Raw genomic sequence first — 122,325 nt, forward strand, 5'->3', positions numbered from 1 at the left:
AGGAAACGGACGTGGAGCGGAGGAAGCAACGGCTCCACGGAGGGGTCTGGGCTCCTCCACACCTCGGAAGGCGCTGCTTGAAAGTCCACGTGAAGCCATCACCTCCAGTGCCTGAGGACAAAGTGCCCCCAGCAGTGGGCCTTTGCGGACCACCTACATTGGCTGGGCTAAGGCATTTAACCTTGTGTGAGTCCCATCCCCACCCCTCTTCACAAATCACTAATGGGAAAAAAAGAAAAAAAACCCACGACTGCACCCAATGTGAGCACACAGCAGTGAGCAAACACATTGAGTTTACGGGCTCATCGGGAGGAACAGCAACAGAGCCAGGGAAGCAGAAGAGCCCCGAAGAGGGATGTTTATTCCGGTGGCTCCCTTACCCCAGACTTCAAGCTACTCCCAGCCCACGCTGATTCCTTCAGCGATCTGTGGCAAATAAGAAAAAATGAGAACAATATGCTGCATTTTCTGATTTTTTTAAGGCTGCCTTTTGTTCTAAACATTTTTAAACTTCTCTGTAGACCCTAACCCCCTTGAGATATGACCCAGCAGTGAAGGCTTTAAATCCAAAGGGCCTCTCTGTTAGTCCCCAGCCTCCAGGAAGCAGACACAGTGAGGTGAGATTAGAGAGGCGAGATAGGGCTGGGGGGAGCCTGTAGAGCTGGAGGTGGGCCTGAGCCCCAGGGTTGCAGGGGCAGAGGCGAAGGACTGGGCAGACGGACTGGGACCCCAGCACATGTCTAAGGCAGTTCCTTCCAGCCGGGGCAGTGGGGAGTCATCAGCTCTAGCGACCTATCCGAGGAAAGCAGAGGATCCCATGTCTGCACGGAAGGGGCCTCACCCGGCACCCCTGGGCTCCATCAGTGGCTGGAAGCCTCAGCAGAGAGGCCGTGATGGATCCACAGGGGACAGCAGCTGGGGCCTTGTGGCAGCGGGATGCCTGGACGGTCCATGATCGTGACTGTCACGGTCCAGCCACATGCCTCATGGATCTACCTCATCTCTCCACGTGGGTCTAGGGAAGAACACCTCCAGGGGTCTGTGGGCCTCTTCCTGTGGAGGGAGGTAGGTAGTCCAACTCCAGCTCCTGCCACTGCAGCTGGCCTCAGGGCCACAACCCATGCTCACTTCCTCCCTTGTCCTCTGCCCATTCCAGTTTCCCCTCACCCTCTGCTGGTCCTTCGGGCATCCCGGATGTAACCCAAACCTTGTTCCCTGAGGGTTCTGAGTCTGGCCAACCACCACCTGCACGGCCCAGGGCCGCACTGTCTACTAAGAGCTGCGGGGAGGCAGATAGCCAGAGGCCAAACCGATCACCTGGGCTCCTCACATATGCCTCCCTGTCCCCATTTTTTAAGAAGCAGCCCGGCCTCCTCCCAATGACCCTGACCATGACCCTCATGCGCTGGTTGCCGGACACAAGGGTTGCAGGTGCCACCACAGTTATTTGTAGTTCAGTGGGCCTGGCCATGTACTCTGGCAAGAAGGCTCCCCATTTCTGGCCCTGCAGAGCCCAAAGTTGGGGAAAGAGAAGCACACCACCCCCGGTGTCATTAATGGTCTTGGGAAATGCAGCCACTTCTTCTTCACCCCTCATTTCCCAGCCCTGTGGGCATCTGATCCTGCTTGGGCTTGACTCTGGGTGGACCATCTCCAACCTTAAATGAACTGATGGTGGTTCATTCAACCCCATGGCTTGAGGGGTCTTGTGGAGCCCATAATGGACAGTTCTGCATGGCCACTTGTCTCCCCATCATCAAAGCCCAGTAACATGCGTGTGTGCTAAGTCTTTTCAGTCGTGTCCAACTCTTTGTGACCCTATGGGCTGTAGCCCATGAGGCTCCACTGTCCATGGGATTCTGCAGGCAAGGATACTGGAGTGGGTTGCTGTGCCCTGCTCCAGGGGATCTTCCCGACCTAGGGATGGAAATGGATATTAATGAGCCCTGCTCTGTGCCAGCCTTTTACCACCAACCCTGGGTAGCTGCAGAAAGCACACATGAATCTCCTGGTGGTGCTGAGTCCCTCTCCCCGACGCATTCCTGATGGCCCCTCCTGGAGTATCTCCCCCATGAGTCTTCAGCCTCACCTAGGATACCCTGTCCAGCATGGCCATTCCCCTCCATCTCCGTTCCTCCCTTCAGCATCTGTTAGGGCAGCCAGGCCTCTTCACCTCACTCAATGCTGGCTGCCACGCTTCCGCTTCAAACAGCCACCTCGGCAGGAGTTTTCCCCATCTCTGGAGGCCTTACCAGGGTGTTAAACCCCATGTCCAATAATGTACCCAAAATCGATGAATTCTTGCTTATCCAATCTTATATTCCATCCCCCTTTGATCAAAGCCCTCAAAATCCAGTTCCAGAGAGATGCCCCTGGCTCCTGTCTATAATGCCTTCTGATTCTCCCAGCTCCTTGGGAATATAATCATTTTTCTCCCTGATCAGATACAGTCTGTGTGCTGGAATCAAACTGGCAGACAGGAGAGGAGATGATGCGGGCTCAGAGGGGCCCTCCTGCGGCCCTGCAGCAACTTCCCACACAGGGCAGGGCCACCTCTTCCTGGTGAGCGGCCACTTCTGCCAGCTCCAAGGCTCAGGGGATCTGCGGAGCCGATATCCTCAGAGGCGTCCATCCAGATGTCCCCATCACATGCTCATGGGTCATGTGTTCCCAGCCAGGGTGATGCCCTTAGCAGCCTGACAGACCTGCCTTGGCTGAGGGGTTCTGGGTCTAGCAGGTCCTCAATCTATCTTCAGCTGTGTCAGTTTTTCCACTGTAGAAGATAAAGGCTTTTAGCAAGAGGCCTCCCACCCAGCCTTTAATTGCTCATTAAAGGCCTAATAACAACAATAGTAATAGTAATATTTATTATTCCTCTGCAGGGCCTCAAGGCAGCTTTGCTTAGTCACTCAGTCATGTCCAATTTTTGCAACCCCATGGACTGTAGCCCGTCAGGCTCCTTTGTCCATGGGATTTCCACGATATGTTGGAGTGGGTTGCCATTTCCTTCTCCAGGAACTGGACAATAGGCCTCAGCATATCTCTTTCTTAGCTTGCACCTAATAATTCAACTGGAGATAAAAGCTCTATGCCAAAGATATGTATATTGATAGCAAAAGACAAATAAATAATGTGCAATAAAGAAAATTATAGTCTCTCTAACAGATGATGTTTACAAAGCATGTAATAAGATGAGAAATTGCTCGTTATGTTACAGGAAAGAATACAATTTTTAGTTGTATCTGGAGGATGATCTCAACTATACATCTGCAAACCAACAATAGCAACAAAAACTACTGACAGCGTATCAGAAGGAAATACACCAAAGTGTTATGCAGTTGATTTGACTTTTTTCCTTGTCATTTTTCTGTATCTCCTTATTGTCTATGGTGAATATGTATCCCCTTAACAGTGGAGTACACATGCACAGCATTTTCCCAAGGACACTTAGCGTTAAGGCATTGCACTCAGGATATGGATATCTGCATTGTCCGTCTGGTAATGTGCAGTGAGGCACCATTCCCCTGCTTGTGAGAAGAAGCAGGAAGCAGAAAAGTGCGGGGTGGAGGCTGCTCTGGCCGTCATGTGACTTTTCACTGCATCACGATTTGGGTTCAGCTGGCTTTTTATATTTCCCCACAGAAAGCCCAGCTCCTTGGGAAAGATCCTGATGCTGGGAAAGATTGAGAGCAGCAGGAGAAGGGGGTGACAGAGGATGAGATGGTTGGATGGCATCACTGACTCAATGGACATGAATTTGAGCAAGCTCCAGGAGATAGAGAAAGACAAGGAAGTCTGGTGTTTGCAATCCGTGGGGTTGCAAACAGTCAGACACAACTGAAAAACTGAACAAGGATAGGGGAAGCAGTGGTCTCGGGTAGTCTTTATCACATTTCCCAAAGAGCCTATTCAAGGGAGGAGAACCCAAGAGATAAACCCCAAGAAGCATCACAAGCTGGCCAGCATCAGGCTCACAACTGGACTTTTTGCAGGACAGCAGCTGTGAGCCACGTGTGGCCACTTAAATTTATAATTAAATTAGCAAACAAAACAAAATTTAAAGCTCACTTCCTCGGCCGCACTAGCCACATTTCAAACACTCGGTAGCCACACATGGGTAGTAACTACTCTCTTAAACAAAGCAGAACATTTCCGTCACTACAGAAACTTCCACACTGCTCCACAGTTAACAGAGAAAATTAACCAGCTTCTCCCATATGCAGAAATGACTCAACATTAATATTATAAAAGAAAATCACATGGGAAGTTCCTGGCTGTCTAGTGGTTAGGACTTGGTGATTTTCTAACTTGGTGAACCAGGGGACACTGGTTCAATCCCTGGTCAGGGAATTAATTTCCTACCAGCCATGTGGTATGGCCAAATAAATAAAGAAAAGAAATGCACATCAACAGATTAAAGGGAAAAATTGAATCTTAGCAATGGATGTCAACAAAGCATTCAGGGAATTCAAGATTTATTTATACAAAAATAAATACACCAAGAATAGACTATTGGGGAGGGGGAGGAGAATAGACTATGGGAAAATGAAAAGAAAAAAGAATCCATTTATAATAACAATAAAGACTACAAGGTGTTCAGGAATAATTTCAATAGCGTATGCACCCATACCTTTGTAGAGAAAATTGCAAATTATTACGAAAGGAAATAAAAGACAACCTAAGTGAATTTAAATATATGCCATGTTCCTAGACGGAAAGATTCAGTTCTCCATGAACTATTCTACAAGTCTATCAATTCAAAGCAATTCTGATAAAATTTCCATTAAGGTTTTCTGTGGGACTTGACAAGCTGATCTCAACATTTATCCAGAACTATTAAGAACCAAAGATAGTGAAGACTCTCCTGAAGAAAAAGGAGAAAAGAGACTTGCCCTACCACCATTCATTCATCCAATAAATCCTTGTTGAACACCTACTATGTGCTAGAGTTTTAGATGCTGGGAATAAAGAAGTTAGCACAATGGTCATTGATCTGTGCCCTTGTAGAGCTTGGTAACATTCCAAATATTGGGACTTGCTCTCAAGCTGTAATAATGGAGATGCTATGTATAGGCACAGGACCAGACGAACAGATTAGAGAGGCCCAGAAACAGAAACTTGACATGGGATGTGATTTGAAAGAAGAAAAGGAGTCTATATGGAGAAAAAAAATTCCTCGCCACACACAAAAACCAAGTACAGGTGGATTAAAGACCTAAAGAGAAAAAAAAAGAAAATCTAAAGTGAAATGGTGAAATGTAAAGTTTCAAAACTTTTATAAGAAAATATAGAAAGATATTTTGGTGATCTCGGGGTAGGAAAATATTTCTTATAAGATGCAAAACACACACACCATTACCAAATTGTTGACAAATTTGACTACATAATCATGTACAACTTTTGGAACTTCCCTGGTGGTCCAGTGGTAAAGAATCTGACTTTTCCAACTCAGGGGACAAGAGTACAATCCCTGGTAGGGGAACTAAGATCCCACAGGTGGTGGGGCAGCTAAGCCCAAGCACTGCACCTAGAGAAGCCTGAATGCCGCAATGAAGACCCAGCACAGCCCCCAAAAAAAGAAAAAATTTACAACTTCTTTCAATAAAAATGCCTAGAGTTGAAATTAGCCGCAGATTTGGAAAAGATATTTCCAAAGCATGGAAATATTTCCATTAGGAAAAAAATAATTATTATACACACATACACACACATATATATAAGGGACAGCTACACATCAGTAGGAAAGGACATACGTTAGAAGATGAGCAAATATGAACAGGCAATTTATAGAAGAGGAAACTCAAAAAGTCAATAAGTACCAAAAGAGAGAAATTAGGAAAATGCAAATTAAAACAACAAAATGATTACACACATCAGATTGGCAAAGAAAAGAACAAAATTAAAGAATATATACAAAAGAAAAGTGTATACACCACTGGTAAGAGTGTAAATTGATTCAACCACACAAGGAAAATAAGGCGAAACTTGAGAACTGAAATACACATGCTCAGGGCCTTTGCAATGCCACCCTTCAGGGGAGAAACTCTCTTGCACATGAGCACAGAGAGACCCATGTAAAGATGATCACCGCACAGAAAATACAATAGCAGTTGCCTGGTTGTTCTGAGTCAGAACAGGCATGGAGCCTTATTGGAATGATAGCAAAATATTTGAAACCTGAATTATAGTAATAATGGCACAACCTGGTAAATTTACTAACAGTCACTAAATTTGCACACTTAAAGTTGGTAAACTATTTGGTATGCAAGTTATACCTAAATAAAGTTGTTTTTAAATTGTCATCGTAACATTTGCTGCAATGAGTAAAAAATTGAAATCAGCCAATAATTTTATAAATTGATTGTTGTAGAGATGCAATCAAATACAATAAAGTGATTCAAATAAATCGGAGCTACTTATATCAACATGAACAAGCCTCCGAAATGAAAAATAATGACTGAGGTTGTAAATGCAACTTGCAAAACAATACACATAGTGTGGATGGTAACATTTACATAAAAATTGAAAACACACAGAATGATGAGTACATATAAATACAGCGGTGTCATAGAAATACAAAGGAATGATAAACACCAAATTTAAGATAGTATTCTCTCTGGAGAACCAGAGAACTGTGTCTTCAGTGCTTCCTTTCTTTAGAACAAACACGGAAAAAAAAATGGCAAGATATTACAACTCAACTCAAATGTTTCTCATAATAGTCTCTGCAAGTTTCTGTGTATTCAAACTAGTTTACAGTGAATTTAAAACTACAACATAAAAATAAAAATTATTTTCCTTTTCAATAGTTCGTGATAACCACAGCTCTTACATCTTCCATTAACAAAGAAATGTAACTGCCAGAGTGCAAGATAATGAGTTTTACCTATATTCTATAAACTTTATGCACGGTTTACTGGTTTCTGGCCTCAGGCTGGGTACTGCTGGATAGTTGAAGCTGGAGCCCGGTCAAGCGCCTGGACTCCAGGTCAATACAAGTTGTGTGCCACAGTGACACCTAATGGTCAGACAAGGTACTTCCCTGTGCTCTTGGTGTGAAGGGATGGGTGGTGGTGGTTGTTTAGTCTCCAAATCGTGGACAGCATTTTTGCGACGTATCCATGGGACTGCAGCATGGGATTCTCCAGGCAAGAATACTGAAGTGGATTGCCATGTCCTTCAGGGGATCTTCCCAACCCAGGGGTCGAACCTGTGTCTTCTGCACTGGTAGGCGGATTCTTTACCACTGAGCCACCGGGGAAGCCTCTAAGGGCTGGGTAGTGACAGAAGAATACTACCAGCCATATTTGGGGGCGTGTTCTTCCAGTGGTTATTAAGTGAAACTGAACTAATGATTCTGGACTAGAGTGGATTGTAGTTGATCAGGCCCCTTAGCTGACTCAGATGAACACTCCCCCCCAGAAAAGCGGAACTAATTTGAAGAACCTTGATGCGACTTTTTTTCTCCTTCCAGGGGGTAAGGGAGCCAAGCTCTAAGTCCTGAAGAAGCTTTCTACAGGCATCCTCAGCACCACCAGGGCAGCATCTGGAGCCCTTTTAAAAGGATGCCTCCAGCCCACATGTGAAGTGAGATTTGAAGGGAAGAAATGCTTCTGTAGGTGGACAGGAAAGACTTCACGGGCACGTGTATTTTTACCCATTTCAAAGCAAGCTGCCTAGTGATGCTACATAAATGGGGAGGAAGTAGTTTCAAAACTCATAGAGTGCTGGGGCTGGACAAGACTTTGGAGCTCATACTTACCAGTTGCCCACAGACACGGGACATCTTGAGATGCCTGAGAACATACACTTGACTAAGAACGGAAATTACTCGATAACACTAAAGTTTCTAGCAGCACTCACAGGACCAGTGGCCTGAGTGCGTGTTCCGCAAACAGACAACATGCTGAGATGAGCCAGTTTTCTCCTTCCACAGTCATTTATAAAGCCTCTAAATCTGCACGGTAACAGGCCACCGACAAAACTGACTGCTTATCTGCTCTGACATCGAAATCATCACCAGCTTGAGTCTTTCAAAATTACTAAAAGTCAGCATCTTAATTTGAAGGTTGTTAAGTAATTAGTGCAGGGAGAGAGCTAAATTCATCAGTATAGCAAGGGTTCACCAGAGAATCAGGATTGATAGGAGAGAAAGGGAGAGAGAGAGAGATTTGGGCCCCACATAGAATTGGGCCTCACAAGAGCTGATGCTTCAGTTCCAGTCTGAGTCCAAAGGCCTGAGAACCAGCAGAGCCAGGAGTAGTTCCCATCCAAAGGCCAGCAAGCTTGAAACCCAGAAAGAGATGATGTTTCGGTCAGAAGCCTGTTAGGAGGAAGAACTCTCTAACTCAGGAGAGGGCCAGACTTTTGATTCTGTCTCTGCCTTCACCTTGGAGAAGGCAATGGCAAGCCACTCCAGTACTCTTGCCTAGAAAATCCCATGGACAGAGGAGCCTGGTGGGCTACAGTCCATGGGGTCACTACTAGTCGGACATGACTGAGTGACTTCACTTTCACTTTTCACTTTCAAGCCTTGGAGAAGGAAATGGCAACCGACTCCAGTGTTCTTGCCTGGAGAATCCCAGGGATGGCGGAGCCTGGTGGACTGCCATCTATGGGGTCGCACAGAGTCAGACATGACTGAAGCGACTTAGCAGCAGCAGCAGCATGCCTTCACCTGATCAGATAAAGCCCACCATACTGGGAGCACAATCTGCTTTACTCAGTCTCCAAATGTTAATCTCACCCAGAAGCATCCTCACAAACACACTCAGAATACTGTGACCAAACATCCAGGTACCCTGCGGCCTTAGTGGGCACATAAAATTAATCATCACGGTCAGAAACTGTTAACTCCCTCCAGGTTGAGGGTGGGAGTTGAGGTAGGCAAGCACCCAGTGGGCCCCACAGGCATGCTGGCCAAGGGCCTGGTTCCCTGTTGTTCAGCTTCTCGTTGTTTTCTGTTTCTGAAAGTGGGTTGCCAGGCTTATGTTGAAACCGTCTTCCTGGGAATTCCCTGGTGGTCCAGTGGCTAGGATTCCAAACTTTCACTGCCAAGGGCACAGGTTCAATCCCTAGTTGGGGAATTAAGATTCCACAAGCAGCATGGCCTGGCCAAAACCAAACAAAAAAATAAAAACTTCTCTTCTTTCCCTTCTTCAGGAGATGTTCTAGTCATTGCGGATATCAGAGCTGAAGGAGGGCAGTAGCCATTGCTTGTAGCATTTCAGGAGTCTTTTGACCTGTCCATTCACCTGCGTCCAGGTCTCTTCTGACCCCAGCTCCCCACACTCTCTCGGTGAAGACAGGGCAGTTTTCCACACCACAGCACATCCCCCTGATGAAAGTGGTTGCTGTCAAGCAAACTACAGTGGTCACCCTGCGGGCCCCTAAGAAACTCCCTCCAGCCCTGCCACAGCTTCCATCCACTCCTGATGGCCTCCACGTCCCCAGAAGTCCCACCAGACAGCCATGCTATCTGCTTCACAAAGAAAAGAACTATCGATAGCTGCCTGGAATGGTCCTGGGGCTGCAAGCTCCCCTGGGCCTTGAGCGTGCCTCCAGGGAAGGGAGCCCCTGGGAGCGTCCTTCTGGGTCCATCCTGATGGGGAAGCACTGAGTCTGGTCCACCAGCTGCAACGTCTCATGCACAGCCCTCACCTACAGGCCCCAAGAAGGAGGCCCAAGTTCCCAGGGTCCACAGGTCCCAGCTGTGCTCACAGATTCTGTAACGAGCTGACCCATCAGAATCAGTATGAAATTATTTGACTCAGCCCCCAGAAAGAAAAGAGCAGGCGTGGAAGATGCCAGGGATGAAGCTGGGCTGCAGGCAGCAGCTGTGCACTGAGACACTCCACAACGGGAATCTCTTTGGGGGTTTCTGGAAAGGGGTTAAAAGGCAGAGACCATGAGTGACGTGGTCCAGGGAGTCCAAAGGATCACAGCCTGTCTGAGATATGGAGCCAAGCTCCAACTTGGGTGTGAGCCCCAAGGGCAGGGGCCACGCACGCGGTCAGGCCGTGGGCCGGAAGAACCAGGGAACCCTTCTTGGCACTGCAACTCCTAAATCACTCTGGGTAAACAAGCAAAGGAAAGACTCCCTGGGGCCCCAGGCAACAAGTCAAAGGTCAGCAAAGCCATAAATCAACTGTATTTGCACCAAGTAGATCGTGAAGGGTTATTTTTGAAACGGCAAAAAAAAAAAAAAAAAATCCCTGGCGCTGAATCAACTCAACAAACACAAAGAGAGAATGGGAAATGTCTATCTTCCTCGTCTCCCAGGCGATAAGCCCAAAGACCTCCGCAGTGAGAGCTGTCCCCCTTCACCCTACAAGGGTGTGATCCAGATGTGAGTGTTCATGGACTCGGGTGCCAGAGGTGATGGGTCTTCATGGACCACCTACCACAGCTGACAGACTTAGAGCTGGGGTGGGGGGTGCCTCCCAAGAGCCTTCAGCCTTCCTGGTGTCCAGGGCCTGCTCTCTGGCAGTGGATCCAGCATGAGGCTCTGCTTACCTGGACTATGATGTCACTGACCTCAGCCCGGTGTGACCCAGGTCCTAACTCATGAGGATTCTCTTTCAGTTAAATATGCCTGCACGTATGGAAAGAGATCTGGAAAGATCTACACCTTGGTGTTATCAGATGTTAATTTAAGATGCCTGAATTTTCTGGATCTTTTCTAATGAATGTGTATTTTATTATTTTTTAAAGGCAGCATAGTTTATCAAGGAATTTTTTTCTTGTTACCAAAATTATTAGCTGTAGAATATTTAGAAGACTATACTGACCAAAAGGGAAAGAGGGTCACTTGTAATGATAATCACCCCACCCAGATATATTCTCTTGACCTTCTACTAAATTTCCCTTTGTTCTTTTCTATAAGTATAGTATGCATTTTTTTAAAAAAGAGACCATATGCTTTTTTTGTTGTTGTTTTTATCATTTGCTTTTCTACTTCATAATATAGGCTCGACATTTTCTGTGTCATCAACATCCTCCTTTGATACCATTTCAATGGTCTATAGTATTCTATTAAATGGATGCACCATGATTCATTTAATTCATTCCTTCTGTTGAGGTTTTCAATCACCAAACATTTCTCTCTAAGCCACCACAGGATCTCCAAATATACTTCTCATATATAGACAAACAGAAGAATTGCATTTTCCTGACCCCAGGGAGTTAGGTGTTGTCATGTCACTTGTTTTGGTCAATGAAACGTGAGCAGCCATAAACCTGGGCAGTAGCTTTAAAGGTCTGTACCCATCTGAGAGCAGTCTCTGCACACACAGCCCCAGCCAGCCTACAACAGACAAGGAGCACAGTGGGGAAATGAGCTCTGTGGTCTTAGCTGTTGGGATTCAGTTCAGTTCAGTTCAGTTGCTCAGTCATGTCTGACTCTTTGCAACCCCATGGACTACAGCACACTGTACAGTTTCTCTGTCCATTAACAACTCCTGGAGCTTGCTCAGAATCACGGCCCTCAAGTCGGTGATACCATCCAATCATCTTTCTCCTCTGCTGTCCCCTTCTCCTCCTGACTTCAATCTTTCCCAGCACCAGGGTCTTTTCCAAGAAGTCAGTTCTTCACATCAGGTGGCCAAAGTATTGGGATTTCAGCTTCAGCATCAGCCCTTCCAATGAATATTCAGGACTGATTTCATCTGGGATTGACTGGTTGGATCTCCTTTCAGTCCAAGGGACTGTCAAGAGTCTTCTCCAACACCACAGTTCCAAAGCATCCATTCTTTGGCACTCAGCTTTCTTTATGGTTCAACTCTCACATCCATACATGACTATTGGAAACACCATAGCTTTGACTAGACGGACCTTTGTTGGCAAAGTAATGTCTCTGCTTTTTAATATGCTGTCTAGGCTGGTCATAGCTTTTCTTCCAAGGAGCTAGCTGTAAGGCCAGACCCAGGTGGCCATCTTGGCTTCTCCTTCTCCTCTTCCCTTTCCCGCTGGCCTGGCGGGGAAAAAGCCCCGCCGGACCCTGACTATTGTGCTCTATTCTCTCATTCCCTCCCCCACTGCTGGAGTGTCCTTGATGTATCGGTTCCTGGTAGAAATCAACCCTCTCCTAACCTCCCCCTCCTAACCTCCTGTCCAGAAACAGCACTGCCCAGAAACAGCAAGAACTATTCCGCTGCGTCAGCACAACCTTGAGCAGACGGGGCAACCAATCCAGTCTTGCCCCCCCGGCTAACTGACCTATGAGGGACCACCACTCCAAACCTTGCCTAAAGCTATATAAGTTGCCTCTTGCCTTTGTTCGCGCAGACTTCCTCAACCTTGCTCTGTTAGGTCCGGGAATCCCGCCCGGGGGCGCCTAGTCATTAAAGCCTGTTACACCACCTATTTGATGTCTGAGTTCTTTATATCTAACATCATTGGGCCGTTTTGACCTTACACTAGCGTCTTTTAATTTCATGGCTGCAGTCACCATCTGCAGTGATTTTGGAGCCCCCAAAATAAAGTCTGTCACTGTTTCCATTGTTTCCCCATCTATTTGCCATGAAGTGATGGGACCGGATGCCATGCTGTTCGTTTTTTGAATATTGAGTTTTAAGCCCTTTTTCACTCTTCTCTTTCACTTTCATCAAGAGGCTCTTTAGTTCTTCTTCGCTTTCTGTCATAAGCGTGGTGTCATTTGCATATCTGAGGTTATATTTCTCCCAGCAATCTTGATTCCAGCTTGTGCTTCTTTCAGGCCAGCATTTCGCATGATGTACTCTGCATATAAGTTAAACAAGCAGAGCGACAATATACAGCCTGGATGTATTCCTTTCCCAGTTTGTTGTTCCATGTCTGATTCTAACTGTTGCTTCTTGACCCACATATAGATTTCTCAGGAGGCAGGGATTAGGGATCATTTTGTTTCTGTAACATAACCTTGCTGACCCTGACTGCCTAGACTCAGAGTTGATGGAGAGACAAGGTTAAAGGCAGAGTCCCAACCCTCCAAGTGTGCATGGTTGTGTTGGGGACATCCAGCCTGAATACCAGGGAAGAGTTCAATGATAAGCCACCAGTCACCATTCAGAGGCATGGTCCCACGGAGCAGACCAAAAACGTTCAGTCCCTGGAAAGACAGCATGACGTGATCTGAGCAGAAAGCCTGCTCACCAGTGCTGGGACAGCCTGAGGAGGCTTTATGGAGGAAGCATGGGGAAGGGGCTTTGAAGGTTTAGGAGGTTTGAGGACAGGGGTGGGGGCGAGAGATCAAGGAGGTGAGAGCTAAGGAGCCAGGACTGAGCAAAACTCGGAGCCCAGAGGGCTGCCGAGCAGGTGATTTCACATGAAACCGGTGTTTTGAGAAAACGGGAGATAAAAAGTCTGAGAGAGAGACAAATAGCCCATCTGGACGAGACATCCCGTCTCCTTCCTGTGCTTCCTAGTCTTCCTTTGAAGAAAAAACGGCCTCCATAAGCTGCGTCATCAGGAACAACATCAGTCCAACTGAACTTTGGAGGTTTAATACGGTTTGTTTTAGTCAAGCATCCACTTGACTTGAAAACAAGAGTAAGGTGACTGCAGATAAAGTCAGAACTATTGTGGTTTTTCAGATGCTATTTGCGTAATCTCTGCCCACAGCTACAGGTGCTGACCACACTTTCCACTTCTCATTCATCCAGGGTCAGTCAGTCAGACTCGGTCAGCCTGTGAGTGTCTCAACGTCAGTCAATCCGCCGACCATCGCCAGTAATTGTCCGCCAGCCAGTGATGGTCAGTCAGTCTCTTAATCAGTGTCTGACAGTCAGTGTCAACCAATCACTGTCAGTCAGGGACTCCCCTGGCAGTCCAGTGGTTAAGACCTTCCAATGCAGAGAGTGCAGATTCGCTCGATCCCCGGTCAGGGAGCTAAAATTCCATATGTCTCATGGCCCAAAGGCCAAAACATAAAAAAACAGAAGCGATATTGTAACAAATTCAATAAAAACTTTAAAAAATGGTCCACGTCCAAAAACAAAAAACTGAAAAGAACAATCTGTCTGTCAGTCAGTCAGCCAGTCAATAAGAACAGCACTCAGCTGGCTTCTGAGTACCGTGCCTGTTTGCCTCTACTTACCCTGCACCTTTCCTGTTTCTGATTATGAGGACAGGTGTGTCCTGGCTCCAGGAGGACAATTAGGGGACCTGTTTCCCCAGGAATCCAGGACAAAGCAATTGCCAAGCTGGGTCAGGCCCTCAACCCTCATTTTCAGCCCAGCCATAAGCTGCTGGGTTGGGCTGCCGTGATCCTGAGAGCTTCCTGAGGGCATCAGCTGAGAAGTGACTGAGAGGGAACCAGGTCACCTTTGAGGAGGAGCCGCTTCCTCCCCCGCAGGGCTTCTGGCAGTCTCTCAACGAACTACTCACCTGGCCGCAGTCCCAGGACTGGCAAGACAAACACAACGATACCTCAGGCGCTGTGGCAGCAGGCCCTCCCAACTTCCTCCCACAGAGAGCTCTGCTCTGTGCTGTCTGTGGATGTGACTAACGGGGACAGAGAATAAACAGCAGCTTCTTTCTCAGGTAGGGCCATCGTTGAGGGTACTAGACGGTGAGGCCGTTCTGAGCCCTGATGCACAGGGGCCTTCCTCAGTGCAGACCGGGTGTGTGTGCCATTTCTCTCTTGTAGAAAAAGCCCTAGTCTCTGAGGCTTCCCTGAGTCCGAAAGAACAGACTCAAAGCAGCTAATGATTGTTGTTCTTTAATAGCTCAGTCGTGCTCTTTTGTGACCCCATGGACGGTGGTTCCCCAGGCTCCTCTGTCCATGGAATTCTCTAGGCAAGACCATTGGAGTGGGCTGCCATTTCCTTCTCTAGGGGATCTTCCCAACCCAAGAGTCGAATCCACGTCTCCTGCATTGCAGGCGCATTCTTTACCACTGAGTCACTGGAAAAGCAGTCAACTAAAAAAAAAAAGTAATGATAACCTAAATAATAGATCAGCTGTAAAAGAATCACAAGACTTCTAGTTTTCCTTGAGGGATACAGACAATCTTCTGATCACATTTGTAAGTTGTTTTTACAGAAGCCAGGATTCCACCAGGTGAAAACTGCTGATCACAAACAGGTGGATCCTGACAAGCTGATCTGGTAGTCTGACAATTGAGATTTTTAAAACACCACACTGTTACCTCATCACCAACCAATCAAAAATTTGTCTAATGTTGCCTTTTAAAACTCTTGTTTGAAAACCATTGGGGAGTTTGGGTGTTTTGAGCATCAGCTGCCCATTCTCTTTGCCTGTCACCATCCAATAAAACTACTTTCTTTCCTCACGACCCAGTTTCAGTATGGGCTTCTCCAGAGACTCAGTGGTAAAGAATCTGCCTGTAATGTAGGAGCTACAGGACACTAGGGTTTGATCCCTAGGTTGGGAAGATCCCCTGGAGAAAGGAATGGCAACCCACTCTAGTATTCTTGCCTGGAGAATCCCACGGACAGAGGAGCCTGAGTTCCAGTCCATAGGGTCGCAAAGAGTCAGACACGACTGAAGCAACTTAGCACGCATAGTTTTTCAGTAGATTGGCTTTGTTGTGCATTGGGTATTTGTTTTGTCTGCCTGGACACTGTCCCCACTTCTTTGATGGAAGCTCTCACCGGCTCCATCAACTCCCCACAAACCTTGTGGTTTCAGGTATGAACTGACAATCAGTGTGCCCCCTCACTCTGCCCACAGGTGGACCTGAGGCCTAGCTGGACCAATGGCAGAACTGCTAGGCAACCAGTTGGGGTGGACACGTGATCCAAGCCCAACCAAGCAGAATTCTTCCCAAAAGTTTTCTGAGGCTGTCTCTTGAGTCCTTTAGCCGGAAGGATGTGTGCCTGCCTGCCAACAGAATGGATTCCGTTGTGTGCTATGTGCTAAGTCACTTCAGTCGTGTCCAACTCTTTGTGACCCTATGGACTGTAGCCCACCAGGCTTCTCTATCCATGGGATTCTCCAGGCAAGAACACTGGAGTGGGTTGCCATTTCCTTCTCCTTCATTGTGTAGGCAAGTCCTTAAATGGAGAGAATAATTCCACACATTTCCATAAGAAAACAGATGAGAGAGTCCTGACAGGGTTTAAGCCCCTAATTTCAGTCAGCCCCACAGATGTCCCCATCCTAGCTCCCACCATTAGGTTTGTGAGCAGTGTGTGTGAAAAACCACCTCGCCTGATACCAATCAGCATGCTTGCTGCCCTGTTAGAGCCACCCCTACCTACATCTCCTACGTACTTGCAAGTGGCCAATCCAGTGTGTGGTTTGCCCAAGCCTCCGACTTCTCTTCTTCAGCCCCTTGCATCAAAGGTGGGCACTTAAAAGGGCTTGTTTCAATGCTTAGTTGGCGATATCTTGTAATTCTTGTATAGTATTTACTTAGTTATTTATGGCTGCGCCAGGCCCTTGTTGGGGACTACTCTCTAGTTGCAGTGTGCAAGCTCCTCATTGTGGTGGCTTCTCTTGCTGCAGAGCACAAGTTCTAGAGCACGCTGGCTTCAGTAGTCGTGGCACACGGGCTTAGTCACCCTGCAGCATGTGGGACCTCAGTTCCCGGACCAGGGATCGAACCTGTGTCCCTGACATCGGCAGGCAGACCACCAGGGAAGTCCCAATGTCTTGAAATTCTTGATCACTTTTAAACATGGAGCCCTGCTTTTTTATTTTGTGTATACCTCACAGGTTAATTTTACACAGGGTCACATTCCCTCCTGGTAGGATCTGTGATTCCACTTCATTGCTCCAGTTCCCAGAGCTCACTCTTCCATCACCCACTCCTTAATGACCCTTCCATTCACCCCCTCCCTTATCCTCCTCTCCCCCACAGGAGACTTTTTTCCCAGAGACAGGGAGTCATACCCATGCCCACTGGCAGTTGGCGGCTTGCTCCCCATCCAAGCTCTGTATAAAATCCTGAGAGCAGGGATTCACTTGATCTAGAACAATGGTGACACGAGTGACTTATCTTGCTTCTACCCCTCAACCTCCAGAATTCTGTACTGTGTCTCAAACCACCTCCTAGAGGCCTCTTGGAAAGCTGCACCGTGTGGTTAAACACAGTCCAGCCCTGGGAGCCTCAGATTCAAGCGATGGAGAACTCTGCAGGTGTCCTCGGCAACAGCCTGCTGAGCATCCAGCAAAGGCCCATCTCACCTTGGGCCTTGCTGCTTCTCCTTGAAAAGATGAATTCCAGCCCTCTCCCACATCCCGCAAGGGATATACAACACTGAATAAAGCAGTGTTGAATAATAGCCCCAGCCTTCACACACAAAGTATCTAAGGTGAGAAACCAGCCCTGGGCGTGGGGGAGGTGGGAAGCTGCCACAAGAGAAACTGATAAGAAGTTTGACAATGGAGAGTCCAGGTGCGGGGAAAAAATGATTTATTCTTGGAACACAATAACAGCTATGCAACTGGGAACATTCTATTCACTCCCATCCCATTCATGTTTGTGTCACAAAGACATACCAAGACTTTGGAAAAAATTCCAAAGGGGATTACATTGAAATATGCTGTTTCTTCACGTGTTTTTATGCTTGTCTTAATCACAGTGAACCAGATAAAATAGCTTTACAGCTTACTAAAACTCAAACTTGTCCTCAACGGAAGCAGTTTAAACAACCCTCACTGTATATCAGCAACACAACAATTCCAAGTCAGAACACAGACCCAAGAGACAAAAGCAGCTCTACCAGAAAGCTTGTCTTGTTGAAAAGAAAATAGAAACCACCGTGAGGGAAATCCAATTTGTCTAGAAAGACTGGGTCTTCTTCAGGACCGTAGTCTCCGAATACTCAGGTACAATTTTGTGTGTTTCCTCTTTGGAATAAAAGAGGCAAGGAAGAGATCTGACTGAAACCACACTAAGAATCTGGTTTAAAAAGATGAAAGGGTTCGCAGGAAATATATCATCTCTGTATCTCTAAAGGCAGCACAGACCACACTGAAGGGCACAGAAGTAGATCCTCCAAGGGACACCCTGGGAGTGCTTGCCAGTCTGCAGTCCTGCCGGGGTCTGGGAGGTGGATTTCCACTGGGAGGTGCCTGACAGTCTTCTCAGGAAGAAAGCAGCCAAGATCTGTGAGTCGGACTGGTACCCCAGAGTGAATGAGTGGATGCCACCCAGAGCTGCCAGGGCCTGTGTCCTGGCAGCACTGCCTCATATCTGTCTATTGCAAATAGGTAAGCCCTCCCCTCCCCTCCCCAAACTCTAAGCAGTAGTTAGCTAGGAGAAACAGCAACGGCTGAGGTGGCGGGAAACCTCATAGACTGAGAGGCTCATCCAAAGTCCTAACTCACAGGGATTGGGCTCAGCTGTGAGGTGTGGCTCAGAAGGCTTGGCCAGTAGAGGACCTGGGCTGGAAACTACCATGATGGACGGCTGGCTGAAAAACGAGGACACTTAGCCCTGAGTCAAGTGGGGTGTGTGTGGGTGTGACGGCCCGGTACCAGGTGACCCGCCACAACTCCACAAACCAGCACAGCCACACAATCTCAGAGTGACAAGTAGGGCCCAAACATGGAAGCTAGAACTCTGGGTTCCCCTCAGAGATTAAAAACAGCTCATATGGAAACCTCCAGATGCCAACATCTCCACTGGCTAACTGACGACAGATTTCAAACTTGATCTGCTGCAATGAAATCCAAGGCCTTTTACCAGTTTCCCCCCTTTGGCCCATGACCCACATTAAGTTCACATGGCTGTGTGTGTGTGTGTGCGTGCGTGTGCTAAATCGCTTGTCATGTCCCACTCTATATGACCCTATGGGCCAGCCAGACTCCTCTGTCCATGAAAGCCAAGAATATATATAGCTACCAAGCACACTGGTAGCTAACAGAATTTCCTACTTAGCCTGTTTAAGTGGGGTAAGCCCTGCAATTTCCTATTTCACTCTATTTCAGGTGTCACTCACTAAATTGATCTTGTGACCAACTTAGGGCTCCCAGTTGTAGCTAGACAAAAACAGCCATGGAGTGCTCTGGACAAAACCTTGGGGCCCCAGTGGGCCTCCTAGTCTTCAGGCAGGAGAAATCACTCCTGCCACTTAAGGTCAACCTTATTCTGCAGGACACGGACTTTCAGCAGCAGCCCCTGTGTCATCAGTGAAGGTCATCAAGCGCCGCCATGGGCACCACAAAGGGTGATGAAGCTGGCCTCCTCCAGGGAACTGACCATCTTTAAAGCAAAAGGGGCTGGCTCCACAGAGTGGGCAGGCCCAGGTGCAGGCTGTTCTCTGCCACCAGCCCAGTCAGGGTACAAAGCAAGACTGTCATCCCACGCGGTGGCTTCCACTAGCTCCTCAGCGCTTCCCCACGGGCGCATTGGACCTTTGGAATCTCTGGATGAGAAGCATGAGCCTGGCCACGTCGGAGAGCTCGGGGAACAGGGCCATGATGCTGTCCACCTCGTGGGGCGGAAAGATACTGCAGAGAGCGGTGCGCGCCCGGGCGCGCGCGTCCACCTCGCCAGCTGCAGCCTGGGGCGCGGGCCTCAAGGGCCCCCCGAAGGCACCGTCGTCCCAGGCCGAGCGGCCCGGGGGGTGGCCAGCGCCTGGAGGAAGGACCCACGGGGCGCCGGGCTGCTGGCGCGGGGAGCGCCGGTCGCTCTGCGGGGCGCGGGCGCCATGCTCACCCCGCAGGCCGGGCGGGCTCAGGAGGCCGGGCGGGGCTGGCAGGGACGACAAGGACCCGGGCGGCCCGGGCGCGAGGCCGCAGCCGGGGCCCCGAGGGGGCGCCCGGAGGAGCCCCGGGTCGTCACTCAGGAAGAGCCGCGAGAAGCTGCTTTCGAGGGTCGCCACGCCCGCCGACCGCCGCGCGGTGGGCAGGCTGCGCGGGCCGGGCTCCCGGGGGCCGGGCCGGGCGGCGGGGGCGTCCCGGGAGCCGCCCTGCTCCGCCAGGCTGGCCGCGCGCGCGCTCCCCCGCCGCTCCTCCTCGCCGCCCGCGCCCCGCCAGGCCCGCGTCTGCGCGCGGAGCTCGTCGGCCACCGCCAGCTGCGCCTGCTGCGGCCTCTCCGGGTGGTAGAACTTGCACTTGATGCCGTAGGTGCATTTCTTGCCTGGAAGGGACAGAGGTGGGGGGAGGGGGCACTGGTGAGACCTCGGGTGAGGACGCCCGTGGGGTCCCGGCAGCGGCCGCCCCGCGCCGCCTTTCTTGTTGGCGATTCCTGGGGGGAAGGCCCCCAGGGCTGCTGCAGCCTTACAAGGTTTGGGGCGAGAGGAGGTGGCGGGCGAGAAGTGCCCTGGGGTGCCGACAGGATGGATGCGGGCGCAGCGCCCTGCTCCTCGTGGTACTGGGCGCAGCACACAGTACCCCAGCGATACCAGCTCAGGGCAAAGTCTTGTCTGCAGGCTCCATAACCAGGAACTGAGACCAAATCTCTGGGTCCAGTGGCCTTCAGCCTCTGCTTCCCCAGGGATCCTGTGGATCCTGCCAACCTCGGGGGTGAAGAGTAGGTGCATGTGGATGGGCCTCCACTGCTGACTCGGTTTCCTCCCTCCCCCCACCCTCTGTGTGCCCCCACCCCCCGTGGTCCACATCCCTTGTCCTCTTCCTTATAGACTGTTACAACAGAGGTGATCAAATAATTTGTCATCCAAACCAGGGCCCTTCTGAGAGTGGAAGGGAGAAGGACGGGCCACCAGAATGTGTGTGTGAGCACCTTAATTCTAACAAGAAATGACTTTCAGTATCACTTAAAATGTCCTAAACTTTTATAGGCACAAAGAAACCAGACCTGGGTACATTAGAGAACTTGCTAAAGCAAGCCAGTGAAAGAACTAGCTAGAAGGCTGGCGTCCCTGGAGGGCTCTGGGATAGAATCCTCGATTCTTAGTGGATAGCACCAACCAAAGTCTCCTACCAACCAAAGTAGGAGCATAGGGGAGACTGTGGGGGCAGGATGGGGGCACAAGGTGCCAGAAGAAGGGACCGAGAAAGGAGAGCTTGGAGGTGCACACAGACAGCAGTCTTGGTTCCTGGACGTGGCTTTGCTCTGTGGGTGACCCCTGCATCCAGCCCGCACAGGCCTTATGCAACAGGCGTCTGGGATGGCAGTTCATCATTACAATGACAATAATTACAGCTTTCTGACTGCCATCCAGAGAGGTTCAGTTACCTCCCCAGGGTCACACAGCTGACTAAGGGCAGAACCCAGGCTGAAGCCCACACTGCTGACCGTCAAACATCTCATCAGGATGAAACTCTGGTTCTCTATTAGGCATTTGCTTATTTTACAAATCTTAACAGGTCTATTTTTAGCAACACACTACACATCAGACACAATAACAACCTTCTCAAATGTTACACACATTTGCCAAGATGTGAATTACGGATGAATCAGGCAATGTATACACGTAGACAGAGACTCTGTATTCTTCATCTGCTTATTAATACACACAGGACGCGGCCTACATTACCTTACACCTTTCTAGAAACATGAAATATCGAAACCCAGGCTAGAACCCATGCCGTTGACCAGCCAGCCAGCACTTCTGACCTGAACAGAGCCCACAGATGTGGGGCGCTACCCACCGTAGGGGCAGTGCTGCCAGGACGGCTCTGGGGGCTTTGGCTTCCTGCTCAGGAAGTTACTCAAGGTGGGTCCCCGACGGCCCAGGGGGTCATCAGGAGGCATGAACCTGGAAAACAAGCATGGGGGTGGGTGACTGCAAGCCACACAGAAACTCACCGCTGGCACCTGGTGGAAGGGGAGGAGGGCAGCGCCAGGCCTGACGTTGGCCGGCCCCTCGGTTCGAGGCTCTTTCTTCCACCCAGGAGTTGCAGTGTGTTAGAGACACGCAGCCTTTGTCCACACTGACCAGCACAGAGCACAGCATGGACAGCTCCCAGGACAGTGGCCCTGGGCCTCGTCCAGGTGTTTCTCCTGCTGAGTCAGCAGCGTCAGACTCACTCAGCAGCTCCTTGAAAAAGGCAGGCTCCGGGCCTCCCAAGAGACCTGCTTCAACAGAACCTAGGGCTGTTCAGGAATCTGCATTTTATCAATTTCCCAGGTGGATTTTAGCCACTAAAGATGAAGCAGAAGTGCACCAGGTCTCCCCAGGACTTCGTCTGAAAGCGGTTCTATGCTGTCTTCCAGTGTCCTCAACGGATGGCTGGAGACCTCCGTGGGGCCACAAATGGCCTCTGGTCCCGTGAACTCCGTTTCTCCCGTGTCACGCCACAGCTCTGGGCCTCTCAGGTGCAGGATAAAAAATTTACAGAGTCTGAAAGGCCAGTCAGCAGGTCAGAAAGGCAAAGGATACAGGTGCGGCCTGCACACAGGTGTGGCCTGGGCTCCACCCCACCCCCCGAAAACCTGGGGTCTGCAGGGGGAATGTTACTATGTCATTCTTTGACACCACCCTGCCCCCTGCCAGCCCCTTCCCTCCCCGGGCATTAAGGAAGAAGGGAACACACCCACAGAGCCCAGAGCTCAAGGGGGAAAACATTTCTCAGAAGAAAAACTCCCTCATTTAGCACAATCTATTTTTTTTTTATATGAATACTTTCATTCCCAGGAGACACTCGAAGGTCATACAAAGGTTCCACTAGAGAGGGTGTGGATTCTAATCAGGGGCCTGTTTTTACAGATTGGCTTCCCCCTAAGAGTGGAGGGTCATGCTGGGGTCCCACCCTGTAGACCACATCCACCAGACTGGCCCTGAGCTGGGCGATCCCCGGCCGAGGACAGCCTCTGTGGCTGAGATCCCAGCTACACAGCCGGCTTCTCAGAGTTGGGCCCTGACCAAGAATCTGGGGAGCCACCCAGTGCAGTTATTAAAAGTTCCCTGAGGCTTCACCTCCTGATCCTTCCCGGGCCTCACAGCCGGGAGCTGGGCCAAGACGGCCCTGTGGACATGCCCTGGGCGCAGGGAGGGCGTCCTTGCCCTCGGGCAGGCAGCAGGCTCTGCACTCTGGCAGCTGGGGACCTCCGGGCAGGCCCTGAGCGGAGGCCAGTGCATCAGGAGGACTTGGCCTGGACCCCGGGCTGTCGCCAGGCCAGAGGCGGCCATGATCCAGCAGACCTCAGTGAGGATTTTCTGGATCCCATGATGACCAGCCATGCCAGACTTCCTCCAGGGCGGAGCTGCCAGCCTTGTGAATGTGGACATGACCATGGGGGTTACTGCAGGGTAGCTGCTGTGACCATCTGCCCTGGGGCTTAGGAGCCAACCTCTGCCTCCTTGACTGTGAGCCTGGGGATAGTGGGGGCACCAGCACCCCCCTGGAGGCACATGTCCCGACCTGACCGAAGAGTAACCACAGCCTCTACAAGGTACAGTCCTCTCTGATCCTCCAGATCACCTAAGAGGTAAGAGTGTCTAATCTGTGCATGCGTGCTGAGTCGCTTCAGTCACGTCCAGCTCTTTGCGACCACATGGACAGCCCGCCAGGCTCCTCTGTCCATGGGATTCTCCAGGCAAGAATACTGGAGTGGTTAGCCACTTCCTCCTCCAGGGGATCTTACTGACCTAGGGATAGAACCCACGTCTCTTATGCTTCCTACATTGGCAGGTGGGTTCTTTACCACTAGCACCACCTGGGAAGCCCCTTGACTAAACCAAAGTGTGGTAAGTTCAAGGTGAAGAACGCTCAGTCCAGTGAGGTTGAGAGTTCGCACGCAGCCAGTAAATGGCAGAGCCTCAGCTTGAAATCTCATCTGCTGCTTCCAGCTCTTTCCACCACACAAGCAGCACCCCAGGCTCCAGGATCAAGAGTTGGTGCAGGCATCCTGATACAGTGGCCATGTGGCCTCTCTGTCCCCATCTTCCTGTCCCTAGGGCTGTAGCCAGTGACAGTCACTCACTATCCTCAACTGTTCCTTGCCATTGGGTGCCCACGTGTGCCAGGCTGGCTGGGGGCCGTGGCAGATAACACACATACACGCCCTGCCCTCACAGAGCTGAGCAGCTTGTCCTCGACCACATTCTTAACAGCCAAGGAGAGAGCCAGGAATGAGGACCGAGCTGTCTTCCCTGGAACAGAAATTGAGACGGGAGCCAGGTCTCAGCGGCTGTGCCCGTCCCCACCTTGTGACCCCTGTGACCACGCCCACCCGGGCTCCTCCCCTTCCCCCTCATCAGGCCCGCCGAGGACCAGCCATCACTGCTCCCACCTGAGCTCTGCTAGGAGGCCCTTGTCCTGCACCTGCTCTCTGGTCTGTACCTTGTGACCCTGACCACACCCTCCCCGTCCGACCCACCGCCCTGTCGCTGGTTGGTCCGCGGTGGACCTGACCCAGGGCGTGCAGATGAAATCAATCAGATTCTCTGGAAAATGTCCACCAAGCCGTATTAAGACAGGGTCAGTTCCAAGATTTTCAACAGCCCCAAATTAAAAAGGATGTTGCCCGTGCCTGGACACCTGTCAGGCAACTGGGTGCTGGGTCAGCCGGATGTGGGCATGGGAACAGAAAGGTCACAGGCAGTGGGGACAAACAGGCCCAAGGGGAAAGCTGGTCGCGAAAGAGAGGAGAACCGAGAGGGCGACAGAGGTGGTGGAGGGGGGTGTCTTAGAGCCCGTGACTGAGCCCCGCGGGCCCGAGCTCGTTGGAGTGGTTTCTGCCGCTCACCGCCCCCGTCCCACGCACCCCGGGACCCCATGGGCACCACGCACCGATCGTTGACGAAGGAGAACATGAGCAGCCTCTGCTCGATGAACCACTTCCACTCGGGGTTCTCGCTCTGCAGGTCGCGGTAGTTGTCGTTGGAGACGATGACGCCGTCCTGCTCGTAGGCCACCTTCACGATGTAGCGGTCGTCGTAGCACACCACGCGCTTGCCGCTCAGCTTGCGGGACGGCGTGAACACCAGCACCGCCTGCCTCTCCAGCTCCTCCAGCACGTGCTGCTCTGCAGACCGCAGGGGGCCCGCATGGAGCATCTTCTCCGGCTGGGGGGACTCCCCAGCCGCAGAAGCAGCCTCAGACCCGGGCAGATCTCTGATGGCCCCCTCCTCCCCGCTTCTTCCTCCTCCCCCCGCCTCCATCTACGTCAAGCAGGAGACTCAAGTTCGATCCCTGAGGCGGGAAGATGCCCCGGAGAAGGAAGTGGCAACCCACTCCAGTATTCTTGCCTGCGAAATCCCAGGGGCAGAGGAGCCTGGCGGGCTACAGTCCATGATTGCAAAGGGTCAGACACGACTGGGTGACTAACACTTGACACTGGGGTGCTTTGCCCCTCTCTGAACATCAAGTTTTACATTTATAAAATAAGGGAAATGACTCCTGCACCTGCCTCACAGCGTCTGTGGGGAGACTGAACCAGTCCATGTGGGGCTGGCGAGCCCCCACGAAACCTGGGAGGACAGAGTGTGTCTCAGGCGGTGCAGGCGTTACAGGGTCTCCTAACAGGAGCTAAAATTTGCATACCTGGAAGGTCTACTCTGTGATCTTAGCTTCGAATTTGGAGACAAAAGAAATTCCTTCCACATGAAACAGTTACTCCCAATGTGGAAAAATATGAGCATGTTCTTCACAAATCGTTTCTCCCCTCAAATCTAAGTCCTTTGCTATATGACATGGTTCCCAGACTTTTAAGAAGTGCATAATGCATATAATAGCACAAAAATTTTTTAAAAATTACATGTGTGCATGGTGATCATTTTATAATGCATAAAAATATCAAATCACTATGCCGTCTACCTGAAACTAATGTAACTGTGCTCAGTCATGTCTGACTCTGCGGCCCTATGGACTGTAGCCCGCCTGGCTCCTCTGTCCATGGGATTCTCTAGGCAAAAATACTGGAGTGGGTTGCCATGCCCTCCTCCAGGGGATCTTCCTGACTCGGGACTGAACCCATGTCTTCTGCAGTATAGGTGGATTCTTTACCATTAGCACCACCTGGGAAGCCCACTAATGTAATACTGTAAGTCAATTATACTTCAATTTAGATTTATAATTAATTTGTTAAATGCCATGTGTGCAGCACTCCCTTTGAGAAACAGAGCACAGTTCGTGCTTTGAAGTCCCCACTGTGGCTCGAAGTTTACGTCTCCCTCCACTCCCTTTAAGATAACCCAATTTTTAGAACTTTGTATTTATAATTCCCTTGCTTTTACTTTTTAGGATGCATACATATGTACCCTTCAACAGGATTATTTCCAACGTGATTATGAACCTCCAGACTTTACACGAATGGAGTCCTCGTGCATATATCCTATGCAAGTTGTTTCTTCGTTGAACATTGTGTGGGGGAGGTCTGGCCATGTCAAGGTTGTCAGTTTTGCACAGAAGTCTCCCTGTACAGGAGATAGGATTTCTCCAGGGTCTGTTTTAAGAAGTGATATTGCTGAGTTGTAGGGAAAACTGCCTTACGAGACAATGCTGAATCATTTTCCAAAGTAGTTATATCAAGTTACTACTCAACACAACATCTAAGACGCACTTGCCTGCACTTGACATTTGCAGGTTTTTAAATTTTTCCCAGTCTATTTACAGATTGGGTATAGATAGATGGGTAGATAGATAGGGCATAAGGTAGCCTCTTGTGGTTTTAGTTTTCATTTCTCTGGTTACTAATACAACTGAACACCTCTTCATATGTTTATTGGCCATTTGTGTTTTCCATCAAAGGCTTATTCATGCCTCAGCACATATTTCTATCTGTCCTTTCAGTCTTACTCGCTTGGAGAAGTTCTCTGTAGATTCTGGACTGTAATCCTTCATCAGGGCTATGTGATGTGTGGCCTCTCCCCGTCTGAGGCTTGTCTTTTCATTCTCTTGTTTTTGTGGTATCCACTAATGAACAGAAGTTTTTATTTTAATGTAGGCAAATGTATGAGTCTTTCCCATCTCCTGACACTTCCTGTGGCTTGTTTAAAAATTCTTCCCTACCCCAAAGTGAATTCCCCACTCTTTACCCATGCTGTGTTGCATAATATATATCGCACAATGTTGCACAACTGTTGAAAGCCACCATCCTCCACATTCAGACCATAAAGAGTAATCTGGGACGAGTGGTCCATGATGAACACAAGTGTTCATTCCCCGGCTTCTCATAATCTCATTGAAAAAGCAGTGAAAAAGTACAGAAGGGGGAAGAGATCCATCATCACATAAAAAAACAGCAGCAAAACCAAATTTTGATAAATTTTAGGAAGACAGAAAGCAGGTAGGATTATACTGATCCCACAATACAGAGGGAGCCATAACCCCCAAATGTGTACAGAGGCTGAAGCAGAGGTGCAGCCCGATCTCTGCAAAGCCCTGCTTTCTAGCAGGAGTGGAGAGTGGGGAGGAGTCAGATGATTAACTGAAGGGTTACTATGGGGCAGCCCCATCCACCCTTTCCTGTCCCCGTCTCTATAAGGGAAGTGAAGATGCAACTGCAAAGGAGGAGGCCTTTGACCTCCTACAGTAAAACATCACCCTGTGGCAATGCCACTTCCAGTTCCAACAGCTGCCTCTTGCCTGTTGCATGCAGGGTGCGATGAAGCAAACTCTGCTGGTAACACAGTCAAAGGTCAGCCTTGACTTTTGGGGAAAGATCTAAATAGCAGGAGAGAAAGTCCATGGAAATTGCACAGGTGTATATTTAACCAGTCTGGTTCTTTATTCACAAGTAAACACTAACAAGCAACGGATTACCAGACTTTTGGCAAGAAGATTTAACAGCACAGAGAGAAAAAGAGAAGGGAACAAAGAGAATCAGAGAAAAGAAATATGATTCATGGACCTTCAGAGAACTTTTTCAAAGCCTGTATTAGTCTAGAAATATTCAAGAAGATACTATAAAACAAGAATAGCATTTTATTTAAAATAGAATCAGGAAGAGAAAAAGCAGCAATTGGTAAACACTGATACAACTAAAAACAAAACCAAAAACCTTCAGTTAAAAGACTGGAAGAAAAACTCAATGAAACCTCCCAGGATCTCTAGAGGTCAGTCATACCATCGCTAATGTGGCTGAAACAACACCAGTAATATCTCAGGATGGGACCTCTTCTTATAAGAAAGCCAGACAAACAAACAAAAAAACCTGTTTATTTAAATGACTTATTCTGTTCTTTGTAGCTTAAAATATTCCTAGCTGATATAAGAATTAAAAATGAAGAATTCCTTGGATCTCAATTTCTTTTTTTTTTAATGAAGAGATTGGACTAGATAATCAGTGGACAGAATGGATGTGTCTTTCATTTCCTATACTCTATTAGGGGTGGGAAGCAGACCAACTTTTTCTACAGAGTGTTAAAATTTATAAAATAGTTATTTTCAAAACTTAATCTTTCACACTAAAAGAGTAAATACGCCCAATCTCCTGTTCAACAACTATTGACATGCCGGATATTACACTAGGTGCTAGGACTCTGGTCATGCTTTCATGGAGCTTAGAGTTCAGTGAGGAAGACAGACATCATCAAACAAACAATAAGCAGAAAACTATTGCAACTGTGGGGAGCGCTGCGGAGGAAAGGTGTGTAGTGCGTCTTGAGAGTGCACCCACTCGAGCATACCTTTAATCGGGGCGTCAGACCTTGGTGGCTCTTTCCTCCAGGAGGGGACAAAAACTTTGATGTAGGTGTGTCCTCTGTCCCTGAACCAGTCCACGGCCAGCTGGATTCCCCGGCAAGAGAAGATTTCTTTATTCCCATGGCTACAATGAGAAAACAAAGGGATCTGTAGAGAAACAGGCGGGGTTTCTCAAGAGTGATTTTTCCTGGGAATAGTCTGGATCCTAGTCTCATCATCAAAGGGAATCAGGCAAATCTGCGTTTTGAAAATAGGTCATCCTTTACACAAAATATATCCCTAATCCGAACCAATTAGCTTGTGATAACATGTAGGGGGTCTCAGGCTCCTTGGGGAGTACATTCATTCCAAGGATGAAAAGACAAGCTTCTCTTATTAACCAAAGCTTATAAGAATCAAGAGAGGGTTGTCAATGTGATGGTGGGCTTCCCAAGTCCAAGTAACAAGGTCAACATGCCCCACAAATTCCACTGAAATCATCCATGCAGGCCGGAAGGACAGAGTGGTGTGAAAGGATGCTCAAAACCAGTCAGGGACTTGTTACTGAAGGTCTGTCTTGCTCCTAAGAGGAATAAGAAGCTGTAGAAGGATTTTAAGACCCGGGGTACACGTTGTGGGGTGGCTCAGAGGTAAAGAACCTGTCTGCCAATGCAGGAGACAAGGGTTCGATCCCTGGGCTGGGAAGATCACTGGGAGAAGGAAATGACAACCCACTCCAGACTTCTTCCTGGAGAATCCCATGGACAGAGAGCCTGGTGGGCTATAGTTCATGGGGTCAAAAAGAACTGGACATGATTTAGCGACTGAGCAACTGAGCAGGCATGCTTATGTGATGTGAGCTGATCTGATGTATGTTTCAGAGCTCCATCTGGCAGCCCCAAGTTGGAAGGAGCAAGAATGGAGGGTGGACAGCAGTTAAGAAGCTGTTGTAGTGACTATCAAAGCAGAACCTGATGGTGATCTGGTGGTGATGGTGGTGATGGTGATGAAGTGGTGATGATGGTCACCAGCTGGTGGTGATGAAGAGGAGTGAACTTGAGAGACAGATACTCAGGAGGTAATATCTCCAGATGCAGTGATCAGTTGGATACAGGGATGCTAGCGAAAAAGACACTGAGGAGCTTCTAGATCTCCAGCTTGTATAAGGGCGATGGAGGACCCTGAGACAGACCCTGGTCTGGAGGAAGACAGGATTTAGAGAAAAAGATCCTGAGTTTGGTTTTGGACATGTGCTGAGATAGGAAGAGCCTTGGTGACCTCTAAATGGAAATATTACATAAACAGCCAGGGTTCAGAAGAAACGTCTGGGTGATAAAACGTGTGAGTCATCTGTTTAAGTACTGGTTGGAGCCACCACGTGGAGAGAACTGCCCAATTGCCTGGACAGGGAGTGAGTGGCCGGGGAACTGGGCGCGGAGGAGCTCCGGAGCTCAGCAGCTGGTCAAAGGTAGAGGAGGACAATCACACAACAGACCAAAGGCATCGATCAGAAAAGAAGTGGGTAGGGGACTTCCCTCGTGTTCAGCGGCTAAGACTCCACGCTTCCAATGCAGGGGACCCAAGTTCAGTCCCTGGTCTGGAACTAAGACCAAAAGATAAATTAAAAATTAAAAGTAAAGAAAAGAAAGGAAGGGGGTAAAACAAAAGAGACTGCACTGTGGGAGCCTTGAGCAAGAAGCAGTCAAATGCTGCTCCGAGAAGCCAGAGCATCCCTTAAAACGTCCCTCAGACTCAGTCAGTAGAGGTCAGCAGTGTTTTGCTAGAGAGGGAGACAAGGGCATGGATTTGAGATACTGAGAATGCACACTCAGTGAACTCAGCCACAGATGGGCCACAGACCAGCTTAAGGCTAGATTAGCCACCCTCTGCTCACGACTTCCACCCCATTGCAATCCCTCAGCCCTTTGTCCTGGCCTTGCACCTCCCTCCACGCCCACCGCAAGGCCTTTGTACCAACTATTTCCCCCCCTCGTAACCCAGTCCATTCCTCCCTCTCCTTTAGATCTCAGCTTCATCGCCACTTCCTTAGGAAACGCAGCCCCATCAGATTCCCCGGTTACAAGTCCTCACAGCAAGGACACATCCTAGTCCCTCCTGCACTTACCACAGCTGAACGTGCACATCCACCCACGGGATGAATCGCTCCCCCGTTTCTAGATCATGGGCTTCCCAAGTGGTACTAGTGGCAAAGAACCCACTTGCCAAGGCAAGAGACATAAGAAACTCTGGTTTCATCCCTGGGTTGGGAAGGTCCCCCTGGAGGAGGGCATGGCAACCCACTCCAGTATCTTTGCCTGGAGAATCCCATGGACAGAGGAATCATATGGAACCCTACAGTCCAGTAGGGTCACAGAGTCGAACTCAACTGAAATGATTTAGCATGCATGCATTTCTAAATCATAGGTTCCTGTTGCTGCCCATCAAAATCCCAGCACCTAGCACAGTGGTGTCTGATCATTGATAAGGGTTCAATAAGAACATGCCGAAGGAGTGAATGACTGAGAAGAAGCAGGTCTTGTGAGCAGCTGGAGGAGAAGCAGTCCAGGGGCAGGAAAGGGTTGGCTGGAAGGACCCCGATGTAGGTTTGCGTCCAGGGACCAAAAAGAGGACAGTGTGGCTGGAGCGTGTGGAGTGAGTGAAGCGGAGCTGGGGAGGTGGGAGGGGCGTGGCTGGGTGCCCAGAGAGCCAGGGTCCCCATGACTCTCGCACCCTCTCCACATCCAAGCAAGGCCAACACATCAAATCCTCACATCTGTGCTTTCTCTGATGCGTGGCTCCTTCTGCTGTTTTCTCAGAGCAGGTTAGGAGGGGTGCAGGTTTGTCAAGAGAAAAAGGGAGTCTGGAAACACTCATCAATAGTGTTGGAAGCTGGGTTTTGTGGAGACTCAAGAGGACTCTACACCCCAGGGACATATCAGAAACCAGGCCTCAGCCCCTAGGTCCATAGGGTCTTCCAGCTTAGGGCAATAGCCCTTTGGCCGCTGAGGCTAGACTGTGAGGCTTCTGCAAAGAACAAGCAGAAAAATATCAATGGGGCCGTCCGTGGAAAAAAAGGAAGAGGAAGTGGAAAGCTAGTCCTTTCCACCCCAGCAGAAATTGAAAAAAGAAAGGAGATGGAGGAAGACTGTGGAAGCCATTCACAGGGTCCTTACCCTGCACCCCCCAGGCATGCCCCACTCACTGAGCCATGAGGGGCTGCTGCTGCTGCTGCTGCTAAGTCACTTCAGTCGTGTCCGACTCTGTGTGACCCCATAGACGGAAGCCCACCAGGCTCCCCGGTCCCTGGGATTCTCCAGGCAAGAACACCGGAGCGGGCTGCCATTTCCTTCTCCAATGTGTGAAAGTGAAAGTGAAGTCGCTCAGTTGTGTCCGACCCTTAGCAACCTCACGGACTGCAGCCTACCAGGCTCCTCCATCCATGGGATTTTCTAGGCAAGAGTACTGGAGTGGCTTGCCATTGCCTTCTCCGATGAGGGGCTGAAGAGGCTGGAAACACCGGGGCGGGTATGAGCAAATGGGGCGGGTATGAGCAAGGGGCTGAAGGCTTATCTCTCAGCAAAGCCTGGGCAAGTCTCAAGCCTCTCAGAGAAATCCTGGTTTCAGCAGATGCAGCCTCCCCTAGGACTACAGGGCTGTCGTGAAGAAAAGTGGCATCTAGGTGAGCCCGAGGCAACACCCCTGGATTCCCTGCTTCCCCTGGAGGATGGTGTGTGGCCTGGGAGTGGACAAACAGGGGGCATCCCAGGAGGCACTAGCAGTAAAAAAAAATCCACCTGCCAATGCAGGAGACATGAGTCGCCGGTTTGATCCCTGGGTCGGGAACATCCTCTGGAGGTAATGGCTGTCCGCTCCAGTATTCTTTCTTGGAGATTCCCATGGACAGAGGAGCCTGGTGGGCTACGGTCCATGGGGTCACAAAGAGTAGGACACGACTGAAGTGACTTAGCACAGCACATGCACAGGGGGACAGTACTAAAGCCAGTATGGCCCCCCCAAAGGCCAAATAGGACCAATTTCCCTCTATTGACCATTCCGGAAGCCCAGCCAGCCCAGTCGCTCTGCAGCAGAGTCCAGTGAGGGTCCCAGACCCCTCTCCCAGCCAGCACCAGGTCTCAGAAGCTTCCAGAAGCCATTTGGGAGAGGAGCGGAAGAAGGGAGAGGAAACACGAAGCTGGAGTCGTTCAGGAGACAGAAGAGGCTGAGCCACCGCACATGAGCAAGTGTGAAGCTTGCTCCTTCCTGGTTCCTAAAAGGTGGTGAAGAGATTGCATGTATCACAGAAAATAAAGTCTATGTTCTATGAAGTTGCAGCTGTGATGTGAACATTTTATGACACCCACACTCCTACCTTGCCCCCCAGCACAGGTATCTCTTGGCTCTAGCAAAGTCTGTGCATGCGTGCTCGGTCGCTTTAGTCACATCTGACTCTTTGCAACCCCACGGACTGTAGCCCGTCAGGTTCCTCTGTCTATGAGATTCTCCAGGCAAGAATACTGGAGTTAGTTGCCATGCCCTCCTCCAGGGGAGCTTCCTAACCCAGGGATCGAACCCATGTCTCTTGTGTCTTCCCTGCAGGCAGGTTCTTTACCGCTGAGCCACTGGGAAGCCCTGCAGTAATATCTACCCTCAATCAGTTCTCAGAAAAACAAATCATTGCTACAATTGTTTAAAATTTGTTTCTATGGCATGCGTGTGGGATGTGGGATCTTAGTTCCCCAACCAAGGATAGAACCTGTGCATTTGGGGGCGTGGAGCCTTAACCACCCGACTGCCAGAGAATTCCCTACAGTTTTTTCCTTGGTTGCTCTCTTTTCTGGGACTACATCTATATATCTGTTCAGCTGTTCAAACGCCAGTTTTCCATCCCTGATGCCTTTGATGGGTGTGTGATTTGGGGCAGGGATGGGGGTAAATGGAACCCAGTGCCTGTAAGGGGACAAAGATGAGAGGTGTGACCAGTTCCAGTGACTCTGGACAGGACCTCAGCCTGCAGTGGCCCTGGCTGGAGGCAGGTGGAGGGGAGGGGGTTGGAAGTTCAGGAGTTCAGGAAGAGAAGAGCTAAGGAATGATGCCACAACAGCTTCATGCGAAGAAAACTGACCCCACAGCTTCTCGGACACAAGACTCCAACCAAGAATCTCCAAAGAACAGGTTAAGTACTACCTAGGCCAGCTCGGCCAAGGCAAGAATGGAGGACATGCATGTCTGTCCATTAGTGCAGCCAGGACCTTCCCTGTCTCCCTAAGAAGTGCCCTCTCTTCCAGCTGGAATTCCAGGCTCAGGGAGGTCAGGGACTGGCCCTCTCTGGAATGGAGGATTTTCATTCAGGATACATTTATTCATTCATTCCCATTCTTGCACGGACCCTACCCCAGCTTCAAGAGCCTTTTGGTCTCTTGAAATGTGAAGATTATCTATTGTTCAGTCCTTACCATGTTTGTTTGTTTTTTTCCCTAAACCAACCTCAAAACCCCACCATTGGTGCCCTAGTTCTGGCCACAGAACAACCTGGGCAATGGCAGGATTGATGCCACAAGCAGGGGAGACCTGCTCGCCGTGTGGGAGCTGGCAGAGCTCTGCTAATAAAGCTCATCAGTCACCCTGGGAGCCCAGGACCTCCATTCAGAGGGAGGGATGGAAACCAGAGGCACCCCTCCCCTGTGTGTCTCCTCCACTTGCTCACCATCCAGGTGTGAGCAAGCATCTCCATCAATGGGGCGCTGTGCTTGGGGGCCTGGGGAGCAGCGAACAAATGAACCTGCCCCCAGCCTCTCAGAGCTCATTTCTAACAGAGTCTGCATGCCTGGCCACTTTGCACACGTGCCTGATTCAACCACTACAAGGAGCCCTTGAGGACGGGACGGTGGCCCCATTTCATCCTTGAGGAAACTAAAGCAAAGCCGTGTGCCCAGCTCACTGATCTTGCAGCTGACCTCACAGCCTGATCTGTTGGGCTGCAAACTCTTCCCCCGACGCCGTATCCATTTTTTTCCCCTTTATTCCTGCCCCTCTCTAGTCTCCACCCCTGGGATCCAGACAGCAGCTCCTTCAGCACAAAAATTACCAGCTGGTAAAATGCTCAAGCTGAGGGAGGGACCCTAGCGCTTATTAACAGTCAGGGAGAACCAGTTCATCAGGCAGCAAGCTGAGCAGCGGGCCCTGGGAAAAGGTCGGAGGAGAGGCAGGTTTTGAATAAAGGGAGGTGGTGAGGGAAGTGGGTTGGTGCCCAAGGCAAATTCTGCCTACGTGACAAATGTGCCAGGGGCATCCACCCATTAGCGTGTAGCCATCTACAGTAACTGACAATCCAATTAAACACTTCTGTATCATTAACTATTGCCCAAATCTCTGCAGAAATTAGCAGCTCACAAGATAGCCCTGTGAAGAGCGAGATGGTGGTTTTGAGGTGGGACGAAAGGAAAAGTTAAGCAGTGATTCCTTTGCAGTATGAGATATAAAGGCCCAACACTGATTGGATCGTGTTTCTTATTTGGGGTTAAATTGCAAGCACTCTGAAGCTGGAGATTATACCCATTTCACCAAGAAATCTCTCCCCAGCTCCGGTCCAGGGGGTGACTTCTGAGAGAAGATACTCCCTTATCTCAATAGGAGAAATGGGTGCAGACTTAGGAACCCAAGGTCAGCACGGTCAGAGTCCACTCAGAGGCTGAAAACCAGGTTGAACCCCCTGCCCAGAAGTGTGCCCCCATCAGTAGCCCTTGATAAAAACCTCCATTGCTGATCTGAGCTATATCATCACTGAAGATTCGTTTCTCTACCATGTGCCAGAGCCTGTTAAGGTTTTTAAGAGTTTAAAAAGGTAAACAACAAGTTGAACGAAAAATCCTGTACAACCCAAGGCAAGGGCACATTCAGATGAAACCCTTGTCAAGGCCAGTAAGAGGATGGGAAATTACCAGGTTGTTTTTCCCCAAACTGACAGCCCTCAGATGGCTCCTTTCTAAATTTGCCTACAGAGTGTTCACCACTTGTACTTGTGAGTGCATGTGTGGGTATTTGTGAGTTTGCCAGGCAAGAAAAATGCTGACAAGAGTTGGCAGCAAGAATTAATGTTCTTCCTGAACACCATTGTGCGGCTGATCACAGGCTTTCAATGGTCTCATTTTTTTAAAGGCATCTTTTTAAAACCTGCTGGCCTTTTCCCAAAGGCCAAGCGAACAGCGACTCCAGGACTCAGCTCACATCTCCCTGTCTCCTGCACGTACACACGTGTGCACACATCCACGTACACATCCCTGCAAGTGTAGAGACTGTGCCTGGAAACCCGTCTCTGTGCTTCTGGTCAGGCAGAGCCACCATGAGATGCACCCATGACCTTCTGTGGGCTCCCAACAGGCTAGGAGCCCTAGGAGGGATGTGCTGGCCCCTGGGGAAGGAGTGAGATGTAGCATTTCCTGCCTGGATTAGGCCTGTCTGGGCCTCATCACGCCTGGGGAGAGCTCGGTGGAGCACGGGCAGGCTCTGGTCCCAAGGTAGCCCGCGCTAAGAACATAGATAGTACAGAATTTGCAGCCCAAATATACCCAGTGCTGGAGGAAATGGAAAGAGCACTGAATCCAGAGCCTGACACTTACTTCTCTGTGACCTTGAGCAAGTTACTTACTCTCTCTGAACCTCTGCAGAAGAAGAGAACCTCCTTTATAAGAAAAAGCCTTTATTTCTTTCATGCATGCATAAAATAATCACCTGAATCCTAGAATGTCAGAAATGAAAAGCTACTTGAGACTATTATTACTCAGCACAGCCACTTAATTGTAATAAACAGGGCTCAGAAATGTCAGATGACTCACAAGGAGGTCACACAGTGGGTAAGATGAGAAACTGGAGCTATACCAGCCGTTATGTACCATACCACTCACCACATGTGGCTATTTACCCTTCAAGTGAATTCAAAAGAAATAAAATTGGAAGTTCAGCTCTTCTGCCACGCCAGCCACATTTCCAGCGTTAGGTCACCCCGTGTAGCAAGCAGCCACCACAATGCACAGTACAGGTACAGAACATTCCATCTTCACAGGAACCTCTATTGGGCAGTCCTAGACTAGACGTCTTTCAGGGTGGTGCTAGAGGTAAAGAATCTGCCTGCTAATACGGGAGATGCAAAAGACACGGGTTTGATCTGTGGGTCATGAAAATCCCCTGGAGTAGGAAATGGCAATGCATTTCCATATTCTTGCCTGGAAAATTCCATGGACAGAGGAACTAGGGGGGCTACAGTCTGTGGGGTTGCAAAGAGTTGGACACGACTCAGCACACACAAACACACACAGGCTAGAGGCCAGAACTCAGGTCTTTGGACTCTAAGCCCCATGTTCTGTTGCCTGCTTCTGACCTCCCTGGTTTCCTACATGAAATACAAGGAATTTGGCAAAACTGTGCTTAGTTGCTCAGCTGTGTCCAACTTTTTGGAACTCCATTGACTGTAGCCTGTCAGGTACCTCTCTCCATGAGATTCTCCTGGTAAGAATCCTGGAGTGGGTTGCCATACCCTCCTCCAGGGGATCTTCCCAACCCAGAGATCGAGCCCAGATCTCCCACTTTTCAGGCAGATTCATTACTCTCTGAGCCATCAGGGAACCCAAACTAGGCAAAACTAGGGGCAAGCATAAGGTCTGGCCTCCCAGACATTATGCCTGTACCGCTGCAACTTATTGATAGAATTCTCACTGAAGTTGACCCGCCACTTAGGAAATGATAAATGAAATGAATGTTCCTGCTTATAAGAGCCAAATAGACTCCTTTTGTTGTTACAGTGGGGTGATGGAAGACTCTTGAAATTGGGTGGTATGCTGCTAAGTCACTTCAGTCGTGTCCGAATCCGTGCGACCCCATAGACGGAAGCCCACCAGGCTCCCCCGTCCCTGGGATTCTCCAGGCAAGAACACTGGAGTGGGTTGCCATTTCCTTCTCCAATGTGTGAAAGTGAAAAGTGAAAGTGAAGTCGCTCAGTCGTGTCCAAACCTTAGCGACCCCACGGACTACAGCCTACCAGGCTTTTCCATCCATGGGATTTTCTAGGCAATAGTACTGGAGTGGCTTGCCACTGCTTTCTCCGATTGGGTGGTATTGTCCTATTGAAATGACTTGAACAGAACTGTGTGCTCAGAACAAATACATTCCCACTTCTTTTAAAAAGCATTTGGTCAGTGACCCTCGCTGCCACTCTTCAGAGAGCAGCCACCCCAGGCTGGGTTCAGCCACAACAGATAGCCTTGGGCTACACATTCTGAAGACCTGGGGAGACGGGGCCCACGGAAACTTCTACAGTGGTGGCAAGGTCAGAACACAGGATGGAGCCAGGGTCTGATGGAGTCAGTGCTGACCTTGGCCAAGCCCATCCGGGTCATTTCTGTGCTTCTTCTCTCAATCTAGATGTCCAGAGGCAAGGACAGACGACCCCCCTCTCACATTCTCTGAGCTAATGGAGAGGCTTAGCACCTTCTGTAGAGCACGACACTACCTATCATTGCTCACTCTATATCAGTGGTTTTTATGTTTTGGGGATCACAGACCTTCTAAGTGCCTATTGGAAGCTTCAGATCTTCTCCCCAGGAAACCACAGATACGGATACTGATTCCACATTGTGTACATCATTTCAGGCCATTGCTGCTTTGGAAGATGGAAGGGGCTGCATGCCAAGGAATGCAGGTGGCCTCCAAAAACCCAAACAGGCAAGAAAACACATCATCCCCTGGAGCTCCCAGAAGGAAACACAGCTCTGCCATCACCTTGATTTCCACCCAGGAAGGCTCGGGCCAGACTTCTGACCTCCAGAACTACAGGACAATACACCAGTGTTGTTTTAAGTCACTACATTTGTGTGGTAATTTATTATAGCAGCAATAGAAACTAATACAGATTTTGATCTTTAAGGAAACACAACTTTCAAAAGAAAATGAGAGGGGAGAAAAAAAAAAAACTGTGACTGAAAAGTGAGGCTGGGGCTTCCCTGATGGCTCAGTGGTAAAGAATCTGCTTGCCAATGCAGAAATCACACATTTGATTCTGGTCCAGGAAGATGCCACGGAGCAGCTAAGCCTGTGTGCCCACGACTATTGAGCCTATACTCCAGAGCCTGGAAATCGCAACTACTGAGCCCACATCTTGCAACTACTGAAGGCCACGAGCCCTAGAGCCCTTGCTCCCCAACATGACAAGCCACCACAGCGAGAGTCCTTACACTGCAAATAAAAGTAGAACCCTCTGGCTGCAACTAGAGAAAAGCCTGCGCTGCAACGAAGACCTAATAGAGTCAAAATTAAATAAATCAGAAATTTTTTGAAAAGTGAAGTAAAACTTTAAAAATAAAGTAGCCCTGAGATAATTTTTAAAGAAAAGAAAAAATGAGGCTATTTGTGAGCAAAGACAGACTTCAGAGGACAGACCCCAGACAGAAAGCCGGCAACAGGCACCCTAGAGGATGCTACTGCCAACAGAAGACACGTCTCCCGCCTGCTCAGGACAGAAAGGAGCACGCATCCCAACCCGTCTCTTAAGCTCCTCCCCCTCCTTCCAGGACCAGACAGCACAGGAAGCAGAAGCATCTTCGAAAGCAGAGAATGGCAACATCTGCGATACTACAAAACCTCAGCGAAGGAGAATTTTCAGGCTCACAAGTTTTGAGGTCAAGAGATAGCAACTAGACTCCATGCTGGGTTTCAACCATCTAGCCCCACTAAAGGTGCACCCCAGACTGGGATCTATCCTTCACAACTGAGAACCAGCCAAAGTCTGAGGTCAAGGGGTCCTGTTGAACTCTGGTTGGAGGACCAGGAGCTATCATTGCAGGAGAAGGAACAGGACTGGAGCTGAATGTCAGACCCACTCTCTCCCAGATGTGCCTTTGGACCAATGAAGTCCCATGCATAGGTGGGAGCTGTGAAAATTGTTTCCCTAACTAATGGGATGCAGGGGTCAGGGGAAAGGATGTTTGTGTACATGTGCATACGTTCACAGACACACAATGAGAACACACAGATACATGTGTTCTGGGCATTTGAGGTGGTTTTAAGACAGCGTGAGTGTGAAAGAGTTAATGTTCTGACACATTCTTCAGAACAAGCCTGAGGCATGGTATCTATCTGTTACCCACACAGACTGAGCATGAATAGACTAGAGCAATTACAATCATAGGAGGCAGGGATGAGGTGAGACTAAACCCCCATGCTCCCAGAATTGACCTGGAACACGTCGAGGTCCCATGCAAATAGAGGACACGGTTTAAATTTTAATTCCAAGCAGCAACAGAGACTTTCATCAATAGAAAACGCTCCACCACCACCCTTTTGTAACCACTCCTAAAAAATGTCTGGCCCCCAAAGAGAGAATGCTTTCCTGCAGCACCTGAAGTAGTTTTTTCACCCTATAGCCACTCTGCTTTCTGAGCTGGAATCAGAGAGTTCATATAATCTTAGGGCTGAAAAGGTCTTTGATTTAAACAGTGTCATCTCACTTTATCAAGGGGTTCTTGAGGCAAGGATACTGGAGTGGTTTGCCATTCCCTTCTCCAGCAGACCACATTTTGTCAGGACTCTTCACCGTGACCTGTCTTGGATGGCCCTGCATGGCATGGCTCATAGCTTCACCGAGTTACACAAGGCTGTGATCCATGTGATCGTTTTGCTTGACTTTCTGTGAATGTGGTTTTCATTCTGGAGGCTATGGGATTGTAGTTCTTGCTTTAAAATGAAGTGGTTGGATGGCATCACCAACTCAATGGACATGACTTTTAGCAGACCCCAGGATATAATGAAAGACAGCCTGGTATGCTGCCGTGCATGGGTCACAAAGAGTCAGACACAACTGAGAGATTGAACAACAGCCATCTTACTTCAAATGTAAGCAGATATCTTTCTACTGATGTCCAGAGGAAGAGATGCCTCATCCAGACCAGACAGAGGCCAGGCCACCTCTTAGAACCCGGCAGACTTTCTTCCTAGGACCCTCAGAAACTACTGAATTCTTAAAAATCCCTTTAATTCCCTCAGGAATCTCAAATTAGCAGAATTTCAGAGGCTCGCCTACCTGGTGCCTACACAGAGCATGTGTGAGAATGGTTTACAGACCCGAGGACCAGCTTCTAGGCCACAGGGAGAAGGCAGGGCTCTGTTGCCTGTTGATATAATCAAGCCCAGGGAGACCTCGGTAGCTAAAACTTGAATGAATGCTTGAACAATCTTGCCCTACACACCAAGTGGGGAACCGCCCCCAAGATTGGGCCATCTTGAGTTAACCCTCCCGAACTTCTGTCCTGCAGCACCCAATCCAGAGTGAGCCCAAATTCCCAGGGAAAACCACTTAGCTCCTCAGCCGAAGAATGCCCTGTTGACATCCTCAGCACCGGTGACACCGGTTTTCTCCATGCCCAACGTGGCTCAGCTTTTGGAAAGGGACATACATCTATGTGCGACTCTGAATGACCGACTCCCTGTGGCTCTGCCCTCGGTTGGGCTATAGCTTAGCTAAACAGTAAAGTAATGCACTTGTTTGGGCAAAGCCTTCTCCATGCCCAGTGGTGGGTGTTGGTAAGGCTGTGGAACCCCTTTCTCAGTGGAACTTAACCTCTCCAGGAAAGATGAAGCCCGGCATGGAGCTCTCGTTACCGCAACACATAAAGATGCCAACGCACCAGTATAACTACTACTGCCTCTGCAGCTCGCGGACCACAAACACCCGCCCCCACCCTAGCTAGGGAGCTCCACCACCTCCACCACTGCTCCCAACAGCTGTTCCACCCCAGCAGAGGGCTTCCAAGGTGGTTCAAGTCCATTTTCCATCTGATTCTCATAACCTTAAGGGAAGCAAAAGAGCTGTCTCTTGACCTGTGTCACAGAAGGGGACACTTGAGATAGCCAGCTTTCCCAGAGTCATGCAGCTGCTTAGGGACAGACTCCAAGCCGGAAGCCACCTTCTCCCAGCCCTAGGTACCTCGCCATTTATCCTGCTGGGATAAGAGGGGGAAGAGAGCCCCCTCTGCCTTAACGTGAGACTAGCTGCCCTCTGTTGAACACTTACACTGTGTCAGCACCACCGTAGGCATGTCTGGCAGCTCCAGTTCTTAGGACTAAACTTCTAGGGAGGTTGTAGACCCACCTTACAGATGGAGAAAGTGAGACTCAGAGCGGTTAACTGACTAAGGAGCTACTGAGGGGTGAACCAGGGGTTCCCAGCCCCACCCTCTGATTCCAAAGATCCTTGGACCAAACCACCGACGAGAAAGGGTGAAGGACGCTACCTCATGGCCACGTTGCTGCCGTCGATCACTATGGGTCTCAAGGAGCTGGCGGGGCCTCCACTGTCCTCTCCAGGGTCAGCTCCCAGCCTGCACTGGGCAGAGTCCGGGGTTCCACAGGAGCCCCTGGGCACGAGCAGGGGTGCGGCATTGCCCTCTTGCGCGCTGGGCCGGCTGCCCGTCTGGATCAGCTCCTGCAGCACGTCATTGACCAGGGCGTCCTCGCCCAGCTTGCCCAGCACCCTGACCACGTCCTCCCGGCTGTAGCCCAGCTTCTGGAAGAACTCCATCTTGCTCGAGCGCTCCATGCTGCGCCAGCCGGGCCCCCCACAAGGGTCCTGCCGCCGGCTTCCTCCTGGCAGTGCCCTGCTGGCATGAGCTAGAGAGAAGAGGCATCCATCAGGTGTTTGCTGGGCCGCTGGAGGCCGATTATGTGTGCTCCCCACCCGCCCTGTCTGTCAGGAAGTCACATCGGGGCCCTGTGCCCAGGGGAGTTTCAGTTGCTGGTGTGGCTGGTGAGCCGCAGATGCAATCTCGTTGCCTTTCCTAGCGGGCTTTCCCAGGCCCCTTCGCCCCACTCCCGGCCCTCATGAGGGTCACCCGCCTGAGCAGGCCACCCAGAGCTCAGGACATTCATGCACAGGCCACAGAAATGCTTCTGAGGCTCTGCTATGGCTGGACTATGTCCTTGCCAAGTGCCTATGTTGAAGCCCTATCCCCACCCCACCCCTCAGCATGTGACTATTCGGAGATAACGTCTTAAAGAGGTGATTATGTCAAAAGGAGGTCAGTGGAGTGGGCCCTAATCGAATGTCACTGGTTTCCTCATACGAAGAGGACAGTTGGACATAGATGAGTACAGAGGAAAGCCGGGAGGAAACACAGTGGAGGGAAAAGGCCAATAGCCAGCTGAGGAGGAAGTCTCAGAGGAAACCAGCCCGCCAACACCATGATCTTGGACTTCCAGCCACCAGAACTTCGGGGAGGTAATGATGACGATGGCGATAATGTTAAATTTTAAAAACGGTGGATCAGGCGGTCAAGAATCTGCCTGCAATGCAGGAGACGCAGGTTCAATCCCTGGGTCGGGAAGATGCCCTGGAGAAGGAAATGTCTACCCATCCAGTATTCTTGCCTGGAGAATTCCATGGACAGAGGAGCCTGGTGGGCTACAGTCCATGGGATCACGAAGAGTTGGAAACAACCGAACAACTAACAGAAAATCATCCCTCAGCTAGGGGAAAGGTTTCAGGACCACTGAAGATATCAGACTCTGTGAATGGATGCTCAAGTTCCTTATATAAAATGGCATACTACTTATATATAACCTAAGCATATCCACCAGGACTCTAAAGCCGCTCTACATTACTTACAATACCTAATACAGTGTAATGCCATGTAAACAGGTGCTGGAACATGGGAAAGTCAAGTTTTGCTTGTGTGACCCAGGTCTCAGGCTTTAGGAACTCTTTGAGTATGACTAGGGGTTCAGGGGAGAGGGGGGTCAGTGATGACAGAAGCAGCAGCAGCAGGTAGGGATTCCCCCTCCCTGGTGGGTCAGTCTTGCCCCTCAGTCAGGCCCCACCAGCCAGGGAAGGGGGACAGGAGGCAGGGTGGCTTCTCCAGGGCCCAGGGCAGGTGAGGGGCTAGGCCTCCCAGGGACTAAGAAACTTCTGGGATTCTTTTTTTTTTCTAATGTTTTTAATCCACAACTGGTTCAATTACAGGATATGGAGGGCCGATTGTTTACATATTATATATAGGTCGTAAAGTGCTAGTCACTCAGTCGTGTCCAACTCTTTGCAACACCCTGGACTGTAGCCCACCAGTCTCCTTTGTCCATGGAATTCTCCAGGCAAGAATACAGGAGTGGGTTGCCATGCCCTTCTCCAGGGGATCTTCCTGACCCAGCGACTGAACCCAGGTCTCACATTGCGGGCAGATTCTTTACCATCTAAATCACTAGGGAAGCCCATATATATTGAAAATAAAAATCAACTCTGTGGTATTTTGTTATGATATCCATAGCAAACTAATACAACTCCTCGAATTAAACAGGGGAAAACACCCTCTGGTGAATTCTATTCCCAGAAACACATGCTTTGACCAAAATTCAGCTCTGTGCACCAACACAGTTTTCCATAGTAGTTAATTCAGATAGTACTGAACCTCTAAAATAAGAGGTCCTAACTCAAAGTTGATTCTTTCCACCTAACCATCACTTCCTGGCCTGCACCTTTAGGGTAGTTGGGGGCAGGAGGCTGCAGCCTGACACATGTTTACAAGAAAATATGATTGAGTCGAAAGGAACACTCTGGAGAGACTGGGTCTCTCTTTTCACAAAGACCTATATCTTTCAGAAAACTTTTAAAATACAGAAATAATCCTGAAAATCTATAGACTATGAAAAATTAAAACAATGTAGAAGTATAACATATGAAAAGATATAATGTCTCTTTCTACAAACCCCAAACCCTATTTGCCTCTCCTGTCTCCTTCTAGTACTTTTTCTACGCATTTTCTTGCATGTCTAGCAGATCCATGCACATACTGTTTAAGGGAGGTTGCGTTTACACAAATAGTATCATACTGGACTTATTGTTCAGCAAGTCGCTTTTCTTATTAAAGATTCATTTTGGAATTCTTTCCCTGCCAGTTTAGCTGTTTGGCTGCCCACTGTATCCACAGTATTTAGAACAGTGCCTGGCACAGCTGAATCTCAGTGCGTATTTGTCAAATGAACGAACAGATGAAAGAATGTATGGTGTTTATCCATATGCCAAATGGTGGACATTCAGGTGGTCTTTGGCGTTTGCCCTACAAACGGTGCTCAGCACACGTTCACCCACATCTGTCATTCCACCCCGACCCCTCCTCAGTATTACAGGTTCTTCATCTTCAGTGCCTAGCCTCCTATTGGAATCCCCTGAAACACACTCTCTTCTGGGTTCCCAGCATGGCCTCCTCTTGTCTCGCAGAGCCTCTCCCTTAATACAAGAACTTCAGTAGAAATCATGATGCCTGGGGCTGGCGGGTCACAGACATTTGTCAACCAGCCTCCTGGATAGAAAATTCTTGTGGAAAATTCTTCAAGAGATGGGAATACCAGACCAACTTACCTGCCCCCCTGCCCCGAGAAATCTATATGCAGGTCAAGAAGCAACAGTTAGAACTGGATATGGAACAACAGACTGGTTCCAAATCGGGAAAGGAGTACGTCAAGGTTGTATATTGTCACCCCGCTTATTTAATTGATGTGCAGAGTACATCATGAGAAATGCTGGCCTGGATGAAGCACAGGCTGGAATCAAGATTGCCAGGAGAAATATCAATGACCTCAGATATGCAAATGACACCACCCTTATGGCAGAAAGTGAAGAAGAACTAAAGAGCCTCTTGATGAAAGTGGAAGACATTGAAAAAGTTGGCTTAAAACTCAACATTCAGAAAACTAAGATCATGGTACCTGGTCCCATCACTTCATGGCAAGTAGATGGGGAAACAATGGAAATAGTGACAGACTTTATTTTCTTGGGCTCCAAAATCACTGCTGATGGTGACTGCAGGCATGAAATTAAAAGAGGCTTGCTCCTTGGAAGAAAAGCTATGACGAAATTAGACGGCATATTAAAAAGCAGAGACATTACTTTGCCAACAAAGGTCCGTCTAGTCAAGGCTATGGTTTTTCCCGTGGTCATGTATGGATGTGAGAGTTGGACTGTGAAGAAAGCTGATCGCTGAAGAATTGATGCTTTTGAACTGTGGTGCTGGAGAAGACTCTTGAGAGTCCCTTGGACTGCCAGGAGATCCAACCAGTCCATCCTAAAGGAGATCAGTCCTGGGTATTCATTGGAAGGACTGATGTTGAAGCTGAAACTCCAATACTTTGGCCACCTGATGCAAAGAACTGACTCATTTGAAGAGACCTTGATGCTGGGAAAGATTGAGGGCAGGAGGAGAAGGGGACAACAGAGGATGAGATGGTTGGATGGCATCACTGACTCGATGGACATGAGTTTGAGCAAGCTCTGGGAGTTGGTGATGGACAGGGGAGCCCAGTGTGCTGCAGTCCATGGGGTCACAAAGATTCAGACATGACTGAGTGTCTGAACTGACTCCTGAATAGAGAGGCCTCTGCTGCAGCTACCACTTGCCTGGCCTTCTGATCACTGCCATACCAAAATTGCCCTCAAGGTCACCAGTGACCTCCTAACTGCCAAAGCCAGCAGCATCTTTCCCCTCCTTGCCTTGGGCAGCCTCTCTGCTTCTTTTGGCTCTGTGGCCCACATCCTTACTTGGGATTTTAAATCCAAAAATTTTGGACCACCTCCTTCTTGAAACTCTCTTCTTCTTTAGGTTGCACAACTTTGCCCGCGTCTCCTACTTCTTTCCAGCTCTTTGCTTAGCCTCTGGTCCCTTGTTCAATGTCAGGGTCCCGCCCAGGCCATCTTCCCTCCCCCTCATGCCCTCTACCAGCCCCCTAGATCCATGAACCGAACCCACAACTGCACTTCCAGCTCAGACATCTTGCTAAGCACCAGGCACACACAGCTGTAAACCTGTGAGATAAATGCCCTGTGCGCTGTTTGGCAAAGCACTGTGGGAACTCAGAACATTTGCTGAGCCGGCTTCAGTGATTCTCAAAGTGTGGTCCAGAGGGAGCCCGAGACCCTCCCAGGGGATGTGTAAGGTAAAATTGTTTCCCTAATAGATGCTAAGCTGTAATTTGCTTTTTCTTCCACGCATCCTCTCACGAGGGTACCAGGAAGCATCCTGGAAGTTACATGTCGTTGTGATATTGCCACAGCTTGAGTGTGGAAGCAGGTATGAGAAGCCAGCTATCTTGGATTAAGCTGGATCTTAAAGAGATCTGCAAAAATATAAATCAGTGCCAGTCTTCTTACGAATTTTGGAGGTTTGGAAAATAGAGTTCTTTCTCATAAAATATATCATTTATATTAATATGATTGGTTTACCCTGATTTTTAAAATAAATGATTAATTTTAAATCTCATAGTTTTAGTTTCTAATAAAGTGCATATCGGCAGATAGATATAAACCACATAAACAAATTGGGGTGGTGGTGGTCCTTAATAGTTTGTGAGAGTGGAAAAGAATTCTGAAACCAAAAACCCTCTTCTTAAATCCAGAGCTTCTCTACAGCTTTTTCCATGTAGACGGTTCCGCATAGGTGGCCTACAGACTTGTCATCCAGGGCTCCCGACAGAAGCCCTATGTCTTTCCTTCCTTCAGCGTGGCCCCTCTCCCACCCGCCCCCTGCCCACAAGCCCAGCCCAAGCCTCCAAGCCTACCTTCTGCATCCCACCCCCAGTGCGGCCACAGCTTCCTAGGGGCCCCTCCTCCATTCCAGCTGGCCCAGCTCCCATCTGTAGCCAGCACTGGGTTTCTAGAACAAGTCTGACCATGTCACCCCCTGCTCAGAAACACCCTCTCACCCCGCGTTGACCTCAAGAAAGACACCAAGTTCCTGAGCAGATGGCTGAGCTGTCAGGATGCATTGCAGGTCCCCGTCCACCTCTCGCCCACAACTGCCCTCTGGCTCTTTCTCTCCAGCCACACTGAAGCTCTTTCTGCTCCCCACTCCAGAATATTCCTATCATTGCCCTTCTGCATATGATGTCCTGTCTACCCAGAGTGATCTTTTGGGTTTAGCGAAAATCAAGATTCGACTTAAAAAAGAAAGGTTTGGCTCAAACGCTCTCACAGTGGTCATCCCTGATTCCCTGACAGAATGAGTGGCTTGGGCCTCTCAGTTCCCAGGCGTGCACGCACCTCTGTAACGGCATACTGAGCTGTCAGGTATCTGCTTCTCAGACTGCAAACTGCATTCCGACCTGTCTGTCTCAGAGTCACTAGCACTGGGCATGTGTGTTCTAGTCGCTCAGTCGTGTCTGGCACTTTGCGACCCCATGGCCTGCAGCCCTCCAGGCTCCTCTGTCCCTGGGGATTCTCCAGCCAAGAATACTGGAGTGGGTTGTCATGCCCTCCTCCAGGGGATCTTTCCAACCTGGGGATCGAACCCAGGTATCCCGCATTGCAGGCAAATTCTTTACCAGCTGAGCCACCAGAGAAGCCAGCAGCTGGCCTAAGTGCCGCATATATGTGAAGAGTTTAGTAGCTTTTTCTATAATAAATGCCCAAAGCTGAAATTATGTTTCCTCCTGGTATATTTTTTCTTGAGTTCCCATCTCACTGAATGGCATCCCCCGGATCCATAGAAGCAACCATGAGGTCAGCTTTGACTCACCCCTCTCCCACACATCAACATCCAATGAGTCATTAACTCCGCTTCCCTGACATTTTCCATAATCATGCTCTCCTGGACACTCACACCACCGCCATCCAAGCTCACTCACTCATCCACCCATTCATTCTTTCATCCATGTGACTAACGCTTACTGATCACTTCCTCAGCACCAGGCACTGTGCTGGGACAAAGTTCTATAAAAACAAAATAATCCACAGTCTGATTTCGCTACAATCTACTCGGGAAAACAGACAAAAAATGTAAACAAGTCATACATCATGATGATAGGCACAATACTTTCTATTAGAAAAATGTGCTTTCAAAACTCAAGAGAAGAATGGCTTTATCTTCATCGGAGGAGAAAGGCAAGGCCAGAGGGGCCCTCACAGATCTGGACAATCTGGCCTCTCACAGCCAGAGACAGGCCACATGGTCATCTCCCCTGGGCTCCTGGGAGGGCCACCTCACCACACTCCCACCCACAACTGCTCTAGTCAAGTTAGTTGCTGATCAAGACTTCTGTGTCCCTCCAAAATGTCCATGTCCGTCCAACCTGTACAGAGTAGATGTCAAAGCCCCTCACCATGAGAAGCAAGACTGATCACACCCAGGACCGAGTTCTTCTCCGGTTTCCATGGCCACATAGCTCTAGCCCAGCCTCACCTTTTCCCTGACCCGTGCCGTTCTTTTCTTTCAGGGTGATTGTTTTCTTGGACCAGCATCCAGCTTTGACCCAATCTCCATAGAGGAAGGCGACACTCACCCACCTGAGAGGCCAGCTCACACCAGGGATTGTGTGCTGTCCCTAAAAGACCCTGATGTCTCAGACCTGGAGACCGAACCCCGCGTCTTCCCTCTGTGGAACCCCTGCCCCGCCTCCACCAGACCTAATCTCACTGTCACCTCCTCTGAGAAGTCCTCCCAGACCTGATGGCTTCAGTTACTCCCACCCCACCCCTCCCCTGCTCTTTGTGCATGCACTGCAGCTCTTATTTGGATTTGGAAGATAGAGAGAGACAGGAAGCTTGAGAGAAGAGGGTGGGAGAAAGAAAAGAAGGCGGGAACTAAGATGAAAGAAAGACAGTACAGACAACATGAACATAAAAGTTTATATTCACGTTGATCTTCATTGTTTCCACTCACTTTCTTGCAAAGACTCTTACTTGAAACTTCCCATTATCCCTGGTGGGTCAGCAGGATGGATAAAAAAAGTATTCCCTGCTCACAGATGAAGACACTAAGGTCCAGAGTGGTACAGAATGAGGGCTATACAGCTAGCAAATGGCAGAAGCTGACCATAAGTAGATGCTCCAAAGAATGGGTTGCTTTGAGCTATGGTTCAAGAGAGCAGCAATACCTTATCATCCCAGAAATGGAAAAGTCAAAGCATGACTGGATCAGGCGACTTCTCTTGAGTCATCTAGTAAGTTATGAGCAGAGTCTGAGTTTATTTTGTCACTTTGCGTTCTGGTAGAGCAGAAGCACGAACATTCTTGAAGTGAAAAACCTTTCTCCTGGGGAGTGTGAGGGGGGTCCCTGCCTTGGCAGCTTCCCACAGACCCCTCAAGCTTCAACAGAGCTCCTTTTCTGGGCAGAGTTTTGTAGGGTATGCGTGGGACGAAGGGCTGTTTTCACACGAAATTAACTGAAAGAATTCACCTACTTCAGAGGCTTCTTTTCCCCCCTTGAGACTCTAAAATAACTTCATTTCCTTTTTAAATTTCTAAATAAGGGAGAACACTAGGGTCGGGGGCTGCTCTCTGGAGCCCCGAGTCACAGCCCGCCCCCACCCCCAGCTGTGACGGTCTTTGAGCTGCAGGGCTGCCGGCAGCTACTTTTTCCATTCTATTTTTAAGACCTGAAAGTATGAACAATTTCATCTTGGTTTTCTTCCTCAATCTTGACTGAGAGTCACAAGCAGCACAGATGGCTAGTAACACTTTGAAAACCTTCCCAAGTCTCCTGCACTCTGACAAGGGTCAGCGGGGCACGCTGTCCGATGCTCAGTGTCGAGGCTGGGAGGGTGGGCTCCAGACCGGACGACCCAGCAGGAGAGAAAGGGAGAAGGGGGAGGGGGCACAGGGGACCCTTGCAGGTGGAACAAGGTGGGTCAGATCTGGTTTTTAGCATCAGTCAATCAGGAAAGAGAGGCTCTGGGCCAAAAAGTCTGGCTGGAAGAGCCCCTCGGGGAAGAAAAAAACACACTGCAAACTGAAGAATGAGCAAATAAGAGCAATAAGAACTGCAGAGAATCAGCAGCTCACAGGGACACCGTGTTTTCTGGTTACAAGGTGCCTCCTTGTGTGTCATCTTTGGGAAATCCCAAAGTCCCTGCGACATGGAAAGAGTTACTTGGGTTTCTGGTGACAAGACTGAGGTTTGGCTGACTTACCCAGGATCTCACAGCTGGATGGGAGACTCCCAAGGGTGGCAGTTCCTGCCAGAGGGTGCTGCCCAGGGCCACTTGGGGGCCACAGAGCAGGCCCAGCCCTCATTCACACTGGACCCTGACCTCCAAGTCCGTTCCCAGGTTGCCTTGGCCAGTTGCAGAGAAATCTCCCGCACACGCCCACCGGAAGTCACCCACCGTGGTGAGGGGACGGTTCTAAACAGAGTCCCTGCAGAAGTTTTCTGGTTCGGGTTAGATCTAGAAGCCCTCAGGGGAGTCGTCAGAGTTTGAGGAAGTCACAGAGAGGCAAAGACTTCAGCCCATGAGATTTGTGGTTTTGGCCTGACCTTTTTTTTTTCTTAACGGAATTATAATTTTTAAAAATTGTGGCAAAAGAGTCTTAGCATAAAATTTACCATTTTAATGATTTTTATGAGTGCATTTCAGCAGCATTAAGCAACCATCATCACTCTCCACAGTCAGAGCGTTTTCATCTTCCCAAATGGAAACTCTCTCCCCATTAAACAGTACCTCCCCATCACCCCGCCTCAACTCCTGGTAACCACAGTTCTCCTTTATCTCTTTAAGAATTTGACGATCCTAGCTACTTCATGCAAGTGAAATCGTACAGTATTCGTCCTTCTGGATCTGGCTGGTCTCATTTGTCATAATGTCTTCAGGGTTGATCTATGTCATATAAACCGCACTGTTTATCCTTCCATGCATCCATGGACACTTGGATTGCTGCTACTTGGGGGCTGTTGTGAATAATGTTGCTCCGAGCCTGGAGGGACTGGCCTGGCCTTTTGTTTTCTCCTGTCCTTGTGTGCGGCTTCAGGTGTGCATACAAGGATTTACATCCCTGATCAATACCCCAGGGCAACTCTGAAGCAAAGTTTAAAACAAAACCTTCTTCTCAATGCCCCTCCCAGCCTATTCGCCTGCCAGGTGTTGGCACTCCTGTCTTGGCAACATGTGGCCCTGGAGAAGAGGTCACCTCTTGGAGTTTGTAGCCAAGCATTCTAAAATGGCCCCAGGGCATAAGCCAAGATTATATTCACTGCCATCAAGTGAAGACTTATTTCAACATCCTGGTAGGCCTTCTTGAAGCCCACAGGGCCATCCTTTAGAGGACATGGTGTTTGGGGCCACTGCCAAACATTCCCGATCTGCCAGGAAACTAGACACCCACCAGTCACCATCTCGTCTACAAGATGCTCTCAAAAGCATGGAGACAGGGATCAGATGTGCTCCAGAGTTCTGTGCGAGCGCGCTGTCGCCCCAGTCATGTCCGACTCTTTGAGACCCTAGGCCTTCTGATTTCATAAAATTAAAACATCTTTAAAGCAGGAGCTTTTCCTTAAACCTAAGAGTTTCTTCTGATTAATCTTTCTCCGATAAAAGCCGTCTTGATATTAAACACAATTTTGCTAGATAGAGCAAGATTTCACCCAAAGGAAATTAAAAATGCTTACCTATTCGCCCCCACCCCCCGACCGAGCCCTCAGAGTAACTGAGGGAGATGAGATTGTTGCTAGGATGCTTTCCATCCAAGAACACATGCCCTGCATCCTGGCCCCGCTTCCGCGAGTGCTCTCTCTGTCCTACACCCCCCCCCACCCCCCAACCACAAGTCTGACAGCACTCTGTCACACTGACCCATGCCAGGGGACATGCACTCACCAGCAGGGCGTGTCAAGGGCCCTCGCGGTGGACAGCCCGCTCCCCTCAGCTGTCCTCCCAGCTGTCCAGGTGTCCCTGAAGCCTGGAGAGTCACTTCAGGCCGAAGTTCTACTTCCTTTCACTATTCACATTCAAAGCTACAAAGGTAGTTTTGCTTTGCTTTTTTTTTTTTCTTTTAAAGGAGAGGAAGAAAGCAATCAGATGAGGGAGGGAGATGAAGCCTGCACCTCAGCGTGAGTCACTGAATCAAAGTTCAACAACCACATGCAAAACACACTCAGTGAGGGCAGGGCTGGGGCAGACGAAAGTGTGAGCTCTCCGCCTGCCCCCACCCCCGCCCTCGATGGTGGACACGGTGGACGTGGCTGCTCCAAGTTCCCACTCGTGCCACCAGCTGAGAAGAGCGTCTGATCCTAGATGCTTCTTAGGAGGGTGGGTGCTCACAACTTTATACGCAAAACTGCAAGTTACACAGAGCCCAGGCGGGGGCGGGGCAGGGACAGAACCTGGGTGCACGGGCGCGCGGGCATTTCCCTGCCATCACAGGGGTCCCAGGCAGGTCACAAAGTCCTTCTTGCTGGAGGAGCAGGGCACTGGCCTCTGTCAGGAGATTATACGGCCCTGGGCTTCCCTCTCTGTGGCCTCGCATGGGGTGGGCGGTCTCCTCTCTCCCAGTGGCAGGAGGAGCCTGACCCCAGCACCCTGCGACCCCAGCATCCTGAAGCCCAGCTTGCTGCAGCTTCAAAAGGTACGGGCAACAGACCCCAAGGTCTGTGATTATTTCCAGCGTTGGCGGATGCTGATCAGAGGAAAGAACACAATCAAACCCCACAGCAACCCACCTGCACAGCAAACGCCAATGTCCCTAATATGACCAGTCCAGAAATACACAGTCATCCAGTTAGTCAAGCTGAGTTTAGAGCCTGGGAGTCGGTGCTGAGGCAATAAGAAAGCCACAAGTTACCAGACTTTCGATGCTCTGCTTTCTTTATTTCCCATCTGTGCCACACAGAAGATGGGAGGCAGTCCGCACTATTAAGGCACGTATAGAAAGGATTACCTAAATAAAGATTAAAAGTACAGTGGGGAGGGGGTGAGGGATAAATTAGGAGTTTGGGATTAACATAAACACACTACTATGCTTAAAATAGGCAGCTGGTGGGAGTTTGCTGTATGACACAGGGAGCTCAAACCCAGGCTCTGTGGCAACCTAGAGGGGTTGGATGGGGTGGGAGGTGGGAGGGAGGGGACATAAGTGTACCTATGGCTGATTTGTGTTGTTGTATGGCAAAAACCATACAATATTGTAGAGCAATTGTCCTTCAATTAAAAATAAATAAATTGAGATGTTTAAAAAATTAAATAGATAACTAAAAAAGATCTATTGTATAGCACAGTATACAAAATACTCAATATTTTGTTATAACTTATAAGGGAATAGAATCTGAAAAACAAATATACGTGTGTGTGTAACTAAATTACTTTGCTAAACTAAACTGAAACTAATACAACATTGTGAATCAGCTATACTCCAATTCTTTTTAAATGATGAAAAGACATACAATTTAAAATTTTTAAAAAACAATTAAAAATTAAAAACAAAAACTACAATTAGAAACCATTCAAAGGAAAAAAGAACATTTTACTAGAACCTGGGTTAAAATAGTCATTTCACTGACTTGAGCACTGATCCTACCTTTGAAATTTGGGACACAATGGATTTTCTAATAACAACTACTGTTTGTTCACCCCTCCGGTATATTTGCTAAGTTTCCATCAAAGTTTCCTAATCTGCGTAACAGCTCTACAGCACAGGAAATATTCTTCCCAGTTTTGAGATGAAGTCATCGGTATTGAAGGGCTTCCCAGGTGGTGCTAGTGGTAAAGAAGCCACCTTTCAATACAGGGGACACAAGTGACATGGGTTCAATGCCTGGATCGGGAAGTTCTCCTAGAGGAGAAAATGGCAACCCACTCCAGTATTCTTGTCTGGAGAATTCCATGGACAGAGGAGCCTGGGTCGGCTGTAGTCCATGGGGTTGCAGATAGTCAGACACGACTGAGCACACACACACACACACACACACACACACACAGAGCAGTGTTGAGAAAGGGTAACTAAACTGCCCAAGTTCACTCAGTAAGTGGTTTGAGTCAAGATTCAAACCCAGGGCCATCAGGCTCCAAAATACACCCTTTATCTGGCTGTAGGTAGCCTCTCAGTTCTCAAACACCTAGTAAAGCGTGCTCGGTTTTCAAGAGAAATAAAGATTTTCCTGGTATGAAATTTTAGGAGAAATCTAACTCCTTATGTTGAGTGACGTATCAGATATTTTCAGCTCAACTCCTATAGAAGATGCGTGCGTGTATGCTAAGTCCCTTCAGTCGTATCAGATTCTTTGCTGCCCCCATGGACTGTCACCCACCAGGCTCCTCCGTCCACAAGATTCTTTAGGCAAGAGTACTGGAGTGGGTGGCAGGAATACACAGAAGAACTGTACAAAAAAATCTTCACGACCAAGATAGTCACGATAACGTGATCACTGACCTAGAGCCAGACATCTTGGAATGTGAAGTCAAGTGGGCCTTAGAAAGCATCACTACGAACAAAGCTAGTGGAAGTGATGGAATTCCAGTTGAGCTATTTCAAGTCTTGAAAGATGATGCTGTGAAAGTGCTGCACTCAATATGCCAGCAGATTTGGAAAACTCAGCAGTGGCCACAGGACTGGAAGAGGTCAGTCTTCATTCCAATCCCAAAGAAAGGCAATGCCAAAGAATGCTCAAACTACCGCACAATTGCACTCATCTCACACGCTAGTAAAGTCATGCTCAAAATTCTCCAAGCCAGGCTTCAGCAGTATATAAACCGTGAACTCCCAGATGTTCAAGCAGGTTTTAGAAAAGGCAGAGGCACCAGAGATCAAATTGCCAACATCCGCTGGATCATGGAGAAAGCAAGAGATTTCCAGAAAAACATCTATTTCTGCTTCATTGACTATGCCAAAGCCTTTGACTGTGTGGATCACAATAAACTGTGGAACATTCTGAAAGAGATGGGAATCCCAGACCACCTGACCTGCCTCTTGAGAAACCTGTATGCAGGTCAGGAAGCAACTGTTAGAACTGGACATGGAACAACAGACTGGTTCCAAATAGGGAAAGGTGTACGTCAAGGTTGTATATTGTCACCTTGCTTATTTAACTTATATGCAGAGTACATCATGAGGAACGCTGGGCTGGAAGAAGCACAAGCTGGAATCAAGATTGCCGGGAGAAATATCAATAACCTCAGATATGCAGATGACACTACCCTTATGGCAGAAAGTGAAGAGGAACTCAAAAGCCTCTTGATGAAAGTGAAAGAGGAGAGTGAAAAGGTTGGCTTGAAGCTCAACATTCAGAAAACTAAGATCATGGCATCTGGTCCCATCACTTCATGGGAAATAGATGGAAAAACAGTGGAAACAGTGTCAGACTTTGTTTTTTTGGGCTCCAAAATCACTGCAGATGCTGATTGCAGCCATGAAATTAAAAGACGCTTGCTCCTTGGAAGGAAAGTTATGACCAACCTTGATAGTACATTAAAAAGCAGAGACATTACTTTGCCAACCAAGGTCCGTCTAGTCAAGGCAATGGTTTTTCCCGTGGTCATGTATGGATGTGAGAGTTGGACTGTGAAGAAGGCTGACCGCCGAAGAATCGATGCTTTTGAACTGTGGTGTTGGAGAAGACTCTTGAGAGTCCCTTATACTGCAAGGAGATCCAACCAGTCCATTCTAGAGGAGATCAATCCTGGATGTTCATTGGAGGGACTGATGCTAAAGCTGAAACTGCAATACTTTGGCCACCTCATGCGAAGAGTTGACTCACTGGAAAAGACTCTGATGCTGGGAAAGGTTGGGGGGCGGGAGGAGAAGGGGATGACGGAGAATGAGATGGCTGGATGGCATCACCGACTCTGTGGACATGAGTTTGAGTGAACTCCGGGAGTTGGTGATGGACAGGGAGGCCTGGCGTGCTGTGATTCATGGGGTCGCGGAGAGTCGGACACGACTGAGTGACTGAACTGAACTGAACTGGAGTGGGTTGCCATGCTCTCCTCCAGGGGATCTCCCGGACCCAGGGATCAAACCCACGTCTCTAACGTCTCCTGCATTGGCAGGTGGGTTCTTTACCACTAGCCCCACCTGGGACGCCGTAGTAGATGCAGGGGCATCAAATGCCCATTCTTCACTGGAAGCCTCTGTCCAAGCGGTGGTGCTGCATCTTAATGCAGGGAAGGGTTTCTGTGTGGAAATGACCTGACATTCTCCAGGAGCCTTGTTCTCTGACTGTCTGGCCGAACAAAGCCACAGAACTCAGAGCCAATCACTGCCAAGGGATTCCTTGGACTCTCTTGCCCAAATACCAGATTCTGAGGTACAATATTTCTACGTACAGGATAGCAACCAGTCAAGGAAGGAATTCTCTGCAGAGGCTGCCAGGTGCCACCATGCTGTGCACTTAACAAAAGATGAACCTGAGTAGTGAAATTTCTGAACCCTGATCTGTGTCATTCCAGGGTGGTGGACGCCTCTGCACAGGTCAGGGAACACAGTGGCCAGCAGCAAACGCAAAAAAGACATTAGAACCTACTCAACGATCAGACAAGTCAGCATTTGTTTGGCAGAGACCCCAGAATTCTGTGTCTGAAACCTCAGAGACATTATGTAAACCTGAAAAACAGCTACTCTGTGGTCTTCATAAGAAAAGAACCACCATCTGGTGTCTTTATGGTATCTGATTTAGAGAATACTCATCTTGGTTTCTCCACAACTGAAATGACTTAGCTGCTATGACTGTCAGAAGTTGAAAGATTTGAAGCACCGTTTAGCCAGCCTGTGTGCATGCGTGCTCACTCGCTCAGTCGTGTCCAGCTCTTTGTGGCACCATGGACTGTGGCCCGCCAGGCTCCTCTGTCTGTGGTAGCTCCCAGGCCAGAATACTGGAGTGGGTTGCCATTTCCTCCTCCAGGGGATCTTCCAGGCCCAGGGATTGAACCCATTGTTTAGCCTATTTCTCCCTAATTGTAACCTGCCAGTGATTACAGAGGTTACTCAATATGCCAGCAAATTTGGAAAACTCAGCAGTGGCCACAGGACTGGAAAAGGTCAATTTTCATTCCAATCCTAAAGAAAGGCAATGCCAAAGAATGTTCAAACTACCGCACAATTGCACTCATCTCACATGCTAGTAAAGTCAGGCTCAAAATTCTCCAAGCCAGGCTTCAACAACAAGTGAACTGTGAACTTCCAGATGTTCAAGCTGGATTTAGAAAAGGCAGAGGAACCAGAGATCAAATTGCCAACATGCGTAGGATCATAGAAAAAGCAAGAGAGTTCCAGAAAAACATCTATTTCTGCTTCATTGACTACCCCAAAGCCTTTGACTGTGTGGATCACTATAAACTGTGGAAAATTCTGAAAGAGATGGGAATACGAGACCACCTGACCTGCCTCCTGAGAAATCTGTATGCAGGTCAGGAAGTAACAGTTAGAACTGGACACTGAACAACAGACTGGTTCCAAATGGGGAAAGGAGTATGTCAAGGCTGTATATTGTCACCCTGTTTATTTAACTTATACACAGTACATATGAGAAACGCTGGGCTGGAGGAAACACAAGCTGGAATCAAGATTGCCGGGAGAACTATCAATAACTTCAGATACGCAGATGACACCACCCTTAGGGCAGAAAGTGAAGAAGAACGAAAGAGCCTTGATGAAAGTGAAAGAGGAGAGTGAGGAGAGTGAAGGAGTTGGCTTAAAGCTCAACATTCAGAAAATTAAGATCATGGCATCTGGTCCCATCACTTCATGGCAAATAGATGGGGAAACAATAGAAACAGAGAGACTTTATTTTGGGGGCTCCAAAATCACTGCTGATGGTGACTATAGCCATGAAATTAAAAGACACTTACTCCTAGGAAGAAAAGTTATGACCAGCCTCGACGGCATGCTAAACAGCAGAGACATTACTTTGCCAGCAAAGGTCCGTCTAGTCAAAGCTATGGTTTTTCCAGTGTTCGTGTATAGACGTGAGAGTTGGACTACAAAGAAAGCTGAGCACTGAAGAATTGATGCTTTTGAACTGTGGTGTTGGAGAAGACTCTTGAGAGTTCCTTGGACTGCAAGGAGATTCAACCAGTCCATCCTAAAGGAGATCAGTCCTGAGTATTCATTGGAAGGACTGATGCTGAAGCTGAAACTCCAATACTTTGGCCATCTGATGCAAAGAACTGACTCATTTGAAAAGACCCGGATGCTGGGAAAGTCTGAAGGCGGGAGGAGAAGGGGACGACAGAGAATGCGATGGTTGGATGGCATCACCAACTCAATGGGCATGAGTTTGGGTAAACTCTGGGAGTTAGTGATGGACAGGGAGGCCTGGTGTGTTGGAGTTCATGGGGTCGCAGAGTCGGACACAACTGAGCAACTAAACTGAGAGGTTACAGTTTTAGTTACTGCATCATTGACCCCAAACTAGACTCTTCCCAGGAGACACTGGAAAGGGAGCAGCAACTTCCCACTTGCAGCAGTAGCTTGGGCCCATGTTTACATGTCTCCAGAAGCTATTAGTGGGCTTCCCTAGCAGTCCAGTGGTTAAAACTCCGTGCTTCCAGTGGAGGGGCCAGAGGTTCTACCCTTGGTTGGGGAACTGAGATCCCACATGCTGGGTGGCTAAAAAAAAAAAAAAAGTCATTAGACTTAGAGAAGAGTGGGACCACAAGCGTGGCACACTTCCCTCTTCTGCTGTGCTGAAGATGGGCAGGGAGTCTGCCCCGAGGCTATTTTCCTCCACTCTGGCCCTTTGTGGTAAGAGACAGAGGTCTGTGCTTTCAGGAAGCAGCCTGGAGGTGCTGAGACAGTGGCTCCTAACTGTGGGGTGTGGACCCTGTGCAGGGAGGAACACAGGAACAAGTGGGCAGGTGGCGTGGGCTGTTTCAGTGGTTCACGGACCCAGGGCAGAATCCGTGGCTTGGCTGCTCCCCTGTATGAACAGCATCGGTGAGCACCAAGAACAGTCTGGATGGTATAATCTGTTTTCTCGGTGAACTAAAACAGCGTGTAGGTATTTGTAGCTCTGGTGATTGTCACCAGCTTCCCCCCATCGACTCCTCCACTAGCAGTGTGTGGGAGTTCTTTTTTCTCTGTCACCCCGTGAAACTTTGAGCCTGTGATTCTTTTTGCTTTTTACCAGCCCGATGTGTGAGACACGGTAAGTCATTTCTCATGGTTGTTTTAACTTTTATTACCCTGATTACAGCAGTAAATAACCCACCCGCAATGCAGGAGACACAGGAGACATGGGTTCTGTCCCTGGGTCAGGAAGATCCCCTGGAAGAGGAAATGTCAACCCACTCCAGTATTCCTGCCTGGGAAATCCCATTGACAGAGGAGCCTGGTGGACTATAGTCTAAAGGGTCACAAAGAGTCGGACGTGACTGAGCACCTTCAGGAGCAATAAACTGGAGGACCTTGTCACATGCTTTGGAGCGTCCAGTTTTCTTCTTTTTTCCCTCTACTGACCAGTCACCTACTGTACAGTCTTTTTCTTATTAGTTGGTATTAATCTTCAGGTAGTCTTCATACTAATCCTTTCTCTTTTGTATATGTGTAACCTTGGTAACTTTCAGCTCCCAGTCAAATGCTTGTCTTTTTAGCTTTGTTTATGATGTTTTGGGGCCTGCCTGTGGATGTCTTTCCTTTAGTGGAGTCAAAACTTGGTCTTTTCCTTTTTCACTTGTGATTTTTGAATCTTGTTTAAGAAGTCCTCCCCTATCCTGAGACTGTAAAGATATTTTCCTGTATTATCTCTAAAGTTTGTAAGTTTCCCCTTTTTGTGATTAGATATTTTATGATGATGTGGAATTTTTTTATGAATGGTATGAGAAAAGATCTAAGCTTATCAGGATAGCCAGTGTGGTGTCACGAACTTGAAGTCAGACTGCCCTGCCAATTATTAGCTGTGTAACCTTGAGCATGGAACAACAGACTGGTTCCAAATAGGAAAAGGTGTACGACAAGGTTGTATATTGTCACCCTGCTTATTTAACTTATATGCAGAGTACATCATGAGGAACGCTGGGCTGGAAGAAGCACAAGCTGGAATCAAGATTGCCGGGAGAAATATCAATAACCTCAGATATGCAGATGACACCACCCTTATGGCAGAAAGTGAAGAGGAACTCAAAAGCCTCTTGACGAAAGTGAAAGAAGAGAGTAAAAAGGTTGGCTTGAAGCTCAACATTCAGAAAACAAAGATCATGGCATCTGGTCCCATCACTTCATGGGAAATAGATGGAAAAACAGTGGAAACAGTGTCAGACTTTATTTTTTGGGGCTCCAAAATCACTGCAGATGCTGACTGCAGCCATGAAATTAAAAGACGCTTGCTCCTTGGAAGGAAAGTTATGATCAACCTTGATAGTATATTAAAAAGCAGAGACATTACTTTGCCAACCAAGGTCCGTCTAGTCAAGGCAATGGTTTTTCCCGTGGTCATGTATGGATGTGAGAGTTGGACTGTGAAGAAAGCTGATCGCCAAAGAATCGATGCTTTTGAACTGTGGTGTTGGAGAAGACTCTTGAGAGTCCCTTATACTGCAAGGAGATACAACCAGTCCATTCTAGAGGAGATCAATCCTGGATGTTCATTGGAGGGACTGATGCTAAAGCTGAAGTTGCAATACTTTGGCCATCTCATGCGACGAGTTGACTCACTGGAAAAGACTCTGATGCTGGGAAAGGTTGGGGGCGGGAGGAGAAGGGGACAACGGAGAATGAGATGGCTGGATGGCATCACCGACTCTGTGGACATGAGTTTGAGTGAACTCTGGGAGTTGGTGATGGACAGGGAGGCCTGGCGTGCTGTGATTCATGGGGTCGCGGAGAGTCGGACACGACTGAGCAACTGAACTGAACTGAACTGAACCTTGAGCAAATTATTTAACCTCCCTGTGCCTCCATTTCCTCATATGTAAAATAGGGAAAAGAACCATACCCACCCGGGACTTCCCTGGTGGTCTGGTGGTTAAGACTCTACACTGCCAATGCAGGGGATATAGGTTTGTTGGTAAGGGATCTAGGACCCCATGTACCATGCAGTGTGGCCAAAAGATAAAGAAAAATAAAAACCAATAATAATCATAAAGAAAACGGTTAGGGCATTCCCTGGTGATCCAGTTGTGCTGTCACTGCAATGGCCTGGGTTCAATCCCACGTCGGGGAACTGAGAGCCCATAAGTCACGTGGCCTGGCCAAAAAAATAAATAAAAATAAAATGGTCAGTAATAAATAATGCCTTAAAAATAATTAATTACAACTAGCTCATCAGGATATCCTGAGAATTTAATTAATGCACATAGGGTGGTTGGAACACTGCTCGGCATCGAGTAAGTGGTTAATAGTTAGCTGTTATTATTACGAGCACTAACTTTTATGAAGGTGGGATAACTAGAACTTACAATGGAAAGTTTAGGACCCAGGGGACACCACAAAACTGCCAGGGCTACAGAGACAAGCAGAACAACATTAGGTGCCTTCGGCAGCCACGTGCACACCCACACCCCACACAGAAGCAAGTGGGGAAGCCGCTCTCATTGTGTTCTTGCTTAGGCAATAATCTAACCAGCTATTACTGGCTTTGCACAACAATCTACCTTAAAACAGTTGTGCGTTTAAAATGATTTTTGTTTATTAAAATCTACTTTCTCTGAGTTCCACCTGAGATGTTACCACAAATGACTGCAGGGATCAAGGCAATAAGAACATTGCTAAATTCGTTTCAATTTCATTTCACACCGCCCACCAGGCTGAGAACATAAACACCAACTAATTAAAGTTTCTGCCCTTAGTGACATGACTGTCAACAAAAAGTGACAGTCACTGTAAACATCATTGTGAAGCAACCTGAGTGCCTGCTAAATTGTTTCAGTCATGTCTGACTCTGCCACTCCATGGACTATAGCCCGCCAGGCTCCTCTATCCATGGAGATTCTCCAGAGAAGAATACTGGAGTGGGTTGCCAGGCCCTCCTCCAGGGGAACTTCCTGACCCAGGGATCGAACCCATGTATTCTATGGCTCCTGCACTGCAGGCGGATTCTTTACCACAGAGCCACCAGGGAAGTCCAAAGCAGACCTGGATGAAAGCAACCTCACTACCACTGATGTTTCAGGCTGGAGGGTTCTTTGCCGTGAAGGCTGCCCTGTGCAGTGTAGGATGGCAGCCAGCCTCTACCCGCTCCATACCAGTAGCACAGCCCTCCATGTGCTGACAACTGAAAGTGTGCCCAGACATTGCAAAATGTCCCCTGGGGTTAAAATCTCCCCTGATCCAGAAGTGCAGGATCAGAGGTCCCATCAAAGGGGAAGTGCTGACTGCATGAGGGGCAGGGGAGGCCTTGCGGAGGGAAGGGTGGCTTGGTGGACTTTGAAGGAGAGTCTGAAGTGTCCTGGGAGAAGGCTGGGTTCTTGGGAACATTTCAGATGGAGGGAAACCCAGGCAGAAGCTCAGAGGAGCAAGAAGCATGACTGACTCACTGTGGCTGAGGTTCACAGAACAACTCAACTCAGGAGGAACTGAGCAAGCTTTGTCTGTTTGTTTAGAAAGCATTTTCATTTTTAAAAATAACAATCAATTGAATCATTAATATGTTTTTCACACGTGGGTAGTTTTGTTGTGATTTCTACTTCTGGGTCATCATGAAGTCACCAGGTTGGGAAAACTGAGTCTCAGAGTACTCAAGGTTATCAAGAGAGGGGCCTGGCCTTTGAAAGGTCGTCTAGCCTTTGAAACGTCTCAGACTTTCTTACCAACCAATGGTAAGAAAAGTAACAATTTTTCAGGGTGTTGTCTGACTGACTGTTCTTTTTCCAACCTCGGTTACCGGATTCACTGTCCTATTGTTTAGTATCTGAGTCGCTGACTGAGGGTTGGAGACTGTCTCTTCTTAGATTGTGAGATTGTGTCTATGTAATTAAAATAAGTTGGCATTTTGAAAAGTTCCCTAAATCTGCTGCAACCACAGTGTCAGTTGAAGTTGACCTTGGAGAACCCGCTTTTTCTGGAGTCCGCAGTTCTCTCACAAAAAGCATTGAGGAAATTATGAGATGGTCTCACACACTAGTCATTGTAAGGAAGAGAGACCGTAAACCAACAGGTGTGAAGTTAATGGGAAACAGATTAAGGACACAGAAAGAGTGATGATAGCTGTGTGAAGATCAGGTATTTCTCCAGGGCTAATGACAGCAGATTATAAGTGGTCACATTTGAACACTTGCAACACATTCTATATCTAGAAACTTGCTCTCTAGGGTTCAGCTCCATATCCTCACAACAGCATCTCTGCTGGCCTCTGGCCAAAGTGCTGCAGAGGCTTTTCTTGCATGTGGTAAAAACCTCACCCCTCGCAGTGTGTTGAAACAACATATTCCAAAAAGATAACGTCCAAATGTCCTAACCTCCAATATCTGTGAACGTGATTTTATTTGGACATAGGGTCTCTGCAGATGTAATCAAGCTGATTTGCTATCAGACTGGATGAGGGTGGTCATGGCATCCCGTGACTAGTGTCTTTGTAAGAGAAAAGGTTTGGATCAAGAGACCCAGAAGAGCCACAAGGAAGAAGGCCAGGTGAAAAGAAGCAGAGATAGGCACGATGCAGCTGTGAGTCAGGTCCACACCTGAAGCTAGAAATAGACAAGCTAAGATTCTTCCCTACAGCCTTCAGCGGGAACATGGCCCTGCTGATCCTTTGCCTCTGGACTTCAGGCCTCCAGATCTGTAAGAATCAACACCTGTTGTTTTGGTGGGTTTTTTTTTTTAATCTTTTGGTAATTATTTATTTTAACTGAAGGAAGAATGACTTAAGCCACCCAGCTGGTGATGCCATGTGATGGCAGCCCTAGGAAATGAGTAACTCCCGCAATGTACCTTCTTCCCTCAGGGCCTTCAGCCGAGGTCACCAAGGACTCTGCTCAGCTCACTGCTCCTATGCAGCGGGAAGAGGAGAAGGGGCCAGAGTGAGTCCCTGGGCCCAGGGGCTGGCAGCCGGCCGAGGAGTGGCTGTCTGCATGTTCGTCTGCCTGGCCTGCTCCTACACATGCCCCAGGCGTGCCGCGAGAAGACAGCCGAGAGAAGCCTGAAGATCAAGCAGGGAAGCCCTTGACATCCTTTCCCATAAGTATACGCTCAGGAGGAACGGCCACGAGTGTGTGTCTTTGGCTTATTTTCAGAGAATGGGTAGTAGATAATTATCAACATAGTAATGAAACACCATTTAGGATAAAGTTACAAATACAAACTGCCATCAGCTGAGATGGCAGAATCTGTGCCGTCGGGCTCCTTCTGAGGTGAAGCACTCTCCTGGGTGTCAGATGTGCAAAGATGAATCTGGACCATTCCAGGCTAGCCCTCCGCACACATCCCACCAGCACAGTACAAAGTGAGCACGCCAAAACCGGGGTGGCGGTGGGCGGCAGTCTCCATTCCAATCGGGCACCAGATCAGAGTTTCATTCAAAGCATGTCAAGCTCCCACCATTCCAAAGATATCTGAAGTGTGTTCTGTAATATCCAATGAGTGATTATGTCGCTAAGATAGTATGACTTTCACAGTTGTTACTGTGTGGCCCATTCCACATTCTAGCTCTGCACCCACCTGGATATCAAACACAGAAGGTGTCACGTTATACCTCGTCTCCTCTGGGAAGCCCGCTTTGATGTAAATCTGGATTGGGGGCTGTGTGTCGATAGACTGCAAATGAGTCGCATGCAAGGCAATCCGAGGAACTCGGTGCCAACCCTTGGGTAACTATACACAACTGCCAGAGTGACTTTTCCGAAAGTCCAGTTGACCTTTTCAGCTGCGTCTGTTAGACATACATTCTGCTTTTCCTTTGTCTGGAAAGTCAAGTCTCAGTTTCGCATTCCGCTCACTCCTCTCGCCTTTCCATGCTCCCTACTTTGCGGTCCTCTGCTTCAGCCAGACCACCATATTACTCTCCCTCTTGCCTTTCTGCTTTGTTTATTTTTTTGGCTGCGGCAGTTCTTAGCTGTGGCATGTGCAACCTTTAGCTGTGGCATGGCATGTGGGATCTAGTTCCCTGACCCGGGCCCCCTGCTTTGCCAGTGCAGAGTCTTAGCTACCGGACCACCGGGGAAGTCCCCTCTCCTGCTTTTTGAGTCATTTTCTGACTTGGAACCCCAAAGTTCTCTTCTCCAGATCACACTGCCAGGAGGAAACAAAATTAAACAAAAAAATTTCTCTCTTTCAGGAACCAGAGGTCATTGTGGTCTTGTTCTAGATTCACAACAACAAAACAGCACTTTTCTAACTTCTCATTTTATCCAAGCTCTCTTGCTCAAAAGTTACCATATTTTCAATCCTTTAGGTATCTTGAGAATCCCGGTGTCCTAGGTAAAAATAAATAATAGCAATACAACCTTGTAATTGCACATGAAACATCTCTCCAAAACTCTGTCCAGCTGCCCCTTCAATGTGCAAGGAGAGGAAGCAAAGATAAAATTAAACCTAATTAGCAGTTCTGGATAAGTAAGACAGGGTAAGAAGAAAGAGTGTCTGTTCCATTAGAAAGAATAATTGAGGTTACTTGCTTTTAAAAAAGGGCAATTTTGAAAATTAAGGGGATCTCCATATTCTATCATTTAACAACAGGAAGCACAAACTTCTCTAAAATTTCCCATCAAAACATGGTTTCACAGCAACAGCCACAGAAAGGTAAGTCTTCTGTGATTTCGATTTTACTATCTGTAATTTATTCTTTGTGACTCAGTCTTGATGCAAGTAAGAAATGTCAAACTTGAGGCTGAAAACTTTTTATGATGAGTGGAAAACATAGGTATGAAATGTATCTTTCAGTAACTAAAAAGCAAGCAATACATTAAGAGACATTTGTGAAAGTATGGACCTACTTAAAGTTTCTCTTCTTTTAGCCTTTAAAATAGTTCTATTCAAAATCTTTGAAAATTCAACTGGTAAGGGAGATCAAATCTGAAACTTTACAGCAAAGTTATAAGGAATGAGCAATTGTAGTCTCACAATGGCTATCTTTTCCCTCTGAAAGATAAAACTATATACCTATAGCTACTTTTTTACAGCAAAGTGAGATATTACTGGAGCCTGGCTTTAAGAGTTCACCTAAAACCTAGAGAAGCAAAACAGAAGCAGGAAACAGTCACTTTACTCTAGATGTTAGTAGTAGTAACATAGCACCATGATTGCCTTGTATCTAGTCAAGGAGACTTGATGGACATTATAGAGGTCACCACCATTAAAAACAGTTTCTGATTAATAGGACTAAGTGTTTCCAAACACATGTCTTCGCTAAAACTAGTCTTTCATACCTAAAATATCATCTATGGTAATTAAGGATAGCTTTTCCTTGAAACAATAGGTTCAGAAATATTTACTACTTTTATTTTTCCCACTGAACTTACCGAATTCAAAGTTCAGTTGTCCTAAGTTATTTCTTCTCAAGACTTCTATCACAGTCAACCATCATTTCTTTCTTGCTCATTAATTCTTTCAGAACAAATTTAGAATCTTCTGTATTTATTTTCTGTAATTTAGACTCTTATCTTTCTATATTCAGGATGATAGTTTTTTATGCACTGTCTATAGAGCTTTCTTCTATTGATGCCTAAGATTGACATATGCGTCCAGAGAGACACCTGCTCTTAGCAGTATAGTTGTCTGGATATTCTGAACTGTAACACCTCCATTCCCCTCTCACTGCTCTCTGTAAAACATCCATATGCCAGATAAATCAAGATAAGTTACAGCAATCGCACTTTAAGTGCACTGATGAGACTGTAAGACAGTTGGGGAATTTCCTCAAGACCGAAAATATGTAAACAAAATGATAAGTAAACCACCAGCCATGAATGTAGAGCTTTGGGGACTAAGGGCCTCAGGCCACAGTGTTGAAAGACGTTGATGAAGACTAGTCTTTAGGCTTGAAAGAAAGTTGGAAAACGGAATCTAAGATTTTCACATGAAGCTAGAAGAATAGAAGGGCTCTCCATCAGAGGACTAGGCCAGGGGGGAAAAAAAAATCTGCAAGCATCTTCCTAGCTCTGCAAGGATGGAAATGGGGATAGATCATAATAACAGATTTATTTCCCTTGATATTTTGTATAATCTATGTTTTATGGTTCAAAATTACACTATGTATGCACATGGAAACTGTAAGCCAAGAAATTAAAGTGGCCCTAGGTGACAGCATCACCTGAAGCCTAAAAAACAAATGTAAATCTTCTTTAGAGAAAAGCATCCTCAGTTTAGATACCTTCAGTTCAGTCGCTCAGTCGTGTCCGACTCTCCGCAACCCCATGAATCACAGCACGCCAGGGCTCCCTGTCCATCACTAACTCCTGGAGTTCACTCAAACTCATGTCCATAGAGTCGGTGATGCCATCCAGCCATCTCATTCTCTGTCATCCCCGTCTCCTCCCGCCCCCAACCTTTCCCAGCATCAGAGTCTTTTCCAGTGAGTCAACTCGTCACATGAGGTGGCCAAAGTATTGCAGTTTCAGCTTTAGCATCAGTCCCTCCAATGAACACCCAGGATTGATCTCCTCTAGAATGGACTCGTTGGATCTCCTTGCAGTCCAAGGGACTCTCAAGAGTCTTCTCTAGCACCACAGTTTAAAAGCATCAACAGTCCCAAATTACATTTTTTTTAAAAAATCAGAAACACATAAAAAAGAAGCCACTATACATAAGTTAGCAGAAAAAAAAACTAAAGATTCAAATTCTCAAAAATGTAAATGGGAAGCTGTGTATCAACAGTTAATTTGTTTTTATGGCCAGTTTCCCAGGTGGCACTGGTAGTGAAGAACCTGCCTGCCAATGCAGGAGATTTAAGAGAGGCAAGTTTGATCTCTGGGTCAGGAAGTTCCCCTGGAGAAGGAAATGGCAACCCACTCCAGTATTCTCGCCTGGGAAATCCCATGGACAAAGGAACCTGGTGGGCTACAGTCCATGGGGCCGCAAAGAATCAAACATGACTGAGGCGACTTAGTACGCACACGCAAGGAAATATCACAGGTTGTGCTTCAGAAAAACGGAAAATGATACTGTGTGGAAGACCTGAGATTCAAGAAGAATGGAGGGTAAAAGAAATGATTAACACATGGGTAAATCCAATAGTTACCTGAATAAAAACGGTAATAACAAAACAGACTAAATCACACGCTAGGACTAAAACACTGGAGGATTATAGCACAGAATTAGAAAAGCGGTGAGTTTAACTTTAAAGATGTCTAATGTCTTCAATTAGAAAGGAAGGTGAAAATATCACCTTACATTTTAAGCATGGATGGGAAATTCAAAGGCAATTCCCCAGGACAAAGAAGACGAGGGGGAAGAGGGCAGAATATTTTTTAACGTTTTAAATTAATCCAAAAGAAAATGAAGGGCAAACGAAAACCCAAAAAAAGCACAAAATAAGGTGGTAGGAATAAATCCAAATATATTAGTAAATAATCAGGACTAAACTCATCAGCTACGATCAGATTAAACATAACCCATTTTGCTATGTGCTGTTTCTGAGACACTGAAACATCAGACCAAATAAGACAAAATTAAAAGGGCAGTAAAAACAAAACCAACTAGGTGTACTGCAAGTATCCTCACATAAATTGAAAACATCAATGAAAACAAAACATTTATAGAAAGACAAAGTAACAAAAATGAATAAACTCTTTGAGAGTAACAGAAAAGCTAAGAATCACTGAAATCTAATCATTACATTTTCTCATGAAAGAAATGCTGAGGTCAGACAATTTTGTAGGCACCCTCTATCCAACATTCAAGGAAGAGCTATTTCAATCTTTCTATTTTAATAGAAAAAAAGGGAACAGTCACAAACTTACTCTTTAATGTGGACATCAAATCCGGTCAAGAATAAAACAGAAAAGGAAGATTATAGGAAAGTTTTATCACAGTACTAGAAATTTTAGCCAGCAAGCACATAAGAATACCACTGTCACTTATTGTCCACATAAAAGACCCAATAAAACCATACAAATTTTAAATATAAGGCTTTTAGCAAAATGGCTGGATATTTCAGGGATATTTAATCAAAAATATAACTTCTTTGGTCAAGAAACAAAAAAATCATTTGGAAGATATCATTTATAATAGAACATAAATGATAAACTAGCAGTAAATCTAACAAAAGATGTTCAAAAGCTTTCAAAAGAAAATGCTAAGAATTAAATGAAGGGGTTTGCTATCTTTCAGCCTTTCAGGTGGTGCAGTGGTAAAGAATCTGCCTGCCAATGCAGGAGATGCCAGAGACTCAGGTTTGATCCCTGGATGGGGAAGATCCCCTGGAAAAGGAAATGGCAACTCATTCCAGTATTCTTGCCTGGGAAATCCCATGGACAGAGGAGCCTGGTGGGCTAACAGTCCATGGGATCACAAAGAGTTGGACACAACTGAGCAAGGAGATCCAACCAGTCCATTCTAAAGGAGATCAATCCTAGGTGTTCATTGGAAGGACTGATGCTAAAGCTGAAACTCCAATACTTTGGCCACCTCATGCGACGAGTTGACTCACTGGAAAAGACTGATGCTGGGAGGGACTAGGGGCGGGAGGAGACGGGGACGACAGAGAATGAGATGGCTGGATGGCATCACCGACTCGATGGACATGAGTTTGAGTGAACTCTGGGAGTTGGAGATGGACAGGGAGGCCTGGCGTGCTGTGATTCATGGGGTGGCAAAGAGTTGGTCAGGACTGAGCGACTGATCTGAACTGAACTGAGAACATGCATGGATACACACACACACACATGCAGCCTGCATGATTAGGAAGATATATGAAGATATTGTTGCCACAAATTGATCTACTCTTTGAATATAGATACAGTTGAAGTCACAACAGAATCCTTTCGGATACCTAACAAGTTGTTTCCAAATATACAGAAAAAATTGCCACAGCATTGCTAATGGAACAGATGGCGGGGGGCGGCGGGGGCCTGGGGGGTGTTGCTTAAATATCAAGATTTCTTTAAAGCCATAGAAATGTAGATATTTGGTATTTGTGTTGGAATAAACAATAAACCAATGGAAGAGAGCCCATGAAACAAAACCCACACACAAATCTATAGAAACTTATGACAGTTCAATGGGAAATAGATGAACTATTCCTAACAAGTTTTTAAAAAGCATTATTTCCCTCGTGGCTCACTCAGCTAGTAAAGAATCTGCCTGCAATGTGGGAGACCCTGGTTCAATTCCTAGGTTGGGAAGATCTCCTGGAGAAGGGAACAGCTACTCACTCCAGTATTCTGGCCTGAAGAATTCCATGGACAACAGTCCATGGGGTCGCAAGAGTCAGACACAACTGAGCCACTTTCACTTTAATAGATTTTGGACAACTGATTAGAGCCATATGTTGGGGGAAAAGTGAATTTAAACCCCTATTATCACACCATGTATGAACAGTTCAGTTCAGTTGCTCAGTCGTGTCCGACTCTGCGACCCCATGAATCACAGCACGCCAGGCCTCCCTGTCCATCACCAACTCCCGGAGTTCACCCAAACTCATGTCCATAGTCGGTGATGCCATCCAGCCATCTCATTCTCTGTTGTCCCCTTCTCTTCCCGCCCCCAATCCTTCCCAGCATCAGAGTCTTTTCCAGTGAGTCGACTTGTCGCATGAGGTGGCCAAAGTATTGCAGTTTCAGCTTTAGCATCAGTCCTTCCAATGAACACCCAGGATTGATCTCCTTTAGAATGGACTGGTTGAATCTCCTTGCAGTCCAAGGGACTCTCAAGAGTCTTCTCCAGCACCACAGTTCAAAAGCATCAATTCTTCGGCGATCAGCTTTCTTCACAGTCCAACTCTCACATCCATACATGACCACTGGAAAAACCATTGCCTTGACTAGACGGACCTTGGTTGGCAAAGTAAGTCTCTGCTTTTTAATATACTATCTAGGTTGGTCATATCTTTTCTTCCAAGGAGTAAGCGTCTTTTAATTTCATGGCTGCAATCAGCATCCGCAGTGATTTTGGAGCCCAAAAAAATAAAGTCTGACACTGTTTCCACTGTTTTTCCATCTATTTCCCATGAAGTGATGGGACCAGATGCCATGATCTTTGTTTTCTGAATGTTGAGCTTCAAGCCAAACTTTTCACTCTCCTCTTTCACTTTCATCAAGAGGCTTTTAGTTCCTCTTCACTTTCTGCCATAAGGGTGGTGTCATCTGCATATCTGAGGTTATTGATATTTCTCCCGGCAATCTTGATTCCAGCTCGTGCTTCTTCCAGCCCAGCGTTCCTCATGATGTACTCTGCATATAAGTTAAATAAGCAGGGTGACAATATACAGCCTTGACATACTCCTTTTCCTATTTGGAACCAGTCTGTTGTTCCATGTACAGTTCTGACTGTTGCTTCCTGACCTGCATACAGGTTTCTCAAGAGGCAGGTCAGGTGGTCTGGGATTCCCATCTCTTTCAGAATTTTCCACAGTTTATTGTGATCCACAGAGTCAAAGGCTTTGGCATAGTCAATGAAGCAGAAATAGATGTTTTTCTGGAACTCTCTTGCTTTCTCCATGATCCAGCAGATGTTGGCAATTTGATCTCTGGTGCCTCTGCCTTTTCTAAAACCTGCTTGAACATCTGGGAGTTCACAGTTCACATATTGCTGAAGCCTGGCTTGGAGAATTTTGAGCATGACTTTCCTAGCGTGTGAGATGAGTGCAATTGTGCAGTAGCTTGAGCATTCTTTGGCATTGCCTTTCTTTGGGATTGGAATGAAGACTGACCTTTTCCAGTCCTGTGGCCACTGCCGTTTTCCAAATTTGCTGGCATATTGAGTGCAGCACTTTCACAGCATCATCTTTCAGGATCTGAAATAGCTCAACTGGAATTCCATCACCTCCACTAGCTTTGTTCATAGTGATTATCTCTAAGGCCCATTTGACTTCACATTCCAAGATGTCTGGCTCCAGATGAGTGATCACACCATCGTGATTATCTTCGTCGTGAAGATCTTTTTTGTACAGATCTTGTGTATTCTTGCCACCTCTTTTTAATATCTTCTGCTTCTGTTAGGTCCATACCATTTCTGTTCTTTACTGAGCCCATCTTTGCATGAAATGTTCCCTTGGAATCTCTAATTTTCTTGAAGAGATCTCGTTTTTCCTATTCTGTTGTTTTCCTCTATTTCTTTGCATTATCGCTGAGGAAGGCTTATCTCTCCTTGCTATTCTTTGGAACTCTGCATTCAGATGCTTATATCTTTCCTTTTCTCCTTTGCTTTTTGCTTCTCTTCTTTTCACAGCTATTTGTAAGGCCTCCTCAGACAGCCATTTTGCTTTTTTGCATTTCTTTTCCATGGGGATGGTCTTGGTTCCTGTCTCCTGTACAATGTCATGAACCTCCATCCAGAGTTCATCAGGCACTCTATCTATCAGATCTAGTCCCTTAAATCTATTTCTCACTTCCACTGTGTAATCAAGGGATTTGATTTAGGTCATATCTGAATGGTCTAGTGGTTTTCCCTACTTTCTTCAATTTAAGTACACATGAACAATTCAATATGGACTGAATGTAAAAAACAAAACTTTATACTTTTAGAATAGAGCAGAGTATCTTTATTAAGGATTTCTTAAACAGAATACAAAAAGCACAAAACATACAGGGAAAGGTTAATAAATTTGACATTAAACTTAAAAATTTGTCTAAAATGCATAACCTAATTTTAATCAAATATCTAGACTTAACTCACAGCTTATAAAAAGTAGAAAGGATGGAGGATATCATGAAGATATCATCAAATAATTTCAGAATGTGGAATATTCTACAAAGCAACTGGCCTCAACTCTTCAATGTCATGTAAAAATTAAAAAGTAAAAAAAGTGGTTGGGGTGGAAGGATGGCAGGAAACCCTTTTAGATCAAGAGAGTAAAATGACAACAAGCACTGCATGAAGCATGGTTGAGCCTGGGTTTAAAAACAAATCAACACCAAAAAGTGACATCCCTGGGGCGCTGGGAGAAATCTGAGCGTGTGTTACACAATGTGAGACCGCTGCTCGTTTTCAGGGTGACAATACTATCGTGGTTACAGAGGACACCTTTTAGAAAGTGCATGGTGAAACACTGAAAGGTGAAATATCATGTTTTCACATTATTCAACCACAAAATGTTACTGTTTAACCTGGATGGAATATATATGGAGGTTTGTTATGTTTCTGTGTTTCTACACATGCATGAAACCTTTCATATTAAAAAGTTCGGGGGAGAAAAGGTAGGGGGAGGTGGCATTTACAACTTGTGCTCTTCCAAAGGCATCAACAGGTGAAAATGTAACCACGAAGAACGGGCAAGAAATGTTTACATTTAGTAGTAAAAAAAAGACTAGTATCCACAATGTTTAACTCCTTAAGGAAACAAAATAAAAAGGCAATAACATAATATAAAATGCGCAAAAGACATGAAATAAGCTTTTCACTGAGAGCATTCAGGAAATGAATATACATGAAAAGAAGCTCGCTCAACCTTGTTCAGTTCAGTTCAGTTCAGTCGCTCAGTCATGTCCGACTCTCCGCGACCCCATGAATCACAGCACGCCAGGCCTCCCTGTCCATCACCAACTCCCGGAGTACACTCAAACTCATGTGTTTTTAGCTTGATATTTCCAACTTTTAACAGGTGAAATGCACATTCAAACAATGAGACTTCTGCTCTGGCCAAAATGGAGTAACAGGGGCAGGATTTCCCTTCTCCATATTAACCAATGCAACACCTGTACAAAATACATACAACAGACTTTTTCAGACACTGGACAACTGTGCAGGACAGTGACTCTTGAGAGGAGAACAAACAGGGAAAGTCTTACCATTGCCCAAACTAACTGCAGGGAGAGCCCGGGCGTTCCTCTAGTGGAGCATTTAGCCAAGGTGGAGATTTTACCATGGTAAAATCTGTAGGGCAGAGTACTGGAAATGGCAACCCACTCCAGTATTCCTGCCTGGGAGATCCCATGGACAGGGAAGCCTGGCAGGCCCCAGTTCATGGGGTCACAGAGTTGGACATGACTGAGCGACTAGTACATCCATACATAGTACCGGAGAGAGGAGGGAGCTGCTGCTGCTGCTGCTAAGTCACTTCAGTTGTGTCCGACTCTGTGTGACCCCGTAGACAGAAGCCCACCAGGCTCCCCCGTCCCTGGGATTCTCTAGGCAAGCTACAAAGGGAGAATTCCAGATCTCCAGAGTTCCCCTGAGGCTTTAGCTAAACAGTGTATCCACTTAAGAACTACCCAAAGGTGGGGAAGAACCACCAGAGAGGAATAAGTGGTAAAATTCAAGTTCATACAGGGCTCAGAATAGTTCTCATTCTCCATAGCCAAAGTGGAGAAAACTCATTATAAACCAGGCAGAAGGAGGATTATTCAGAAGGGCTATTACCTCAGTAGTGAGCTAAACTAGCTCTAGATTAAAGGTTGTTCTGGTCCTAAATCATTAAGTGTAAAAGCAAGCTATGAAAGGATCAAACTGTTTCTAAGTAACTATCTCCCAGAACAAAGCTCAACATATTGAAAGGAATAAGCTCCAGCACCCAACAATGTAAAAATCCAAAAATTATCAGGCATGCAAAGAAGAAAATTACAACCTAATAATGAGAGGGAAAAAAAATCAATAGAAACAAACAAGAAATGGTAGATGATAGAATGGTCAAAATAGTAATTATAAATACATGTCAGATGTCCAAAACAAAAAACAAATAAAAAAAAAATAGAGGAAAGCAGGAGTCTGGAAGGAGAGACACGGAAGATACAAGAAAGACCCAAATGGAACTTCTGAAGATTAAAAATATAATGTATGAGGTGAAAAATACACTGGATGGGATTAACAAGAAATTAGATACTTCAGGAGAAAAGGCTAATGAACTTGAGGATACAGCAACTGAAACCAATCTGGAAGACAGAGAAAAAAAAAAGAAGAAAAACAAAACAAAAACCAGAGCACAAGAGTGCTTGCGGCGAGACAGTTCCCAGTGGCCTAACACACAAGTAAGAGTCCCAGAGGGAAAGAATGAAGGACACAGAAACCAAAAAAAAAAAGCCCCCCAAATCCCAAATTTGGTGAAAGCCATAAACCTACAAATGAACAGTCCCAGCAGAAGAAACATGAAGGGGAAAACAAACAAAAACTATACCAAGCACATCATAATCAAAGTGCTTAACAGCAGTGATCAAAAGAAACCTTTAAAGCAACCAGAGAAAAAGAATTAAAAACTTTTATATAGAAGAACAAACGTAAGAATAATAATAGTGTTCTTGCTGGAAACTACAATAATATACCACTTAACAGCCACTGGATTGGCAAAATTAAAAAGCCTGAAATTAGCAAGTACTATATGTGAAATATGATATGAAATATTATCATGTGAAACAAAGATAATTCAAATAGTGCCTAGGGGTATGAACTGGTACAGCCACTGCAGAATATAATTTGGCATTATCTTAAAAACATGAAAATATCCGTATCACATGACCAAGCAAATTATTTCTAGATAAAGAATGTGTATAGCAGCATCGTATACAACAGCAAAAAAAAAAAAACCAAAACCCCAAACATCCATCAACAGAAGAATGGATAAATTACAGACTTGTCATATAATACAGAATAGCAATAAAAATTAATGACTTTTAGAAGACACCAAGCTGAAAAAAGCGAGTGACAGAAGTAAACAGACATTATACCATTTATATAAAATTCAAAAAAATACAAAACTTAGTACTTCATTTTGGGATACTTACATATGTTGTAAAACTGTAATAAGCAAAACAATGACAAACACAACGTTCAAAATAACAATTACTTGAGGAGAGGGCACGTTTAAAACGCCAGCAATATTCATTTCCTAAGTTGGCTGATTGGTACATGGACATTTATTATTCTTTATACCTTATATATACATGATTGTGTATTTTTGCTGGTATGAAATACTTCATTAAAAATAAAGACTGAAAATATGAAAGACTTTAAAAATGAAAACTACTGATTTATGTATAACAATAAAATTAGTGTAAAAAAGTATACAAAGAAAATGTTCTTTATTGTCTTTCAGCCCCCTCACAATCAGTTTTAATCTAAAAGGGCCATAATCCAACTATGAAAAAAAATAACAAGCAGTCTTTAACTGCTCTGACACAAAATCTGAACATCTGGTACTCGAATTTATACAAGAGTAAATACGTTAGCACTCATGTCTGATTCTTCGACTTTCATCTGTACTTGGATTTTTCTTTATCTTTGGATTTCCTGGGACTCCTGCTTCGGTCTCTCTTTTTACTCCTTTCTCTTTCATAGGGATCTGCCTGGTATTTGGATTTGTGACTGTTACTATAGTGGCCATCCCTTTCTCGAGATCGGCTACGACTTCGGTTCTGAGGTCGGTCCCTCTTTTCACTCTTTTGCTTCTCCCAACAACTTTCTTCTTCTTCATAGTGACCAAAGCCCATTTCCCTGTAGATATCCTATCAAAGAAATAGAGAGGTATAAGTGAATCAGTAAAATAATCATTTTGTAGGTACTATCAATTCACAAAACTTAAGACACCTCCCCCATTAGCAAGCAGTTTTAACAGGTCAAATTTGAACACTACCACTAACACCAAGAATCCTATAAATTAAAAAGCAAAAATAATTCAGAAAAAAACCATTTTCTCATTGATCTCACTGTTTTGAATCTACTATTTCAGCTGAACTGAAAGATCACATCTAAAAACAAAGAACTGAAATAGCCCAGTTGAAATAAGTCTTTGGGCAAAATCGCAATACCAAGAATTCTGGTTATGCACAGCCATTGTTCCACTCCCCACTTCCTCACTCCCCCAAAATGTGGTTCCATTACCGATCTACAGTGAAACTACTAAAATCCCCATTAAGAATGCTATAAAGAAGACATCATTTAAATAACATATCCAAAAGAGATTTCAGATAGGTCAATCAGTCTAAAGAGGAAAGAAAATAGATTCTGAATACTTGGGTCTGAGCAATTGTTTTTAAAGTATTTTTTTTTTATAACAGCTCCTCTCTAAATTTTTGAATAAAGTTTCTTGCTTAGACTAAATGTTTTTTATTAAAATCATTATCAACATAGCCGATAAATGTTTTATTAAAATCATTATTGACACAGTTCTTTAAAAAAGAATTCATTGCCCCAAAGACGACAAAGTGGGTAGATTTACTTCTATTCTCAATAACTAAATAGCAGTAGTCCATGGAATCCTCCAGGAAAGAATACTGGAGTGGGTGGACATCCCCTTCTCTAGCGGATCTTCCTGACCCAGGGTCTGAACCCAGGTCTCCAGGATTGCAGGAGGATTGTTTACCGTCTTTACCATCTGAGCCACCAGAGAAGCCCCTCAAGTAGCAGAAGTAACTTTTCCATACAGAAAAGGGCTAGTTAGAGCACAACAACTCTACCTCTGCTCATGTCTTATCCTTGATCAAAACGAGTATCTCAGCAAGTGGCTAAAATCTAAAGATATCAGAGTCAATGCTCTTTCAAGAATAACTGATAAAATTCAACTCTCTTAAAAGATTTCTCAAAAGAAAGGGGATATTCTGAGGACTGAACTCCCAAGGGCCCAACTCTATTACCTTAGACATTATTACAGTAGATGTAAATGTCAAGGTTTAAAATCCAAGTGATGAATACCCATGGTTATGGACTGGGTTTTAAGGAAATGATTCAAAATTATTCCATATAATGTCTAGATACTTTACATTATGCTTATTACAGGGACTGCAGTATGGGAAAACAGACCTAACAAGACTGTTACATGCCACAGCATTTGTGGAAGAGCCCCTATAAACTGATTCATGATTTCCCACAACACCAATAGTTCCTATCATTCTGTAAGAATCCCAGAGGTAGAAAATGAGTAGGTGTTTCAGCTTAAACTTTTACCAATTATTTTTGAGCAAAATGTGACATCCCTAGGAAAAAGACTTTTTTTGTTCTTCCTGTAACATACACAAAATGTAAATATGTATGTACTATTCTGACTGGACAGCAAGTGCTGGTTGAGGCAATAAACTTCTTAAATGGAGAGACAGTTTTAACTGATGGATAATCCTATAAAGTTTTCAGCACATTATTATACCAACAGGCACGTAAAAGGTTTGAGTCTTCAAAATAAGAAAGAGAGATTACATAGTACTTAATTCTTTGAAAAAAATTGAGGAAGCTGAAAATCTGAAATGGATTGAAATCTTAAAGTCTCTCCTACTTGGCTTAGTTTTCAAAGCTACACAAGCTTTGAAGTCAGGCATTCTAGGTTCAAATGGTCTTTGCCATTTAGGAAAGATGTCAAACAAATCTTCTTGAGGTTAGATTTATCAGTGAAGGTTCATAGAGAAGCTAAAAAGGACTTGAGAGGAGCCTCAAAGGATGAGTGAGTTAGGGCTTGGATTGGCTGCAAGAAGGATAATGCAAGAAGTGTGTGCGAAAACTGAAAGCAAGGAAGACTGAGCACTGTGTGCTTGAAGGAGAAAAGTTTCAGTTCAGTTCAGTCGCTCAGTCGTGTCTGACTCTTTGCAACCCCATGAACCGCAGCAAGCCAGGCCTCCCTGTCCATCACCAACTCCCAGAGTCCACCCAAACCCACGTCCATCAAGTTGATGATGCCATCCAACCATCTCATCCTCTGTTGTCCCATTCTCCTGGCCTCAATCTTTCCCAGCATCAGGGTCTTTTCAAATGAGTCAGCTCTTCGCATCAGGTGCCCAAAGTACTGGAGTTTCAGCTTCAACATCAGTCCTTCCAATGAACACCCAGGACTGATCTCCCTTAGGATGGACTGGTTGGATCTCCTTGCAGTCCAAGGGACTCTCAAAGAGTCTTCTCCCATTTATGCGAAGCCATATTAGAACAAATCTAAGTATGTGCTTGCACAGTGCTCAGTGCTTGTGGAGTACAATGTTATTCTCATTCTAGATATAAGGAAACTGAGACTCTTGGAGATGCACATATGTTGGAGAAAATTATTTAACTCATCAGTAACTTTACATATAAAACTGAAAAGGGGGTAGTAATGAAAAAAAATACCATATCTGACTGAATTTTTAAAAACCGTTACAGTTTCAGTCCTCCTACTAAACTATAAGGTCCATAGGCTTGTGGGGTCAGGATCTTCATATCTAAGGTAAGGGAAACAACTTAGATGAGCTCTAAGTCGTCTCCAGTATGGACTTTTAGAAATTCTACTCATTTTATAGATTTAAGAAATAAGACATGATGATTAAACAAGCATGCAGTTAAAAAAAAAAAAAAAGAATACCATAAAGTGGCCAGTTTAAGGCAATCAACTTAACTGAGCCAATGACTTCATGTAGAGTAGTCAAAAAATTAAAAAATCAATCTTTGCTGAGGTCTCTGGCAGTAAACTGGAGATTTGGTCACATCTAAATCACTCCGTTCAGTTCCGTCGCTCAGTCGTGTCCGACTCTTTGTGACCCCGTGGACTGTAGCCTACCAGGCTTCTCTGTCCATGGGATTCTCCAGGCAAGGATACTGGAGTGGGTTACCGTTTCCTTCTCCAGGGGATCTTCCTGACCCAGGGATCAAACCCGGGTCTCCCGCATTGGAGGCAGACGCTTTAACCTCTGAGCCACCAGGGAAGCCCTCTAAATCACTCAAATAATATTAAATGACTAAAATGACAAAAACAGAGTTCCAGATGATAAGAATAGTGAACACCTATGAAAGCCACAGAGGAGGACAGGCAAGCAGCCTGATATTTCTCAGCCAGGCAGTCCACAGCCGAGTACTCATTTCCTGTAACCCCAGTAAAACTCAAATCTCAAGAACACAGTAACCACCTCTGGATTTAAGACATGAGGTGGAAAAATTATAAACAGATTTTGAATTGAACAGTAAGGCTTTCAGTCAATAAAAAACAAAGCACTTGAAGAAATAAAGCATTCTTAGGAAACTAAGCTCACCAAGCAAAGACCAAGAAATAGGAAAATTTGAGCTGTACCTGAAAATTACCTAGCACTGAAAATTTCCTTTAATGATTATGTAATACTTTTGAGATTAAAATCAAAAGGATAAAAAGCAGAATAATAGAAAAAAATTGGGCCCACTGAAATCTTAAATATGGATGCTATTTTATTAGAAGGAAAAGAAAATCAGTGCAGCTATATTATTAAATCAAAGTATAAAACCAAAAACAACTGCTTTAATATACTTCGAGGGAAGAAATAAAGTTAGAATATTATTGCCAAAAGGGGAAGACATTTGCTGCTGTTACTGTAAAGTCTTAAGTAATCAAACAGCAAAACAAAGAAAGATTCATAAAAAGGCAGGGGTGCAAATGTGGGAACCACAGACTTGAAATGCAGCCCCTCTTTGGATTTTTTTAAGACTGCTGATTATCTCAAACACATCAACGTGTATTTCAGGCCTAAATTCATCACGGATTCCATGTAGAAGTGTAAGAGGAGCTGTGGAAACACATGGGATTTGGCATGATTAGTGGAAAACATGCTAAATATTCATAGAAATGTGATACAGCTACCATTAAAAAAGATGTTGAGGTGATCATTGGCTAAATTAATAAGCATATAAAATTAATAGGGAGATGGTCCTATTAGATGACACTGGAATATTATACTGTGGGACAAGCTACATTAGAATTCACAATTGGATTCAGGAAAGAAAACTGCTGGAAGGAATATATTTCAGGGAAGGAAATTTGGGTAAGAATTTGACAGGAATACATTCCAGGTAAGAGGAACAGCAGAAGGGGTACAGGTCCAGTTTTACACTGTGGTTACACTACTCACTAGCTGCATTAAGACCACCGGCAAGTAGCTTAACTTTTTTATCTTTTACTTTCTTGTGAACAGAGACAACAGCATCCACCTCGCATTACAAGGACGCAAGAGACGTTACTACTACTGATGCAGGTGAGGATTACTGGAGGGACTGACAAGGGTGTAACTTAAAACAGAGAGCAGGGCATGAATGATGGGAGTCTTTAAACAGCAAAAGGGCGACTGAAAGAAGAGAGATTAGATCCTCACTGGATGACAGCAAGGAGGAGGAGGAGATGCTGTCTAGGGAACAGGGTGCTAATACATATAAAACATGCATTTGCTGTCATTTTTTAAAATGAAGAAAAAAACCACAAAACACATAAAATGGTTACCTTTGGGGAAAGAAGAGAAGGGGGAGAGGACAGGGATAGTAGTTAGGTGCCCTATGCATACCACTTTGTAGACTTTACTTTGGAACCACACAATTTTTCAAAGTACAATAGAAAATATTTTAAGTGATTCGTAAACATCAAAAGGAAACAACTGAAATGTGAATCCAGTTAATGGCCTTACCACAGACAGAAATGATTCCAAGTGATTTAAAACGTATTGACTGTAAAAATAAGAGTTACAGCCAATGCAGAAAATGTGTGCACACACACTTTTTGTTTCCACTTAATCTTAACAACGTGTCTGGGAGACAAATATTATCTCAGTTTCACAGAGGAGGAAAACATGGCTCAAGAAAGTTAAATCACGTGATGAGGTCACATCAGTGATCAGCAGTGTAGAAATCTGGGCTTCCCTGGTGGCTCAGTTGGTAAAGAATCCAAAGCTGGCTCTTCTGACAGCAAATCCTCTCCTCTGCCAGTCACACTGCCCTCTCCATCTTCGTGTCTTTGCGTGACATCCCCACTGCCGTGAGCCCCTCACTTCCCCACCAACTGAACAACTCCTCATCTACCAGGCCCAGTTTAAAGATCCTCATGTGGTAAAAACCAGAGCAAGGGATGTAGTGTATTCTGCTTTTCAATTAACTCAGAGCCAAACTGCAGGTTGGAAATAATTTCTTCCCTTTATAATTTACTTTCTTTGGGGAATTTTTATTATCCCTGTCTTAGAAAATTTACTGTTCAGGAAAGCTTTCAGGATGATCAAGCTAACTATTTATTTAACGTGGCTTTTATTTCATATATACCATATCAGTCAGTTCAGTTGCTCAGTCGTGTCCGACTCTCCGTGATTTTTTTCAGGTCCTAAAACCTCAAGAGCTATAAGTGCTATACAGAACACCTGGTGATAAATTAACATGATAAATTAGAAGGATTTTTTTTTTTTTTACCATAACCACACTTGTTTTTGATGGGAATGAGTAACTGTTCATAGGGATGAAAATCACTCCTGCTTCACAATGTGGAACTATATGACATATTCAGTTATTCTGAAAACAATGTTTTATAATCTGTCATATATATTCTTGAAAATTAAAGTTTCATTACCCGAGTAAAACCATTCTACATCTTAAGAATTAAGAACACATCCATCCCTGTTCAGAAGCATACCTTTATTCCTAAATTACGTCATTAAGATGTAATTGACAGATGGATGAAATATGTATTTCTCTACAGATGAGTCTGAACAACAGTACGTACCTGATTGGTATTTTTGATTGGCATGTAGTCCTCATCTTCTTTTTCTTCAGAGCAGTGGCGGGTCTTCTTCTTGTGTTTTTTACTTGTGTGTGAGTGACTTGCCTTTGAGTCTTCTGCCTGCTCATCTAGTACAAGTTCATATTTGGCACTGGAGCAACTAGTTAAGGACAAATGTGAGAACTGACACAGATAATACATCAAAACATGAGAATCTGGTCAACAAAGGAGGCCATGAGGCTAAAGACAACTGTTTAAAGCAAAAAGCATCTCAGAGCATAGAATATATTTCTAAAACAAAACTAATTCATATTTTGCTTAATTACACAGGCAGGAAAAATGGAAAGAGCTCTCGTTTCAAATTAACAGTTTACAATGGGTAAGTGAGCAAAAAAGACAGGGGAAAAACTGATTTCATAAATGAAAAATATAAGTAGTATTAAAAAAATAAGGAAACCTATTTGTCAATAATGAAAAAATTTAAACATAGAAAATGAGGCACATATTTAACTTGAAAATATTAAGACATTATAAATCCCAATGCCAGAGAAGCTATGTAAGATGAAAATACACTCACATAACTCTGAGTGTAAGTTCAGTCCTATAGAAGAAAATTTAGCAAGGGATATCAACAGTTATCATGTTGAAATTCAAATAAGAATTCATAAAAAACTGAAGTGACAGTAAGTTAAGTGAATAACGGCATAGCTGTCCCTCACTATCCACAGGGGTTGGTTCCAGGACCTCCTGAGGAGACCAAATGCCACAGATGTTCACGTCCCTTATATAAAACAGCACAGTGTTTGCCTATAACCTACATACATGCTCCCTTACACTTCAAATCATCTCTAGATTACTTATAAAACCTACTGCAATGTAAATGTGATGTAAATAGTTGTAAATACAATGCAGATGCTACATAAATACATAGCTGCCTCCACAGCAAATTGAAGTTTTGCTTTTTGGGACTTTCTGGTATATTTTTCCTGAATATTTTCCATCTGCAGTTGGAGATCCATGGATGCAGAACCTGCAGAGGCAGAGGGCCGACTGCATACATAATAGGATTTATCTTAAATAACAGAAACTGAGAATAAGCAGCCTAGTAATAAAGATATGCATAAACACATTAAAGTATTGCAACACAGAATTATAAAGGAAGTTATTAACAATGACAAGTGAATGCTGCTAAATAACCTGGCATTTTTTATAAACCTGGTGTTTATAAAAAATTATAAGTTAAAATAGCTTGAAGCAAAAATTGTATGTAACTTTATAAAACTTCATAAAAGATCAAGATTTGAAAGGAACAAGGAAAAATAAAACGTATCATTTGTCTAAATGGTAGAACTATGAGTGAATCTTTTTTAATCTCACATAAATATATTATAAAAATTATAATAATGTATGCTTTAATTTAGAAATAAGTTTAATAAACTACAGTATCTGAGAATGAGAAAAAATGTAAAACTACTAGGACCTCTCTAACAATAATCTTAAACCCCAAAACAGGCAAGACTAGAATAGTGGTTTTCAAAAAAATTAGGAGGAAGCCCAAAACACAGAACTATTTTAGTGGCGTGTGGGACTAGAGTAAAAGCAAACACACTTCCCTCAGGACTGAGTTTCATGTCGCTTTTCACCAGGCCACAGCTCTATGCTCCCTCACGGATGTCCCGTGCAGTAGGAAAGCACTGCACCGTCTGGCTACTCCCAAGATAGCTGACAACAGCTAACCAGCCCGTACCATCCTATCATTACCCCACGATCTCCAACTCCTTTCTTCCTTTAATCCGTGCGACAGTGTTTCCATGGTACCTTCCGGATAGACTCCTTTTCTGGATACAAATCCAGTAGCCCTTGCCTATGATTTCACCTCAGTGTTTGCTCTACACACACTGCTCTGTTCAAAGTGTGTCAGAGCTCCTGAGTATTTCTAATTGCTACTCAACAGGGTATAAAATCCACTTAGTGGGTCACTGAAAGCCAGCATTTTAAAATAACATAGACCAGAAAACAGAGTACGTGGAATCTAATAAAAATATTATTTTATAAACTTGTCTTTCAATTCTGTGTGTATGTGTATGATTATACTTGGACTGTCCTGGGGGAAGATGTAAACTGTATTCCTTAAATAATGGACCAGAGTTAAAGAAAATAGTACCCTACCCTCAGCCCTCATCTCCCCATATTCGTTGTAGCTTTAATGTCACTACGTACAGTATCATTTGAGGATCCTCTGACCCCTCACCTCTATTATAAGTCCCATATCCCATGAGAAATGCTGAGCTGGAAGAAGCACATGCTGGAATCAAGATTTCTGGAAGAAATATCAATAACCTCAGATATGCAAATGACACCACCCTTACAGCAGAAAGTGAAGAAGAACTAAAGAGCCTCTTGATGAAAAGAGGAGAGTGAAAAAGTTGGCTTAAAGCTCAATGTTTAGCAAACTAAGATCATTGCATCTGGTTCCATCACTTCATGGCAAATAGATGGGGAAACAGTGGCTGACTTTATTTTTCAGTTTAGTTCAGTCTCTCAGTCGTGTCCGACTCTTTGTGACCCCATGAACAGCAGCATGCCAGGCCTCCCTGTCCATCACCAACTCCCGGAGTCCACCCAAACCCATGTCCATTGAGTCAGCGATGCCATCCAACCATCTCATCCTCTGTCATCCCCTTCTTCTCCTGCCCTCAATCTTTCCCAGCATCAGGGTCTTTTCCAATGAGTCAGCTCTTTGCATCAGGTGGCCAAAGTACTGGAGTTTCAGCTTCAACATCAGTCCTTCCAAAGAACACCCAGGACTGATCTCCTTTAGGATGGACTGGTTGACTTTATTTTGGGGGGCTCAAAAATCACTGCAGATGGTGATTGCAGCCATGAAATTAAAAGACGCTTACTCCTTGGAAGGAAGGCTATGACCAACCTAGACAGCACATTAAAAAGCAGAGATACTACTTTGCCAACAAAGGTCAGTCTAGTCAAGGCTATGGTTTTTCCAGTAGTCATGTATGGATGTGAGTTGGACTATAAAGAAAGTTGAGCGCCAAAGAACTGATGCTTTTGAACTGTGGTGCTGGAGAAGACTCTTGAAAGTCCCTTGGACTGCAAGGAGATCCAACCAGTCCATCCTAAGGGAGATCAGTCCTGGGTGTTCATTGGAAGGACTGATGTTGAAGCTGAAACTCCAATACTTTGGGCACCTGATGTGAAGAGCTGACTCATTTGAAAAGACCCTGATGCTGGGAAAGATTGAGGCCAGGAGGAGAAGGGGATGACAGAGGATGAGATGGTTGGATGGCATCACCAACTCAATGGACAGGAGTTTGGGTAGACTTTGGGAGTTGGTGATGGACAGGGAAGCCTGGAGTGCTGCGGTTCAAAGAGTCAGACACGAATGAGCGAATGAACTATCCCACAGACGCACTTCTTTGCAACATTCTCAACATATTAAATTAATAGTGATTATTTAATGTCTGTTCTTCTCCCCAACTCCAAAATATAACACAAGCTCCACATGGGCAGGGGACATGTTTCACAGCTAAACTTCTCTGGGCATGTAACCAAATAAGTATTGGCTAATTACCTGTAACACTAAGACATTCATTGTATCTCCTCCTTCCCAGCTCATCCACTATCTTCTACTCACTGCTACCATCAAGGCTTTTAGAAGAAGTCAATCTCTCCAAAATCCTACTTCGTGATCCCCCTGACCTCTTTTCTCCAATTACTTCCCAAGGTCTAATCTAGTGAAGTTAAACTTCCCTCTTCTACCTCTATTTTTGAATCCTATTAATACTTTTATAGCAATTTCTCTCATGGTCTACAAAGTACATCCCATGTCTTTCTGACTATCAGTACTTAGATAATCCTCAGAATCCCCCGTGTTCACCATAGTAATAAAGTAATATATGTGAAAATATATATGAAAACATACGTTCTATCCCTCTATTACTGTACCTGAGACAATAAATGTCTTGCTAAAATGAAACCTATCAATTACCAAGAACATAAAGATCATTCCACTAGGTCATATTCATGAATTCCTTTCTCTTATTCAATATACTGTCTCTGAACACATGGTTTGCACCAGGACATGCCTGTCTTCTGTATCAACTTCAAAGGGTTAAAGCAACACTGTTCAATAGTAGCTATGGGCAGTGGCTTAAATTTAGATTAATGAAAATCAAACAAGCTATAAAACCCTGTTCCTCATTCCACTTCAGATGCTCACTAACCACACGTGGTTAGTAGCCACACTGGACAGGGAAGATACAGCACGTTTCCATCACTGCAGGAAGTCTTGTTAGACAGCACTGGGCTAGGTACTGATTCTTAGACATGCCTAGCTTCTTTCTTAACTCTTAGCAATCTATCACCTTGAATGTAAAACACTCTCATACTGGGTAGCCTTCCTTTTCAGCCTGAACACCCATGGGCAGAAGATGCTCCTTCTACTTGACACTCCACGGTGACCTTCTTTTCATTTGTCCTACACACACCCCTCTTCCAGCTGTAGGTTCTAGTGATTTGCCTCAGTTGAATTTCGAAGATTTGGTGAATAACCTCAAGTGTATCTATCCATACCTTTTATGATTCTAAGAATCAAACGCCCTCAATGCTCACCTTTTCAGACCAGTCTTAGTTTACTGTTTGATTTGTCTGCACATGAAAGCTTCCCTCGTGGTGACTGTGTCAGTACACTCCAGACATTACCCAGCTCTAACGCCTTACAATGCTTTGTGTACTGCTGCTGCTGCTAAGTCGCTTCAGTCGTCCGACTCTGGACGGCGCTGCAGACAGCCAATACAATAAAAAATAAATATACAACAGGTCAACCTGATATTCATCTTTCCTTGATGAATTCTTGGGGAAAAAAATGTTTACACAGTATGGGGAAAGCGTATCCCTAAAATACCAATAGAAACTAGGAAACAAAGAAACCATTCACCAGAAAGAAATGCAAAAGAAATAACCACGTGTGGAGTGATAGGTTTATAACGAGAGTATCAATGAACAAATTAAAATGACATCATATGAAAAGTATGTTTCATTGCTTCTTACTTGTCTCAACCTAAAACTTGGACAAACCTATAAAGGGTCAAGTGTTTATTTCTTTTTAATCCTACAGAAGTCAACTCTTGCGCACAGTAGGAATGCAATAAATTTGTGTTGCTAGACTGACCATGTATCCTGCAGAAAAAGGGACAGGGAAGCCTGGCACACTGCAGTCCATGGGATCACAGAGAGTCGGACATGACTTAGTGACTAAACACCACCACGACAAAGGGTTTAGCTTAGCTATAATAAAGAAATTTCTGACTGTGAGAAATTTAAAACATTAAGATTATGTATATAAAATACAACTCTTACCTGGGGATCTTCTGAAAATAAGTGGTAACCTTAACCTAAGTGTAGGGAGGTAAAAGAATTAGGCTTAAAATTTCTCAACCCTAACTTTCTCCCCACAACAAAGAATATATTGAAAAAGCAAAGTATACATATATAAAATGGTGAAAAGAGATAAACTGATTTCATCACAGAGCATCTGGATTCAGGTACCTTGTTTTCTATAGTCTTTTCATAAGATATCACATTGTACTCTCCAGAGTAGAAGGTCAACACATACGGACCAACTAGTTCTTGTGAAGGATACTCCTGTTTGGGCTTTACTTTATCTTTCAGAACCAAATTAGATGGTTTATCCTGTTCTTTTTCATACTCCTTGAAATCACTCTTGGTGTATTTCCCACCTATTTAAAAAAGAAAAAAGAGCTTAGAAAAATCACCTGATCAATCAAGAATAATAACTGTAAGAGGTATAATGCATAAGAACTATTTTATAAGTGGCATATATACGAGGCAGAGTGGGGCTGCCCTGGCGGTCAGACGGTAAAGTATCCGCCTGCAATGCAGGCGACCCGGGGTTCGACCTCTGGGTTGGGAATATCCTCTGGAGAAGGGAATGGCTTCCCACTCCAGTATTCTTGCCTAGAGAATCCTATGGACAGAGGAGCCTGGTGGGCTACAGTCCATGGGGTCGCAGAGAGTCAGACACAACTGAGCAACTAAGCACATATATCAGAGGATATAAAAGGCTGAGAAGAAAACAAAAGACTCATGGTAATTCATTCTTCACCATTATTTTAACTGAAATCAGAAATCCATTTAGTTAGGTAGTGATATGCTGCCCCCTAATGATATATATGAATATTACAATGCCAAATTTTCAAATCCTAAATTACACAAAGAATACAACCACTGGAAAATAATGCAGGGTTTAGGTAGGGCCATTAAGTCTATGAGAACATTAGGCCCAAAGGAAATTGAGGGCTTAGGGCTTGTACCTGAGATCCAAGAGGCTTATACGTTTAGAAGAAATGAGAGTTTCAAGATCTCTGATTTGTCAAGAGACACTGCTCAAATCTCAACAGAGCACCAAGCAAATAGGGGATAGCAGGAAATGTACAGATTTTCACTAAAGAGATGTGAGAGGGAAGGGTTGAAGAGAGCACCAAAGATAAACTGTCTCTGCCTTGAAATTCTTAAGAGCACCTTTACTGTATCCAAGGGCCAAAAACTAAATCAACAATTCCTTCAGAAAAACAGGACTGTTAACTGGCCTACCGTAGCTGGGCATGAAAGGAGAGAGAGCATTCCATGTAGCCTCTCGACTCTCAAACCTAGTCTCTATCAGATGAGGATCCAGCTCCTGTCTGTCCCATCCCCTCAACCACTGTGAGGAAATGTTTCCAGAGGGGAAGGCCTGCTACAGAAGGGTACAAGACTGCATGTGCAAATAAAGCCAACTTGAGGTACGCAGGTGTTTTGATTGAGAAACCTATACACACCTTGACTGTCACCAGGGTATTTAAACAAAAGAGAAAAACAGCAAAAAGAGGGGTAAGCATCAAAGACAAGATTAACCTATCTGGCAGTTTCAGAGGCTCTGGAAACAGAAACAGCCAGCAGACAATGTTTCATATAAACCTGAAACAAACGACCATAAAGAGCTAAAATGCTGGTAACTGTAACAAACAGGCGTGGTTTCATCGCTGAAAAGGTATCTGCCATGTGCCTGCCATTAGAAGTCTCACCATGCATGAAGCATAGAAGGAGCAACAGATTAAGTGAGAAGTTCTGGATTAAAATTCTGACTCCAGTGAGAAGTCGTAGGTGAGAAACTTCAATTCTCTGAAACGCTCTTCATTTAGGAACTGAAAATAGTATTATCATTTCACAAAGCTGTTGGAATCACCACATAAGGCTATAAGAAAAAGTATTTAGCGCCGTGAATGGTACAGAGGATGTGTGCTCAGTCGCTCAGTCATATCCAACTCTTTGTGACCCCATGGACTGTACCTGCCAGGTTCCTCTGTCCATGGGATTCTCCAGGCAAGAATACTGCAGTGAGTTGCCATTGCCTCTTCCAGGGGATCTTCCCAACACAGGGATCAAACCCAGGCCTCCTGCAGCTCCTGCAATGGCAGACATATTCTTTACCACTAAGCCACCTGGGAAGCCCAGGGCATAAGATACCACTCAATTTTTTAAATGTGAAAACATAATACATAAAATTATCTCAACATGAACTGAGATTAACAGCAAATTACATGCTTATGACAGCACACAAGAAACTGAAGCATGTCTCCTATGACATTTTACTGCATATAAACTACATTGAAACTACTGAGGAAGGCAGTATTATTTCTAAAGTGAGTAGATGGGTTAGGATGAAAAGAAAATTGGGAGAGAAAAAAAAGACTATTTAGATTCAGGACTGGTTTAAATCTGGGTAAACCTGACCCTGGGTAAATCATTTCACAAGATTCTGCTTCAAGTTCCCTCTCTGTAATGAAAAATTATATTTGTTTCATATGTATCCCAAATGACAAAATTAAATTAGCTTTCTAGGAAAAGAGCTCCACAGAAGAGCTACTTGGCATACTACGGGACCAGAACCATAATGCATTAGGTCAGTGTTTGTCTATATTTCCTGAGTGTACTTATTTAATTCTTTTGACCACAAAGCTGCAATTATCACATGCGGGCAGCAGGGGGGGGTGGAACATTCATAAGAGCCATGAGAAATGGAGTGTTATATAGAAAAAGAAAATAATCCTAGAATTCCAAGTAAAATTTAGCGCTACATAGTGAATAACTGCCAAAGTGAAATCTTTTAAAAACACTGCATCAGTGATCAAAAACCCGTGTTATTTCAGTATACACAGATCCTAAGTTTTGTATGCTACTACTAGGAGGAATTCATTTGACATATGTATGCATTTGTGGGGAATGTCAATATGTACAGGAATAGCACATAGTACACAGAAGAACAAAAGATTAGAAACCTGACTGTGCTTTAACAGGACTGGCTCAATAAATTATGATACATAATTCAATCAAACATTACACAGCCACTGAAAAGAATAAACTGTTACTTCAGTATTCTTGCCTGGAGAATCCCATGGACGGAGAAGCCTGGTAGGCTACAGTCCACGGGGTCGCAAAGAGTCGGACACGACTGAGCGACTTTCCTTTCCTTACTTTCCTTATATACTGATACAAATTATTTCTTAGATATATTGTTAAATGAAAAATGCAAGGTACAGAAACACTATGTATAGCCTGCAGCCATTTACTTTCCTTTTCTAAAGGAGAAAACATACATATGTGTGTGTGTTTCTTTTTTAAAGGATAAAATTATATATACATATACACATGCATATACGCACATATATATATTATATATATGGGAAAACATGAAATGAAATCCTAAACATCAAATAAGTGGCTCAGACGGTAAAGAATCTGCCTGCAATGCAGGAGACCCAGATTCAATCCCTGGGTCGGGAAGATCCCCTGGAGAAGGGAATGTCTACCCATCCAGTATTCCTGCCTGGAGAATTCCATGGACAGAGGAGTCTGGCAAGCTATGGTCCACGGGGTAGCAAAGAGTCAGACATGACTGAGTTACTAACAGTTATACTATCTTTTTTTACATGTATATATATGTATATAAATATGTATAATTAGACATATTTAAAGAATATATGTGGAAGGTTACAGAAGAAACAGGTACCTGTGGTTACCTCTGGAAAGGGAAATTGGGTGGATGAGGGCAGAGGTGGAAAAGACTTTGTTCTACCACCTTTTCACTGATCCTTTCAATTTTGTACCATACGTGTGTGTGTTAGTCACTTAGCTGTGTCTGACTCTCTGTGACCCCATGGACTGTAGCCCACCAGGCTCCTCTGTCCATGGGATTCTACAGGCACAAATACTGGAGTGGATTGACATTTCCTTCTCCAGGGGATCTTCCCGACCCAGGGACCAAACCTGGGTCTCCTGCATTGCAGGCAGATTCTTTACCATCTGAGCTATATACATATAACAACTAAAACTTTAGAAGGAAGAATTAAGCCTTTGCATCATGGACTTCCCTGGCAGTACAGTGACTAAGACTCTGCTTCCACTGCAGAGGGCACAGGATCGATCCCTGGTCAGGGAACTGAGATCCTGCACACCACACGGTATGGCCAAAAGAAAGTTTTGCATCTGGAAGAACCAAGCCACCAAAGTCATCATAATTACTCTGGAAACATGTCAAGTCTGCAATGGGTAATCATAAGTAACTTATAATACAGTCAAATGTAGAAAATATATTCCTCATTAGTTTAAAATACAAACACCCACACACACACACCCACACCCACACCCCCACACCCACCCTACCCATCTTAGACACCTTAGACACAAGAAATCAGGTACATAAATTCAAACAGTAGGAGTTACATCTCTGAATATTTCTAATTAACAGCACTGTCAAAGGAGATACACACACACACAAGAATGCAAAGCAGAACAGAAACAAATGAAGATGAACAACAAACCTTTTCCTTTCCATTTAACCTTTGCAACAGACTGGCTAAAGTCCACATGTATTCTTCTGTCATCTATAAGCACATTGTCCATTTTGAAGAATGCTTTCTCACAATCTTCTTCCTGAGAGTAATTATAAAAACTCAAGCATAAATCTTTATGGAAAAGATTTTTGCAGCTAGAATAAATATTGAAAATACAAAAAGTTCCTTGCTACTAAAACTAAACTGTGAATACTTATGCACCAAATACTTTGCATCTATTACCTCAATTAACTCTGATAACAACCCTATGAGAAAAAACATTCATAGCAAACTAAAGGTAGAGATCTCCTTTCTGATGACAGCAGTGTACTTGTAAACATTATTTCTGGTGCACCTGACACAGTGTCTAGGTATAATGTGTTATATGTCTGTGTTCCTCAACCCTCCAGTATCCATTCTGAACTCCTAGGGCTACTGCAGGGCCTACTGCCTGAAATGCAGAGGGTATGTGACAAATACTTTGGAACAATTATAATTTAGGATGAGCTACTATTGGACATACATCAGTCCAAAGTTACAAAAAGAAATAGCATAGCATAATGGGCTTCCCTGGTGGCTGAGAGGTTAAAGCGTCTGCCTCCAATGCGGGAGACCCGGGTTCGATCCCTGGGTCGGGAAGATCCCCTGGAGAAGGAAACGGTAACCCACTCCAGTATTCTTGCCTGGAGAATCCCATGGATGGAGAAGCCTGGTAGACTACAGTCCACGGGGTCACAAAGAGTCGGACACGACTGAGCAACGGAACGGAACGGAATGCCCAAAATTAGTTGAAACAGCACCAGACATATCTAAGTTCAAATCCTAAGAGTAAGTAACAGCTCTTGTATTTATTTATCAGATGAAGAAAAGTGCAGAGAAGAACTAGAACACAAATATGTCTAGCCACTGTATAAGTCTCATTTAAATTTGATGATTTTTTAAGAATTACACTAAATATATGAATATTTACAATGCTTTCAATCTGAACAATTTTACAAATATGGGTGGTAGTTAATACTTGTAACAAAGAGTGTTAACTGAGTTATTAACTATTTCTTTGAAAATAAAATAGCAGGATAAAAAGCTATGACATTAACTAGGTGCGTGATTTTAAACAAGTCATGCTACCACTGTGTGTCCCAGTTTACTTATTTAGAAAAGGAGAACAGTACCTATCTCAGAGTTATGAGACCTAAATGTGAGCATTCAGTTCAGCTCAGTCGCTCAGTCGTGTCCAACTCTTTGCGACCCCAAGAATCACAGCACTCCAGGCCTCCCTGTCCATCACCAACTCCCAGAGTTCACTCAAACTCATGTCCGTCGAGTTGGTGATGCCATCGAGCCATCTCACTCTCTGTTGTCCCCTTCTCCTCCCGCCACCAATTCTTCCCAGCATCAGTCTTTTCCAGTGAGTCAACTCGTCGCATGAGGTGGACAAAGTATTGGAGTTTCAGCTTTAGCATCAGTCCTTCCAATGAACACCCAGGATTGATCTCCTTTAGAATGGACTGATTCGATCTCCTTGCAGTCCAAGGGACTCTCAAGAGTCTTCTCCAGCACCACAGTTCAAAAGCATCAATTCTTCGGCGATCAGCTTTCTTCACAGTCCAACTCTCACATCCATACATAACCACTGGAAAAACCATAGCCTTGACTAGACGGACCTTTGTTGGCAAAGTAATGTCTCTGCTTTTTAATATACTATCTAGGTTGGTCATAACTTTCCTTCCAAGGAGTAAGCTTCTTTTAATTTCATGGCTGCAATCAGCATCCGCAGTGATTTTGGAGCCCCAAAAAATAAAGTCTGACACTGTTTCCCCATCTATTTCCCATGAAGTGATGGGACCAGATGCCCTGATCTTCGTTTTCTGAATGTTGAGCTTCAAGTCAACCTTTTCACTCTCCTCTTTCACTTTCATCAAGAGGCCTTTGAGTTCCTCTTCACTTTCTGCCATAAGGGTGGTGTCATCTGCATATCTGAGGTTATTGATATTTCTCCCTGCAATCTTGATTCCAGCTTGTGCTTAACAGTTGCTTAAAGAAAATTACTTGAGTAACATAAGCTATTGTTCCTATTATATATCTAGAAAGTACCATCTAATCCAAACCTCAAATTTTATTTATAAGGAAAATAATGCCGAGAAAAAAGAATTCTAAATAAACTGCCAAATATCAAAGAATAGTTGGTCAGTGACAGAGTTCAAATTAGTATCTAGATCATAATAACACTCAAACTGGTTTTCTTTCTACTACTCAATTATTCAGTTCAGTTCAGTTCAGTCGCTCAGTCATGTCCGACTCTGCGACCCCATGAATCACAGCACGCCAGGCCTCCCTGTCCATCGCCAACTCCTGGAGTTCACTCAAACTCATGTCCATCGAGTCGGTGATGCCATCCAGCCATCTCATTCTGTCGTCCCCTTCTCCTCCCGCCCCCAATCCTTTCCAGCATCAGAGTCTTTTCCAGTGTCAACTCGTCACATGAGGTGGCCAAAGTATTGGAGTTTCAGCTTTAGCATCAGTCCTTCTAATGAACACCCAGGATATCTACCTAAATAGCACCGAAAACTTATTTATAGAATGTGAAGGACTTTACCAAAACTTTAAAAAAGTTTTAGATACATTCACACAGGTTGCTCTTGAATCCAAAGTAAGTAAAAGTACATATACTAACATTAACAGTTATTAAACTTATTCTATTTGAATATAATTAAAATTATTTTTCTTAGGTGCTAAAGAAAAGGCAAACTCATTTCCTAATCTTACAGACTAGAAAAAGTTCTCTACATTTTTGCACTTTAACACCATAGAACAAACAAATTTAAGATAGCTATACTATGACTTACTTTTTCAAATTCAATAAAAGCATAACACAGGGATTCTCCAGTCTTCCAATCCCGGATAACTTCACAACTTGAAAGTAAGTGTAGAAAAATAAAGAAAGAGAGAGCATTCACTCTTACTTCTCAAAAGTAAAAAACAAAATAAGCCAATTATTAAAAGGCAAAGTTAAATTCACAGAATTATATTCCTTCAAATATCTTCAATAATAATTATTTTCTAAAATAATTGACCTGTCTAGTAACTAAGTTTTCTAGATTCTACTATGAATGCCCTATATAGGCCTATAATCCTAAATTCCTAAAACTGGAGAACAAGATAAAAATATTTAATTTTTCTTTAGCAAAGGGAAATTACTGCCAAAAAATTTTTAAATCATAATTTACTTTTAGTCAAATACAAGTGAATTATAGATTATCTAATGTCACTACAGAATAATGCACACACATTCATATATATATGCATGCTTATTAGTAAACTTATGACTTGTGGTTTTTTAAATTTTAATATAAACAAGGCTCAAATTTAATCCCATAGTACAGCTATTACATAGAACCAATCCATCTTAATAACCAAGTGAAACAGCCAGTAAGGTAGAATTTAACGCAACTGGTTTAACCCTTTTTGCTCATATATCTTAAGCCTCGTTTTAAAAACATGATATGAAACAGGGATATAAAACACTGTGAGAGGAAAAAAAAAATTGTGAAAGGAAAAGCAATCACATTACAGCACATGGTTCAGCTGTTGCAATATATAAGTACACATTAAAATGTAAATATTGAACAAAGACTTAACCAAAGTTATGATATAACCAAAGTAGCAGGCAGGGAGAATGAACAGGGAAGGATAGGAACAGAGGTTAATTCTCATCTTCCTTAGCAGGGAATCAGTATATAATGTCCAATTTAAAAATAAGATGTACCCACTCCATTGTTCTTGCCTGGAGAATCCCAGGGATGGGGGAGCCTGGTGGGCTTCCATCTATGGGGTCACACAGAGTCGGACACGACTGAAGTGACTTAGCAGCAGCAACAGCATAAGAATTTTTTTATAAAGATGATATACTATCAGTGAGTGGAAGAATAAAGTCAGGTAGTCTTTTAGAGAAAAATTTTTCTTTCAATAGGAATAATAAAGAATGGCTTCACAGAAGAAAAAACATGAAATAAAAGGAAATTCTAAATATAATACTTTTAATCAATTATAAAATACTTCCCTTTCTCAAGGAAATACTAGCTTCAAAACTTTTGCATTAATAACACAGGCAAAATTAACCAAAAGAAAAATTTTAGAAAATTTAGATTAAAATTAACTTTGGAATAGGTTGCTGGAAATTCTAGGGAGAATTTAAATGAGATAGACATTTAAAATATTAAAGAAGGTTTTTTGAAAATACTATAGAATTACACTCAAACTGTTTCATTCACTTCCTGTTTTAGAGCTGACATGTATGTTTTGTAAGAAAATCACTCAATTTATAATACATACACGCACACATATCTACACATATGCATACATATGCATTTTTCGTCCCTACTATCCAACATATTCATCTGTACAACTCACTAGTATAAATTTCATCTATAGTTCACAGACTCATCAAAAATGTCATTAGGAAACCACCAATACCTAGTTTCTCTAAATCTTTCACTAATTCTAGAGACTACCTTCTTATTGGCCCAAATCTTGAGAATATTATCTCCAGATCTTCATCTGTGGTCACTGGATTCAATTTACAAACAAACAACACATTTTCTGGAGGTTTAATATCTGCATCAGGTAGGTCTCCCACCTAAACGATAAATACACAATATAAATCAACTCCTTTATTTAATTTCCATCATAAATACCATGAAGTTAGCCCACATTGCTGATTCCCTAAAATATCTAAATTTCCATTATTAACTGTGGGCTCTGGGAAAGAGATCTAAACAGATTTCAAAATTCAAAACTCCATTCTCCTGGCAGTAACAGCAACAAGCATGGTATTCACACAAAGTGAACATTTACCAAGTCTACTGGCTTTAGAGTCCCAGTTTTATCTCTGTTTTTTCTTTTTTCAAGTACTTGATCTATTTTTTAAAGAATTTACAAAAAGTATATCTAAATTAAGTAGCATGAAAATAAAAAGACCCCATGGTGCCAACCAGCCTAAGAACTACCAGTAAAATGTTCCCTGATTCCATTATCCTTCTTCCTCTCTCACCACAAATGAGCCTTCGGTTTTCCCTCTGGGCCATTCCCTTACAGATTTAGTTTTACCATGTGGGTATATATCCCTAATATAGTGTTCAGTTTTCTTGTTTTTAAACTTTTGAAATACTATTACACTGAATCTAGCCTTTTAAGTAAGTAATGCTCAATTCTTTTCCACATTATTGTGCAGTATGGAACACCAATTCCTGGATACAGTTTTGAGCTTTTTGACCTCACAGATCATCTTCTACTTCAGGCAAACCAAAGTCAACTTCATAGTCAACTGCCACAATGCACCAACAAGCAAACCGCCTTCTACTGAAGAACTCGGGAGGATGACGGTAAGATAAAACACCATGATTTAATGATGGTGTTATTTTCATTGTGAGAAAAGAATATTTACCATGAGCCTTTAGAAAGGGAAACAATATTCCTTCATACATATATTAAAAAATTCTCAGAGATGATTTCAGGCAAGATAATCATGTGAAGTGTCTCCTCTTGGATAAACACATTTTAAAAAAGGTAGGGGGAGTGACTTCCCTCGTGGTCCAGTAGCTAAGACTCTGTGCTCCCAACACATTGGGTAAACGTTTGACCATGGTCAAGGAAAACACTTGCCATGTTCAGTTCAGTTTAGTCACTTGTGTCTGACTCTTAACGACCCCATGGACTACAGCACGCCAGGCTTCCCTGTCCTTCACCAACTCCTGGAGCTTGCTCAAACTCAAGTCCGTTGAGCTGGTGATGCCAGCCAACCAATTCATCCTCTGTCATCCCTTTCTCCTCTTGCCTTCAATCTTTCCCAGCATCAGGGTCTTTTCCAATGAGTCAGTTCTTCACATCAGGTGGCCAAACCATTGCAGTTTCAGCATCAGTCCTTCCAATTCAGGACCGATTTCCTTTAGGATTGACTGGTTTGATCTTCTTGCAACCCAAGAGGTTCTCAAGAGTCTTCTCCAACACCACAATTCAAAAGCATCAATTCTTCAGCAGTCAGCTTTCTTTATGGTCCAGTTCTCACATCCATACATGACTACTGGAAAAACCATAGCTTTGACTAGATGGACCTCTGTTGGCAAAGTAATGTCTCTGCTTTTTTAATACGCTATCTAGGTTTGTCATAGATTTTCTTCCAAGGAGCAAGCATCTTTTAATTTCATGGCAACAGTCACCAACTGCAGTGATTTTGGAGCCCAAGAAAATAGTCTCTCACTGTTTCAATTGTTTCTCCTTTATTTGCCATGAAGTGATGGGACCAGATGCCATAATCTTAATTTTTTGAATGTTGAGTTTTAAGCCAGCTTTTTCACTCTCCTCTTTCACTTTCATCAAGAGGCTCTTCAGTTCTTCTTCGCTTTCTCCCATAAGGGTGGTGTCACCTGTGTATCTGAGGTTATTGATACTTCTCCCAGCAATCTTGACTGCAGCATGTGCTTTGCCCAGTCCAGCATTTCACGTGACATACTCTAAATATAAATTAAATAAGCAAGGTGACAATATACAGCCTTGACGAACTCCTTTCCCAATTTGAAACCAGTCTGTTCCATGTCCAGTTCTAACTGTTGCTTCTTGACCTGCATACAGATTTCTCAGGAGGCAGGTCAGATGGTCTCATATTCCTATCTCTTGAAGAATTTTCCACAGTTTATTGTGATCCACACAGTCAAAGGTTTTAGCATAGTCAACGAAGCAGATATTTTTCTGGAACTGTCTTGCTTTTTCGATGATCCAACAGATGTTGGCAATTTGATCTCTGGTTCCTCTACCTTTTCTAAATCCAGCATGAACATCCGGAAGTTCTCAGTTCACATGATGTTGAAGCCTAGCTTGGAGAATTTTGAGCATTACTCTGCTAGCGTGTGAGATGAGTGCAATTGTGTGGCAGTTTGAACATTCTTGGCATAGCCTTTCTTTGGGATTGGAATGAAAACTGATCTTTTCCAGTCCAGGAACCACTGCTGAGTTTTCCAAATTTGCTGGCATAGTGAGTGCAGCACTTTCACAGCATCATCTTTCAGGATTTGAAATAGCTCAACTGGAATTCCATCACCTTCACTATCCTTGTTTGTAGTAATGCTTCCTAAGGCCCACTTGACTTCGCATTCCAGGATGTCTGGCTGTAGGTGAGTGATCACACCATCATGGTTATCTGGGTCATGAAGATCTTTTTTGTATAGTTCTGTGTATTCTTGTCACCTCTTCTTAATATCTTCTGCTTCTGTCAGGTCCATGCTATTTCTGTCCTTTACTGAGCCCATCTTTGCATGAAATGTTCCCTTGGTATCTCTATTTTCTTGAAGAGATCTCTAGTCTTTCCCATTCTACTGTTTTTGTCTATCTCTTTGCATGGATTACTGAGGAAGGCTTTCTTAGTTCTCCTTGCTATTCTTGGGAACTCTGCCTTCAAATAGATATCTTTCCCTTTCACTTTGCCTTTCACTTCTCTTTTCTCAGTTATTTGTAAGGCCTCCTCAGACAATTTAAGTCTGAATTTGGCAATAAGGAGTTTATGATCTGAGCCACAGTCAGTTCCCAGTCTTGTTTTTGCTAACTGTATAGAGTTTCTCCATCTTTGGCTACAAAGAAACAATCAAACTGATTTCAGTATTGACCGTCTCGTGATGTCCATGTGTAGAGCTGTCTCCTGTGTTGTTGGAAGAGGGTGTTTGCTATGACCAGTGCATTCTCTTAGCAAAACTCTGTTAGCTTTTGATCTGCTTCATGTTTTACTCCAAGGTCAAACTTGCCTGCTACTCCAGGTATCTCTTGACTTCCTACTTTTGCATTCCAGTCCCCTGTGATGAAAAGGACCTCTTTTGTTGATGTTAGTTGTAGAAAGTCTTGTAGGTTTTCATTGAACCATTCAACTTCAACTTCTTCGGCATTAGTGGTTGGGGCATAGACTTGGATTACTGTGATAATGGTTTGCCTTGGAAACAAACAAGAGATCATTCTGTCATTTTTGAGACTGCACCCAAGTACTGCATTTTGGACTCTTTTGTTGAATATGACAGCTACTCTATTTCTTCTAAGGAATTCTTGCTCACAGTAGTAGATACAATAGTCACCTGAATTAAATTCACCCATTCCCATCCATTTTAGTTCACTGATTCCTAAAATATCAATGCTCATTCTTGCCATCCTGTTCGACCACTTTCAATTTACCTTGATTCATAGACCTAACATTCCAAGTTCCTAAGCAATATTGTTCTTTACAGCATCCGACTTGACTTCCTATCACCAGTCACATCCACAACTTGGCACTGTTTTCGCTTTGGCTCAGCCTCTTCATTCTGGAGCTATTTTTCCACTGTTTTCCAGAAGCATACTGGGTACCTACTGACCTGAGGAGTTCATCTTTCAATGTCATATCTTTTTTCCTTTTCATACTGTTCATGGGGTTCTCAAGGTAAGAATACTTAAGTGGTTTGCCATTCCCTTCTCCACTGGATCATGTTTTGTCAGAACTCTCCACCATGACCTGTCCATTTTGGCTGGCCCTACGTGGCATGGCCATAGTTTCACGTGCCGTGTGGTGTGGCCAAAAAAAAGAAAAAAAGGATGAACCTGGGTAAAAGGTAAAAAGTTCTCTGCATTATTTCTTTTTTCTGTAAATGTGAAATTCTCTGATCTGAAGATAAAATGTTTACGGAATATGTTAAACCGTTTTATTCTGGCATAAACTTTCTACTATTTGTTGTTAAAAACTCTAATGATAATCTAATGTTCTTTCCCTTGTAAGTCATTTACTTTTGCTGCCAGATGTTCAAAAGATTTTTCTTTTAAGTCCACAATTTTCTTAGAGTTTGTCTTGGTGTTGACTGTTCTGGGTCAGAATTCTCAGGTAACACAGTATGTTCATTAAACTGTGTATTTTTAAATTTTTTAATTCAGTAAAGTTTTCTTGAATTATAGTCTTTAGTATTTGTTCCTTCAGACTAGTGATGCTAATACGAATTTTAAAACAGATAATGAATCTGAAAAGCTCTACTATATAAAATGATGTTAGTAATAAAAACTTAATTATTAGCTATCCATTCCAAAATTGATGATCTACTACATGAAAGGTATACCTATTCCACAAAAATAAGAAATGGGAAAAAAAGCCCAGTAGGTGAAATGATCATGTTCTGAATAACTGTTCCCCAAATGATTTCATATTGCCAGTAAAAGAGAAAAGGAGTACATTTTTTCTGCCCAGGTTTATTTTATCCTATAATTACTATTCTATTATTTAATCTCAATACTAGAGATATACAAAGCATTATTCTCTATTATACTTAAAATTCAGTCCAAGAAACTCTTTAAAACTGAGATAAGTATAAGCAACTGAAATCCAATTAATATTTATAAACTAGATACCCATTTCCCATTTGTTTAAAATGCATTTGACACGACACTGACAGTAGAACCACATTGTTAACTTTCATATGTGTTATGATGTCATATCAAATTTAACCCAGAGAAGAACTCTGAGCTAAATTTTTAATATTTAAATACTATCAAAAAGTCAGCAATAAACTCACAATGAATATGTATTGAACACACTGCTGAAAAACTATTTGAACAAAGTAATTACTTTACCATTTCTAGTAGAATAGCTTGAGTTTTGGCCTCTTTTTCAGCCTTTATTTCTTCTACTTCTTCAGCTGACCTCCCTTTGAAATCATCAATTTCTTCATCTGCTCCAATTCGACCACTCTGTAAGGCAGAAGTTACTCATATATATATAAAGATAGAAAAATCTAAGAAACATGAGACATTATGCTTTAAGACTCTGATGCTGGGAGGGATTGGGGGCAGGAGGAGAAGGGGACAACAGAGAATGAGATGGCTGGATAGTGTCACCGACTCGATGGACATGAGTCTGAGTGAACTCCAGGAGCTGGTGATGGACAGGGAGGCCTGGTGTGCTGTGATTCATGGGGTCACAAAGAGTCGGACAGGACTGAGCGACTGAACTGAACTGATGCTTTATTTTTACTTCCATCAACTTTGATAAAACATTTCCTTCACAAATGTGAAACAAACTTATAAACCTCTGAAAACTGATTTAAGCTAATTCACTAATATGGGCTAAACTAGGCTTCTAATTTATTTTTAAATCAAAATAAACATTTATATAAGAACTATCTGGTATCCAAGTAAGTGCTGAACACAGAAGATAAATGATCTTAGAAATTAAGGATTAAATCCTAACTAGAGAGATAAATCGGAGAAGGCGATGGCAAGCCACTCCAGTACTCTTGCCTAGAAAATCCCATGGATGGAGGAGCCTGGTAGGCTGCAGTCCATGGGGTCGCTAAGGGTCGGACACGACTGAGCGACTTCACTTTTCAATTTCACACATTGGAGAAGGAAATGGCAACCCACTCCAGCGTTCTTGCCTGGAGAATCCCAGGGACGGGGGAGCCTGGTGGGCTGCCGTCTATGGGGTCACACAGAGTCGGACACGACTGAAGTGACTTAGCAGCAGCAGCAGAAAGATAAATTCAGCTTTGAGGAAGTCTCATTAAGCAGAAATTTACCCCTTAAAAGATCTGAGGGGAAGTCTCCAATATGCCACAGAAATTTCTGCATTCCAGCCTGGCTCAAAAGTGTCCCCAGTTGAAAAGTTCCCTCACAAGCTGACAATGTAATTTAGTCTTAAAGCTATACTCCTATCTAGAGTTAAGAGGTAAGAGAGACATTTTCCTAAGGTATTTGTATCCAGAGCTAAGACTGTTCTGGTGCAATAGAAACTAAACAAAGAATATTAGGGAAAACATAAGTAGAAAAATGAGTGTCTCCATGGAAGAGAAAAAGAACTGCAAACTTTGCTTAGTATTACTGATCAAGCAAGAAAATCATTCTGGAGAAATAAGTTTTAAAAAGGTAAAAAACAAAATCTATGCAAAACGTTAATACGTATGTACATTTGATCATAAGAAGACTTGACTCACATCTAGTTGTTCCCTTGTAGGTTCTGGTGATCGATCAGGAATTAATAAATCAGGAGGATCATCAAATGGATCATCTAAAATCACTGTATGATTTATCCTTACAAAATAAATCCAAGTCAAATGTTACATTCATATTATTTCAGAATCCATGTTTCACTTCTTATAAAAATTGTAACAAATATCTTAAGTATCCCTAATGCCAAAAAAAAAAAATCCATAAGCTCTTAAATTTTATTGCACAAGGGTATTACTAGGATATACTTTGACAGTTAGTGTTATTGCTTTTGATTGCTTGATATTATATATTAATTCTCTGCATTATGCTAAGATGTAATATGAATAGCTATATCTTAGTAATCTAGTCATCTCTCTCAATAATCTGAATTTTTTAAAAAAAACCTAAAGAATTAGTAATTCCTCTCAACATAAGCAATTATAATTAGTACAGTAATGGTCTTCTCTATTATAAAGATTCTTATTGTCTCCAATTAATTCACATTTTAGAATTATCCAAAAACCAGTCCTATGTATGCCATCCCCATTATCTGGCAAACATCACATATTAAAACATTGCAGTACATTCCAATAATAAATAGTAACCATACCTGATATCTTGATATGGTACAAAGTCCTTATCAACAAAGGTCTCGTTAATTTTCTTAATTATGTCCATGCCTTCTGTCACCTCACCAAACACTGTATGAACGCCATCAAGGTAATCCAGATTCTCTCCTGTTGTAATAAGAAACTATATAAAAAGACATTTAATAAATACAAATATATATATAAAATTCAAACTGCTGTTAGTTACAAAAGACTCTACATTAACTGCATTTAGTACTTGTTACTGGTATTTCTCACCCACTTGTTACTAGTACGAAGTGAAAGGCACAAAGTTTAAACATAAAATATCAATAAATACACAGATGCTTAATTGTTTAAAATACTTGAACAAACCAAATCTCAAGTTTTTTCACATGTAAACTCTGAGGAAAAAAAGCATCTACTCCAATGGGAATGTTGTGACAGTGAATGAAACGTGCTCAACATGACCTGTTTTGAAATAAGTAATAAATACTGCAAGGACAGGCCTTTCTGTCTCTGAACAGTGATGATCTATGAATTGTGGGATTATAGGTAATGTTATTTTCTTCTTTGTACTTTCCTACATTTTCTAAATTCCTCCCAAAGGATATGCCTTACATTCAAAAGAACAAAATAATAAGGATTTTTTTAACATAGGAGAAAACAGTGTCATTTTTAAATTCTAACAAATATCTTTGGTTGAAATTCTCTCCTTACTAGATAGTTCAAAAACATAATTTCATGGGTGCCCTCCAGCAAAACTCATCTCCTCACACATTTTCTAACCTGAGATCCATGCTGATCACTGCCATTGTTCACCATGGACACAGTGCCTTTCTTCTTGTGCTTAATTCTTGGCACTTTCTCAGCATCGAAAAAGCTTGCTTGATCACCATACAGTTGACTAAAAATACATATAATAAGGTTATAAAATATAAGTACACTCAACATGAAATACAGACATACTAGGATTATATATATATGGCACTAGAGTTAGCATATAAAGTTACCATTTCTTTATAGAAATGGCACCATTATTCAAAATATTCCTTTTTTGCTATAGACATTTATGGAACTTGGGAAAAAATCTATATTTGAACCATATTTTAAAATGCACATTAAAGTATACTACTTAACATTTTTGAGAAGAATTTCTATTTTTATCCATTTGAAAATAAAGACACTTACCCAAAAACTGATTCTCCTCCACGTCCAGTCCCTGTAGGATCACCAGTCTGTATGATAAAGTCCCTCTGTAATATATAGAAGACTTCATTAATTCAGAGCTTGTTAGACGGTTCCAATAACAAAGAACATGTCTAATATCTGCCAACTCACCTGGACATTGTGAATAAGGCAATAATTGTAATATTTTATTTTGCACAACTTCAGGAAATTCAAGCAAGCTGAAAAAAAGTAAATACTAAATTTACCACAGCAGTTCACAAATATATTTTCAATCAAGTAAAGGCACAGTTAGTATAATTTACTTTCTAAGCACAATTGCACTTATCTCACACGCTAGTAAAGTACTGCTCAAAATTCTCCAAGCCAGGTTTCAGCAATACGTGAACCGTGAACTTCCAGATGTTCCAGCTGGTTTTAGAAAAGGCAGAAGAACCAGAGATCAAATTGCCAACATCTACTGGATCATCGAAAAAGCAAGAGAGTTCCAGAAAAATATCTATTTCTGCTTTATTGACTATGCCAAAGCCTTTGACTGTGTGGATCACAATAAACTGTGGAAAATTCTGAAAGAGATGGGAATACCAGACCACCTGACCTGCCTCTTGAGAAACCTGTATGCAGGTCAGGAAGCAACAGTCAGAACTGGACAACAGACTGGTTCCAAATAGGAAAAGGAGTGCGTCAAGGCTGTATATTGTCACCTTGCTTATTTATCTTATATGCAGAGTACATCATGAGGAACGCTGGGCTGGAAGAAGCACAAGCTGGAATCAGGATTGCTGGGAGAAATATCAATAACCTCAGATATGCAGATGACACGACCCGTATGGCAGAAAGTGAAGAGGAACTCAAAAGCCTCTTGATGAAAGTGAAAGAGGAGAGTGAAAAGGTTGGCTTGAAGCTCAACATTCAGAAAACAAAGATCATGGCATCTGGTCCCATCACTTCATGGGAAATAGATGGGAAAACAGTGGAAACAGTGTCAGACTTTATTTTGGGGGGCTCCAAAATCACTGCAGATGGTGACTGCAGCCAAGAAATTAAAAGATGCTTACTCCTTGGAAGGAAAGTTATGACCAACCTAGATAGTATATTAAAAAGCAGAGACATTACTTTGCCAATAAAGGTCCGTCTAGTCAAGGCTATGCTTTTTCCAGTGGTCATGTATGGATGTGAGAGTTGGGACTGTGAAGAAAGCTGAGCGCCGAAGAATTGATGCTTTTGAACTGTGGTGTTAGAGAAGACTCTTGAGAGTCCCTTGGACTGCAAGGAGATCCAACCAGTCCATTCTAAAGGACATCAGTCCTGGGTGTTCATTGGAAGGACTGATGCTAAAGCTGAAACTCCAAATCTTTGGCCACCTCATGCGACAAGTTGACTCATTGGAAAAGACTGATGCTGGGAGGGATTGGGGGCAGGAGCAGAAGGGGACTACAGAGGATGAGATGGCTGGATGGCATCACCGACTCGATGGACATGAGTTTGAGTGAACTCTGGGAGTTGGTGATGGACAGGGAGGCCTGGCGTGCTGTGATTCATGGGGTCGCAAAGAGTCTAACACGACTGAGTGACTGAACTGAACTAAAGTTACCATATAAAAACCTTCCCAAATGGTCAAATGTCCAAAGTCATTTTATAAATATAAGTAAGCTTCCCTCGTAGCTTAGTCTGTAAAGAATCTGCCTGCAATGCAGGAGACTGGGGTTTGACTCCTGGGAAGATCCCCTGGCAAAGGAAATGGCAACCGATTCCAGTATTCTTGTGTGGAGAATCCCGTGGACAGAGGAGCCTGGCAGACTACAGTCCATGAGGTCGCAAAAGTCAGACACGACTTAGCAACTAAACCACCACCAAGCCTAGAAAAATGCAATATATTTTAAGTTATCTTTTATTCTCTTTTTCTTTGGATTTTTTGGGCATCTGAGCTATACAGGAAACTAAAACTTATCTGGGATAAGCAATCATCTTTTTTTTTTCTATTTTGTAATTTATTTTTAATTGAAGGATAACTGCTTTACAATATTATGTTGGTTTCTGCCATATATCAGCATGAATCAGCCATAGGTGTACATATATCCCCTCCTTCTTGAAACTCCCTCCTACCTCCCATCCCAACCCACCCCTCTAGGTTGTCACAGAGCACCAGTTTGAGCTCCCTGAGTCAGCAATCATCTATTGATAAACTGATTTCGTTAAGAGAAAAAAGAAAAACTACAGAGGACACTGTAATGGGAAAGGATCTAGCAGAGCATCTGAAAATGGGTCCAGCTTATTTACATTAGAGAAAACAAAGTATCTGGGATCAATTTTTTTTACAATAGTTAAATAGCCCTTCACTAAAATCCATACACTCACCATGTACCTCTGGAGAAGGGAATTGTTACCCTACGCCAGGCGATCTTCCCAACCCTGGATTGAATCCAGGTCTCCTGTACTGGAGGCATATTCTTGACCGTTGGAGCCACCAGGGAAGCCCCAAGAATACTGGAGGGGGTAGCCATTCCCTTCACAAATATCCATACACTAATCATGTACCACCTTTTTAAAATAAATTCACTCATTTATCCAATAAACACTGAGTATCCGCTAGGCACTTGGCACTGTTAGGTCAAATGCCAGTAAATCTCTGCTGTTAAGTTGATAGTCCAGGGGTAGAGAAACATTCTAGCAAGTTCTCAAGGCACTAAGCTGGAAAACAAACAGAAAGATACATGAGGGATCCCTACCCCTCAAGGAGCTAACACTAAATGAAGGTCCTTACACCTGAACACATGGGGTCGCAAGGAGTCAGACACGACTGAGCGACTGAACTGAACTGAACAACTGAACACAGTTATAATACTGAGCATACCTGATAATACCATTGGTGCACTTAAATAGTACGGTTTTGTTAATAAATATACCATAAGAGTTGAAAAGAGAGATTGTTTCTGGCTGGGGAAAAGAGAAGACCTCCTGGAGGCTGAAAATGAACATTAAAAGAACTGGACTGGCAGAGAGTAGAGAGGGGCCATTTCAAGGTTGGAAGACATTGTGAAACAGCCTACCCTCCTCCAGGGGATCTTCCTGACCCAGAAATTGAACCTGTGTCTCTTGAGTCTCATGCATTGTGGGCAGATTCTTTACCACTACGCCACCTGGGCAGTCCCATTTAAGAGCTATATCAACCAATACAGTACATGGTCTTTGTTTGGATCCCATTTCAAATGATGAAATATTCTTTTAAATGTTTATGAGACAACAGATAAACATGAATGTTGCTCAGGAATTATTGGGGCTCCCCTGGTGGCTCAGTGGTAAAGAATCTGCCCGCAAATGTAGAAGACATAGGTTCAATCTCTGGATTGGGAGGATCCCCAGGAGAAGGAAATGGCAACCCACTCTAGTATTCTTGCCTGGGAAATCCCGTGGACAGAGGAGCCCGGCAGGCTTACAGCCCATTGGGTCGCAAAAGAGTCGGACAGGATTGAGCAACTAAACAACAAAGCGGAATTATTGCTTATTGCTCTAGACGTGACCATGGCTTGTGGTTATTTTATCTTTTTTAAAAAATGTCTTTTGTTGTTGTTCAGTCACTTAGTCGTATTCAACTTTGCTACCCCATGGACTGCAGCACGCCAGGCTTCCCTGTCCTTCACCATCTCCCAGAACTTGCTCAAACTCATGTCCACTGAGTCAGTGACGCCATCCAACCATCTCATCCTCTGTCGTTCCTTTCTCCTCCTGCCTTCAATCTTTCCCAGCACCTGGGTCGGCTCTTCACATCAGGTAGCCAAAGTATTAGAGCTTCAGCTTCAGCATCAGTCCTTCCAAGGAGTCTAAAGAATTGATTTCCTTTAGGATGGACTGATTGGATCTCCTTGTAGTCCAAGGGACTCTCAAGAGTCTTTTCCAACACCAAAGTTCAAAAGCATCAATTCTTCATGGCTCAGCCTTCTTTATGGTCCAACTCTCACAACCATACGTGACTATTGGAAAAACCACAGCTTTGACTATACAGACCTTTGTCAGCGAAAATCCCATGGATGGAGGAGCCTGGTAGGCTGCAGTCTGTGGGGTCGCTAAGGGTAAGACACGACTGAGCGACTTCACTTTCACTTTTCACTTTCACACATTGGAGAAGGAAATGGCAACCCACTCCAGTGTTCTTGCCTGGAGAATCCCAGGGAAGGGGGAGCCTGGTGGGCTTCCGTCTATGGGGTGTGACCCACACAGAGTCGGACATGACTGAAGTGACTTAGCAGCAGCAGCAGCAGCAGGTTTGTCATAGCTTTTCTTCCAAGGAGCAAGCATCTTTTAATTAACTACAGATTAAATAAATGTCATATGTTAGTCACTCAGTCATGTCCGACTCTTTGCCACCCCGTGGATTGTAGCCTGCCAGGTTCCTCTGTCCATGGAATTTCTCCAGGCAAGAATACTGGAGTGGGATGCCAACTCCTTCTCCAGGGGCTCTTCCCAACCCAGGGATCAAACCCAGGTCTCCAGCATTGCAGGTGGGTTCTTTACTATCTAAGCCACCAGGGAAGCCCTTTAATGTCATGTAAAGGAATTCCCTGTCAGTGCAGTGGTGAGGACTCAGCACTTTCACTGCCCCGGTCTGGGGTTCAATCCTTGGTCAGAGAACTAAGATCCCACAGGCTGCACGGCAGAGCCAAAAGCAAACAAAAAAATTCAGCGGACATGGCAATATAAATGCAACATATATTAACAACTGTTAAATGAAGCTAATCAACACCAGAGAGTTCATTTACATGATTCTACTTTCGTATATGCTTAAAGTGTTCTAAAATAAAAAGTTTTTATAAAAAGGAAAAGGGAGAGAGGGAGTGAGAAAAAAAGAAAAATAAGTCTGGATATATTTATTATAGATTGATAAGTAGTTATATCCAATCACAACTACTTACACATTACAAATATATACAAAGAGCATGGATTTATGTTTTAAGTGTTCCAAGCTATCGTTGCAGAAACACTGCAAAATCTCACATAAAAACATTCTGTGTTAGATGGGATAATCCTACCTCTCTTTCAGTTTCTCATAATTCTAGGGAAAAAGGCCCATTCCTTGCTAAATGCTGCTCCACGTGGAATGTGTCAAACTCAAAGAAAAACAAAACCGAAGATGAAAAATACAATTCGCTACAAGACTCAGTGAGCCCCTGGATCTTGTCATCCTTAAAGCTTACCCCCCCAGTAAAAGTCACTCAGTCCTGTCCGACTCTGGGACCCCTGTGGACTATATATGTCCACGGAATTCTCAAGCCCAGAATACTGGGTGGGTTGCCTTTCCTATCTCCAGGGGATCTTCCAAACCCAGGGATCGAACCCAGGTCTCCCGCATTGCAGGCAGATTCTTTACCAGCTGAGCCACAAGAGAAGCCCAAGAATACTGGAGTGGGTAGCCTATCCCGTCTCTAGGGGATCTTCCCGACCCAGGAATTGAACCAGGGTCTCCTGCACTGCAGGCGGATTCCTTACCAACTGAGCTATGAAGGAAGCCCAAAGCTTACACCAGTAACCTAAAGCAATCCATTATTTTCTTTAAGGCAGTTTCAGTTGAGTTTCTATCACTTGAACAAAGAGTCTGAATACAACACATATTATCCATTACTTCGGTGTGCACCTTCAAAGTGTCAGGCACTGCACTAGGTGCTCAAGATATAGAGATAATTAAGGAATAGTCCCTGCTCTCTTCAAGTTTACATCCTGAGAGGAGACCAAGACATGAAAATAATTCCAGGCCAACAGGAAAATGTATAACAAAATACGTACTATGTGATTTATAAAAGACCTGAGGCAGAGCAAAAGAAACCAATCTAACTCTGCTTAGGGACACTGAGAGCTTCATAGAAGAGATCATGCTTGACCTGAGAACTGATTAATAAACAGGAAGTCTGCCAAAAGGTCAACAGTGGGGAGAAATGTGGGGCACAGGCATCAGTATAAGAAAGGAATAGATGTTTGCTGAGAGTTGCTGGGGTGGGGGTGATAACTCAGTGTGGGATGAAGCGCGGCACCTCAGCAGGCACTCCCGGTACCATATTGATAGCTAGTTTCATCTTCTTTGACAAACTGCATTCCTTGGGGGCAGGAGCCTGATTGTAACTAAACGCTCCTGTTTGGTTACAGTATCTCCAGTTTCTCCCCACTCTGAAACATTCTCCATCAGTTCAGTTCAGTTCAGTCGCTCAGTCGTGTCCGACTCTCCGCGACCCCATGAATCACAGCACGCCAGGCCTCCCTGTCCATCACCAACTCCCGGAGTTCACTCAAACTCATGTCCACATATTGTTGCCTATTATCGTCCTAAAACAAGTTTGTTACGCCTCTCTCAATCCTGCTTTCAAACCCTACAAAGATTGCGGTTTTCAGTAGGGCACACAAGGCTATTCAGGACCATCCCTAACCTAAAAAACGTATATGACCAGACTCACGGGCTGCCATCTCACTGTCAAGCCACGCCAATCTACTTGCCGTTTCCAGAAAATTCCAAACAAACAAGAACACCCTCACTCCCACTCATTTTTAAAAGAGCGAGTTCAAGTGCTCTGCATTCTTCTTTAGCTCTGCTTCTCCCCACCCCCAGCCAGGAAGAACTAGTCCCTCCTCTGGTTTCCATGGCAACTTACACATTCTTCCACTACATCGCTTAAGAAATTAAATGGGTTGCGGCGCCTATTTCCCCCAATGGAAAATTAGACCTTCGAGGGCAAGACGCCCAGCCCACGGCTTGGCACAAAGTCTCGCGTAGTGGGCGATCAACGAGTGTTTGCTAAGGCTGGGTGCACACCTCCGGACAGCCCTCCCTCTACCCAGGAGGGATGGCCACACTCACTGCTCCAAGCCCTTCGACCCTGCTTTCATCAAGATTTACTGATTACACACGGAGGAATACTCGCTGTGTTCCTCTGACTAGTAAAAAGCAGTAAAGTCACAAGAGCTATGGCACTGAATATGCAGCCTGCATTCACACACAGGGATTTAATAACCACAAACACCCGCCACCCGACTGGCCAGCACCAGAGGCGGAGAAGGGTTGCTCCTCAGAAACAAACTTTTCAACCAGGGCCCGCTGATAAACTGCGCGGCCGCGGGCACCATCAGCCCAGAAGCTCCAGCCAGTCCACGCCGGGGACTGGGCAGAAAAGCAAAGCGGGGAGGCGGGGGGGAAGAGCGCGGCCCGCCGAGAGGTGAGCAGGGCCGGGGCCTCACCGCGCGGCCGCTCCTCTGTGTACAGGTCGATGACGACGTCGCCCAAAGTGGTCTCCAGCAGAACCGCCATGGCGCCCGCTCCTCCTCGCAACAGGCCCCGGGGGTGACAGGCGCAGCCCTACGTCATCTGCGCCACGAGTCACCCTCGACGCGACGCCTTTTACGTCATCCCTCCGGCGACACCGCCCCCTCCGGGAGGCTCCCTGAGCGGGCCTGGTCCTTGGAGAGCCGAACCCTCTGTGGGTTCCCGCCCCTTGCGCGGCCCTTTTGAAAAATCTTCCAGAGGCCCTGGGGACTGGCGCGGAAGGTTGTCACTCAAAGTGGCTTCTCTGAAGGGTTTGTGCTCCATTTTGTGTCCATCTCAAAAAATGACGCGGACCTTTCTTTAATGCTCCGCACGCGCTCTGTTTCGTCGCCCGAAGGCGAGTGTGGGGCGCCACCTTCCCCCGCCCTGTTGGGACAACTACGCCGAGTTTTCTAGTCGGTCTCTTCTTATCGCCCCGAATCAGAAATTTTAACTCTTAAAGGTAGGATTTGCTACTCAGAAAGATGGTTAACAGAAAGGTCTTTCCTGGCTAATTGTGTCAAGCGAAGCTAAGTAAAAGTCACTCAGTCGTGTCCGACTCTTTGCGACCCCATGGACTATACAGTCCATAGAATTCGCCAGGCCAGAATACTGGATTGGGTAGCCTTTCCCTTCTCCAGGGCATCTTCGCAACCAAGGGATCGAACCCAGGTCTCCTGTATTGCAGGCGGATTCCTTACCAGCTGAGCCACAAGGGTTGTGTCAAGGGCTGTACCTTTTACAGCCGCTGATGGTGGGTGAGTCCTTAGTGCAAGTAGCTAAATTTCGTAGGTTTCAGCTCGTATCTCTACTGGTTATATCAATACTTTTGATGAAATAAGAGAAAGCAATTTTAAGGCAAGAGGACAATTTAAGCTTAAAAAGTTTTCTCTGCTCTTTGGCCTCCTCCTTCCCTCTAATGTGCATTGTGAAGCTGCGTTGTGCATTACCCAGACCTCCTCCCCAATGGCAGAAATACCTGCTCAAATCCTAAAGATCAGTTTTTCTCCTTCAGGTGACAGCCATGTAACTCCTTAGAAGATAACATTGCTTTCTCAGTCCTGTAAGGGGTGCCTTTAAGGTGTGCAGACATCTTTGGTGAACTTTTATGAACAATGCAAGTGTTTAATTTCCATCAGAGTTAATTTTTGGTACAGAACAGACTGGTAAGATGACCTGGGGAGATACTGGGTTGCATCCAAAGGAGACTCTTAGCTTAAGTGCTTACTTACGATCATATTAATGTGACTAGCTGTATTACTTGTATTCTGCCTATTTTACAAGATTATTGCGCCTTGTACTACCAAATGTGACAGAACCACCAATAAAAATTATGATGACTAGTAAACTTGAAGTGATTGACCAAATATATAGTGCTATAAGATCAATGATTATAATGGAGTAACTCTATCTATGAGAAGCAGCAACAAGAGGGAACCACTTCCTGAACCATAACAGACTAGTAAGACAGGCAGTCTAGAGATTTGGGCTACTAGACCAAAAGTCACACTGGACTTTTGCTGTTCTTTAAACACTACTTGTGGAGGAAGGGTTCTGCCGCAGGGCCATCCCATCTTGCTGGATCTCTTCTTTTCCAGTTATCACATGATTCTCTTTCACCTCCTTTAGGTTTCTTCCTCACAGTCACCTGTTAGTGAGACCTTCCCTGACCACTACAGTTAAAGTTAACCCCACATGCATACACTTCTGTTCTTCTTCACAGTACTTTTTACAATCTAACATGCTATTTAGGAAATTTGTATGTTGTTACCAGAGTGTCAGTTCCAGAGGGAAATCCAGTTTTGTCTGTTTTGTTTACTGCTGTATCCCTAGTGCCCGACAGCCTGCCACATAATAGGTGAATACTTATTTGTTGAATGAATGAATATTGGCAATTAATTAAATAAATGCAAATTAAAATAACAATGAAATTGTTAATGGGAAAGTAAAATAATACAGTCACTTTGGAAGACAGATTGGCAGTTTCTTACTTGTACAAAGCTAAATATAATCTTACCTTGATATCAAGAAATCACACAGTTAGGTATTTACCTAAAGAAGCTGAGACAGGTCCACATAAAAACCAGCATACAAGGGACTTTCCTGGTGGTCCTGTAGCTAAGACACCGCTCCCAATGCAGGGAGCCTGATTTTGATCCCTGGTCAGGAAACTAAGGATCCCTGTGCAACTAAGACCTGGCACATCCAATAAATAAATAAATCTTTTAAAACAAAAACCTGTGCACAAATGTTTATAGCAGCTTAATTCATATTTGCCAAAATTTAGAAGCAACTGAGATGTTTTAAATAGGTAAATGAATATACAAACTGGTTTAACAACCTGGGATAAACACCCATATAATGAAATATTATTTAAAGATCAAGAGAAATAAGCTAGCAGGCCATGAAAAGATATAGCAGACCTTAAATACATATAGGTAAGTGAAAGAAGCCAGACTGAAAAGGCTACATACTGTGTAATTTCAACCGTATAACTTTTTGATAAAGGAAAATTATGTAGATAGTAGAAAGATCGGTAGTTGCCAATTTTCTGGCACATTGAGGGAGAAATGAATAGTTGAAGCACAGGGATTTTTAGGGCAGAAAAACTACTTTGTATGAGGTGGAGAGGGTGGAGAGATCCCAACCTCTGGGATCTAATGTCTGATGATCTGAGGTTCAGCTGATGTAATAATAATAGAAATAAAATGCACAGAAAAGGTAATGTGTTTGAATCATCCTGAAACCATCGCACACCCCTCCAGTCCGTGGAAAAATTTTCTTCCACAAAACCTGTCCATAGTGCCAAAAAGGTTGGGACCCTTGGTATATAGGAACTCCTTGTACTCTCCATTCAACTTAACTTTAAACCTTAAATTGCTCTAAAAAAGTGTGTATGTAGAAAAAAGATTTGCAATTTTTCATCTTTTACCTTAAGTGATTCGGAAGATAAACAGTCCTAAATATGAAATTTTGCATATATAACACTTAACATAGTCTTTGGCTTTATGGTTATCTTTTCCATAACCAGCAGCAGCAGCATGGAGTCCCCTGAGTTAGTAACCTTCCACTCCTCTCCAGCATCACTCACATAAAAATCTTAACCTTAACCTTAGTGTAGCAGAATCTTTAAAATAAAAGAGGTTTCATTTATTTTTTTCTTTCCAAAATCTAATGCTTTGCTACATTATACCGAATGATGTTTAGCCAAAGATATCTGTGATGGTTAATTTTATATCCACTTGACTGGGCTAAAGGATACCCAGATAGTTTGTAAGGCATTGTTTTTGGTGTGTCTGTGAAGCTATTTCTGGAAGAGACTGGCATTTTAACCAGCATACTGAGTATAGAAGATTACAATCACCATTTTATTGGGGCATCATTGAATTCCTTGAGGACTAGAAAAGAACAGGCAGAAAAGGGGCACATTCAATCTCTCTGCTTGACCTAGGATATTCATCTTCTGCCCATGGACCATCAGCACAGCTGTTTCTTTGGCTTTCAGACTCAGACCAAGACTTAAGACATCATTGGCCTTCCGGTCCTCAGGGCTTCAGATTTGGACTAAATTACTCCAGAGACTTTCTTGGTTCCCACAGACAGAAGATCACAAGACTTCTTAGCTTCTATAACCACACGAGCCAACTCCTATAATATCTATACCTATGCATGCATGCTAAGTCACTTCAGTCATGTCCAGCTCTTTGAAACGCTATGGACTATAGCCCACCAGGCTCCTCTATCCATGGGATTCTCCAGGCAAGAATACTGGAGTGGGTTGCCATGCCCTCCTCCAGGGGATCTTCCCAACCCAGGGATTGAACCTGTATCTCTTATGTCTCCTGCATTGACAGGCAGGTTCTTTATCACTAGCACCACCTGGGAAGCCCATCTGTACCTATAAATATCTATTATTTGGTTGCATCCCATCTTAAGTGTGGCACACAGGGTCATATGGGATCTTTCTTTGCTGTGCAGAGACTCTAAATGTGGCACAGTCTTATGTTAGTGGCTCCACAGCATGTGGGATCTTAGTTGCACCACCAAGAATTGAACCCATGTCCCCTTCATTGCAAGATGGATTCTTAATCACTGGACCCCTAGGTAAGTCCTCAGGCAGAAGTCTTTACTGTGGTTTCTATGGAGATGGGTGAGACACAAGTAGGTCTAGCATTGGATTTTTTGAATAATTTCAGTGGGCTCTGAGGTACAAAGGCTATCTCTAGTTGTCTGGTGCCTGCCCTAGGATGATTAGGGCAGAGCAATACTGCCTGTTGGAGTTTAGTAAAAGCCTGATGTTGTTGTTTAGTCACTAAGTTGTGTCCAACCATTTTGTAACACCATAGACTGTAGCCCGCCAGGCTCCTCTGTCTGTGGGACTTCCCCGGGCAAGAATACTGGAGTGTGTTGCCATTTCCTCCTCCAGGGGATCTTCCCGACCCAGGGATCAAACCTGTGTCCCCTGCATTGCAGGTGGATTCATTACCACTGAGCCACCAGGGAAGCCTTAAAAGCCTGGTAGTGACCAACCTAGACAGCATATTAAAAAGCAGAGACATTACTTTTGCCAACCAAGGTCCGTCTAGTCAAGGCTATGGTTTTTCCAGTGGTCATGTATGGATGTGAGTTGGACTCTGAAGAAAGCTGAGCGCCAAAGAATTGATGCTTTTGAACTGTGGTGTTGGAGAAGACTCTTGAGAGTCCCTTGTACTGCAAGGAGATCCAACCAGTCCATCCTAAGGGAGATCAGTCCTGGGTGTTCATTGGAAGGACTGATGTTGAAGCTGAAACTCTAATACTTTGGCCACCTGATGTGAAGAGCTGACTCATTTGAAGAGACCCTGATGCTGGGAAAGATTGAGGGCAGGAGGAGAAGGGGACGACAGAGGATGAGATGGTTGGATGGCATCACCAACTCAATGGACATGAGTTTGGGTAAACTCCGGGGCCTGGCATGCTGCAGTTCATGGGGCCTCAAAGAGTCGGACACGACTGAGCGACTGAACTGAACTGAAGAGGTGATTTGTACAGACTCTGGATTGGTTGATTACATATGAAAGGCAGGCTTACAGAGGAGAAGTTTACTAACTCTAGAAATTAGCTCGAAGCTTCCCTGGTGGCTCAATGGTAAAGAGTCAGACTTAGGAACTAAACAACAACAGCAACACAAATTAGCTCAGCCCTGGGAGTCTCTCTAGGGTCAGCCAGGCCCCAGACAACCGAACATATAGAAAATGAGAAAATACAGTTAATACATAGAGATTATGAAGTTGCCTATCATTTTGGCATCAAATGAGGTAGAGGATGAGAAAGTGGGGCTCCTGTGTTCTAGTGAATCAAATAAAGTAAAGCTTGACTCAAAAGAAGAAAACCCACTCCCAAATACTGGAAGCCCAATGAAGGCAGAGCAAAGAAATTCTGCAATCTGGCTTCTGCTTCCACATGGAGGCCCCTTCGTTTCCTAAAAAATAGTTTTAAAAGGTCAATAAGACAAGTAAAAATGGGGCCTTACAGCAAAACAATACCCACTTATCTGTGTTACAAAATGTGAAATCATCCCTAAATAGACTCAAAAAGATTTCTACCTCCACCATTGAATTTTTCTTGCAATATTTATCACAGATGTCATAGTTTCAAAATCGGATAGTATTTTTATATGTTTTGGATGTTTTTATAATCTTTTCTTTCCAAAATTTTTGTCAGAGTACCAATCAAACACTCATTTACATCTCATTTAACATCCTTGGACACAGGTGTCTCTGCATGTGTTCAGGTTGCTGGAATTAGTTAGCTTGGGGAGCAGACAGCAGAGCCAGTCTCTTGATTCTGGGGCCCCTCTGACTATAGTTGTGGTGGAGAAGGAGGCAAAGATCTCCCACACTCTCCTGTTTCTTTACTTCTCTCAACCCAGCTCATGTACTTCGAAAGTCAGCTGAACAGAACATTTTGTAATCATCTCTATAAACATACAAAAACAAGTGAAGTATGACTTTGTTTAAAATATTTTGTGACCCAATAGAATGTATTCTATTCTTTTTCCCCTGGAGAAGGGAATGACAACCCACTTCAGTATTCTGCCCTAGAGAGTTCCATGGACTGTACAGTCCATGGGGTCTCAAAGAGTTGGACACGACTGAGCGACTTTCACTTCACTTCACTTCAGAATGTATTAATTCAGTACATCAAGGTTAAAAACCACAGTTCCATCACTTACCATCCTGTGCACGCATGCTAAGTCACTTCAGTCTGACTCTTTGCAACCCTATGGACTGTGTAGCCTACCAGGCTTCTCTGTCCATGGGATTCTTCAGGCAAGACTACTGGAGTGGGTTGCCATGCCCTACACCAGAGGGTCTTCCCAACCCAGGGATCAAACCTAGGTTGCCTGCATTTTCTGCATTGGCAGGCAGATTCTTTACCACTATGCTGCCTGGGAAGCCCTAATTATCCTATAACTCATAGCAAAAAGCTTCATCTCTATACACAGAAACAGATGATACTGTAAAAGCAGTTTTAAAACATCTTAGGGGAAAAATAAGGTAAATGTGTGAATGGTTTTGGAGATGTAAAAGGAAGATATTTCTTTCTTTCTTTTTTGTCATCTCCTGGGAGTCTTCAAGAAGTCAGAAAATGTGTCGTTGTGTAACTCTGGAAAATGATGGAGTGGAACTGTGTTGCAACAGAAATGAAGTGACTCACTCTCTCCCAGAAATTGGAAACAGACATAGATTATGTCCCAGACTTCCCTTTGGTGCTGAGACTGCTTTTGGATTACAGAAAAAGCAGAATTCAAGTTCTGATTGGGAGAAAAATAAAAATAATGGGATCAGTCGTTGGAAAAGAAACCTTATTAAAGTTTGGAGTCAAAGAGTACTATCTTGCTTGAGAATAAAGATATATTTTTCTATACCTCATCTATACTTTGTTTTCTATGTATTAAATTTTTTATTTACTTGGCTGCTTGGGTCTTAGTTGTGGCATGTGGGATCTTTAGCTGTGACATGTGAAATCTTTAGGTGCAACATGTGAACTCTCAGTTGAGTTGAGACACAGAAACTCTTATTTGCCATATGCGAACTCTTGTTAGTTGTGACATGTGGGGTCTAGTTCCCTGATCAGAGATTGAACCCTGTCCTCCTACATTGGGAGGGCAGAGTTGTAGCCACTGGGTCACCAGGGAAGTCCCTGTATTAAATTTTTCAACACTATCTTCTGCTATATGAAGGATTATCTTCAAGGAACATAAAGTGTCTAATGTGCACAGAAATACAATGGGTTTCTATAGGCAAATTTAACTCCTTTGGAGACAAACAAGTGAAAATAATGTCTGGTCAGGAAATGGGGTGGGCTCTGTTGGGAAATACAGACTATGTTGCTCACCTTCCCCAACTACTTTTTCTTTCAAATGTATTTTGGAAACTCCTATTACTAATTCAAATTACACAAATCTACATATATCCTATGTTCTGATCATTAGATTTGATTTGTTTTTAATCTCAGTGGTCTGAAACAGAGTGAAAAGGCCAGTGGTTGCCATTGGACCCCTACAGTGGGTGAGATATCACTGCAGAAACCACGTGCCAGTTAATATTGTTGTTGGGTATCTCATAGTAGGCAAGGAATTAGTTGAATGACTAGTTTGCTATACAACAATTTTGGCCAAAGATTTTGTAGTTTCAGTTCAGTTCAGTTCAGTGCTCGGTCATGTCAAACTCTTTGTGACCCCATGAATTGCAGCACGCCAGGCCTCCCTGTCCACCACCAACTCCCAGAGTTCACCCAAACTCATATGCATCGAGTCGGTGATGCCATCCAACCATCTCACTCTCTGTCGTCCCCTTCTCCTCCTGCCCCCAATCTTTCCCAGCATCAGAGTCTTTTCCAGTGAGTCAACTCTTCGCATGAGGTGGCCAAAGAATTGGAGTTTCAGCTTTAGCATCAGTCCCTCCAATAAACACCCAGGATTGATCTCCTTTAGAATGAACTGGTTGGATCTCCTTGCAGTCCAAGGGACTCTCAAGAGTCTTCTCCAACACCACAGTTCAAAAGCATCAATTCTTCGGCGATCAGCTTTCTTCACAGTCCAACTCTCAAATCTTAAAAACACAGGCATGGGGGGAAGGGTTGATAAAAGAGGATGAGGAGCTAAGAGAGAAACCTATTTCTTTTTTGTGTCAAAAGGTTTATTTAAAAAAAAGACTTTTTTACTCTGCCTATATGGCAACATCTCCAAGTTCTTCTTAATCAACATGCAATCCTGTTAACCTGAAAGACTGAATTTCTTAGCATTTCTGTGTCAACCTTAAAAAATAAAACAGCCAGTTATTTTACCAGCAGAATTAGTTTATTCAGGAATAACAGGAACTGCAGTAAGGGACATGCAAACAGAGTTTTGCCAAGAGAACGCACTGGTCATAGCAAACACCCTCTTCCAACAACACAAGAGAAGACTCTACACACGGACATCACCAGATAGTCAAAACCGAAATCAGATTGATTATATTCTTTGCAGCCAAAGATGGAGAAGCTTTACACAGTCAACAAAAACAAGACTGGGAGCTGACTGTAGCTCAGATCATGAACTCCTTATTGCTAAGTTCAGACTTAAGTTGAAGAAAGTAGGGAAAACCACTAGATCATTCGGGTATGACCTAAATCAAATTCCTTATGATAATACAGTGGAGGTGACAAGATTCAAGGGATTAGATCTGATAGAGTGCCTGAAGAACTATGTGTGGAGATTCGTAACATTGTACAGGAGGCAGGGATCAAGAACATCCCCAAGAAAAAGAAATGCGAAAAGGCAAAATGGTTGTCTGAGGAGGCCTTACAAATAGCTGAGAAAAGAAGAGAGGCGAAAGGGAAAGGAGAAAAGGAAAGATATATCTATTTGAATGCAGAGTTCCAAAGAATAGCAAGCAGACATAAGAAAGCCTCCCTCAGTGAACAATGCAAAAAATGGAAAACAACAGAATAGGAAAGACTAGAGATCTCAAGAAAATCAGAGATACCAAGGGAATATTTCATGCAAAGATGGGCACAATAAAGGACGAAATGGTCCTAACAGAAGCAGAAGATATTAAGAAGAGGTGGCAAGAATACACAGAAGAACTATACAAGAAAGATCTTCATGACCCAGGTAACCATGATGGTGTGATCACTCACCTAGAGCCAGACATCCTGGCGAAGTTGAGTGGGCCTTAGGAAGCATCACTATGAACAAAGTTAGTGGAGGTGATGGAATTCCAGTTGAGCTATTTCAAATCCTAAAAGATGTTGTTGTGAAAGTGCTGCACTCAATATGCCAGCAAATCTGGAAAACTCAGCAGTGGCCACAGGACTGGAAAAGATCAGTTTTCATTCCAATTCCAAACAAAGGCAATGCCAAGAATGTTCAAGCTACTGCACAGTTGCACTCATCTCACACGCTAGCAAAGTAATGCTCAAAATTCTCCAAGCCAGACGTCAACAGTACGTGAACTGTATGTGAACTTCCAGATGTTCAAACTGGATTTAGAAAATGCTATAGGGGAACCAGAGATCAAATTGCCAACATCTGTTGGATCATCAAAAAAGCAAGAGAGTTCCAGAAAAACATCTACTTTTGCTTTATTGACTACACCAAAGCCTTTGACTCTGTGGATCACAACGAACTGTAGAAAATTCTTAAAGAGATAGGAATACCAGACCACCTGACCTCCCTCCTGAGAAATCTGTATGTGGGTCAAGCAACAGTTAGAACCAGACATGGAACAACAGACTGGTTCCAAATCGGGAAAGGAGTACACCAAAGCTGTATAATATCACCCTGCTTGTTTAACTTATAT

General features: G+C 44.5%; 2 protein-coding genes across 3 annotated transcripts; both read right to left on the reverse strand.

Annotated features, from left to right (window-relative positions):
- Positions 1-19,145: 19,145 nt before the first annotated feature.
- Positions 19,146-50,621, reverse strand: ZC3H12D (zinc finger CCCH-type containing 12D). The gene is made up of 6 exons (XM_055433143.2): positions 50,359-50,621; positions 41,703-42,078; positions 28,431-28,570; positions 24,592-24,826; positions 21,508-21,614; positions 19,146-20,032 (listed from the first exon to the last, which is right to left on the reverse strand). The coding sequence occupies exons 1-6, from the start codon at positions 50,459-50,461 to the stop codon at positions 19,278-19,280; spliced, it is 1,716 nt and encodes a 571-aa protein (XP_055289118.2). The 5' UTR covers positions 50,462-50,621; the 3' UTR covers positions 19,146-19,277.
- Positions 50,622-72,689: 22,068 nt separating this feature from the next.
- On the reverse strand, positions 72,690-112,576 carry PPIL4 (peptidylprolyl isomerase like 4). Of its 2 annotated transcripts, none has more exons than XM_055433133.2 (13): positions 112,435-112,576; positions 105,370-105,437; positions 105,220-105,284; positions 104,818-104,935; positions 104,052-104,194; positions 103,447-103,543; positions 102,089-102,205; positions 96,973-97,097; positions 95,308-95,374; positions 92,450-92,561; positions 88,213-88,309; positions 82,557-82,704; positions 72,690-76,611 (listed from the first exon to the last, which is right to left on the reverse strand). In XM_055433133.2, exons 1-13 carry the CDS (start codon positions 112,502-112,504, stop codon positions 76,360-76,362), a joined length of 1,479 nt encoding a protein of 492 aa, XP_055289108.1. In that variant the 5' UTR covers positions 112,505-112,576; the 3' UTR covers positions 72,690-76,359. The 2 variants fall into 2 exon arrangements, with proteins under 2 accessions (XP_055289108.1, XP_088696943.1); XM_088840817.1 differs by lacking the exon at positions 112,435-112,576 and adding an exon at positions 112,221-112,386.
- Between the last annotated feature and the right edge of the window lie 9,749 nt (positions 112,577-122,325).

The sequence above is a fragment of the Moschus berezovskii genome, chromosome 10 (assembly GCF_049115385.1).
Source record: "Moschus berezovskii isolate FMDL1 chromosome 10, NW_MosBer_1.0, whole genome shotgun sequence".
Taxonomy (NCBI): domain Eukaryota; kingdom Metazoa; phylum Chordata; class Mammalia; order Artiodactyla; family Moschidae; genus Moschus; species Moschus berezovskii.

Coding starts and splice junctions, on each gene's coding strand:
- PPIL4 (XM_088840817.1), bottom strand. CDS start 112,323: ATGGTGCCCGCGGCCGCGCAGTTTATCAGCGGGCCCTGGTTGAAAAGT. Junction 97,098..102,088: donor AAGCTATTCTACTAGAAATG/GTAAAGTAATTA, acceptor TTTATCGTTTAG/GTGGGAGACCTACCTGATGC. Junction 95,375..96,972: donor AGATTTGGGCCAATAAGAAG/GTAGTCTCTAGA, acceptor CTTACTTTCAAG/TTGTGAAGTTATCCGGGATT.
- ZC3H12D (XM_055433143.2), bottom strand. CDS start 50,461: ATGAGGGCTGGGCCTGCTCTGTGGCCCCCAAGTGGCCCTGGGCAGCAC. Junction 24,827..28,430: donor GTCTGACGCCCCGATTAAAG/GTATGCTCGAGT, acceptor TGCGGTCTGCAG/AGCAGCACGTGCTGGAGGAG. Junction 21,615..24,591: donor TTCTCCTTCGTCAACGATCG/GTGCGTGGTGCC, acceptor CTTGTTTTCCAG/GTTCATGCCTCCTGATGACC.